Raw genomic sequence first — 144,179 nt, 5'->3', positions numbered from 1 at the left:
ATGTCAAGCAATCTACCTTCTTGTGAAGCCTGCAGACAGCTAACAGATACTGCTTTTCTCCCGATCTTTTATCTGTAATTAATTTTAATCTATGTTCTTAACTCCCTTTCGAAAAATCCCACTATATCGTCCTTCTATACATCACTTTGGTCTATCCCATGGGGATCCTATCACAACAAGAATAATGTAATTTCACGCGACGTACATCATAAACATGTGATTTTTTTCTGCCTCAGTTAATAGTACATTTTATATTTATCTTTTCTTTTTCCAATTTGTCTTTTCTTTCTCCAATATTTGTCTCTTCGTAAATAAATCAATACGTCGCACTGTTCGGGATCAGCGCGATTACGTAACTGACGTAACAACGCAACTTCTGTAGCTGACGTAACCGGAGCCGACGTCGACCGTGACTGAAGCGACACAGAAGAAAGGCAGCACGAAATAATAAATGTCTCGTATACCTACTTATTACTTTAACGGGCGAACGCCTCCTGCGTCACACTTACATGGCAACGTACCGCGTAGTAGCGCGCTTTCGGTCACGGAACGCGCGCGATGATTTACCGGCGTCACGTGCATTCGCGCGACTTCTCACGAATACGTCTCGCCTACGCATCTCTGATCGTTTATCAATCTTCACCTCATTAAATTAACACAGGACGTTCATCCTCCCCCTTCTCTGCTTTCCCGATATAATTTAATTTCACCGTCTCTTTTTACCAGCGCTTATCTGTATGCAAGATTAACTGACGAAGATGTACACGTCGTTGCGAATCTTCGGTTATCCAGGAGGTCAGCGGTCCCAACGTAATTTATACATATAATCGTAAGAACGTAAATATTTTTGCCGTAAAAAAATGATAGAATATTAAGGACTTATAATTCCGACAATCCGGAGATTTTAAAATACCTAGTTTCTTGGTTTGTCCTATAGAATGGAATGTTAGAACATGGTTGGAATGTTAGAATATTATTCTTTATCTTTATTATCTACTGCAACTAAAATTGTAACTACTGTAGGTAGAGCAAGGTGTTCAAGCGAGTTCGACCGATTGACTAAATATAAGATAAACCTGTAACGTATACATGACACAAAAGTTAATCGAACTAACAATGCGTAACAGAAATTTCAATAATCCTTAAGTCAACTTCACTTTTTTAATAGAAATACTTCGTTTTTTTTTTAACGCAGACTGATTTCTCTGTTCATTCCATGTATAAAAATACTAGGGTAAGGTCATCGAAAAATGAATACTTTTCGAGATATTTTGCTTTTTATTCAAATATTTTTTTATAAGATATAAGATATTTTTATAAGTATAAGATATGAAGTTTATTATAAAGTATTCACTTTTCGATAACATCACCTTTCATTAATGCTTTTTTAATAATATACTTTCATAATAATATAAGAGAAATCGATTATTAATATTTATCAATGTACGTTGGTGCATCGATGCATTTGCAAAATGCGGTACATTTTTTTAAGGTATTTTTACGTTTACTTATACTGATCAATTCCACAAAAGTGTTGGGATAATATTATCGAAGAGTGAACACTTGACAAAATATTTCATATCTTTTATACTAAAAAAATATCAATATAAGAAGTAAAATGTCTCGTAAAGTATTCACTTTTCAACGATCTTACTTCTCGTTTCAAGATAATATTTATTATTCGAATAGTGAAATAAACAAATAGGAACGTAATTTTGTTTAATAAGTGCTAAATTCATGAATAACCCCTTCGATGCGTCACTGGAAATGCGGCACTTAGTGGGCGAGCCTCCTTAAGCTCTAAAGATCTCTCCTAATCCGGAGACACTAAATATCCAGGAGATCCCCGAACGTAAACTGACTGCGTTTCGAGTGACCGCGTAACGATACATTTGACGAACTTATCGTTGCGTGACGCATCGCTCGCATCAAGGGAGGGAGAGCGAATGAGTTGAACGAAGGCCGGAATTTAAGGCTCATTAGCGGGACGGAGTATCGGAAGGGCCCTAGGCTCATATCGTATCGTCGGCCGAGAGCGGGGGATCGAAAGTACGAGCTTCCGGCTCCGTTCTTCAGCGACGTTGCGCGCGGAGTTGTGGCTCTGCGGGCTGCGATTGCTCGCTTCTTGCATAAAGCGGGGCCGAAGGTGTACACGGGCGCGGTATCGGTTCCGAGAAAGGCTTATCAGGCCACGGATATGTTAATGGCGGCCGTGTTGCCTCCCCCAGCCTCCCCGCCACCTCTTTTCGAGATATATTGCACCCCGAGCGCGCGAGACCGAGGTGGTTGCTTGCCGCTCGTATAGGTAGGTGGTTGTCGTTGCAACAGGCCCGCGCAGCCCTCTCGATTCGCAGCGTGTGCGCGTACATATGCATGCACCGCTCGCAATTAAGAATGCCCTCGGCGGCAAAGCGGCGTTCGGTAGAAAAAAAAACAAGAAAGCAGGGGAGTCTGTGAGGTCAATTGCGATTATCGCGCGACCAAGTTTTTAATTGGCCGCTGAAACGGTACATTGGAATCTCGGCGTTTCATCAGGATTCACTTTCCTTTTCTTTTCTTTTCTTTTTTTTTTTTTTTATATCATATTCTGAGAATTCGGAGATTTTTATTTTGTCCGAAGGAAACTTCAAGTGAGATAAATTCGCACTGTCGAGTTCGCTCCGATCGGTCTTTCCACGCGAGTCCTGGAATATCCGCATTTCCGGATTGGGATTCCTCCGTTTCTCTTTAGTCGTGGCAATTGCGGAACGTCGAATTTTCCAAAGTTTCACGCTCGCGATCTCTCCGGGACGTCGCGCACTGGAAGCTACGAGTATCCGTAGCTTCGAGCTTCGCTCGTCACTCCGCGAGTCCTTCGGATTCTAAGACCCGGGCTATTTGAAGCGTCAGATCCTCAGATCATCGGTACCCATGGATTTTCGGGCGCTCGGATCCGCGGATTATCAGGCGCTTCGATCCTCCGAGATCCCCGGGCCCCGATCCGGCAAACTCGGAGAGATCATCTCGAGATCTCTCGCTCAATAATAGAACCCTGGCGGAGAGGAGACTAAGCGTGAGATAAAGAGATCTATCTGTAACCTCCCTCCTCCTCTCTCTCTTCATTCACGAGATAAAAGAGAGATCTATCCGCGGCCTCTGCTTCTCTCTCTCTCTCTCTGTCTTTCTATCATCTATCCTCCAATCTCGTACGTCTGAGATCACGAAGAAGGAGCGAGCGGACGAGGGTCGCAGATGAACTCGCAGACGGCTCGCTGCTACGAACGTATGCATGGCTGCGCAATTAAGGCCGATCGGCCGACCAAGAGGAACGGAAATAGACCGGGTTGGCGGGCGGGAGGGAGGGAGAAGACTGCCAAGCCCTGCTGCCTGCCATGCCGGCCGATCCATCGATGACCGCTTATTTACAGAGAAGCAGAGAGAACACGACCCGAGTGTAGATGCGAGCTCGGGATAGCCCACGAGTGCGCTGCAACCCTTTGCCCAATCTCCTCAGGCATCTCTCCGTCCTCCCTCGCGCTCCCCCTCCCCCTCTGTCACTCTCCTTCCTCCTGCTCGCCCTGCCGCTCCCGCTGCTCCTACTCCTCGCCCGAGGAGGCAATTAAAGCATCCGGGTAATTCTCGAGTCTCGATCTCTCGACGACGAGCCACCTGGATCGAGTCGAGTCTCCTAGAGGTCCTTGAGAGGATCGCCGGGTGGAAAGGATCCGCAGAGGAAGTTCGATACGTGGTAGAGAGAGAAAGAGGGAGAGAGAGAGAGAGAGAGAGAGAGAGAGAAAGAGAAACGTATGCACGATCTTATCATAGATTCTCTGCAGTAAGCGAGAATATTGTATCACCGTATCTCTCGCCTTTTCCTTCGTTTTCTTGATTCTTCCTTTTTATTAGCGCGACGCGCAGTGATTAATGGATGAAAATATGAGGATTTCGCGATTAAAATAATATACTCGCCGCCGATCCCGCCGGAGATTCTCGATAAATGGTCGCGAATAGAACGCGTCTCGATAATTCCCCGGGTATTTTTAATCTGCCGGGAGATACGTCAGCCACGATAAAGCCATTTTTCTTCCTTCGGAACGACTAAATCGGGAAATGATAGCTCCCACTCCCGGCGTTATCGGGATGGTTGCACATTCTCAGAATATTTCCGCTGCTTCTCCTATTATTTCCACGATCGGAGAGTTCGTGGCGGAACGGGAGTATATCCGCGACCGCGTCTGTGTGAAAAAAGAAAACTTCAGTTCGGACTTATCTAAATTCGACGTATCTTCTCAACATTGAGTTCGCTCCTTTCGAGTCTCTCTTTCTCTTTTTTTTAGATAGTAATTTCTCGTTAAACCGAAATGCACTCCCTCACTCTCTCTTCACAATCGAAACTCCCTCACACGGAAGAAAGAATCAGCTCTCGCTAATTTTTACCTATGAAAGCTAGAAACTAGCTCTCGTAGGTAAAAATTAGCTGTCCTATAATACTACTGAAGTTTAGTTAATTCAGCTAAGTTCTGTGTCTAGTTCTTAGCTCCCACAGCTGAAAGCTAAGTCTAGTAATTACACTGAAAAAAAATGCTACGTTTAAATATTTGCTAAGAGGTAGTCTAGAGTAGTTTATTTTATTTGGATTAAGTAAATATTACTTGAATGCAGCACATTGAAAGGAAGAAAAAGTGCTACATTCAAATAACATTTGCTTAACAAATCCAAATAAATTTATATATAAATATTTATATAAATAATTTTATATAAATTTTACTTTATACTAAATATTCACTTAAATATTTATATAATAAAATAAACTATTCCGATACTCCTGAGCAAATATTTACATTAACGAATATTATGCTTAAACGTGGCAATTTTTTTCTCAATGTAAATTTTAGTTGTATCATACATATGGGCAGCTAACTCCTTTTTTCCATATATTTCACGAATATATCTCTTCTCGTTCGTGAACGACACCCGTGGCTTTCTCGATAATCGCTCGGTATCGCAAGATCGAATCCTAGGATCAATGGTCTATCACCCTACGTACCCTGTTCGCCGGGACCAGTCCTCAAACACTGAACTATTCGACAGGCTGCGCAAGCATACCGAGCACGCGAGAGCCCGGTGGGGGTGAGAGGCGTGCGAAGGGTGCAATTGGTGGTCGTGTTGGACGGGGATAGACCGACCGCGGGAGGAAAGGGAACGTTAGGGTACGCAAGGGCTGGTACACCGAAGGTCCATTAGGAATCCGGACGGCCGGAGAGCCGCATCACGCGCGCTCGTCGCCCTTGCATCATTCTCTTTCTCATCCGAGACGAAGATTTCTGCACTCAGCTTCCGCCTCGCTCATGATAGTCCCGAGAACTACCTGCGACTGACTCTGGCAGGACTCCTGAGGAAATGTACAGTCGGCGGGGTCAACATCGTCGAGTATTAATATCTGAACACCGATCTGAATCCACGTGAAATGAAGGGCTCGGGGCTTAGAGATAAAGCGTGGATTTTGCGAATCGCAAACTTGCCTCGTCCCTCTTCGAGTCTCCGAAATTTCCGAAATTTTCAACTTGCAAGATTCAATTCCTCAGACACTTCAAATTCGCTCAACCGTAACGAATTTAATTATTATAATATCGGGCTTTAATTTCATAAATTCCTCGTATTTTTATCTCGCGCGTTTCCGGGATGATATCGATTATGCTATTTCGAAAGCGTCGAAAGAACTTGACGATTTGTCGACGTGATAATCTGTGAGAATATCTCTTAGTTTTGCGTCTTGTCGCCAAATGGATTCAACGTCATAACTAACGAGCATCTTTCCGTTGTTTTCAGGGGAGGATGAGGAGTGGAGTGACTCGGAGAAGACTCCGTCGGTGAGCAGCGGCGTGGATGGCGGCGGATCAGCGGTGTCAAGTCCCGTTGCACCGGTGGTCGAAGAAGACTCCAGCTTACCTCCCCCGCCGAGACTCAATCCTGTTTCGTCCTCGGCCAATTCCGCCAACGAGGACCTTAGATCACGTCTTAGTGTACTCCCCGAAGACGCTAGGAAACGCCTCGCCAACCTCACAGATGACCTAGAGGTGCGTCTAATCTTGTTTCTCGAGTTTATTTTAATTAACTCGTTAATCTGCCAACGATTGATCTTTGAACTTGTCTCGGAATTTTTAGCAACATCAACACGTATCGGGTTATATCGGTCTTCACTTAAATAAAAAGTTCAAATGGTATCTTGAAATGATTATTCTTTTTGAGTTACCGCATATATATTTTAATGATTTCTGAAATTTTTATATATTTTTATCTTTTTGAGATATAATTATTTTTATATTTTGTCTGTCGCGTGCAGAGACACTCAGGAGATACATTCAGGAGAAGCATTCAGAGAGATGAGTGAATTTTGTCAGCCACGGGAGCGATTCATTTTTCTCACTTTTCCTCACTTATTTCAAAACGTCTCACTTTGAAGAAAAAAATCACTTTTCTCACTTTTTGCTTACTTGAGACTTTTGGCAAATCTTTTTCTCACTAGTTTTGACAGTTATGTATTACAATTAAAAATAGATAAGACAGTTAGTAAGTATTTTATATTAAAATCTTGTCTCGATAATTGGTGCAAACATTATTTCGATCTTTTTATGTCATTTCGAAATTCGGACAATTTTTGACAATATAATTTTAACAATATAAAATTGATATCGCATAGATTGACCTTCCTTTTTTATTCAATTTGAATTTGATATTATAAAAATGTTATATATTGCACCACAGGTCGCCAGGAGCATAAGAGGCCATGCACCGTCCAGGAGCGTACGCACGCGAGAATCGAGTCCCAAGGACATCGAGGAGGATCATGTGGTGGTCAAGGAGGAGGAGTGTCAACCGAGGTCGTCCTCCTCGTCGTCTTCCACCAGAAAACGAGACGCTGTCTCTCGCAGGGACTCGGAGGACTCCGCGAGACGGTCCGATGAGTCAGCCACCGAAGCCAAGAGAATGAAGCCCGAAGACGAGGCAGCACCAAGACTGAGACTCAATGCTAGTCTGGCGACGGATCCCGCCTTGAGACCCGCCGCCGTCGCCGCTCTTACCGTGAAGCCCGAGAACACCTCGCCGCCGAACCCGACCCCGCCGTTGCCAGCTGGCCTCCAAAATGGTTAGATTTCATTCATCGCATCATCACAATCAAACGTTCTTGCCGATAGTCGTCGACGCGAATCCTTACGTTTATCTTCGACTCTTCTCGTTCATCTTCGATCTCGATTATCTCTTCTTCTTCATCTTCGAATTCTTTCTTGCACGATCTATGAAAAAATTGCGCCCTAGCAACAGCAGTGGAACCCTCCCACCTTTATCCTTCCCCCTCTTTTCGAAAAGATCGGTTTATCTATTTTTACGATTCAACCTCTCGTTTTTCGGGAAAAATGTTCCTCCCAGCTTCGACCTATCTTATCCTTGTACTGACCAATCGTCTATGATCCTGCCAGCGATCGCGTCCGGTCGTCTGTTTGTCCTGCCGACCGACGGCAAAGAGACGATTACGGTGGAGCCTGCGAGGCCGACCGCGCTGGTTTGTCCGCCCTGCGGAATACGCTTCAGTTCGGCCAGCACCTTGGAAGCACATCGCACTTATTATTGCGCCCACCGGCCACGTTTGGAGGAGGATACGACGAACGATGAGGACGACGACAAGTCCGGCAAGTACGAGGTGCGGAAGGCGTACGCGTGTCCTCACTGTTCGTACAGTGCGGATAAGAAAGTGTCGTTGAACCGTCACATGCGGATGCACGCGGCATCGCCGGCGCCGCCGACGATACCGGCGGCGACTCCGACCCCGGCCAGCAACCCCGCCGCCGGCCAAACCACCGCATCCAACGGTTCTCTCAACGAGGAGGCTGAGAGATATTGCAGGAACTGCGACATCAGATTCAGCTCCTTGAAGACGTACAGGTGAGTGGACGCATCGAGGACGAATTGGAAGGCATCTCTTCGGATCTCATGATCGGTATTCATAGTCCAATTTTTCCTGCTGGACTTTCCCGTCGGGTGAATTCCCGCGGAAATCCGAGGGAATTTATGCGAATCCGTAGGATATTAAACATCCGTAGGATATGAACCACATGGTGTGTAAACATTTATATACACGAAAAAAAGAATTAGTTTTAAATCAAGAATAGATATTCTCATATAAATATATGAGAATATCTATTCTGGAAGTATTACATAATTTCATAACTAATCAAATTAATTATACAAAACGATCCCAATTATAATTATATTAATATCTTATGAAATAGTCACCTATGATATAATCGTTTCATTTATTCTTTATTATTTATTAAGAAAAATATATATATATATTTTATAACTGTTTTATTACATTTATATTTATATTGTTTATATTAAGTAAATTTTGAATCATTATTTGACAGTATAAAATTAATTGCAGCTTTTAATTTCTCGCATTCTTTACATTTGCAAGACGAATTTTCTTAACGTTGCCATTGCTTTGTAGGGCACACAAAACGCACTACTGCAGTACCAGGCACGTGGTGAAGGACACGGCACCAACGCCGTCGACGCCGCAGTCGTCGGTCAAAACATCTCCGCCGACGAGTTCGAGTCCCGGTGACTCACCACCACCGCAACCTTGCCTGGCACTGCCTACCAACCCTCCCATCGTCTTGCCATACACGGTGTTCCGCGGGGCGAGCGTTCTCGCCGCGCCGGCTCTTCCGCTTCCCGATACAGTGTACTACCTTCTGCCGGACGGTTCGTACCAGTATCTCAGCATTTCTAAACGCTTTCGACAATTCTACGTGTTTGAGAGAAGTCCGCAATCTTACAAGAATTTTACAGCCAACAAATGTGATAGCGAGGTTTACCTCAGACATGGTTCTCGAGATTTGTGGATTTTGTTGAGATTAGGATTTAGAAAGATGTTATCCCAACGATCTCCGGGAGGTCAGGACGTGTTAAGTGATCCCCGACGCGACATCACGTCTGCAGGTACGCTTCAACCGGTAACGAGGGGTCTTCCTCCCGTGACGCAGAACGCGTCAATGGAGCCGCCAGCTGTCTTGAAGGCGGCGAACAAGCCCTCGACACCGGCGTCGGTGGTTATGGCGTCCACGTCGCCATCTGCCTCGGCACCCCTCGATCTCAGCGTGCGTAGATCACCGGGCCACCAGGACGAAAAAGAGAACAGGATGTCACCGGCGCCATCGTCGCTGCCTCCGCCTCCGGGCAGCCCCAGGTCCAGAAGCAGCGGTAGCCCCAGAACGAGTTCCATCGGGCCAACACAGACGGCTGCCGTCGCGCCATCCCCGGCCACCGAAATTCCCCTGAGATTAAACGACCTGCCACCGCCCCCTGTTCCGGGAGTGTTGGTGAAGCAGGGTGTGTCCAGGTGAGTTTTACGAGGTGCCTCGTAATTCGAAATGCGTCGGGATTTCTGCAACGTTCTGTACTTTCTCTCGAAATTCGAGAAACTCCGATTTTTTCCATTCCTTTTGCTCAGATCTCAAACGAGAGTTTATGCTGAATTTGCGGAAGTTACGATTTCCAGAGCCTCGAATTCTTCTGATGCTCAGAACTTTAAAAGATTTGAAACCGTAAAGGCCATTGCACGTGAAAAAATTTTAATCGTAACCGTAAAATAAATTGTTCAATTACGGTTGATTATTCTAAGATTCTCGGGGCAAGAAAAATAGTCGACTGTGGTTGATGAATTTGCTTACTGCTTTACGGTTAAAACTGAAATTTTTTCACTCACAATGTCCTTAGATCTCGAATATTTTTCTAGTATTTCTCGTTTGGAGGTTTTCACATTTTCTCATTTAAATCGCGAAGTCCTTCTCTCCTTTCTCTGTTTCCATTTCTATTAATTTTGAAAGAGATATTTATATAGAGGAAAAGATAGTATTACTACGGTCCCCTATTTACATTTTGTACAATAATCAATATTTTAAATTGAAAACTGAACGATTACATTCGTCAAAGTGTTGTTCAATCAGCAGTGCAGACAGAATGGCACTTGACAGTGAATAGTGGACATTTTCACAGTGAACCATAGATGAGAATCAACTTGTCGAATAACTGTTTCGAGGGATGAGAAAGTGTGTGTGATTAAACACTAAAATGTACTTTGAAAACGTTTCGAAATACTTAAGAATAAGAATGCGTTATATAACAAGCACCGACTATAATTGCCGCCACTGTAACAGCGGTCTAACAAATAAACGATTCCACGAGTAATCGCTAGAATTCGCCACCTAATAGTGGAGATATTGAGAGAGGGGCTATAATACCTATAACAAGGGTCACCGTCTCCTCTACTACTCATAGACAGTAATTGATTTTCCACGTGCAGGTGCAAGGAATGCAACATCGTGTTCTGCCGGCACGAGAATTTCGTCGCTCACAAAAAGCACTACTGCCAAGCGAGGGAGACCACGGTGAGCAACAGCCCGCCGCCTCCCGGCACACCCTCTCCGCCACTGGTCCAGCTGATCTGCGCCGCGTGCGGCATCAAGTTCGCCTCTATGGACAACTTGGTCGCCCATCAGGCGTTCTACTGCCCCAAGAGGCCCGAGTCCCAAGAGCATCACGCGCGTTGTTCCAAATGCAAGGTAAGATTCTCATAATAATTTAATGGCTCGAAAGAGTCACACCTGACGGAGATATTCAAGGTGATAATTGCAAATATTCATGCATCACACTTGTATATCTTATAGTTTGGAAGCATCTTGTCACTTTCAGTCCCGTCTACCGCCGTTTAAGAAGAATCGGAATAATTAATCGGGAAAAATGTATCTCTCCGCTTTCCCGGAAGATAAAGCGAAGACGCGTCTCCCATCGAACCGATAACAAACCTGAATCAGTGCCGCAATTATTAATGAGGATTGATGGTTTATCACAGGCGATAATAGAGCCCGGAAGTAGTCACACGTGTGCCAGCGGTGCAACCGGTGGCTGGCGATGTCCAGTCTGCGGCGCCGTCAGTCCGACAGCTGGAGCCGCTCAGCGCCACATGGACGCTCATCAGGGCATCAAGGCCTTCCGATGCACGATCTGTCGTTATAAGGGTAACACCTTACGCGGCATGAGGACTCACATTAGAATGCATTTTGCGAAGCGCGGCACTGACCTACAGGTAAAGTACCACGTGGTCCACGAGTAGTTGTTGCCGCGTGTAAAATCTTGAAAACTCGGAATCAAATTAAGTCAGTTCGGAAACTACGAAAAACCTTACTTTTCACCCGCCACTCCGAGGGCAAGAAATCGGCCCATTTTTCCCCCGTCGTCCTTTCCAACGAAAAGGACACCTGATCTACGACGGAATTTCCGTTTCAGGAGGAGAATTACATAACATGCGTGTTGGACGATGAAGCGACGTTACCAACGCCGGAGCCGGCAGCCGCCACGACGCCGGAGGAGATTCCCGCGGAGGTGCAGGTGAACGGCAAGACCACGGACATCAGGAAGAGCCCGCAGCCGCCGCCATCGTTGCCGCCACCCGCCGCGGTCACCAGTAAGGTGAAGCAGGAGCGCGAGGACACGCCACCGCCGCCGCCGCCTCCTCCACCCCCCGAGGAGAGCCTGGACCCCAGCAAAAGCGGGCCCCGATACTGTCGATCCTGCGACATCAGCTTCAACTATCTGAGCACGTTCATCGCCCACAAGAAGTTCTACTGTTCGAGTCACGCCGGCGAGGCCAGCAACAATAACAACAACAACAATAACAACAACAACGCCAGCGGACACGCGACATCGCCGCCGACCGGTAGGACCGAGGCGTCGGTGCTCTAAGGACGAAGCTAGCCGCCAATCACGAGGCACGGGACGGCTCCACCGCCGTTTCTCTTCCTCTTCTTGGAGGCGTTCGGCGAGTGTACGTGAAAATTCGCGGTCGAATGCAGGGATGAAGGTAACTCGACCGCTCGAAACTGTCGGAAATTGTCCGTCTGGGAAGCCTATCAAGCTCGTCGAAGATTGTCGGTCCACGACGTCAAGTGAGAATAGTTTAGAGATAGAGAGAGAGAGGGTGTTCTTTCAAGAACGACGCTCTTGGGATGATGTTACCGGAATGTGAGAGTTATTCCTCGAAGATAGCGGCATTTTACGAATTCAAGCTGAAAAGGAGAAGACACACTCAACGGGAAAGAAGGAAGTTTCTAAAAACACGACGAGAATATTCCCTGCGAGATTTCGGAAGGTAGACTCCGGGAAGAGGAAGGAAACGCGGTGAGCGCGCAACGACGACGCACTGAAAACAGGACTGTTAATTGTTGCCAGTTTATACATAATATAATGAACGACTATCGGACTTCTCAGTTGACTCTATTACGTTGTGTGATTTTTGTTGATCCAGGGAATCGTTCGTACTTATAAGCCGAAGGTATCTACGTGTACATATATATATGCGCGCGCGCGTGTGTCTGTGTGTATGTGAGGGAGAGAACTCGCAGCAAGCAAGAGCGCAAACGAAGTCGTAACCAGAGCCTGGTTTGTGTCACACTTCGCACGGCATTGAAATTAATGAGTACGTATTACGCGATGATATATAAACATTCTTTTGAAGGAAGATGCCTCACTTTGTTCTCGTAATGATTAAAGTAACCTTTTTTTGCATGTATGTGCATTTTTTAAGCACTTATTAATATTAAAAATTAACTTTACAATTTAAAATACAATTTTACAATATGAAATACGGTAATCAGTATCAGTTATTCTGTTTCTAAACGTTGAATTGGCCATAGTTGTGCAAGAAAGATCCAACCTACAAAATTATGATTTTTAAGATTTTTTTACCAGCTTTGAGTAGCTTTCTGCATAAAATAAAAAGATTCAAGTCTTATGGGCGCTTAAAATTATTTATGAGTAGCTTTCTGCATAAAATAAAAAGATTCAAGCCTTATGTGGGCTCTTAAAATTAAAAAAACAGTTTTAATTTTCTACTAGTTATGCATTTTTACTAGTTGTCTTTTTAATTTATTATTTTTTTTAAGTTAAGCTTGCGAATACTTTTAAAGAGAAAAAATTAATCATGCTTAACTTCTTAAATGATTATGAAGAATCTCAATGCTATTTATTTTTTTTTTATTATGTATCAAATTTTCATCTTTATTTTTCTCGAAATGCACTCCTTGTGAGTTGAATCTTTTTTTGCATAATTATGGCTAATTAATCGACGCGACAATCTTTCTATGAATAAAAATCAAGAATGTACGGTTAATAATTTGACAGAGTTTGGGATTTGGTTTTGGGATTTAGCTACAAAGATATGTTATGTTGAAAATTTAATTCTCCATAGATGACTTCGGCATTTTCGCTAAGAAAAAATTGTCTCGAAATTGCTCCGAGAACTTCTCGGTAAAATCAAAGTAGTGAGGTCTGAAACACCTTGTATATTAAATTATACCATTTTATTAATTATAACAATCATTAAGACGACTTAAAATGTCTGGTTACGGCTGTGGGTGCGCGTAATTAATTGGACGCTCGTCACGTCGGCGTTCTTGGAAGAAAACTCAGAGTTGACGAGACGCCGCATACGTTTGTACATAGAGAGTGAATCAATGGACGAAAGATCGCGAATGAAAAAGTGGCGAGGCGAAGGAAAACGAAGAAGAAAAAAAAATGCATCTGAGCTCGACGCTCGCGAACTGATCGGTCGGTCCAGACGAAGGTGTGCAATCTCATGACTCTTGAATAATCTCGTAGCATAGATAATAATCGACATTACCTAAGGACGAGTACGATGAGTGTAAAATGTTGTACAGTAGACGAGTAGAGTATTACGGTGCAGTAGTAAGCGATCCAGATGAATGATACCAATCTCAGCTTGTGAATCTGCTAAGTTACGTTGCAATGTATGACATTTAATATATAAATATATAAATAAATAAACGGTTATATGCCCGCGGAATATCGCGCCCGCGCTCGCGGGTAATAGTGTGAATGCGTCGATAAATATCCGTCGCGTGAAAGGAACTTACGCACGTTCAGCCGGACGCGTGGCGAAAATACGCAGCCTCCCCCAATACCGTAGAATTATAGTTCCGACGAGAAATTTCACATTCGTGCGGCCCGCTTATTTATTATTTATTTAAATCTCTGTTTCGGAAATTTGAATACGTCGAATACTTTCGTGGCGGATGAAGTTTCGCGAATGAGAGCCACGAATCGCACGAATCGCACCACTCCAACTCCGGCAACTCAGTCGGAAGGATAATTTTGCAATTAGCGTTTACCGTAAAATCATTTTACAATTGTAGAATCGAGATATATTCTTACCCGAATGAACACCGAGGAGAAATCAGCCTCGCATTCAAGGAAATATCTCAGATAACATTAAGACGTCCTAAGACACTTTTTAGACAACAAAACCTGTATTCCGAACTCTCTTATCAATAATAATAATAATAATGTGGAAACCGTTGGACGGTTCTCATCAGAAAGTCCATCTGTGGCACGCAGACAGACTTATTGTCTCTCTCTTCTTTTAGCGATAAAAGTGCCGTAGACTTCTCCGCAAATCAAATGGGTTTTGAGCCACTTTTAGGGGCATTTTTATCAACAAGAGATTTCATAATACGGGCTTGAGATGTCTTTTGGGTATACTTGTTGCCCGGGACGTTCCTGGCGTCTGACGCAACCACTTCTTCTTCTTGTGGGATAACTTGTACATACGTTGCCACCGAGGAATGCGATCCCCCGCGACAAAAAGATCTCGAAATCTTCTCCGCGCTCACCGATCACGTTATAAAATGATTTTACGGTCGCACCTGTCACGCGGATGTTTAGCGACGCACTCGGACCCGTGCAACCCTAATCAAAAGAGCATCGTGCGTGCTCGCGGAGCGATACGCGAGCGCGTCTCGTTGCAGGGCGCGTAAGTGTAAAGATAAAAAAAAATATTAGAATTAAGGCCAGTGTTACGTGTATACGCAGTGTACTACTCATATCATACGACGAGAGCTCGTTAATGAAAAAGAAGACGCCGACTTGTCCGCGTGGCGAATTTCACGGCCCAGAGAAAGAATGAGAAAGAGAGAGAGAGAGAGAGAGAGAGAGAGATCGCGAGCGACATGGGTTTCGCAATGATGAAGTAATCTCGGCAATCTCACAATCTCGTCGCGTCGTCCGATCAATTCGTTTACCTCCCGATCTTGAGACACAATCACGGAGAAACAAGAAATAATAATTCCTCGAAATAACCGCTCGTTTTGTACGCGTCCTACGCGCTTCACACGTTGATTGTCGGATCTGTATTATATCGTTCCTCCTCCCGTCCCGGTATATCGCGATATATCGCCAGGTCGAAGCGCGAGATTGACGAAAGAGAGGAGAGAGAGAGAGAGAGAGAGAGAGAGAGAGAGAGAGAGAGAGAGAGAAATTTGTAAATCCACATCTGGTACTTCCAACAACTTGTTATACGCTATAAATCTGGTGTATCATTATATGCCATATCTTCGACAAGACAGTTCTTTTTTCAACACGCTACACACACACATCCCAATGGCATCCTTTTTCGGAGATCGATCACTCGATTTTCTCCCGAGAGCGAACGGATCTCTCTGCGAATCACACGAAAACTCGCTATCGTCCTTTCTTCCATTCGGTCTCCTTTTCGTCGTTCGGTCGGATGAAAGAAAGATTCGGCAGACCAAACGGGGAATTTTAGCGCACGAATGACGAAGACCTCATAGAAGTTCGCTGACGATTGCGTGATCGATCTTCCAGTCTCTTAGGCTTACGTCTCTTTTGCCGTTTTTATTTTGATAAAAGGATTTTACACGCGAAATATATCTATAGAGAAAAGTCTGTAATAAATATATATAAACGTACAAATAAAACCTTATGACATTTACAACTCACTCTTTCTTGCTGGGGAGAAGGCGAAGATCAAGACTGAGATGTATACTAAATGGAAATTTATTCGATACCAATATTCAATGAAACTTTTGCGGGATGACGAATTCCGAAACCGATGGACAAAATTGTGATTCGCGTAAAATCCTTACAACGACACCGGTATTGCTAAAATCTATTTGCGACACGCAGAAAAATCGATACACTGAGGTCGATGCATATACATTTATGCATCAACAAGAAACAAATTCATACATACATTAATAGAATTGGAATACTTCACTGTTGACGTTTTCAAATCAACCTTCTCGATGCAACTATTACACGAACCGACCTTACTTATATTGGTTTTAGAATTAAATACTATTGCATACTATTTTAACAAAGTTCAACAAAGTCGTCTAAAAATAGGCAGTCACACGAGGATCCTCGAAATATGAATTCTTTCAACTATCCAAATGATCCTCACTCTTGAACGCACCATGCGTGACTTTGGGAATATTTACATTAATACGTAACTGTTTGTAAAACTCTTAATTATTGCATAAATAGCATGTTCCATTCTAAAGAGGTAAATCTCGATCACACATTTTTTGTGCTAATCAACTTCGCGATAGCAATAAAATCGGACTTTTATGCGTTTCCCTGGTTCAACACGAGACGTCCGTCCCTTGATCGAGGAATGCCTCATCGTCGTTGTCAGAATTGTTTTCACTGCTGGTTTCGGTGTCCTCGCTTTCGTCAAACAATGGTTTCATCCTCTGCTTGTACCTAGTGTACGCGCACCCGTGCACCTCGCCCTCATCACCGTAGTCCTCGGTATTGTCCAGGTAATCCTCGTCGCTGGAAAAGTCGTAAACCCTGAGGCCATCGATGGCAGCTCTCATGTCGTCTTCATCGACCGAATCTTCATCTGACGCCTCAGTATTGGGGTAACTGTTCTGATAATACGACTCCGCATTCGAATCGTTGGAATCATGGTCGCTCGCATAACCCTCTTCTGCGGGTGTTTCATACACTAGCTCTTGCGAGTTAAGCGGGTGTATCGATACATAATCATTGGAAGAATCACAGTTGTCCGCATAATACACATCGTATACATAGTTGCTATGCTGAAATACATATTATTTGCAATTTTTCATCATGCATGTGTACGTTTGTTGTAGCATGCTGGTTCACTTCTATATTTGGTTTCTATTTTATTACACACTTTTATTTCTTACCCATTTTATTTCCAAATTATTGGTCATCTATTTGTTACTATACTTTACTTCAGATACTTTATTTCATTTATATGAAGTTGTTTTATATACTTTCGCTATTTATTTATTAATTTTTTCCTACTTCACTTATACTTAAAAAAAGTTGTTTATTTTTTCTTGTCTCCTTATTTACTCGTACCACATTTAGCTAATCTACATTTTCATAACCTTGATTTTTCTATTTTTGTCGTAGAATATGAATAAAAAATACTATTTCTGTCATGTTTGTAAAGAACACGCAATTTTTATATCAATTGCTACATACCTTATCTTCATCTTCTTCTATTACTGCAGCTGCTGTATTTTGGTTTGCTATCAGGGAAGCTGAATCTTCTACATCTATAAACCTCATGACTTTATCTTCAAACTCTTCTATATCAGATGTATTCAGCGAGCGATGACGATTGACAACCTTGTACCTATTTTTGGCCGAGTTCTCTTTTGCCTGTTCTCGCATCTGTACCAAAACATTCATACTAGGATGCTGTTTGAAAGTAGCTTTTAACTCTTCTTTGTTCAAAGTTTTAACCAAATGTTTCAAAATACTTTCCTCCTGGAAATCACCAAAACAGTCAATACTATAATTTGCCATATTGTTTCAATATATTAACACATCAACATTAATAGTTGTGGTAATTATTTATTAACAAGAATCACTATATTTCGTATGATATAAGTAGTGAACTCATATATATTTCTAACACCTGATCTTAATTCGTCCAACAGATATAAATACGAATGTGCAGAACGTTTTATTATTAAGGGAATCTTAGATATAAAGAGAAACACAATTCTATGACAATAAAATAAATCAGGTTACGTGCTTATGTGAAATCTATTTTGAATATTTTCTCCAGTGCTGAATTCATGCATGAAGTGAATTTCGCTAATAACGAAACTTTCTCTGTAGGAGTGGAAAAAAATTGATGCAAAGATTAACAGTGGAATTCGCGATGTGAATTGTTAAGTGCTCACTGGATTTTTGAGTGTGCCAGCGAATTTGGCGATTGCGGGAACAACATCCGAGTAAGCGGCTTCGTCGTCGTCATCGTCGTTGGATAATTTCTGCCGTTTACAAAGGATGAGTGCATCTTCCGGCAGAACGCTGTCTCTTCTCTTCACGCGCAAAATTGTAGCCATTTTCGACGTAATATACACGTACAAAAAGTATCGTTACTTCGTCCTTTAGGAACCGCACAAATTAACACGTCGAGACTCGTTCAAGAACTTCCGGCTATCTAACGGCTAGCCCGGCAAAAGCCAAGAGCAAAGCCCAGATTTGACTTGGGAGACCTCGTACGGCAAAAGCACGAAACATCATATCTGTGTGATTGGTAGATTCAGGGTGCTTCACGTGTCGTCCGACGAATTTGCCGGATATGCCGATTGGCTGTCGGATAGAGAATTTCTAGGGTGTTTAGAGAAAATGTTGGAGACACTAGAAATTCTCTATTCGACAGCCAATCGGCGCATCCTACGAATGCTTGTCGTACAACGCATGAAATACTAGCCTGACACGGGATTTACTGAAATTAACTCAACATGCGCAAATAAAAACATTTTATCCTTTTTTAGTTCTCTGTCTCACTTTTGGTGCCTTCCATTTGGTGACACAAGTCGACGCAAGCATTATCCTATCATTGTTATTCATTGAATGCGGAACAAAGACAAAATGATGTTTGTGTCGACTGTGTTACCAAATGGAAAGCACCAATAGTCTTCATGTTCCCTCGCTGATCGCACGGATGGAAATGCGCACGTGTCTCAACACGCGGAATTCTAGCAGTAGTTAGAGGCCGTTAAGTTTTTGGTTTACAAATTAACAATGGAAAGTTTAGCCCAACTTTTTCAAAATATATCCTCGCAGACGAATTCAACTCTGCAGGACAAAAAACGACCCAGTTTACTATGTGATCCAAAAGAAGCTGCGAATTGGGACCGGCAGATCATATTGAGTATAGGTTTGTTTCTCTCTTGTTTGTAATACTCAGTTTCTCTTACGATTTTTATTTTCGTGGCATTCTATTGTTACGTGTTATATTTCATTGTAAAGTGAAACCTTGCAAAAAATATTCCATTGTAAATAAGTGTTCTGATTGGACAAACTTCTCGATGTAGAAGTTTAATATGTGTTATGCTGCGCGGATCATTGATGAATTACGCCAAATTTTCCCTTCAGGCCTTTTGATATAATGAAACATGTTATTTACAAAATAAAATGTGTCTCATAAAGGTGCGATATATACTTAGCGAACAAACGGCTAATGCAATGTTTTCTTGTCACAGTTTGAAAAATGCGTATATCATTCACATGAACAAGTGAATAAAATTGATACGACATAAAACATGTTAAAAGTTATGTGAAAATTGTTGCTGGGATGTCATGTATTTTATCAATGCTACTTGAAATTCTATTTTGTACTTCCAATAATTATGTTAACATGTTGAGTGCTATCAGTAGCTCATTGAACTTTTTTTCAGACTGCATAACATATATTTTACTTGTTTTTTCTTCCTCTTTATAACAATAGGTCTATTCTTTTTCGAAGAATTTCCTGAACTGGTATATACTAATACAGTAAGTTAGAGTGAAACAAATATAGTTTGTTTCACTTGAACTTATTGTATTAATTTTTGTAGTCTTATATATATTGTAAGATATATCTTATTATAAAACTTATTGTAATGTGAACCATCAGTGATCCGTGCAGCTTGAGGGGAAAGTCATGTAAAATTGGCACAGCGCTTAATATGTTAAATAAGAGGAGATATTGTGTCAATTAAATCAGAGTAGAAGAAATATTTTACATATTTGATTTCTGACCACATATCTTTAATCTGTTTAGGTCAGAGCGGTCTGCAGACATTGATAAAAAGTTCCTCACTCTTTGTTGAGTTTGAAGGGACACTATTTTCTAAAAATTCCTTGAATTATGAGCGTGCTGCGGAGGATATTACAGTAAATCAAGAAGTAACTACAGAAATTAAAAAATTTTTGATACTTTTATCTCCATATTTTTTAACAAATGCCTCACACAAAGCACTGGAATGGCTAATATACAGATACCATATTCATAAATACAACCGAGATGACTTTATATTGTTGATTTTGCCGTATCATGAATCTCGTATATTTGCTAGGTATGTATTAATAAAAATACTCAGTTGAAAGAACAATGCTATTCTAATAATATGTTTTATTATGTGTACTATTTATTTCCTGGACTTTGTAGAGTTCTTAAGTAAGAAATCAATGTTTACAATGTCACAATCAGTATCTATGCATATGATACTATAATTTCTCATATATGAAAAGATTTAGAAATTCATTCTTTAGATTATTTCGAAAAAAATTGCTAATTTCTTTTCTATGCCTTTTAAGAGCGTTGCAGATGTTGAATCTATCGAATGATGACAAATGGCATTGGCTGACATCTTTACAGAAGCGAGGTCAAACACCAGTGTCAGAAATTCTTGTTAAACGTTTAAGCACAGATGAGGCATTTATGCAGATACTGTGTACCCACGTAATATCCGCCGTAGAAACCTATCCTGACCAGGCACCTAAGCTGAACACTTTGTATGGTTTTTATACCACGTTGTTGTTAGGTGTAATTGAAGAAGTGACTACCGTCACCGACGTTCAATTGAACTACCTACTACCAACTCTTTTCTATGGTCTGAAAAGTCCTGTTCTTGATATCGTCGCCAGCAGCTACATGATCATTGCACAGTTGATGACAAAGGTGATTTAACTTCTTATGTAGAAATCATTTTCATCTATTTCCGAAAATTGCTTGAAAAATTGAGATTAGTGAATAATGTTTGTATATACCTGTATTTTCACATGAAAATTACAGATGCAACTCGACGCTGATAAAACAGAGAAGATATTGCTAAAGATTTTCAAGAAAGCACACTTGAAACAGGAAGCTACCATGCTCTTGTTGTATCTCTATCAGTCTCCGAGTAATAACAGATTAACTGTCATGCCTCAAAAAGTTCTGCTCCAACTGTCTAAAAAGTCCTGGTTCATCGAGACCGTAGCTCAGATTCACTCAACAAACATGAATGTGTCGCAATTTACCGTGCCTTTCCTTCAGGCGGCTTGTCAAGCGATCGCCGAGGATCCGGTGGGTACCGCCGGTGTCAAAAGCATGATGAGCGATTTTGCAACGTACGTGAAACTCAGCGGTAACACGGTGGATGCGATTTTGTCCGGCGTACTGACATGCAAATTCTTCAAGAGCGAGATGCCGCAAGAGGCGAAGGACTTTCTAGCGCGATTTTATCAGAGCTTCGAGCGTAGCTATCCGGATAGGTTCGACAGACACTTGAAACACCTCATGAAACAGAATGAGGACAAGGACAACGCCAGGCAGGCGTTGAATTTCCTCACATCCTGGCCTTTCCTCACCAAAGAGACGCAGGAATCGGTCGAGATCCTGGACAAATTGGCTCACGTTAATTCGGTGCAGCGAGTGCGTGCCTTGGAAATTCTCGCTCGGGGCAACGTGAACGTCCCTAAGAGCTTCCGTCCTATAATGATGAGGACGCTTAAGGCGCGCTTCTACGACGACGACATGGACGTCGTGAGGACCCTGCTGTCCCTCTCTAGCACGAGACTGAGCAGTTTGCTGCCTGCTGACACTCTGGTGGACGAGTTAGTGACTTTATTGTCGACATGCCATACCGCATCGAGGAAGGAGTTAGCCCAACCGGCTCTGAAGATACTCCTGGAACTTTGCGAAGATGGCGACGACACCAGGGTCTTCATCACAGCCTTGCCGTACGTATTTCCGGCTACCGAAGAGGACATGGAAGTCGCAACGGAGGTCCTGCGCTCGAATTTCGGTAGAAATAATATCTACATGCAGCGTATGACGAAGGATCTCGATGACATGAAGAAGAGCAAAGGTCAGCGTTCCGTGAACGCGGGGGCGGTCATCTCCGTCGCTTTCCATTACATCCTGATGCCGGAATACTTGCCGGCTACGAACAGTATACTGGATTCAATGCGTCAGCAGGTTTCTCACGGCGACGCAGCCTCGGTATTCTTCAAAATGATCTTATTGGGCTCGGTCTGCCGGGTGACCGTGGGCACCCTTCCGGCCAGGGTGGGCCGCGACGTGATCGAGATAGCATCGGACATGATCAAGAAATACCCGTACGTCAAGCCGTTGCGCGACTGCAACAATATCAACGGCAACAACATCCACTTGGCGATAAAGCTCACTTACGAGGGCTTCCTGCCGTTGCAGGTAGGCACTTACGTGCTGGAGATGGTGTTCAGACGGGTGAACCTCAAGCCCGAGCCTAAACTCGATTTTGTCAACAACGCCGAACAGAGCAACCTGGTCGTCAGGTTACTGGAGATGCTCCTCGAGGGCATGCGCAAGAAACGATGGAGGGAACACTATTACCGATACCTGCAGATCTTCTTCCAGATACACTTCGCCACGATGAAGGACCTCGTCAGCTTCTTGTCGCAGCTGTACATAAATCCCGTCGGCCTGCAGACTTCTTATCACTGTCTGCAGATCACGCTGGAGCTGTTGGACCACTGCTCCGTCCAGTGGGTGTTCCAGGACCTGCACTTCGTGACGAATCTGTTGCTCTGTCTCGCGAGACCCAACAGCGTCTGCCGAGCGGCGGCGATAGAAATCCTGAGGAAGCTCACGCGGGGCTTCAGTCTCGCGACGGAGCCGTTGTCCGCGCTGCTGCAGGAAGTCGCAGCTCAGAGCGCGAAGATCGAGCAGGACGCGGAACAGCTGCAGTCGATGCTCTACTACTTCCTCTCGCCGGATCCCGACGTGTCCCACCGTATGAAGCAACGGAAGAAACTGCAACAGGCGCAGAAGCTGCTGTTCGACGTGGTGTTGCAGGAAGACGTTCCGATAGACCGCAGGGCCCAGCTGTTGGACATGCTGTCGGCAGTCAACGGCACGCAGATCCTCCAACGACTGGCGCCGTTGGGTCAGCAGCTCCTGCAGAAACTGGCGGACGAGTCAACCAGGAGCCGGCCGGCCGGCGACGCCCTGAGGAACATCCTGCAGCGTTTCGACGGTTCCACGGTCGAGGCGTTGTCGAGCGACGGCCAAGTGTGGTCCTTCTTCGAATCGAGTATCCTGCAGTACGAGCCTTACGCGTTCACCGCCTCCGGCGAGCAAACCTCACCGAGCGTGGTGCTGCTGAAACAAATCAACGACACGTTCTTCGCGAGCGCCGGCCGGATCTCACGCGACCTGCAGACGAAGATCTTCTCCAAGATGTTGGACTTGCTGACCGACTGCGAAGTGAGCAGCGTAATCTCAAACGCGAGCCGAGCGATCCGGCGGATCCGCATCGACGCGTCGCTCGTCGAGGCCGAGCTGCAGGCGATGAAAGAGAGCAACCCCGAGGAGCGGCCGGAGGCGACGGGCAACTCGAGGAGGAGACAGAGGCACCGTCAGCCACGCCGAATGACGACTCCCAAGATCGTGTACAGCAGGGCGTGGAAACGCGGCGAGGCCTTGCTGCAAATCGTGCAACACGCCAAGAACATCGAGCACGAGGAGACGCTGTACGCCGTGCTGTTCGACCTGGTTAATGTCTGCGTCAGCCTCGAGGAGCTCAGTCCGGTGGAGTACACGAATCAGTTGATCCTGCAGACGATCCACCGTCTGATGACGCAGGGCCTGCCGTTGCGCAACGCCGCGATGCACATCGCTCTCGTGACGAAGTGCATCAGGACGTCCCGCAACCCGCAGACGCATCATCACGCGCTGCAGGTGCTCGTCGAGCTGGTGAGGACGGTCGACGTGAGTCGGGCGCTCATCAACATCATGCCCATCTTTACGTTCATGGGCAGCACGATGGTCCGCCAGGACGATTCTTATTCCATCCAGATCACTTTCAAGGTGTTAGAGACGGTGGTGCCGATCGTCAACGCCGCCAGCGACGAGAGCCACGCCTGCCTGATGCTGCGAATCTTCGTGAGCTCCTTGCCGGATATACCCGAGCACAGGAGGATACCGTTGTTCGCTAAATTGCTCGAGCTTCTTGGCGACAAACTGCACTTGTATTACCTGATCACCTTCGAGAACCGTGCGACCAAGTCCGAGAAGACGGCCGTGCAGTGTGTGGAGTTCGCTCTCCAGATGTGCCAAGAGTTCTCGATGCTGCAGCTACTTCAGGTTGGATGTCAGCCAATGCCATTTGTCATCATTCGATAGATTCAACATCTGCAACGCTCTTAAAAGGCATAGAAAAGAAATTAGCAATTTTTTTCGAAATAATCTAAAGAATGAATTTCTAAATCTTTTCATATATGAGAAATTATAGTATCATATGCATAGATACTGATTGTGACATTGTAAACATTGCACGAAGTCGTGTCTGATTTGAAGAAAGAAGGAGACATTCGTTTCTGTTATTGACATAATGAGTTATATTGCCGAAAATGCTCGAAGTTGATTTCGATGTCTCTCTGGTAGAGCACACATTTCCATTTGGCATATTTTTATTTAAATGGTCAGGGTTGCCAGTGATGGGAAACCGGGAAAGGTCAAATTTTTACATCGGTCGGGGGAAACTTGGGAAAGTCAGGGAAAGATATGAAAACCTTGAATGTTGAACTTTGCTCACAATTCCCTTAAATGCTTTTATTTCAAAAAGTATTCTTTTAATTTTTACGTCGTACGAATAATTACAATAATTACATTATGTGAATTGTTTTCTACCCAAAAGAGTTTTCGAACATCAGGAATTCATTTTCGATCTTTCCGTCAGGTGTGTACGAAGGTGATCAAGTTCGTCCGGGATCTACCGATCAACATCGAAGAGAACCAGGCGAGAGGGGAGGCGATGAGTTTCAAGTACAATCATATCTACGACTTGAGTAAGACTAACCCGAAGATTCTACGACAGTACAAATTAACGGCGATACACTTCCTCGTCCGCCTTTTATCCTCCCAGGAGTTCATCAATCAGATACCTCAGCTGAGCGAGAGCGAAGCGAATAAGATGAACAAATACTGCGATCATTTAGCGAGCGAATTGATCGCGCTGATTCAGATCATTTTGAAGGTCGCCAATCAGCACCAAGAGAACGAAAACGTGTTCGCGAAGTACTGGAAGATATTGTTACATCATCTACACGACGTGCTAGATCTGGTGAACAACCTGTTGTCGAACTCAATGTTCCTGAAGAACGTCAAGCGTTTGCAAGCTCATGCGGACATGAGTCATGAGCTGTTAACTGTGAGGAAGAAGATCTTGGAGTTGCTGAACGCTCGACTGCTTCAGAAAAAGTTCGGCGAGCAAGATCACACGAATCTTCTTGGCTTGATCGATTGTCTCGTATGCATCGTTCGCGCTGAAGGGGGAAACGGGAACCAAGAGTTCGAGGTTCTTCAACAGACGACGCTGATCTCTCTGAAATTGCTGGCGAAATTATTGGCCGCTACATACGTGGACCAATTTCAGCCGGTGCGTAGACAAATACGGCGAACGCGGAAAATCACTTTGTTCCTTGAAAATACGCGCGATGAAATTCAGCTCGGTTTAGTCGCATGTTCTCTATGTAATCGATATCATAATCGACGTTGTGGTTTTCTTGGGATAATTATTTGCAGGTTCTAAGAATAACGGTAGACCTGTTGAAGTCGAGAGACGGTCCAGTTTTGGCTAACGCGGTGTTATGCCTCGCGGAACTAGTCAGTTTAATGCAATCCAACGCTATCGGCATGTTGGATGACTTCATGCCGGAGATCTTGAAGCTGATGAAGACCCATTGTCATCAGAACGTACCGGATTCGATGGTCGTCAGCATCCTGACTGCCCTACAGAAGATAGTCGAGTCTTTGGGGAAATTCCTCACCAGATACTTGAAGGATCTTCTGTCCGAATTGATTATATTGAATTCGTTGTACACCGACACGGGGAATCCCAAGGTATTTATGGTTCCGTCCCCGGTCAAGGATAAGAGACGCAAAATCTCTGGCAACTTGTTTATTCAGAAAGCCAGTTTTAAACACTGCGTTTCTACTGAATTAAGAATTAATTCTACAGAATTAATTAGGAAATAACATTCGCTGGGTCGCGACTAGTCGGATTATTAATTTGTCCCAAGTAATATTTCAAGTGTCTAGAAATTGACTCGAGTAGCGTATCTTTGGTAACAATATAGGATTTATCATATCGATTAGTTTATCATCAGTTTCCGTAGAAAAATGCTTGCACAGTTAATACATATCAGAGATCTTATCGTCGACGTGCGGTTAACTTCTTTCAACGCACCTTTAAAGCTGCACGTTTCCTTCAATCTAAATCTATGTTTGCAGACCACAGTCGTACTTTCACGATTGAAGATGATTTCGCAGAATTTATCCAGCTGCGTACCTCTGAACGATTTGTTGCCGGTTGTCAGAATTACCTATAAGAAACAGCTGAAAAAGAAGTTCTACCAACGTATACCGTCGTTGATGAACGTGCTGGCCGATTCCTTCGAGAAAGCGCAGTCGGCGCACATAAGAAATGAGATAAAAAGTCTCACCGAGTTCTTCCTACAAGTTCTACAATTTCGCGAGAGTATCAAGGATCCCGTAGGCGACGAAATAGACGTTAACGTCGGAGACACAGCGGGGCATGTCGTCGCGGTTGAAGAAAGCGCTAGCAAGGCTATGATTGCCCTGATGTACAAGCTGAACGACGTGACTTTCCGATCGTTGTACGAAGATTTGTATAGATGGGCAGAGGGAAATACGACGCACTTGGAACGAAACATAACATTCTACAGGTGCGTATGATACATCGGGGAATTCAAGTAGTTCTCACTTTTGCACAGTTAAAGTAATATATTAACCGTTCACCACACACCGTGTACTTTGGATAACGTGACTCTGATCATTTCTATTCAGGTTGTCGGCGAATATGGCAGAGTGTCTGAAAAACTTGTTCGGCAAGTTCGCCGGAATCTTCTTCCACCATGCGGCTTCGTTGCTGAAAAGCAACACGTTTCTCAACGGGACTCTTCACACATTGACGCTTCCCAAAGAGTCGGACAGAATCGAGCTGATAGAGGCGATTTTGTTGACTCTTTCCCGTGTATTCAGTTACATTACGCGTAATACCATCAATGAGGAACGGTACATGACCCTCCCGCAGCTGTTAGTGGACCAGCTGGAGAACACGATGGGCACGAAGGAAGAGTACGAGAGCCGAGCGAGCCGATTGATCATACCTTGCATAGCCTCCTTCGTTGGAGCCGTTCCTGATGACATGTTGCATAAGGAGCTGATTACCCAGACTTTACTGAAGACCAAGCACGCGAAGCCTTACGTCAGGAGTACTGCTTTGAACGCATTGGTAAGTTGAGACGTAATGGCTTCTTTATTATAGAGCTTGTGATTGAAACAGTCTAATCTCACTGAAGAAGCTCTTATTTATTCTTATATTTAGGTATTTTTCGTTATAAACGAAAGGGTTTCTGCTCCTAATCTTTAACCAATTTCTTCCAGTTTAATTCCCGTTACATTATTTAGGTGTATTTATCGAATAATTCCATTTGCCATTGTGATGTAGGTGGAAATCGCGAGGAAGCTTGGGGAAGACTTCATGCCGTTACTGCCGGAATCGATACCTTTCCTCGCTGAGATAATGGAAGACGAAGACGAAGCTACGCAACAATGCGCGCAGAACGCTGTCCGCACGCTAGAGGAGATTTTAGAAGAACCTTTACATCAATACTTCTGAACATATTCAAATATTAGCTTACACGCTTAAATAACTACTAAATAATTACCAAGAATCCACGTGTGAGAATGTCTTTTGTAAATAGAATTATTTCTCCAAAATTATTTTAAATGAGATATAAGCATTTTATGAGTTTGCATAATATTTTTATATAATACTTTTATACATATGCAGTATTTTTATTATTCTAGTGTATACTATTTCCAGTTCGGAAGTAACTTAGCGTGTAAATAGTCACATAATTAAATTAAAGGGGAATATAAGTGAATGAACGTTGAGGAAAGAGCGGATTAGTTAATTTTTTGTCGATTATTATTATTGCACGATTAACAGTTATTTTTCTGTAATATGATCATGTTGATGAGTTGAATATTGTCGTAAGCAGGTAAGAATAATTAATGACAATAACAGGCGGGTACTAAGAAAACGTTCATTTATTTTCAACTTATTCTCAAATTTGGACGAAGTATAGAATATATTATCTGCTTATATTATAATACAGTAACGTAAAGTTTGTGTTTATGTATACATGTGTATGTATCTATGCTTATGTATATATGTATGCATGTGTGTATGTATATGTGTAAAATCATGATGTAATAGGCTCGCGAGTTATACAGTATCGAACCGGCCGTAAGTCCGTTTGTGCCCACGCACGGGCCTCGGACGCGCACAAGCACGCGTCCCGTTTTGGCAACGCATTTTTCGCCCCGGCCGTCCGTCTCGCTTTGAACGTCTCCCTCTTTCTCTCTCATTCTCTTTCCGAGAAATTCGCGGGAGCGTGTCTTAAGAGTGCATCGAGAATGTGAGACGACAATCAGCCGGATACATGTGGAGCGTGAAACGAACAGCGCGAAGCGCGGGCCGTTTGTCCTCTCCGGGTGTCTTTCGTTGTTGTCCGATTCGGAATTTGAGTTCTCACCGAATCGACGATGCAAAGAGAGCGATCGCGGAATAGCGGGCAGCCGCGTTTCGCGCTAAATGCGCGGCTAACAACACGTGTCGAGTCTCTCCGTCTCCTCCCAGTGTCGCGGCCTCGACTAATTGCGCGGAGTCGTCGCGAGAACTCCAGAGATTCCGGGTCCGACGACCTGGCACATCCGCGACGACTTTCGATGACCACGTGGACATCGAGCGCTCCTCGCAGCTAACCGGTGTCCACGTGCGCCATTAGTCCGGGCCCCTGGAATCACACCTGGGGCACGTCGGCCGGGCCCCGGAGAGCCATCTCTTCGGCCTGCGTCACGGCCGGGAGTTTTCTGAAATGCAAAGAGACGTACGTTTAGTTTTCTCCTGCATATATCAATTTTTTCCCCATCGGTTGTACTCTCTTCCACGCGCTTGTAATTTTATTAATTATTAAAGAGTCGAAGGGTTTAATCGCGGACTTTTAAATATCCTCACGGATTTAGGCGACTTTGTCGACGTGAACGAGGTTTGATATGCGATTTCTATTAATTATAAGAGAAAACGAAGCACTGTTCTTTCTTTAACGACGTTTTCGCGGTTCCTTTATGTATATAAATATTAGGGACTTTGCGTTTCTGCGTAGGCGTGTCGAGATCTTACGAGATTTATCGCACATGCGTGTGATATAATTAAATTCATTCTATTATGTATCACTTTTGCTATATTCGCACGCGTATCGCATACGATTACAAAACTATTGGAAAGATAAAGAGCATTGTTCGTTAATGAAATAAGCATTTGTATTTTTCTATTCTGCTCATTTCTGAGAGCATCTATCCTTCGAGACACGATGTAAGACACGGTCAAAAAGGTTGCAACATTTTTTTCCGACGAGTTGCACAGCGTATCTCATATTCAAGATGAAAATGCATATCCTGAGAATTACTAAGAATTTTCCCACCGGGCAGGAGATACGTTCAAAAACTTATAAAAAAAAAAATGTTGCAAACTGTCGCTGAACATACAAGATATTTTCTTGCTAGAGGCCTTTGCACGTAAGAGACGTTTGGCCTGCTCTTTTTACCTGAACTGGCTGCACTAGTGCGAGAAATTTACATACACTTTGAAGCGTACGTACGAGATTCTCACGCTCCAGTGAATTTCTTGAACTAGTATAGCCAGTTCAGCTGGAAAGAAAACACCATTTTAAGTCGTTACTGTAAATCCATGAGAAAATCGACCAGTCAGTTGATTATTCTTGTAGTCAAAGAATAATCAACTACGATTGATCAATTTTTTCCACGAACTTATAGTTACGACAAAAAAATTTGTTTTCGCATGCAAAGATGCTCAATTGTCTTCTTTACATTTGTTTACTATCTCGAGTCCGACAGTACGCGCTCGACGACGCTTGGTTTTGTCAACCGGCCGATCGAGCCGTGTTTGTACACACGGCATGTCAAGCTCGTCATTCCTGCGGCGTGAGTACGACAGACAACAGCAAATACCTCCGCATATTATCCCTTCTTCCGGTAATTACGCATCACGGAATACCGAGAAACGCCAAAGATACCTGGCGAACGTCATGAATGAAAAATGAATCGAATAACAAGGTTGGATCGGATCCGACCAGATTCGTATACTTATATTCTAATGCTTCCGCGCACGCGCTTGCGATGCGTTTCATTTTAAGTATTTAATATATTTTGCGACACACTTTATTTACTTTTATTCGCTTTTAAGTATTTTCTAACTGATTATGAAAATCAAAAGAGCCTAGCGGAAAGAATTAATGTGAAAAAACTATAAAATGCTTCTGGTTGTTATTCGGTTGTTATTCGAGGATCAATTGAAATCGACGCGCGATCTCGCGGTTAATGAGACGCGAGGCGTCGATATATCGACACAGCGACGTCAACGACGCCGATATGATTCGTGAAAGCGTGATTTATTCGCTCCAAGCGAGAGATAGGAGCTTTCGAGAATGATAAGGGCACTTTCTCGCGAGATTCACGGCCGTTGTTTCGACAACGATCGCAAGCCTGCACGTGTTTATTCGCGCGTAGCGACTCGACATTTTCGATCGACGCGATTACATTTTCCCGCGATTTCGCTGATTCGCGGAGGCCCCCGCGGAGGAGCACGGGATCGCGATCGGGCGACATTGTGACGCACTTCCGAGTGACGAAAAGCCGGGTCGTGTCGAGCCGGTGAAGGTACAGCGATCGTCACCGATAAATACGCGAATCTCGCGAGATTTACGCATCACCGAGGCGTGAAACGCCGATCCGGTAATTTCGAACGACCTGTCGCGCCGTTAATTGATCGCCTCGAATCTGTCGCATCGTGTGGCTTTAGGCCTGTCCCTTTTAACCGAATCAGTGCCGTACTGGAACTTTGGTCCTTTTCTCTTCAACGCTGGTTTGTACACTTGTCTCACTCTAAAGACAAAAGTGAAGTCTAATTCGACTAAAACGAACAAATATTGGCCACCTCTTGTCAAAATATTTTGTTGAAAGTACCGAAATCGATGACGAGTGAAATGAAAGTTCGGGAAAATTACTGAATATCTTTAAATGATATATTTTATTATATATTTTTCCTTATAAAATTTAATATATTTTTTTATATATTTTTCCTCATGAAACTTAATATAATACTGTGAAATATAAAGAGAGTTAAATTACACCGTTTGAAAGTAATAATACATTTTTTTTGAAATATTAGATATGACATTTATTGAATTTTTAACTGAAAATCGAATTTTTACTGAAATATTGATAGAGTAATGATAAAATGGAGTCAATTGAGAGAGAATTTCAAATATATATTTCAGTGAAATATTTCCATCAGGTCAGCGTCCAAATATATTTCATGTGAAATATTTCCATCAGGTCCAAACGCTCAGCGTTTATTTTGCAACTGTTGAAAGTTCGGTGAGCTGAGATTGGATAATTCTTTTAGATCCAGAGGAGAATGATCCAATCTCAGCACAGGGGGAACTTCCAACAGTTGTAAAATAAACGGCCCTGCTCAACGCGGCTATCAGGATGAAGTTAGCCGCGCTACTTCGAATATTTCGGTTATTCGCGAGCAGCCACTGGCACCGAGCAGACGAACGGAGAATCGAATGGCATTACGAGGTGACTTTAGGTAGTAAATGCGATCGTAATGAGCCTCAGATACGGGTATTCGTCGATCAGATAACGAGACGTCGACGTCGTGTATCGGGTCGGTTGTGGGCATCGTGTTTCTCGCGAGATTTTCCAACAATCGGAATCTGCCGTGCGAACGAACGACGGAGCGGTGGCCATTTCTTGGAAACGTTCTTTCGCGAACACTAGCTTATCGCGATTTTCGGTGATTCTTCGGTGTCGTATGACGCGTACCTAAGCATTCCACCGTATTTCCGCGAATCCTGCGATCAGAGCCTCGCTCTGGACGTATAACGAACGTTGAATATGCCTTTCTAATTCCGAGCTCCGTTTTTCTCGTAATAAAACATATTTATCGTAAAAAAAATATTTATCATTCGCTTTGTGTACGGCCTCCTTATTCTGTAACTTGCGATGAAGATATCGCTAACGTATCGTTACGCAGCTATTCTGTGATATATTTTAACTGAGTTTGTATTATATATTCACTGGCAGTATGAAAAATCTATAATATACGTAACATGAACTGTACATTTTCAGTACTAGCAGTGAATATACGAACACGCCTTTTGTCTGCAAAGTTTCGTAATGCATATGGAGAAAATGAGTGTCGATTCATATTCTCATATGAACAAAAATATGTAATCTTATATGAAGATAAAATTTGCTTATATGAAGAAATTTTATATAATTCCATTGAAAATATCATATTCTTGTTCTATTTAGGAGTATTTTTCATGAATTGGGAGGAAAAAATATTGAATAAAAAGAATGATATCCTCAAACTTAATTCTTAATTAAGAATTCCTGAATAACGAAAATATAATATTTTTTAATGGAACTACATAGAGTTGTTTCCCGAGCGTTTGGTCAGCGTTGAGCAACGGTTAGCCAACCAATTTATGCTGCTAAGGTTTATACAAATATATTTTATGTCCATATAAGGTATCTATTTTTGCATATATATGACAATATGAATTTTGAATAGATGTTAATTTTTTCCGTGTATGTTACAAAGTATATATGGAATAAGGACGCGGAACATGGCCCCATCTCGCGCCTCGTCGCCAGTTTCACTGTCAAATGCGCGACACGTCTTCATTTATATATAGTACAGTATCCGGTGTATATTTAATCGTGAATTGATTTCCCTACGCATTACGTGAGATGGTAATACGAATTGATACGCATAAACGGCGAACGGCGGTCATTTATCAGAGACATTCTTCCGTGAACATTCGCTTATCACGATTTTCGGTAACTCCTCGGTGCCTTACGGTATGATTCGTTCAAGTTTTCATAGTAGATCCTTTGTTCGGCTCGTATCTCGTCATTGATTTCTCTATCACTCGGCGATAAATAAATATTCGTTCCGATTCCGAGTGACCGGGATGTGCGAAGACGCAGCTGGGAAATGCAACAGGTACACGGCGCCGTCACGACGTGTGTTAGCAGCGTAGCTTTCGAATTTTCTTAAACGGGCGTTCTAACGTATCGTTCGTTCACGAGAAACGTCGCTATTGCTACGCGTATCTCTTCGTTTCTCGCTCGCCGTGTTTCCCGTAGTTTTTCATCAAATGAACGGCAAGTATACGCGTCTTGTATTACGAATGCCGTGCAAAGTTCACGCGATCCGAAGTATGATAATTAGCTCACGTCCGATTATAATTAACGATGTTTTTCGAATCGCGAGTGAATTCGTATGTGTGTGTGTGTGTGTCTGTGTGTTGTGTAAGTGCCATGGATTAGGAGCGTAGCGGGACGAGAGGAACTCGCTCGGGTATTGGCGATCAACGCGACGAGGTAAATAATTTCTTGCTTATTTTGTTTATTATATTTAATAGTCGCGTTTTTATTATATGTCAATTAAATGTCAATTGACCGCTCGTACGGTATGACTCTGCACATCATTTGCTTCTTGGAAATTATAAATCTTCCGCGATAAATGTTCTTTCGAGGCTAATGAATTTAACGCACGCTGTAATTTCATTGAAATTTCAATATTGATTGCTTTGAATAGTGTTTTAAAGTCGGCGAATATTTTTGTGTTACAGGTAAACATCGAGTGAACAGCCGTACCGTATTAGTGAGTGATGGATATACTTTCATTTAAATTTTTTTCACTTTGAGGTAATGGGTCTGTGAACATTTCGCAAACAAAGTCGGCAAACAAAAATCACTGACCCGAGTGAAATATATTTGTTTGTGACTTCGTTATTTGTTTGTGAAAACTGTTGGATATTCACATTTGTTACGGTTATTTCTGTATTATTTCACTTTAAAAGAAGTTAAAACTTCGAATGAACGGCATGAAAAATGTTGATAAACATAACAACTCACAGATCTGCTGCCTTGAAATGAGCCAAGATAGATTAGTGTACGTATGTACACTACTCTATCTGTACAAGATAGATTAGTGTACGTAGTGTAAATATAAGTTAACCCTGGAATATTAAACCTGAAATATTTATACGCAATTATTTTTCTTGTTCTATTATGCAATGCGAAACCTATTCTATTATGCGTGCAAAAAACACAAAACTCGTCAGAACTCATTATTTTTATGTGCCATTAGCCTATTTGGTCATTTTGTACTAGCACTTTTCGATATCTCATTATACAAAAATTATTTGGCAAAAATATCGTTTTGCAAAATTTTTCATAAAGCATTACACGCACGAGATTTCCGGGAAACGCAATTAATAATATAATCACAATGTATCAGTAATTAATTAGACGATTTGAATAATTCGTTACAATTGTTACCGTAGCACTATGATAATTTTCGACAAATATTTTCGAGGTCATTGTTTTAATAAATAGGAGAAAATAAGAAAACCAAAAAAATAATGCTGAATTAATATCTTCTTAGAATATGAAAAGTTGGCATTTTGATCGTGCATTTAAAACGAAATCAAAAGTAATCTAAAAATGAAAAATATCATACATGATCTTCGTAGAAGACAAATAAAATCAGGAAATTAACTATATTCGATTTACAAAAACACTACAATCAGAATATGGTCTTTAATATTTAAATCCCTTCTATTGCGTTGGCAACTAAGTGATTGCGGATTTTAAATAAAAAAGAAAATTCAAAATTTTTACTTGAATATATAACTTTATTAAATTAGGTATTGCCTATTTTTGTCGATGACCTTTTGCCATCTTTCAGGCAGTGTCATAACTCCATGTTCATAAAACTTCTGATTTTTGTTAGCAAAAAACTGAATTAAATGAGATTTTATATCATCAGCGTCATAAAAAATTTTACCATTTAAGGAGTTCTGCATGGAACGAAATAAATGGAAATCTGAAGGCGCAAAGTCAGAGTTATATGGTGAATGCGACAACACATCCCAACCTAACTCCAATAATTTATTTTTATTTATTTATTTAACTTTATTTATTTAACCATATATCGTGTGCCAATTCTATTCTAATTTATTCTTGCCTATCTATATTTTACTTGAAGTAAAATAACGTAAGATCCAACAAATATTTCGAGATACACACAATTTTTTCTTTATCTATATATATAGATTGCTTCAGAGAAATCTTCAAGTAGGAAAATATTCTTTGAAAATTTTAGACTGTTTTTCTAGCAATTTATCAAGTGCCCCCTTTCATGTTTTTTGGAAATAAAATTTCGATTTAAATTTCTACGAAAATATAATTTATTTTAAAATTCATTTAAGGAAATAAATTCTTATACCAACTTACACTTTTTTTTTAAGTTTGACTTTGTCCGGAGCTTCTTGGTTTTTTATTTTTAACTTGAACTACAGGATAACTTTGAACAATTTTATAGAAAGAAGTATGGAACATAAACATTTGGAAAAAAATAAAAAGATGAAGTTTGAGGCAAATGTTTTTTTAGATAAAAATCTTATAAATCTTATAAATCTTAATAGATTCTACCACTGATTAAGATCCTAATTAATTTTTCTCACTTGATCAATTCAGGACGTATCAAAGAATATACTCGCGTTATCGGTTATCATTTTTTTCTCAATAGATTTCATCTATATCTACATATCAGCATATATACTATGTATATATATAATTTCTTTCAAGATGTAGCGAATGAGTTCACTTACCTCTTTCTATACTGGAAGATGATATAAACGATGATCGCATTGCCGACGAATAGCAAAGCAATTAGGACCGTTGGTAGCACAACGTCTGTAACATAATACATATTTGATTAGTATTGATTGGCTAACGTGCTGTGTCATGACGTTGATTCAATTTAACCGTACACTTTGATCACACGCGTTTGAAGTCCCTCGCAATGGGAATTCGCTGTCGGCATTCTAAACATTAATAAAATCATCGACCGTTCAAGGGTCATATTCTCCTCTCCGATGGATCGATAGTATAAATAAACATTTTCGTATTATTTATACCAATCGAATAAGATAGAACGCTCACACGCATAATATGAACTGTACATATCAATGGCGCTTTGATAAGATAAATATTTAACTGCACGAAAGATTTGAATTGATAATGTTTCAAAACTCAATATGAGTTCGACGATCGATTCGATACTTAATATATCGTCGTTATAATGTTGAAATAAAAATTTATCTATATCGTAGCGAAAGTATCCTCTTGTGTGATATACATATTTTTTATAATAGTTTATAAATTTTAATTTATATTCAAATAATATACACGCGATTACGTTCAAATATTGAAATACTTTTTCACGTATTGCATTGAAAATATACATCGAAAATAAAACTTGACACCGACAGCGGTACCTATTGCATGATTCATCTCGGATCTCACATTCAGCATCATCAATTGCGTCATACTGAACTTTGAACGCTACGATGAGTGCTAACTGAAGTTTTTTTTTATTTTACAAGAACTTCTTTAATAATTCATAACACAATATTTTTATCACTATTTCTGTCCGTTGTGTTCATTTCTCATTTAAAAAAATGCAACGCTAATGCCAGTGGTTCATAATAGTATAATTTCGTTATTACAATGTTCAATTTCTATATTATATCAGTATTTTTTTTTTTAATAGCGTAGTTTTTTAGTAGCATAATTTGTCTATTCTTCTCTAAAGTAGTACAAATCTCATATTTTAGGATTTGATAAAATCTAATGTACGTTACATACTTTTTCCATTCTTCTGCGAAAATTCTACTGTGAATACGTATATATAAATTAAATTGATTTAGTGATATTGATTTCCAAATAATACACTAGTGATAACGTTGGTAATAGAAGTATAATATCGATATCGTTATATTCTCATCAGTATATATCGGTATCTCTCATCAATAGAGATAGTATATATAGTATATAAAACTTCATATCAGTATAAAATCGCTACTGAAATATTTTCAGTATTCAGTCCTTGTTCTGATTACATTTTGCAACTTTGCACAGATGATATTTTTATTCACATATAATGTTTTAATGTGCGAATCCACTTGATATCTATCTCTTCAATAACGGATTACTTTCAAAATTTTCCGTCGGTACTTTGGATATAATTTTGCCCGAATATCGAAATCATTATTTTACATTTTGAAGGTCATTTAATATTATAATATCATATCAGAGAACACGTGTGCACAGAGAAAATATTAATGTAACGTAAATGAGAAACGGCATAAACAAGATAAGTGAAATAAATGCTTTTCAAACAACTTAAAATACAACATAAATACATAAGTTTTCGTATTTTTCGTAAGAAACATTCAAGAGATATTTTTGGACGGGAATGGCATAAATACCATATTAGCTTTAAGAAACTGAACGTTTCTCGCATATTTGACAATTATTCGGCGCAGTCACCGAAGCACGTAATGCTAAAAAATATGGCGATCTCTCATGAAAGACATATTAATAACTACAATTTGTTTTTGAATATCTTTTGTTGTCGATGACAATATATTCACAGTAAACCCATATGCGCGTTTTACTGCAAAGAGGACGCATCATCGATTAAGATTCAAATATAGCTAGAGACGTTGATAAAATCGCGCAAACAACTAGAATGACGTCGCTAACTATGCGGGTTTCACAATCGCGTTTTTACGCATTTTACTCGGTATCATCTGGCTGAAGACAGTTAACTGAGCGTCTCTAAAGAAACCCGCGGTAACGAGGGCTCGCATTGACGTTGAATTCGTTGCACTTATCACTCTTTCGCATAAATGGACGAAATTTGCTTAACCGCGACTTTATCTTATCGCGACTCGCGTAGCGAATCTAATCGCTTCCTGAGGTTAACGTCGATAACGATACTCTTGATAACTCGACTCGTTAAATTTCTGCATGGAAAACGTGCCCGGTTGAAGTCTGCAGTCGTGTATAAAACAAAAGAAGTTTCAGATCAGATTGATTTCCCTCTCGAGATTCGACGATATTGATTTGGAAGCGGAATACAATCTTTGAAAGTTCACATAGAAAAGCGTGATTGGTGCCTCGTTGATGTGAAAGTGACCCCTCTAAAATTTCGGATTCGCTCGTTTCGCTCCCGGTGCATATGAGTTTCATGGAAATGAACGTTAATTATTACCGCGCATGGAAGTCCCGCTCGGAACGAGAACGGGGAAGCGTTTGTTTGGGGCGATTTCCACTGGACGTCGGTGACTTTTCAAAAGACCGAGCGTGCCTCGAATAAAAGCCGCGTTTCGTCCTGCTCGAAATCCTCTTTTCCTGAATCCCGCGAACTTTAATATCCCCCTCATATCTCTTCCCTTCGGGCTCGCGGATTATACTCGGATTATAAAACGCGCTATTATTTGACAAAACTGGCTCTCGCGCGAAAAAGCCCGGAACGTTTCGCGCAGCGTTCGCTCCGCTAAAAAATTGTCTAAAATTAGCACTACCTCCATTACGTGACGCCTTCACCGTGACTACCGGGATTCGCGCATCGCGGATTCGCCGACCACTCGCACTCGCACTCCATAACGAACGACAACTGTGATTAACGAAACGACATCGACGAGATCGAAACGGACTCGCGATCGGAGAAACGTGTTTGTTACGTGTTCGCAGTAAAAAAAATCGCCGAGCTAGTTCACTGACCTACGACGTAGTCCGCTTGCTTCATCATGGCCGATTGCGCCGAATCCATAACGGGGCCGCTACCACTCGCGACTGCGTCCTCGCCACGTCCTATCCTCACCCCCGTCCCAAGGATATTGTCCCCGGATAGACTCGCCAGATGATGGTGCTCGTTCTCCGTTTTTAGGATCACCGCTGACGTAGCTGTGAACAGAGTTACGTACGCTCGATTTAGCAATCAATCGTGACCCCAGTAGAACAACGGAAAATCGACAATACGCATAAATAGGTAATAAATAACCAAACAGCGAATAGATAACAATACAAATAGAGGTAACGTCCAAATAAACGGCAGTTATAACGATAATTCTATCGAAATTCTATTGAAAAATAACGAATTATAAGTTAAATTATACAGTAGAAAAACATTTTTTACTTATCTTAAAGTCGATCCTTGTTAAAATTTTTGTATTAAACATTTAACATAGCCGTGTGTTAATTTAACATATTGTGCTTATGTCATCTCAACATTTCATTATCTCAACATTTTGTGTTGTGTCGATATTCAACATGGGTTAACGTTAAAATAACTTTTATATTTGAGTGTCAATTAATAGTAGTAATTTGGTGTTAATTTTTTACACTATATTTGCGTTACTTTTCACATATTCACCTTGGGTTAAATAAACATTAAAATTGAAGTGGACCGTCTGTGTTAAATTTAACATAAAGTTTTTTACAGTGTAGAAAATGAAGTTAAAATCAAATATGGAATCAGATCGTCGGGAGTTATCTCCTTGATTATATAATACACCGTCTCGTCGAGACGAATTTTCGAAATTAAGATTGTCAAATGATATTCTCTTTTATACTATAGGGGAAATCGAGTTGTAGTCTAACAATAGAAGAAATCGTACCTTAATTAATATAATATTCCGAACAGGGAGTCAGAAATATTTCGGCAATGTAAAAAGTTTCCATTGTTCCTCTCCGTGATATTTTTAAAACCTTCGCGGAGTAAAAATTTCGGAAGTTTATAATCCGGAATACTCTCTAACTGCTTTTTGTCTGTTTACGAGCCGTTTGTATTAATATTTGCAGTGGAAAACGTCGAGCAGAGCGTGTCGATATATACTTCACGTTTCGTCGAATAACATCGCGAAGCCGCGTTACGTAAAACGCCCAACATAACTGTAGTCGCACGATCGATGTTGTCGATAACGTGGAATAATGTCAAACACCCGATGAAATCTGGATTTGCGCGACATGGCGACAAACCTCATCGATAATATCGATATCTCGCGGCCGGTGTAAGAACAATATCGCCGGCGCGTCGTTGAAGCCGGTGGCATCGCATATCGATTTCGACGATCCTTCCTGCGGTCAAGGGGAGAAATAAGCGAGCGATTGGTCGTTTGTGCTTAGGGGCGTTTTATTGACCGATCGATAGTCGCGGTTTCTGCAAGAGGGAGGTTAGGTTTTATATTGTCACCCTCGAGTCGCGTCGAGACAGCATCGGGTGTCGCGTGTCTTGTTCTTCGCCGCGTTAATTAATGCACGTTGCTCTATCCGAGAGCTCGAGACGCTTGCGCTGAGAAACTTCAAAACGAAAAATTTCCTAAGAATATTATAATATTCCTGCTTACATATGAGAATATCATGGATTTAAGACTATTGTTTTTCTGTATACGCACTGCGGGCTTCGTCCGATACGAAGGAATGCTAAGAGTCCAACGAGCTGCTGGATCCAATCTTACCAAGTCTGGCTTCCATCAGCGCCGACTGAATCATAGATTCCGCGGGCAATTTCGCGGGAGTCTGGTTATCTCTTCTACTTCTTATTCTTTCTTTCCTTTCGGCGCGTCGGTAATTCGAACTCGCGAGTGCTACGTATTATACCGTTACGTCTCGATTCCGGGCCGCGCGTTTTTACATGTTCTCTCTTTCTCTAGAGAGAGAGACGCTCCCGACAATGCCGAAGAGAGCCGACCCGCATATCTCGAGCAACAACGCCCATAAAACACGTTTACGACACGCGCGCGTTCGTCGTTTTGGCTCAAAGCGCGCGCGCGCTCGAGCCGGCGGGGAGCGCTTTTTCCTAGCGTTAAACGTCGCGTTACCGTTACCGCGAAACGCGCCCCGCGATTTATCCTCGTTCGCCGCTTCTCGGCGGATTGCGAAATTACACGCGAAATTTCAGCCACCTTACCGTCGCCGCCGGCGTCTCCTCAAGAAAGAACGGCCGCGAAATCGCATTCCGTCAGCAGATCGCGAAATTGCCGACTCGCGAAGCGCGTTTAGATAAGAGTTATTCTGCGACGATATCCGCGCGCCCGATAAGATGTTGACGAGAAGCTATATACATTTTTTTTATTACAGTTCACACAGAGATAATTTCACTTATTATCGTTACTTAAATCGCAATTTGAATAAGTAATTTCAATATTTAATTTTGTCGTTCCAATTTGCCACAACTGCGAATTCCGAGGATCGTCAGCTCTGGATTCTGCGGAGATTGTAATCAAGCCGGTGTTAACCGGTGAATAGACACGAGAGGAAAGATTGGAAGAGAGAAAAATCGATTATCTTATTGTTACTGATATTCTTTTTAATCGTTTCAATTTCGTCTTAATGTAACCGATGCGCGTTTCTCATAATGTATATTTATTATCGAGCACAATTGTGCTAATTTATTTCCCTCCTCCAAATTACAAAATGTATTGACACCGGATATTTACATTCAGCTTTTAATCAGTGCGATAACTATTCTCACGCGCGCATTTTCTCTCTCTCTCTCTCTTTCTCTCTCTCCCTTTACTCTATTTTGTTTCCGGTAATTTCCATGAAGATTACAGTTTGCATTTTCGCCCATTTCGAAATTTACCGAACACCGTTCTCGCGTCGCCCGAGCTTTAATTTTCACTTCAACTTTTCCAACGGCGGCTGATCTTCAAGCCGATAATACGGAAGTAACGATTTGCGCGAATTGCGGATTAATATTTACCGAGGCGCTATTGAATTTGCCAACAGGCGTTTCTTGGAAAACCGTGTCCTTCTGTTTTCCTCGGAACTAATTTCTCGCTCGTTGAAGAAACGACGCTTTTTTTGGTTGCCGCGTTATTCGCGAATAAGCGCACAAAAATGAGTATAAAAACCAGCGCGTGAATATCTCAGAACTAACGATATTGCCTCATCGGTCCTTTTTTATAATTCCGAAAGCATTTTTTTCAAGGAAAATAACGAGAAAAATTGTCATTTATCTGGCCATTTATAACATATTGTGCGACTTTGCACTTAAAATGCGCTTGAAGAAAGATCTTTCATTAGTGAAAATTTGATCCGTTTGAGATTATTCCTCACATGCAATTTTGTCGTCTATTTTCTTTTTCAAGACTTCGGCTTGCTTAATTTCAGTCAATGATTATTTCAAAGTGCCGCGATTTTCTTCTGCAAATTGACGAAAGATCCATAGCGGGAGAGATCTGATGATTTTGGAATATCTTGTACATATTTTCGTACGTATAATCGCGTGTTTATTTAAGCAGAGACGAACACAGAATTGCAGGGTAATTATAATGCACATGGTGCATCTTGATAAGAGACCGTGAAGATAATATCAGAGCTCGTGGAACATACTCGTGAACGCGAATATTGGATCGTTTGAAAACATTGCTCGTTTCTTTTCTTGTAATTTCCAGCGTTTCTGCAAGTTTCGAGTCGAATTTGCGGAGATAAAACATCTTCTATAAACGACAAGCAATTTGAAACGTTTTATTTTTATCTTAAACTAATTTATGTTTGACTATCGTGTTTCATAAATACTTTATTAGCATATTTAGGAAGTTAAATTTGATATTATGTTAAATACTATGAAATTGAATGCATTAAGTAACGACCGTGCTCTATCAAAATTCTGTAATCTAATTAACTGTAATTCACGAGATATAAAACGTATCAGGTTAAGGTAAAAGAGCTAATAATCGCGATTTATCATTGATCAACTATGCTCTTTCTCTCTATTTATTAAAATCGATTCTCTCAAAATAAGTAAGTCGTACAGAAACCGAGAAATTTAAGAATTGCATTTTATACGACTAAAACTACTGATTCGCGATAAAGCCACGCGTACCCTCGATCAAATTATACGGATGTTTTGAAAAACAAATTTACAAGTTATATAATATAATCAACACTGAATGATTTAAATAATATATTACTTCGGCCTACAATATATAAATATGGAAGCAAATATACACACACATACACGATTTCCTGTTATTTTTTATTTAAATAAAATTGCATTTTATAAGTCAAATTTCGTTCTCTTGTCGTGATTTTACTCGAAATTATTTAATAATTCTACATTTTTTGCAGTATAAAAGTCGATGATATATTCCGGGAGCTTTGAATCGAACGAAACCAAATTATTCAGTCAACCTCGTTTAAAATAAAGGTTAAGTGGAAGATTATTTTCGTTCCCTCGCTAAAAGTTGAAAAATCCTAGATACTTGTGCTCTTTTAAATGCATCTAAAATGCATCCGAAACGTATGGTTCCGGGGCAATTACGATTTTTTAAAAATTCTCGCGCGGTCGCTTTTTATGGACAGGATGTTCCGTAATTCGAAGAAAGACCACGGTCTGGCTCCGCGCAATATTTCGCACAAAGCCGCGGCGAATAAAAGAATCGCAGATACATATAATAAGAGCATGTATCCCAACGTATATTTCGCGTATACATCGGCGAAACGTATTTGCAAGCGAAGCGGAATAATTTCGTTTCCGCATACATGCATGATATTAGCGTATATTTTATTTCGTGTATACACCGGTATACACGTTCGCGCACGCGAAGTGTATATTCAGCATCTTCGTTCGTTGTTGAATGCTTCCTATCTAGTCACGTAAGACGACTTCTAATGTTGCTTTGCTTTCCAATTAGTGTTATTACATATCGGTGATTTAAGTCAATTTCGTTTAACTCTACTTCAATTGTGAATTAAGTAAATCTGAAGAGGGAGATGGAGAAATTAGAGAAGTTCTAAAAACTACCAGAAGAATGAAAAATTACATTTCTATATAAAATTCCTCTTTTAAAGTCAGAATGAAAATATAGGTTTGCATGTTTTTCTCAGTATCAAGTAGGCTAAAGCGGGGCTAAAAGTGCGGCGGATAAGAAGTGCCACTTACACTATTTCATAAAAGACCGTTGAAATATTCTTTCATGATGTTTGAACGCGGGAAGCAGGCAGATAACGATATTACACAGTCATTCGTTGTATTATGGCTGAGGTAAATATACGCAGAATTCGCTCTGTTTCTTAGCTAAAAGTAACTATTTTTTATTGCATATATTTTTGAATAGTGACATATATGTGTGTTATTTATGTGAAAGTCAAATAAGTCATATAATTATCTTGTTTATTTTATAGTCTTTGAATATGTAATATTGAAATTCATCTAGATTTAAGGATGTTTCTTCAATGAACTAACAATTAAAGCCGTTTACTGTTGGAACAAAAAGTGTAATATGGATCTTTTCATTCTAAAGTGGCATTTTTTATCCACTAATTTTGTTATTGCTATTCTGATCTTCTTATAGTTTCTTTTTTTAGGATGCATAATAACGTTCGTAAAATGAAATAAGACACAAAATCAGTAAATACAATGAAATATATAAAATACATACATATATAATATTACATTACATAAATTATATTTATGTGTAATAAATTAATTAATCACAAATATCATTGAAAAGTATTTTCTAATAAAAATTATATAATAACAAAAAGATTATATTATTTTATCGATTTTATATCTAAAATAATAGTGATGGCACTTTTTATCTCATCTCTAAGGTAAAAAGTGCTAAGTGACAACTTCAGATAAAAATATTATATCAGATAAAAATATTATATTATATAAATTAGTAAAGATAGCTTTATTAATTTTGTAGATTATGTAACTGAAACTGTAAAGAATTTTTAAGCAAAAGTACATAATAATAGCTTATATAGTTTCTAGTATATTTATAAAAAACTAAAATTGGCACTTTTAGCCAGCCTATCTTACTCAAAGTTATGCATATTTCTTTTGCGCATAAGTGTTTTCTTTTTATTGTATTAAAGTTATCAACTTAAGCTGACCCGAATTGACAGAAGTGTTGCTAAAAGGCATATAAATGGAAAGCATTGGCGAACGCGCAACAATGCCCCACGTTACGGTAACTGTTCACGTGTGCACTAAAACGTACGATAAGCAGTTCCGCATTCGATTCGTGGGAGGGAGAAAAGAGATCATTGCTATTTTCGTACCTAATTTTTCCACTTTCCGAAGATGACCTGTCGGGGATAATAAAAATAGCCGAGTCAGGATTAGATCATTCGCGCGGCTCGTAGAGTGAACGTGATCACGGTGCATGTACCGCTGTTTATTCTTCCATTCATCGGGTTTACTCGCCGATCGACACGTGCATATTCAAGCGCCGGGGGACATGTACACGTATGTACACGCAACAGTGGTATGATTCTACGAGTAATTTCCGTCGTACGATCGCGACGAGAAGAAAAATAAGTGACCGCAGATATCATAATAACTCAGACGCTCGCTCAGCAAGAGCTGGGGGTGAGGGAATCGAACGATGCGTTATCGTGACTCGAATGTGGGAAGATTTCGATGAAGCTTACTGATTCGGCGCGGGTCAACGGGTGTCAACGAGAATCTTGTGTTCAGGCTGCTGCTTTACTTTTTCCCGCAACACGTACGGAACATGCGCCAGTCACGAGGACACGAATGTAAACGATTCTTTGGGAATAAAAAGTGACATCATTCGACGAACTTTCAAAACACTAAAGCCTATCTTGTTGAGAAATAACTTGTCACGTGAACGCAAATATTTAACTTCTAAAAATGATCCAGAGAGACATTATCGTGGATTACTTCACTTTCGACATTTGCTCGTTTGTGCGGTGTAAACCATCGCGAGATATCACTTCGTCGAGTAACAGTGACGAATGAATTTTCTGACTCTCAGAATTTAAATAGTAAATTCAGGGACGATTGAAGCGGCGAATGGACGAAGGGGGATCTTTTCGGTCTTCTCTCGATGTAATTTGTCATGGATCCTGAGTCGAAATGTTGGTTTTACATTAAGTTTTCAAAAGAAAACGGAAATAACTTCCCATTTATACTAATAGTGCTCCTTTGGTACTATAAAAGAAACTTAGATCTCTTGGAGAGGAAATTTTAAGTTCTACCTTGAGTCTACAAGAAAACGGAAATATTAGTTTCCCATTTATAGCATCAAAGGAACACAATAAAAAACCTTTTAAGACTTAACGTAGAGTTAAATAGATTGAATGTAGAGCTAAAATTTCGACTCGGGATACTTTAAACCAAATCTGCAAATGTACCAGAAACAAACTTTTACTGTAACTTTTTCGGACATTATTTAGGGTAATAGTTTGATTGCATCAGACGTAGCGTTCCAATTTTGCGAATCTCTGAATGCCGAACGAAGACTTTTTTATAAATAATTTCTCAATAAATTAAAAATGAAATAGCAGCCCTTACGATATTAAAGGTGTCGCACGCACTGCCTCTTTAAATACGTGGAAAAGTCAACGAGACAACTCGCACAGGCACCATGTTGGATCGCAAGATACTGAAACGCCGTCGGTCGCTGCGGGCTATCCTGGCCCATCGTCCAATCGCCGCCAATTGTCGGCAGCCCCATAATACAGTTAATCCCCGAATGGCCGGCGTAATGGGGGAGACCAGCTAGCCTTGCCTCTAACACGATCCTGAATTATTTCGTGGAACGGCCGCGAAGAAAATTGCGCGTAAGAAATTTTCGGTGCGTATTAGACGCGTAGTCGGATTTCGCATGGTGCGAATTTCGTTCTTCCACACACGGTGATCTTCGAATCTTATTTTACTATTTGTAAATATCATATAAAATATTCAACAAATATTTAATAGGTATATACACATCTAATGGATATATACACATACATACTGTGTACACAACAAGTTAGATCAACATCTATCGATCGATCGATATGGATACATCTAACACTTTGTAGAGTTGAGATTTGTTTGACTTTCCGTTTGGAGCGTCTCGATTTACGCGAACTTATGAGGAACTAGTACATCTCACGAGAATGCGAACGGGCAGGATCTAATTACATTCATGCGACGGTATTCGTCACGCGCGTCTTTTGTAGCGACTGGGATTAACTCGCGGATTTATTGTACCTGTGTTTATTAGAGCGACTCTCCGTTCGAAGTCCAAAGTCCAAAGTCGAAATTCTTCGGCTTCGCCGAGGAAGCTGAACGATTTCTACGCCAGCGCTCCTCAGAAATTGCGTCATGGCGCCTTCTCGGAGAGAACTAATTTTAGAGTGAGCGCGGCGAACTTTTGAAAACGGAAGTCTGCCGCACGATATGGACGATGGTTGCAATATTCGTGATAATTTCTATATATAACACATTCAAGGAACGAAAACGAGACCCTATATCGAGCGAAATGTGTAGAAATTTCTATATATGTGTAATAATTTTTATACGTAGCACATTTAAAGAACAAAAACAGGACGATATATCGAGCGAAATGTGTAGAAATAAAATACGGACAAGAGTGATAAGTGTAAGAGTGATGATATTACATTTGTCGGTTTGTTCGTGTTGCTTGTACTTTTTGCACTCGATCTCCTCGCTCTTATTTCTTCTAGCGTCCGAACACGCGTCCGTCTCCATCTAAGTACGAAAAATGCGACAAGTGCAAGCAATACGAATAAACCTTATCGGAATTGTCAATTATCGAAAAAAATGCGAAATACTTTCAAGAAATATAATTACAAGCATTAACTTCTTAAATCAATGCTAATATTGAAATTTATATTCGAAAAATGAGACACAATTAGTTGCTATTGATAATTGTCGTGTTCAGGCGACAATTATCTCTTTCGTCACGAAAAAACAGCAATTTGCAAAATGACAAATTTGATATCGGAGGCACAGCAGTTTTCACAAATGCACACTGTATCATGACAAAATTACAGCGCGGATATATCGTAATTATAACGTGACGTACACACGCCACCGAGTGCAGGAAAGTGAGCAAGGAAACGCGTCTGGTTAATAAAAGGGAAGGGGGTAATGCGCTGTGCAAGATTCAGCCGTTTCGTACGTTACATCAGTCACGTATGCCACGTGCAGAAACAGCGCGAGTCGACCTAGAACTGCGAGGTCGACCACGTGTGGAAATTCCAGAAAATTGTCGAGTTAAGGAAAATGGCTTGCATTACTTCTGTCGCGTGAAAATCACAACAGCGTCGAGATGTGTGTAGTCGTTTGTTTCCGCCGCGTTAAATTACCGCGCAACATTGTTTCCTCGGCGGAACTAGAGTTAAACATTCGCATGCAGATTTAATTTATTCATATTTTATATCGAATTGTTATATTTTAATTGAAAAATATTTTTCACGGACGCAAAGCGTTCCCGACGAAAATGGTCAAATTTGATTTACCTAGATTCGTCGGATTTGATTTTAGACCAATTAGATTTAATTGTAATTCGTTGTTCGGAATACCGCGTTGTGCAGCGGAAGAGAAGTTTTCGAACTTGTTTTCGAGCTTGTTTTCGTGAAAACAGAGCCATTCGATCGTGCATGCATGCATCGCTTCGTGCCGAAGTGTACTTCGTTGAAATCGACGTATAATTTAATGTCAGCCTCGCAAACAATGCCAGCGAACGCTATCTACCTCACGACAACGAAATTTAATTCCGCCACCGGTCGCGCAAACAAACCAATTTCCTTTGTGCATCCGCAATTCCTTCCGGAGGGAACGCTATTCTAATCGATTTTGCCCCAATCAACGGGATTTTGCGTTTCGTTTCAGACTCGATCACTATCGAGACCGACAATCATTATCGTTTTTTTGGCGCAAGGAGCTTAAGTTATACGCAATTAGCGTAGTAAGAAAAGAGCTTTTTACGATGAAAGAGTAAAACGCAATTCCAAGAATATAAGTGCAATGTAATAATATAATATTCAAAACATACAGTACATTATACATGGTTGAATGAAGAAACGGTCCGGGGAGTAAATCCAGAGTTCCCTATTTTAGAATAGCGGGGTTAATATTTTATGGTAAGAAAATGTAAAATGCTTTGTCCAGAAGAGAGTCATTGTTGTAAATGCATAAAACAGTACATTTTTAACGCACCGATAACCTGTGAAATCGCGGGTTAAATTTCAATGGAGTGTAAATTTAGCCAGCAATCGATAACATTTCTGTTCAATCTACTTTTTGTATCGGGCAAATCGTTATCCAACGAAATAATTGTCCGAAAGTCGGAAATTTGAATGATTTATCATAGGTAGTTCAGTCGAACGTTTAATCGTTATTGCTCCTGTTTGGCGCGGGAAATTATTTAATTTTATCGAAATTATTTAATCCGGCCTACCACAATCGATCAGTACAATAAATCCGAGTAGAACTGTACATGTATACATCAATGTCGCGATATTGAAGATTCAAGATTGAATTAAGTTTGTTAAATTGTTTAAAAGGCGTTCTCTGCAGACTGATGAAACTTTAAGAGACCGATATAGCTTCCATTAGACACTCGTACCTTAAGATCGAAGTTGATTCGCCGAGCTAAATCGAACGAGACGGATTTAATAAGTCAATATTCACGCACAGACGCAGAAGCGCGATCTCTAGTCGCTAGGATAAGACCTCTGCCAATACAGCGAATATCGACATCGGACGCGTTTTCCTGCGTCCGGTGTTATCGCGAACGTACCGTGCGAACATACTCGAATATCGCGAAAAGTAATATTTATTCCGACTGTTAACGTATTGTCGCATATAAGAGATGCGTGACACTCACTTATCAGGTTCCTGAAGGTGTCGGTGAATATCCGAATCATCGTGAAGTCTGTTTAGCTCGAAATTCGACAAAATATTTACGAACTCTCAGCCCGGCCGCGTCTGTCAGCTGGTGCGCACCACTACCATCACACGTTCCTTGCACGTAGCTGACTGTCTTGCAGTCCTGCTGCGCCTTCCTCCACTAGATCCTACTGAAGGTCCGAGGGATCGCGTTAAAACTCTTCGAAACTCTCCCCACTTTCTCTTCTTCCCTACCTCTCCTCTCTCTCTCTCTCTCTCTCCCTCTCTCTCTTTCCCTCTCTCTCTTTCTCTCACTTTACACGAGGTTACCGCGTGAAGCCCATTCACAAAGAAAAGAGGAGCGCTCGAGATTCTCCTCGCGAAAACGCCGCAGCTTGCGTGACCGAATCCGCGAGCAAATCCGCGCTTGTGCGAGAAATTCACGACGCGTCGTCAAGGAAGGCGGCTAGAAAGGCCACCACCACCACCGCTGACTACTCCGCTTCTCGTGGTTCGCCGATCGCGGATCGTTCTCGAGGTTCACTTATCTTCCTGCGAGCTCATCAATTAGTACGATGAAACTTAAAGCCTCGTTATACCGCTGGAAATTCAACCTTTGAATCGCGCAATCTTCTTATTGGTGTGAAATTGGAGATTCGAGGTCTTCTCGCTCTTGTCTCCCCGATGCCGGGAACGCGTCAAACGTTAAAGTCGCACTCGTGGGTGCCGAACGCAACTCGAGATCTAGAATGTACTTCTCATTTCTATGAGACCACGGGAGTCCCGAGAACTCCGGGATATGTTTCTATCGTCGAGGTAGAATTCGATTCGAGCAGGAACCTTTGTGCCCTTTTCACCGTGTAGGAGACTCGCGCGAACTCCCACTCAAGAAATTCGAAGTTTCTACCTTCTCGATGTGCAGGGAAATTCGAAATTTCCGCGCGACGTCCTTTTCCTCGACGGAGGAACTTCGGCTCCAAAATAACCCTCTCTCTTTTATATCTTCCTCTTCGAGACTTCTCCGATGTATCAGAAATTCTGCCGTCGTGTTCTTCTCGGAAAACTGGGCCGAACTGATCTCGACACTTATGAAGTCGAAATTTCGCCGTCGGCGCGCGCGATCAAAGATTCTCTCGTCGATCTCGACGAATCCGATTCTCTCGGTCGCGGGGATCCTCGCGTCGCGTTGTCTCGCGCGAAAAGCACACACGTGCACGCCGTCACCGCCTGGAGCGCTCTGCCGTGGCATTCGTCATCGTCATCACCGTCGCCGCTCGGCTCCACCACCTCCCGCGCTTCAAGCTGATCCGTACTTTGACACCGTCGCGTTATGCGACGTCGCGAGGGACCGACTGAGCGGGACCGACGCTATTTCGTCGGCTTTATTGTCCACCAGCGGCAACACGCGTGGCGCGACGACGACGACGGCTACGACGATGACGACGCCTCTTCCGATCACGCCCTTTGACCTGACGGTATCGGAGGGAAGAGGAGGAGGAGAAGGAGGAGAAGGAGAAGAAAATGGTAAAACGGAAGGGGTTGCCATCTCTTATCAGGTCCCTCGTATGCATGTTCTTTCTCCCGTTCCCCTTCTCCTCTTCCCCCTCTCCGCCAGGATTCTTATCGTTATCCCACTCCGAGGTTTCTTCTTTGTTGAAATTGCGATTTTTTGGTCAGGTAATAAGTAACGTACGATTCGCGTTTACGAGATGTAATTCGCTCAAGCGACAGAGAGATCGAGATCGAATCGATATGCGGACGTTATTTCAAAGAGTGAAGCTTCAATATGAGATATCTTTATTGTAATCGCTGCGTACGTTATTTTCGCACCTCCGAAAGTTGAATCCAGCGGGAACCGAAATTATCGTTGTTTATTCGCTCGCGAATAAAACATCATGGACATCGCGTAGTTTGTGCGATATAAGGTCATACATCGCCACGTTTAATATCGGCGAGAGATCGATAGGACAGATTTGATTATTTAGAGGCGGGAGCGCGAAATCAACGGCAGTTGATTTCGCGCTCCCGCCTCTAAATAATCGCGCGCGGGGATTGTTATCACGAGTTTGCTTAGCATTCAAAGGGTATTGCGCGAGAATTATGTAAAGGCGAAAAACAACGTATTTCGGCTACGAATACGCACGACTGGCCGCAATTATTCTACCGTGTTATTGATGCACTCTTCTGGCGCCCGCATTTAAAAAGATAATGGCTGCGATGGTGTAATGCGCGTAATCGGATTATGCAACTGTGCCTGCAGCTGAAACGGATCATTCGACGAAGGATCGTTTTTGTTAAAAGCGCGAGCGGCGTCACACGGATTTTACGATTTTCCAATACAATACTAAAAAAAAAATCCGTACAATTCCTTAATGCTTGCGCTCGGAGAGTTAAAGCTTTAATCGCCCGGCGAGTTAAATGAGAGACATCAACGACGCCGATCCATTGTGTCCTCTGTATTTCTCCGTAAATGGACGTCGGGGAAGAGTGGAGACCCTCTCGATGTGGGATTTTCCAAATTCTTTCATTTTTCTCGTGTCACGTACATTCCTGTTTTTCTTTTTCACTCAGTCGCGCTCTCCTAATTTTTATTCGTTCTGCGCACACGGACTTATAATTGCACGTCAAGTTGATTGCGAGATGTTGGGTTATTACTCTTCCATAAGCGAATCACGAAAAGCGGATAATTTTGGAATATTTCTCGTTGTGGTTTTTTGCCATTCTCTTTTTAAAGTTGACTGCATGACGTTCTCTTTGCGTTTAAAAAATTCTGACAACTGTAGCGCAGTTTCTTTGTCCGCTGACCACAGTTATGCAATTTAGAGATGCAATTTCATCTTGAAACTCGCGTTTGTTCGGTAAAAAACATATTTCTGTTAAGTTTATTTGAGATTCACCATAATGAAACTCGGCAATGATGTTTGTCATGGTGGCCTTGTTGCGTGACAAACATGTTACGTCGATCAGCAGAATTTAATGGTTGCGGTCGTTTCGAAGAACACAAACGAAGCATAATGAACAAAGAGAGAAAGATAGAAAAAGAGAGATGTATAGTTTCTCTCTTGATGAGAACAGGAGAGAGAGAGAGAAAGAGAGAGAGTGAGAGAGAGAGACCACAAGCGGAAACTTGCTTCATTTTGTAGCAGCGGAAAATACAAGGCGAGAATCAGTGTATTTTCATGTTTTTGCATAATTTGTAGCGTCTCGTAGAATATATGATACATAGTTTTATAAAGTGGTTTTTACCATTTTAAATTTCGCTTAGCGATTTAAAAACTAACGAATAATTAATTCTCCCAAATAACTTTTTTATCTCTTTAAACATAGATATTGCGAAAGAGAAAGAATTTATATCGGAAAAAATATTTTCAAATCTCCTGAAATATTGGAAATGTTTTTTTTAGACGCGGGTCTTCAATTTCAATCGAGCTTTCGTTTCGTGATTCCATTATTAAATTGAAAAATAAGACAAAAATGGTAACTAAATCGAAAAAAATTGGAAAAATTGAATCGATTCTTGTCGTATCGTCTCCCGGTTTTTGTACTACTAAAACTAATATTTCATTCGTCTCACAAGTTTCGGATATCTGATAGAAAATCTCGGGAGAATTCTACAAGTAATATTTCTGGAGCTCTGTGTGTGTGTGTGTGTTTCGAAATTCTGTCCAATTTTTCAGAAACTTCGCAAAGATTCTAAAAAAAAATGTACAAAGTTTGCTCCCAGAAGAAAAATGATTCGGGACTCTAGAGAGCATTTTCTCGTTCTTCCGAGTCGCCACAAAATTGCACAAAGTGGAGAATGTACCTGGTCTCTCCGTTATGCCTCTTACACGCACGCGTTGCGTCTCTTAACTTTGTGTACGTAGCACATACCCTGCGGCGAGCTCGACGTTTTCTTCAGCGCCTTCACTAATGAGTCATCGTATCGCGGGTACAAAGTCCGTCGACGGTCGACTCGCCTCGAGTCGCTAATCTTCTCTCCTCGGCCGATTCGCTCGATTCGGTTACCTAAGAAATTCCTCCCCGCGAGTTAATATCGCGCTCTTGCCACACCACCGTTGCATTTCTCTCGATCCCTGCTGTCCCCTCTCCCTCTCTTCCTCCCGTCGACACCGTGTGCGACTTTGCACCGTATAGTTACAGCTTGTTAAGCCATAATTAACGGCTCAATTGCCTCTCGTGGCTGAACTTCGCCCGCCACGCAGCACGCGCGTGTTCTCCAGGAATCCTGACCTTGATCTGCCCGCCGGTTTCGTTCCCTTTTTTTTTTACTATTGCTCCCGCTGCAGGCGCATTCTCGCCGGATGCCGCCTCCTCCTCGATAGTGCTCGATCGAGGTCTAATTTCAGATCCCGGGGACCCTCCGCCGCCTTCCCGCGATTCTCGATATCGCCGGGTCGCCCTACGTATTTTCTCTGGCTTTCTTTCTCCCCTCAGGAATTACCGGGCTCCATCGTCTTTCGCAGAGTACTTCCTTAAAAGGACCTCTCGCAAGCTTTCTTCTTAAGAAAGAAACTCTTGGAACAACTCTCGCTATTATCAGGAGCCCGTTAATCCTTCGGCAATCTTGAGAATTTTTTCAACGTCTCTTCGAAGACACCTTCTCTTAAAGTAGGAATTCTAGAGAATCACAATGCTTTTTGGAATAAAACTTAAATATTCTCTCTATCTAAAGATGAGATTCTCGGATCTGCCTCTTCTTTACCGGGCAACGCGTTAATCTCTCGGCGTCACTTCTCTTATGACGGAATCTTCTGTAAATCCCGGATTTTCCTCAAGAATCATGTCTCCTTGAGAATTTTCCTTTTCAAAAATCTTTCGTAAGAATCACTCCTCTCAGAGCGATACCCAGAGCATTCTCTCTTCGTGGTAAGACCTCAGAACGACCTCTCTCTTCGAGAACTCGAGACAGAGCAGGAGAAAAGCCGTCGACGCTCGGGCATCTCAAGCCCTTTCTCTATAACTCCTCTCTTTCTCTCTCTCTCTCTCCCTTTGCTCTCGACACGTGACCTTCCTTCCACGAGGAAAGCAGAACTTCTCCTCGGATTTATTCGACGGTCCTTCGACTCGATCCTGCGACCTTGACGATGCGCTGCGTCTTGAGGCGCGGCGGGCAGGGCTCTTCGTGATCGCACGGCGATTCAAGCTCGCGACAACGCGCGTGCGTGATGATGCGTGAACGCGTGTAAGCGTGCGTGCGTAAACGTGAAACGCGGTGGTGCGAGCTCTCCATTGATAAACAAAAGACAGCTGTTGATATGAGACACGACGCCGCTATGAGGAATGCCGATGGCGACTGGAGGAAGTTTGCCTCTGGCACCGCCACTTCACGTTGTTACTCCGCGGCGGCGGTGAGGGAGACCTCGGCCGCCTCCACCACCTCCGTCGCTGGTGAGGGCAACGTGGAGAGGGGGAATCGTTCACCAGGGGGAGGGAGTAAACAGGGCCAAGCGTATATCCCTCCCACCTCTCTTCCTCCTCTGCCTTCTCCTCCACCTGCTATCACCGCCGATTCTCCCGTTCGCCTCGGCGTCGATGCGCTCGAAAACAAGTTGGCCGCTCTCTTGGCGCATGATAGCTCGAAGGTAGATACACGAAAGTGTCTCGGTATCGCGGTGAATGTAGTATAGTCGCTTGAGTGCCTCGTAGAAGAGAGATCGCATTTTGGCCGTCCATGGCCAATAAGCGGCTGGATAATCGCGCGACGGTGCGGCGCGCTCGTAAATTCGACGATTTTGCACGAGAATATAACAAATTCGCTTTGAAATCAACATTGACCCGTGCACGATATTTGAATTAAATAATTTTACGCTCGAATTCGGTGTAATAACGCGTGGGACATATCCAGGGCTTCATAATTTCGCGCGAGAATTTAATATCCATTGTTACGTAGCGTAGAATTTAATAATTTCCCGGCAGAATTTGATAATTTCACGTTAGAGTCCAATATTTCCGCGCCGACAGAAAGTAATGCGCCGAATGAAATCGACGAGTCCACGGTAGAACAGAGGTCTCCTTTTCCTTTGATATTCTCTGTTGTGTGCGCTGTTTGCATGTGTATGTTACTTGGAAGAGAAAGAATTATTTCCTTCCTCCGTACTCCCAAGGCAATAATAATCCCGAGGATATCGGATTCGAATAATATCTCTCGTTGCATAATAACAATAATAAAGCAACAATATAGCTTCAGATTTCCTCCGACGTATCTACCGAGAGAAATTAAATATCCTTCGGTGAGTAATTACAAATAATCTTCACTATTCGCTCCGGCGAGCTTCGCCGCTATACATTTAGATCAAGTTTTCGTCTCAGTAGCAGATCCAGGCTGTGCACTTTCGCGGAGCTCGAACGGTGCACAGCTGTGTGCGCCGTTGTTTTATTCCGCCAACTCTAAATTTATCTCCGAGAGGAGAGGCTAGAGAGAAAGAGAGAGAGAGAGAGAGAGAGAGAGAGGGAGAAAGAGAGAAAAAGACAGACGCGATAAACGAGAGCGGGAGGGCGGGAGAGTTGGCTCGGAAATCCCCTCCATCCCTATCGCTTCCTACCCCGCCGGGACGAAGTCTGACCGTCTCTATTCCTCCTCTTTCTTACCCTCTCGCACTTCTCTTATCACGCGCGCAGAAATGCCATCGCTGGCTGCGTTAGCTACCGAATTACGCGGCGTACATCTCCGCCGAATTCATGTGCGTGTGGATCGCGCAAAACTGAAATGCTCGCGCTCTTTTCCCCGGATATGACGAACGGAAAATCCGATTTTATTTGTCAGGAAATTGGGCCCCGTCCGGCCTCTCGCGTTGAAATGGATTTCTTCGGCGCGCGCGTATACGTGTGTGGATGTGTGGGTGTGCGCGCGCCAAATTGGTTTTGTTTCGACGATGATTGAAATGGAAAAGCGCGCCGCGAGACGTGCCTTGTGTTGCAGATTATTTCGCTTTATCTTCTTCGTCAGTTTGCGTCGCTTAGGCACTCATCCTCTTCTTTTTTCGTTTCCTTTAGCTTGTTATGGTAAAGAGGAAGAAATGGGACACATTTGTAATGAAAACTGTCATTTTTCTTAGAGAGCTATTCGACTCGGTTATTTAGCTACTTAGACTTGATATTACGACCGTATTTCACGGAGACATTTAAAGATAATCACACGAATATTTCTGTGCTGGAAATGTTAGCAGAAATTTATACAGGATGTCTTACCGCTACTAAAGAATATTTTAATTCCGTATTTGCGATTAGATCTTTAAAAAAACCCCACCTATTATCTTATCGTGTGAATTTAACGCATTTGGAATATTTTTTGTATGAAAGTTAAATAACGGGGAGAGTGCGAAAACGAGACACGTTTTTGTAGAATATTTTTCCTTTCCTTCGGTATTTCTTGTTTTGCTCAATTGCATTACCGGAAACGCGTTTGCCTTTGCGCGGCGCGATTAACCGGCGCTTTGAGAGGTTCAAATTTAATCTCGCGGTGCTTTAGGATGCACGGAGGTGTGGTTCAGCTCTTAATCTCCTTCCCGGAAGATCTGTGGTTCTCGTAACTGAATGATTGTTTCTCGGGCACGAGCCAATCTGACGGCAGGGAAACGAAAAAGAGGAATAGTTAGTCATGTACAAAGCAATGACTCGCCGCCACCCACGGCTTTTCCATGTCTCTTCTTTTGTTCGCCTGTTTCAGGCGGTCGGATATTTTACAGAGCGAGCTTTAATTTAAGCCGCGACTGTCAGCAGTATCTCTTTCTGCTGTCAATGTTCCCAGTGCGCTCAGAAATCTAATATGGAGTGTGCGATTTTTGCGCATAGCACGTTTAGGAAAGATAAAATAAATAGAAGGATGGGTTCGCTCAGAATAGGCAGAGAATTGGCACAAAATAAATATTTTTTTGCAGATATATGGGTCTGTAGATGAAAAATGTAACTTTTAATTGTTGGGTGAAAATACAATAGTATTTTTAGCGATATCAAGCGACAGAAATAAATTTTCTGTAGAAAATATTTAACAGAAAAATATTTGTTTAATGGAAGAAGGAAGGTAATGACATGACAGAATTAGTTAAAAATTAATAAAAAAAACCCCATCAACGTTTCAATTTTAGTCACCAGGCGTTGTATCTTTTCATAACGTCCGTTATATTTTTGTCTAGAATTGATAATGATGATGATGCGTTTTTATAACACGTGATTTTTCTTTTTCATATGTTCGGTGCTTTATCGACTGTTAGATTAGTTCGGTTTTGCATTATCGGCATATTCCGAAAGAACATACTCGGATCATGTGGTTGAAGCAGCTGAGACTAGATCAACAATTTAATCACGCCTCTGCACTGGTCGATGATTAACGACCTGTTAGTAATTAATCCCCATCCAGCAGTCGAAGCGATTCGTATGAAAGAGCCAATGAGAGAGAGGCAGAAGCAGAACGCGAGATTAATTAGTTCAGAGATCGTTCGAGTGCGAGGGTTCAACAGGAAGATCATTTCATTGACCTCGCCTTCGATATCGATCGTTTCAATCGAGTTAGAAGAGAGATGCTTGTATATAAGTCGCTGTTTATTCCGAGTCATCGCGTACTTTGCCCCTGACTTGACTATCTTGACGAACAGCTCGCTAATATGTAGCAGATAATGCGAGACTTTTACTTGGAATCATAAATGAATTCCTTCTTTAACCGAAATTCTCTTTCTTTTCACACATTAATTATATTATTTATTTGCGGACTTATAAAGACTTTTAAGTTTGGTCTACAATGTGCTCTTTGCGTCTTGTTTTTTGCTTTCTATCTTTCTTCTGTAAAAACTTCTACTTACTTACTGGAAAAGAGAGAGAAAGCAAGAAAGAAGAGCACATTATAGATCAGGCTTTACAATTCACACTCTGAATGACTCGCTTCAAATATATTATTTGGTGTTCTTTTTACAAGACTTTAATCGCTTTTTCACATGAATTGTCCATTATAAGCTTCAACTTCGTCTTATAACCCGAGTAATTTTGTTTTGTCGATGAAGTCACTACAATCAATTATGTAACTTTATTCCACAAACTGTATTACGACTAGGACTTTGTAAATTAATTAATTACCTTATCTGCTGTCGCAGGCGAACTTCTCCGAGTTATCAAATTCGTATCCGCGCTTTCTCAAGGCGTGATACGTCGACGACGAGCGCGACCGGAGTTGAAACTTTCGCGAATTTACGGAACGAGTTTGTACGGACTATTTTTCGCGTCTAAAGAGACACGTGGCGTCTAGACGACTGGCGTCGCGACGAGCGACGGCGACGATGTATGGTTGCCTTTTGGAGCCCTCTCTGCCCTAAGACTCTCTCTCGGGCCATCCTTGTCTCTCCTCTCCCCTACCGAGAGACCGTCTCGATCGCTCCCTTCCCCGAGCAGGGAATCCCCACCATTTTCTACGAGAGGGAAGAAAGCCCCCTCGTTGCGATGGGCAGCCATGGATAGTGATGGCACTCGTACCAATGCTGACGTACAACGATGAACAAGTATTCAATACATTCACACATTATCGCACATGGAAAATATATACTTTCGATAAGAGCTGATAAAAATCGATAAGATAGGCTCTTCCTTCTTTTTCCGCGAAGAGTATCCAAATTTTTATTTTTCTAGCTAATAAATTATGTAACTAAAAAATAAATTCGACGTAATGAAACTACCTATCCTTGTAATTTAATTTAACGAGAACTTTATAATTTGTTATCATTGACATAATATTATTAAATTCTGGACTTGTATAGTATGTTTTGTGACTGAAGAAATCAAGTAGATTTCAACACACACCATTTTTTTGTAGAATGTAAAAGTGACCTAGATAACATTAAAATGTTGTAAAGACGTCTTTTAGACAATAAGACGTCTTAAGAACGTCTTTTAGACATACATGTTGTTTGGGGAATGTCGAAAAAAATAAAGTGAAATTTCCCTCCAACTATTTGCAAGAACCGAGAGCCGTTGCTGTAACGAGAATTTTTATAGGGTTTCGGTGCCATCACTACCTACGGGGTTTCCGACCCGAAAGGGCCGTATCGATTATCTCGAGCGCCTGGCTGCGTAATTCGCGCTGACTGTTGCGTGAATTCACGCGCGTCCGACGCACGCGTGTGCCTCGAATTAATCGCGGGAAAGAACGCGTCGTGTCTATTCAAACTAGGGGTGGTCGAACGATAGTGTCGAAGAAGAAAGAGATAATATCGTGCTTGGGAAATTTAAAGCAGCGGGGGGCAGGTTATAAATTTCGAAATTACGAATAACGCTTTATCGTCTGAACTCGTGAGTCAGGTTTCCGCTATCAGTCACGTGAAAGTAATTTCGCAATGTCGCTGATTTTGACGTAATATTTCTCATATATCATTCTTATTCTGATATAATAATATCGCTGTGTGACGCTAATTGCTACGCAGTGTGATAAAAAAGTAGTATGAACGGAGAATTACACGTTGTAATTAGAGATGTTATAATTATTATGCCGTTTCACAAATGTGATAATGCTAATATAATGTTACAGCGTGTTCTCTCCCGAATATAGAATTTCCCAGGTTTATTACGAAATTTAATGATTTATATTTACTAAAGTAAACGTCTGTTCATTCGGCACTATTAATAAATAAATGACGTGAAATTTTACATTCAAATGTGTCACGACAGATTTCCCGTATATATTATTTCATGCGCGATATCGCGCATTATCTTTTCTCTGCTTTTACGGCGGGAATTTAAATTAAATCTCCGAAGATCCGAGATATAAATTCATATCGAAACAGAATGCAATATGTCGCGGTATAATGGGGATGTATATAACTATAATATGGATATAATAAAAAGTGCATAAACGAATATAATAAAGTACATCAGATTTTTCCTCTGTTATAAAGGAACATCGGAGGGGACATAATGGTGATTCGTTTTATTCGATGGAATGGAAAAGAGGGAGAAAGAGAGAGAGAGAGAGAGAGAGAGAAAAGTTCTTACCTATGCAATCAGGCAGCCTAGTAGCGGTCTCGTTCCACTTGCCATTCCTGCACTCGAGCGTCCTTTTTCTGTCCCGGCTGTCGGGAAACACGCTGCCCGACTTGCATAGGAATGTCCGCGAAGTCAATGTACCGTTCGACACGTAACTTCCGTTCGGCGCCGAGATCTCCGGACAGCCTAGCACTGTAAGCGAGTTCATTTCCACCTTTACCTCCGCAATTAATATCTCGTCCTATCTTAAAGCACCGACACGATCTGATATCGCGGCGCCAGCCCTGCGGGATTTCCATTATACAGGGTCTTTTCGCGCGGCTCCCGAACATTCGCGACAAAGAGCACGGAGAGACCGAGCTATGTAGGTCGCTCTCACATCGGAGTTCGATTTAATTATTAAGAGATCAGGCCTCCGGGGATATAGTCGATAAGATAATTAGCGGTGGAAATTGCGCGAACGTAAATTATGTATTTAATATTAAATTTCGCCCACTTCACATTAAGTTTAATATTAAATTTTACATCTAATATTAACTTTCTCTTTATCTTTTTACTTTTCTTTTATTTTAACGTAGACTCTCGTAGTCATGTGTGACATTCGTAGAGTTGAATTCTATTTTTCTAACTTGCCGATGATATGACGGGTCTTCTGGTACGTCGCAAGATTCGCATAGTCAAATAAAAAAGTATTTCTTCATACTCGAGAATAACACAAGCCTGAAAGTTTTCCCGTTCGTTGGCCTCGTTATAAATGTAGTTTACCATCGAATACACTAGAGAGAGAGAGAGAGAGAGAGCCTCTATTTTAGCCTCAAGTTTAATCTCTCCTGAGGGCTCTGACGTCGGCTCCATTTTTAGAATATTCGCAGCTTATTTCTGGAGAGAGATTAAACGTTATCTAGAGCACAGTTGAGGAATTCTAAAATACTTCGGGGGATTTATCTGGGGTGCTACTAGTTATAACAAAGCATTACCTCCACGTGGACGATACACTCGACTTAATATCGCGGAGATTCACTGGGCGAGACGCCGAGATACCTTCCGTCAAAGTGATTCCCGAATTAGTTAATCATTACGTAACGACGCACATGTTCGCGACTTTACTTTCGCATTTTTGAGAAAAGATTTTTCTTTTCTTTTTTACCTTGGTAATGCAGCAGGAAGCCTCGGCTGTTGTAAAGTCTCTTGGAGGCGATAAAGTCGAGCGACAATCGATTCGTGTTCGAGACAACCCGAATTCCCGCCGCGGTGCCGCAGAACTCCAAGAGAATGCTGTTTCGATCCCGCGCTCTCACAATGTCCATGCAGCTTCCATTTGCGCGCGGACCTGCGGGAATTTATATTTTGCAATCTCTGTTTAGGATCCGCTGAGAGCGCGCGTAAATCAAGCTCGTTTATTTCTTCGACGTTGATCGACGCGGTCCGGAGATAGCTTTTAACCCCTTAACCCGATCGAAGGTTTTTGTTGTCATATGCAACACATCTGGCAGCGAGATACTTCGTTTTTATCGTGAACTGGCTACACGCTAGCTATTTGTTATTCATACGGCAGAAAGCACGATGGAGTTGGTCAATGTGGGTAATACGGGCTCGCGTGGTTTAAACGAAAGAAGAAGAAATTTAAGGACAAAATATGTATCATCAATAATATCGCTAACTATATATTTTTTCTATCGCGAGCGCGCATCCTCTTTCTTGAAATTTTCCTTTTCACTTGAGCGAAAAATTCCACCGGTTTATTTTTCACGATGAAACAGAAGCACGGTGATATTACATTTTATTTATAGCGACCATCTAAAATTGCGCACGGTTACTTTACATTTTTTTAATTTACCCGCTAAAAACAAGTAAGAATACAGCTTTAATCTCTTATCTTCGCCAATGAAAAAGACTTCAATTTCGGCCGGCTTAACGTGTCGCGTTCTCATGGAAAAGTTCAACGATTGAGGGTTGCTCGAGTGCAAACTTACCGAGGATATTTAAGTCGTGGAAGGTCAGAACTATTCTCTGCCCCGGAAGCGTTATGAAGGTCCATCCACATGTGATGTTCCCGAGATAGTATAACGGGTAGCCCGGAGTGTTGATGTAACCTCCTTCCCCAGCGGCCACCTTCACCTCCTGGTTGCAGTACCGCCTAACTGCGGCTTCTACGATCAATCCATAATTAATCTTTGACATGGCGTTTGTCGATACAACAACCTACATTTGCGCGATGTGTGGTATAGTGATGCGGTATGTTGGCGAGACCGCTTCGTTTATGTGTGTATTCGTGAGGAAGCATTTCGACAAATCTCGAGATTAATTTTCGGGCACGCGTATATACTTCGGTTAACAATTTTGATTAAATGTTCAAACTTATTCATGTTTAAATTTGGTTATTTTAAATATTATGTGTAAATTAGAATTGCAGAAAAATAGTGACAGTGGATTGATAGAATTATTCCCTCTCTCTCTCTCATTCCTTTCCTTTCTCCCGTTCTCAATAATTCAAAACTATTTGAATCGCGAGGTTATCGTTGCATATAATACGAGCGGATAAATTATGACGCGGAATTATTCCAACGATGCGTCCAATTCTGACGCGCCACAGGCTATCCCGTTAATACAACGCCACCCTCTGGATAGTCCACCCTCTAATTAAATCCCGGTCGAGTAACAAATCATAACGCCGGCTGACAGTTTCCTAGCTTTGAAAGGAATTATTTTCGCGGCGGCAGGGAAGGTTCCTCGGGGCCGCGTAGTCGTTTTCACCTAACATAAGGCCGCATTAACATCTGCATCCGTCGCGGTCCATTTGTCGCCGTGCATTTGACGCGATTGCGGGACCCTTTATAGCGTTGCAGCAGGCAGCCGGGCGGGCGAGGGTGTCCTTGCCCCAGTTTCGCGGATAGAGTCCGCTCGGATGGAGGGGTGGGATTCGCTCGTGGTGGTAATAAGGGCAATGCAGGGGAAATTTGGCCCTCTGTCCTCTCCCCTGGCTTCCCTCCTCCTCATCCTCCGCCACCCTCTGTCGTTTCCTTCGGTGTGCAACGTCTGTGCAACGTCGTTTCCGATATTCCGTCAAGTGTGACGACCTTCGCGAAATGTTTTGTGCCGTCGAGCAGCAAGCTGTATTCGATCGGCCGGTTCAATCGAGCGTTTGTCCCGACCTGATGAAAACGCCTTTCATTCGATCGAAACGTCTCAGGGCTCCGGAATTATTTCTGGCATCGATGCTCCGACGAGCGATTCGGTTGAGTAAACTTCGTACTTTACGTACTTGAAGGAAGTGAGCGTAAATTTAGTAAATGTGAATTGTCGAGAACTCGTGAGATCCAAATATTGGAGAGAATATTGACAATCAATCTGATATAATTCTTTTCGATTTTTTCTCACTGCGTGAGACAAATATTACCTAGAGTCCATGTGAGTGTAATAATTCAACAAGGAGAACGTTCACAAGTCGAAAGGACTCATTTGGAATAGTTAATACTATACACAAACACGACATTACATCATCTATTACACCATATGTCGCGCTGTAACAGTTGTCCACACGTGATTCCTCGTTTGTCACTTCCGACGTATAATAAATCGCCCTTTTCGAATTCGAACGAGAGGTGGAATTATCGGACAATCGATGATTGTCGCGCTTTCCTCGCACACGTGCCGCAGGAAAGTCATCGTAATAGCTTCCTCTGCGCTACGTGCGCACCCTGCAGAACGTCAGGATCACGAGTCCTTTCGGTCGTTCTTTCACTCGCACGTTGCACTCGGGCATTGTGCGATTGGATGCGCCGTTTCTTGCCCCAGCCGGCTTCGGGGAAAATTTCTGCGCACACATGCCCGCGATCCCACGGTCAATAAAGATCGAGCGTGCATCGTTGCCAGCTGGTGGGCGGGCGGGCGGACGGACGGACAACGGCCGCGGGCGATAGAAATCTAAGGCTGATCCCGTGACGTGTCGCACGTACTTTCAAACGTGCATTTTCCGCCCGCGTGGACGACGACCTGGGCTTTATCGGCGTCGTCGATCATCGATCGGGCACGTGCTGCGAAGAAACAAACCCGGCTTTTCCGCCGATGTACACGGCTAGATTAGGAATATCGCGCGTGGTGAAGTGCGTGTGACCGTAATGACATATCGCGAGCATGTCCACGTAGATTTAAAGAAGATCGCCGATAGTGCATAATACGCCGATGGTATACAACACGCGGGACGAGACGTGGGAGAAAGTTGGCGGTAATTCAGGGAACGTTAGAGAGGAAGCGCGCGTGCGCGCGGGAGAAAATTAGAAGACTCGATTTCCTCCCAATTGCCTCTAATTTTCCTGAAATTACTTTTAATTGTCTCCCCCCTCCCGCCCCGTGTGGAGGTAATTTCGGAGAAAGTTGGAGATAACGGGAGGGAATTTAAAAATACGAGAAACTCGCCAGCGCCATCGGTATAATTAAATGAATGGCTGTTTGCTCGTATTCCGGTTAACACGTAGAGCGTTTTGTGCACACGAGTATCACGAAGTCCTTCGTGAAAATAGTATCCGGAGGGGCTTTTATTATTTTTCGAAGCGCCGTGCGAAGTGATTAATCAAGTCCCGGTGATATTGTAAGCTCTGATATAGCCGTGGAACATATACTTACCCGGTATGCAGGCGTATTTTAACAGGATTCCGCCTGGGATCCAGGAATTTGCGCCCGGATGATCGATAGTTATATCGTAGCGGCAGTGCTTCTGACCCGAGCACCTAAAACGTGTAGAACGGCGTATTAAATTAACGAGGGACAAATCTGGATGGTGTGGTACAACAATTAGAGAATATAGAGAAAGGAAAATATATATATATATATAAGGAAAGACGTTAAAATAACGTTTCCATTAATCATCTGAGCAACCACTTCTTTTGTACGAGACTATCAACGCGAGCACATATCTCGCGTAAAAGTTCCATTTTTTTTCTTTCAGACAAATGAATCGCCTAACTCGAGCGAGGTTTCGCTTTCGATACAATCGATTGTCCGACAGTCCGCCAATTAAATAAGCGACGTCGGTCATTAGGGCCTGCGAACGCGCTGACAAAAGCAACCCCCTGGCATTTTCTAGGGGGATGGAATGCAGGAGTGGGTCCGCGATTGTTGCTGCCCTGCTGCGATCTTTGTTGTTCGCGCCGAAAGTGAATAATGAACGAGGGTGGATTTTCACCCCTTTTAAGAGGCCTCGCCGCCGAGTCGCGCCGCCGACGGCCTCTTCTCGTCGATTTTATCGGGCCGCGAGCGGAAATAAAAGGGAAATAACATTTCAACCCCGTCGTTCGCCCTTGCGTGGAATCTCTTTAAATTTTTTAGACCGCCGGCAGATTCTCAAATTGAAAGTTACGAGTGGTTGTTCGCCGGTGTCTTCCAGGACCACGGTAAATCGTCCCATTCGCCGATATTGTTTAAAAGATTTAAACACCGCCTCCGGGAAGTTGGGTGAAACGTTGCGAGAAAAATAGCAGCCTCGAGTGAAATTAACGAACAGGGCACGAACGAGCGGACGATTGGCTTCGTCTGCTACGCGAAATATTACAAAAGATTAAAATATGCAATTGTCGCACCGTTTTATTTCAGTCATGAAAAAATTATGTTTCCCGCGGCAAAATGTTGCGCTTTTATTATTTCTTGTTATTAATAATAATTCGGAGTAATAAATGCGCACTATCTCGGTAACAATTACGCCGCGCTTTTATAACGTTTCAATCTACTAATTTTCCGCTTACAAAAATATCGGGTATTTTATTTAATTATAAACATTATTTGTCGTTTTCCCGCGAGAAGGGGAACTTGCTGCAACTTCGGCGATGCAAAATTTGCATAGTCATCCTTCATTTGCGGAATTCTCGGAGCGTGATACTGTGCAAACGTGGGGGAGCATTTAGCAGCGATCGTTTCTCCTTCGGCGATCATCTGACGCGCATTTCATGGGAGGAAAGAAGGGGGGAAGGGTCAGAAGGGCAGCAATTATTGCTTCTGGAATGCTTTTACCCTCGCACATCAAACGTCGAGATTTCACTCGACCCTCGACGGCTCTCGAGTGTGCGACAAGCAGGCGGATAAAAACGCGGATCGGGGGTGGCTCGATCAAGTCTCGTGCGTTTCGCGAGATGATAATATTGTGACTTTCCGCACATCATATTCATGAAATATGGAAAACAGTCAAAGCATCGCGATTGATATTCACGTTCCCGTTCTTACTTTTCCGTTCCTCGGTTCTTGCTTATCTTGAGTCGAAATTTTTATGTTACTCTGACGCTTTTAGAAATAATTTGCCTACTTAGATGGTCTATAGATTTATAAAAACTTACTTTGACGATGTTGACACTCTTTTTAACTTCTTTTTTGAACCTTTAATTCCACGAGAAGGAATTTTAATGTTATCTTAAATAACGTATTTGGACATTAAGACAACGAAAACAAAAATTTACGACATTGTTAGGGTCTAAGTAGGAGTAATACTATATTATTAAAATAGAAATTTAACTTATTTTGCTATTTTAACTTTACTATATTGTAGAATTCAATGTTTAACATAAGCCCAAAATTTCGATTCGTGACCAGTTTTGCACTCGAGAGACTAATTATTTCGACATGTGTTACATCTCGGTTATAATTTATTCAGGTGTCACTGATATTGATCTCTGGTAACAAACATTGATTCGTTAACATGCAGTATTAATTATTACAATCTCGCTGTCTCAATCTTGCGACAGTTATAACTTTGTATCACCGTGCATGTCTATTACGCATCTGTAATTGGGAGCAAACGTCGTTTCTTAGGATTGCGGTCAACCTCAGACCTCGATCGTAATCGAACGCAATCTTATGTCATCGGATGTCTGTGTCACGAACAGAAATTTGATATCACCAGCGAGGACCATGAAAATTATACCCAGCCGATGAATCGATAGTAAAGAGAGAGAAAGAGAGAAATCTCAAAAAAGAGAGATGAAATTTAATTTATATTTTATTTAAAAACACAGGCACCTTATGAGAACAAGAGCTTTGAAATACAACAGCTCTTTTTACGAAACAATAAATATTAATTAATTTAGGCTTGGATTCAAGCGATAAGTAACTCATAAATTCTAAAAAATGTAAAAAATATGTTAGATCGCTATATTGCGCTGAATTTTTCAATTTTCTACAATAGATTCTTTACCTCTTATTCTCCTATAATAAATCTTTTACCTCTTATTCAATGACGATCTGATATCGACAATGTCCATTTCTCCGTCTTCCTCGTCAAAGATATAGTTCCCTTTGAGATTTCTCGTGTCCTTCCACCGTCGCATGCCATCTTTCTTCATCTTGATGTTCTCCAATATTTTCGAATCTTTCACACAAAATTCCGTGTGATTCGCGCGATATTCCGCTTCCAGGATGAAGATAAATGCCTTCAGCGACCTAGAAGGACGAAGCTGAATTTATATAACTTTATGTTTGTTACATAATCTTATACTTATACAACGAAATATACAAAGGTTGCAAAAATACAGTTCGCACAAGTATACAGCCAATTTCATATTATTAATTATCTTTTTATTTGATATCGAGTCTGAATTTAATGTTAAGCACATATAATTACATTATTTGTGTTTGAGTTAAAAGTTCAAACGCCTCGTTAAAAACGAAGTTTCTCCCGAGAGGAAACGCTCACGAACCTGCACGTCAGTCGGAGAAGGGTATGAGAACATCTTTGCTCTTGCACCACCTCCATGTATCCTCCGTGAAGTTTGACGGGTTTCAGAATTCTGCCGAAAGGCGCCTGAGTGGTTGCGATGATCCTGGGCGAGGAACAGGCTGCAATCGTCATGAGCAACAGCACCAGGAGATTCATCAGGGTCGTCGCTTCTGGCGCCATGGTTGATCATCACAGTGACTTGTGGTGTTCGCACGAGCCTTGCCTTCGGAAAGGGCTTAAAATTAGCCCTCGAGTGCCCTCGCTGATAAGAGAAATCTCGCCAGAAGGTAGACGCGCACTTTTACTCCTTCAAGTTCTCCCACGGCCACTCGAGTTGCAAGTCCGCGGTTGAAGGTCGACGACCTTCCTGGAGAATGAATCCGATTCAGGATTTTGCCTCCCTTGGTAATAGGCCGCTCTTAGAACCTGAGGAAGAATAGGTGCATTCAACAGACGTGAAGTACCTCGATAAACTCGCTTTTCCCGCAGTTCTCTATTTCTTCCATTTTGGTTGATTTTTCTATAACTTCACTTGTACTTTTTAAGCACTCGATGTTGCACTCGTTGCGTTACCGATGTCGTCCCGGAGTTAAAATTCGTTTCTGAGCAAAAGATACTTTCTTTTCGTTGCGCTTTATCATGCTAAATAGGATGTTTTTCAATGATTCAGATACTCGTCCAGCGGCGATAACAATTCGTTCGCGATTATATTCCCGAAGACCTCCAAATGGAGGCTCGTCTAAATGCAAAACAGCTTCATATCGACCGCTGGCGAGAGATAAATATGTACCGAAAGGGGAAATATTCATCAGCGTTAGCTGAGCCGGACTACTCCCCGCGAGGGTTTCCATTGAACGCGCTGAATTTTTGAAGCTATCTTTACGAAGTTGAGAGCTCGGTTGAGAAAGAGAGGATGAATAGGTGAAATACGGGGAGTAGGTGAAGGAGGATAAAGCGAGAATCTCGTGTGGAAAATCGCGGAGGTGTTTGAAAAGGTGCCGACGGTTGGAACTGTGCCACGAACATGAAAAATATTAAGTATCGCGTTACTTTGCGATGTAATAGCTTGTATCGCGCGGAGTTATATTTGTTTCACTTGACGGTCAGACGCATCGATAATCTCGCGAATTTTTGGAACAGCAGCCGACAGCCGTCTCATGTTATCGTTTCATCAACCCTCACGACTCGGATTTTTAACACGCGGACAATTTTAACGAATGCAATTAAAAAATTGGACCGTTCAAAAATCAAGAGATATCAATTTTATTATTATTTTTCTGGAGAAACGAATTGAAATTTGTCAATTTTTAAATCGCATCTGGTATGATACGAATTACATAAAAAATTCCATTACGAGTAGCATTCCCAGAGGATACATTTTTGTTAATGGAGAGTTAAATAAAACATTATATAATAATACGGCGTACAATGTTAACGCAATTTTGTCAGACTCAATAGAATCGAGCTCACCGAAGAGCGAAGCCCGACGGTTCGCCGGCGTCATCTCGCGCAAATCGATCTCAGTCGTGGACTCACCGTGGATCCCTCGGAGACGCTGCCGAGGATCAGCGGAAATCAGCGCTCGGCGCGTCGTGCGTCCGCCGACTGCGTCGTGGATTACGTTCCTCGATTCGATCCCTTCGCCGCCCCTTTATTTTCGGCCGCGGCATCTCTTAACTCTCTTCCACGATGGCGCGTTTGTTGGTAGAAGCGGCAGCAGCAGGTACCCCCGTCGCGTTCAATCGGCCACGGCCAAGTTCCAGGCACCCGGGCACCGAGACAGCAGCCGCGGTCCGACAGCAACTCTGGATTCCCGTGGCTGCCGTCAAGGACGCGAGGATTAGAATAGTACGTGTAAACGTTTTCGCATTTAGGTGCGTTTCACGGATGACGAAACGCGTCCTCGATTCGGAGAGCACCGACGCTCTCGATCGACGTTAGCCGATCGATGATTAATAATCGCACCAGCAGTCGCGCTCGATTAATCCTCGCCGGTGAAGACCAGTTGTTCCACCGCTCGGTCGATTTCGACTAATAGAAATTAGACGTTGGTCAATTGCTCTCGTTTAATGGCACCGGACGTTGATTAACTAACTCCGTTAAATATATGTCGGTCATGCCGGCTGAATGATCCTGATCAATAGATATTATCGTTGCATCGCAACGATATAGATTAGATATTAGATTAGGGTATTTCTGGCCACAGCATTGTTAGCTATTAGCTATTGAGGTTTGCACTCGCGAGATGATTTGATTTCTGCTGTCTGCCTGTTCTTGCATTAAATTTCTTGCTCGCCTTTTCATCAGTTCGTCACACTCTTCACTTTGACTCAGTTACTCGAGAACATCTCGACATGGAGAAAACGTTTCACAAAGATATATTTGACTCGATGTCAACGAATTTTTCCTCCCCCTTTCTTTCGCGATAAAAATTTATATAGTCTCAAAAACATATTGTCTCCTTCGAGTTTGTAAAACTTTTTAAACCGTAACGCTACATTCTTTTTTTACAATTGCGCACTTTGTTCGCTCCTCGATCACTCTGAAGAGTCTTGGAAAGTAATTAAGAAAATTTAATATTGTCAGGATCGATGAGTTTAATACATCGCTAAAAATGTCTCAACTCCGCTCGAGCGATCTCGAGCAATATACTCGGCTCGAAAGTAACGAAGATGTTCTAACACTGTTCAAACATCGCACTGATCGGCGCACTTCCTTCGAGAACCGCAAAAACCATCTTCCAACACTCGGACATCACCGACGTAGGGAGAGCCGAAGACCACGGTAACGTTTTCTAGCGCCGCCCGCCGCATCGGATGGCACACTCGTCGGTCCGTCTTCTTGCTGCGTCCATCGGGACGACGCGATCAGGCCGACGCGATTAGTAAATCCATAAATCGCGCGGGCGAGAGAACGCGTAGGCGCGCGAAGGAGAGCGAGAGGAGCACCCGCTCGTGTCGGCGATTCGCCAGCGTGTGCCACCAGGTCGCCCGGTGACGCCAGTTTGATGCCCGGTTGCTGCTGCTCCGCAGGCATTGACAGCCTAAGCCGTGAATTCCGCGCCAACGGCGCCGGCTAGAAGCCCGGAAGCGGTCGGTGGTAGTTTTAGGGCGGGGGGAGAATCACCCTGCCTGCCATACTGCCGCGTGTGCTGCACGGACCTCTCGGGGGTCGTGCGTATCTTCGTGGCATACGCGCGAGGCTCGTACCCCGCGTCGGTTTTCGCATTCTGCCCTTCGTCCTCGCCCCCCCACTCCTCCTTCTTTCTCTCTCCTTCTCTATCTCTCCCCCTCGTTTGATTCGTCCCTTTACGCTTCCAACAACACCGCGCCGGCTCTCTTCGCCGCCCCGATCCCGACAGCTGAAGCCGGCAGCTGAGGATTTTCGCGAGGATCACGCGGGATGAAGACTAACATCGGATCGATGGCGAATAAAGAAGGGGTGTAAAGTTCTTTTTCTTTCGTACGTGGATCTTTTTGAGCGAGGTATTACGATCGGGTACGCTGTAATATTTTACCCGCTCGTAATCCAATATTAATGTAACTTTAGATTGACCCGAACGAACGTGATTTGTTAAATTCAATTTCACTTAACTTACGATGGAACCCACGATCTTGAGTATTTACGAAACTTAAGTGAACATTTATCGTTCTACCAGCGGCGATTTTACGGGTATCTATTCCCGAATTGCATCCGCGCGATCGTCCCGCGGCAAAAAATGAGTCATTTTCCGGAGAGATTAGCGTCTCTCTCTCTCTCTCTCTCTTTCCCTATCGTTTTCAAGCCGCAACTCAAGCAGTCAAATTCCATTGTTCGATCCAGAAGAGACCCCGTGTCATCATCGATCCATTGTGATCGGCACGCGCGCGCTCGTGAAATCGCACATCTGCGTCTGCGACGGAAACGGTCGTCGGGTTCTTCGCGTTTCGGATGTACACCGGTTGTCATCGATCTCCATTGTTCGTGAATCAAGAAAGGCGCCCGGGAGTCTTGAGATTGCTCCGTGATCGAGGTTCGTGACATGCGAGAAATCGCATCTGCCACCACGGACATGTGCTATCGCCGTTTGTCGTCCTGTCGGGAGGAAAACAGATTCTAAGTGTCCTATAGCCGACAGATCGTCAAGTAATAGTTTCCAAGCTCAATTCAGACATCACGAAGTCTTCAACGTCCTATATTAAATAAATAAAGAGAATTAATTTAATAAATGTGTGCCTAATATCTTCGAAATCAGTTTTACTTTATGAATAAATTTCTAATTTAGTAGAATTTTTCAGATCAAAGGAAACTGAAATTGCCGATGAAAAAAAGTCAAAGCTGATATTAGATTAAACATTTGTTAAAAAGAATTTTATCATAAAACTTTCTAAAGAAAATACTTTGTTATATGTTACTTTTTATGGAGTATAGAAAAACAGCGAACTTTTTGCACGTTAAACGTGATCTTTGTGTTGAATTATCGCGATCGCATTTTTGTAGTAATTTCGATACACGTTAAACCACAGAGAATAACGTGTGAACCGATTCACCCCCTGTTAGAAAAACCCCCCGGCGTTGCTGCACGCGTTGTTAAAAATTAGATCGACATCTGCGGCCGGTCACGGCTCGTTTAATCCACAAACTCAATTGATGCTTAGTCAAATTACATTTCTAATTCCCTCGTTTCATTTTGCGCGGCACGCTCGAGGAAACGCGCCGAAACTTCCATCCGTTTCTCACCCTCGAGAAAATCTTATCGATCAAACGTGATCGCACCCTATTCTTTGCATAAATCGACTGCGTTTAGTCCCGTGGAAAGCAACTGAAATTTGTAAATAGAATTCGAGCGAAAATTTCTCGTAGCACTACTCGTCTGTAAATGATTCTTTTTGGCAAAAATACGCGAAAATTCATGGAAATCCGTAAACCCTCGCGCGACTCTTAACAGGCTTGCATATCACGTGCGCATCCGTTCCGTTCCGTTGCGTAAGGAGCTATCCCCCCTTATCGATCAGCTGAGAGTTACGTATCGTGCCTGTGTAAACTCCAAACAGAAGTTCGTGTGGGCGACTTCTAATTTGGGTGTTTCCGCGAGCCACCTCGTTCGCGTTCCGCTTTTACCATTTCCACAATCCACTTCTATCCGTGGCGAATATTTATCTTTAAAATAACAAACTCTGGGACTTAAGATACGCGGACGTTCTCGGTAATCTTTTAATAGCCGCGGCATTTATATTGCGTAGTTTTATATTCACACGTGTAGAGCCACAAGTCTCGCTGATATTGTTTATGATCTATTGTTATATTGCGTACGCGGCTATATTGTACATAACAAATAATAAAATGGGGGAAGAGAAATTATTTTGAAACGAATATAAAAAAAAATAGATTTTAACGGATATAATTTTTAATATATTTTTATGCGTTGTATATTTTTTGGTATATTTTTTATAACTTGCTTTTTTTTCTGTTATTTTATTTTGGGCGCCATGCGATTTTAATCATAGCCAAAAGCAAAGATTTGTTTAATTTCATTTCTACAGGGCAGCGCCACTTGTTGAAGAAATCAGCAGGATAAATCGGTCGAGAAAGTCCTTGATACAGTTTTAGTTCAATCGATGGTGTTATTGGCCGCTGTTTTATAGCGCCCGTAAAATGTTGCAGAGCGAGGGTGCTTTCGTGCATTTCTTCTTACGTCAAGCGCCACCTAAATCCCACGCCAGGCGAGTGACGCAAACGAAAACAAGCTTAGCGGCTCTTGTCTGTAAAGCGGAGTAAACACTTTGCGCTCACGAAGTCTGCGAAGCACGCTGAAAAATATTTCATTGTAAATCAGACATTAGTTTTATTTTTCTTTCCTCCGGGGAAATTGGGAAGTGAAGTCAACAGATTTCCAACGGGCGGGACTGAAGAAACAATAGCGATAAATATTTGAAAGCTTTGAAATGAAGAGCGAATTGAAACGTATAAATTACAATCGATCGTATTATGAACATTCCGCATATTCAGGCTGATTTAGAATACACTCATAAATTGTGATGTTCGGATATTTACGTGAATATTCTAATGTTCAAAATATTATCAATTTCTAAATATACTTAAACATTCCCTAAATATATTTCAATTATTCGCACATTTTTTACGATAAATTTTAATTTATAGATTAGAATAAGAAAGGACAGTAGAGGAGTCAAACAAACCCGATCTTTGTGGTGAACGTTTTATTCAATTATAGTAATAATAATCGTCATCATCGTAGTAATAATAATCACCATAATCATCATAATGATAAGAACAATAATAATAATATCAACGCGCGCTCGCACATGCCGTGTCGGTGAGCGACGCGCGTCTCCACGTGTCGCAATCACCTTCCTCTTACGTGGCTCTATGCGTGGTCACATGTGTGTGAGCTGATTTGCTTTATCTTCTTTATTAGATTCTTTATATTTTCTTTGCAACAACATTTTTCTCGAGGCGTACAATAAACTGACGAATACTCGATTAACGCAATCCAGCGCGTTGATTTCGCTTTGATCCATGTCATGCGCCTTGTGTCTGTATATGTGTTTGTGGATATGTGTGTATATGTGTATGTATGCGTGTGTATTTCATGTCCGTGTGTGTCAGACGTACGAGTCGATTGCAAAAGTGTGATGATATATGAAACGCGTATGAACGAGCTCTTGCATATATACAATAGTAAATTACGATTACAATTACACTGGTTTACGTGTGTCGATGCTGAGGTGGAGACGTGCCATTATCTTGTCGCGCGAGATGACGTTTCGTCATATTGCGTGTTGAATACACGCTTGGCATCAAGATTGTACCGCGTTTATCTCACCAATGTTAATTCGCGAAGAAAATTAGATGAATACACAATTGTATTTATCGTATAATTTGTACTCGCCATTTGAATTTTTCCTCGGAAATTTCATCCGAAATTTCAATTTCATCCGAAATGTCACGTTTCCCAACGATAATACGATACGTTTGTTTCATCCTTTTTTATTCGGTACATTTAGGAGTCCATGTGATGACGTCATGTACTAATTGAAATGCGAATGTGAAGGATTGATATCACCCTTATTTATATCGGTTGTATTCCGAGAGGCATGACACAAAAATTTGATACAAAATAAGCTAATATAATTTTTACAATCGGAGCAGGTCAACGAAAACAAATAGACAAATGAATAAAATTGATAGACACGCGATGTAGTATAAACAGGAAAATATCTATTGAACAATCGTCATTTCATTAATATTATTATTCATTTGCTGCACTATAGAGCGCGAAAATCCGCGGGTGACGCGATAATAGCGCGCTGCCCACCTTTATTTGAGACTTCCGCCGCTTATCTTTCTCCTCTTCCGATCGCGATAAGTAAATAGGAGTAGGAGTTACGCGAGACTTTTGTATCAGTTGTTGCTCCGTGTTGTTGCTTAATTAACGTCCCCGGTATTATATCCAATCATCACACGATACGCTAACATGCCACGTGAGATACCTTGGATTTTCCGTCTACTTTCTACGAGGAATATGAGATTAAGTATTTAAGTCTGGGTCAGGGTCTACGTGGTGGTCGAGAAGACTTTAACGTCGTTATTTCGTAAAAGAGAGCTACTGTTATATAATTCGTTATGTAATCGAACCCTTAAAAAAGTCGAATTGACTCCCGCGCGATTCTGAATTTAAAAACGCGCTTGTACTCGCTGTCTCTCTTTCCTTCCTCCTCCCTTCCTCCCCTTCTTCCTATCTTTTCCGTCTAAAATGAGACCTTGGAGGACAATTCAAGAGTACTAGATCGTTCATCGGGGAAAAGCGTTGATTAAGGAGGATTTTTAAAGAGCTCACTCGGAACGTGATTTTAGGCGCAGCTTAATTAGCGCGCGAACGAAATCGTACACTTTCGCGACTTGTGAATTTTCCGTTCGTGCGTGAGTGCGTGCGAAAGTAAGTAACGTTTACCTAGGTAGAAAGTTGCGGCACTAATTCATTAATTAATGCTCAATTTGATATCGATGTTTGCGTCATCCCGATCTCCTTTTCTCTCCCTTGCTTTAATTATCTATTATCTTTCTGTTAGGTCTTTTCTTCTTTTTCTAATTTTGTAGAATTGTATCCTAAAACGAGGAAAGGTAGAGCAGCCACACTATTAAGACTGCGCTATTACAAGCACTTTTAAGCGCTACCGAGTGTCTCGCGGTGTTTTATGTCTCGGAAGGCGGGAAATGGATGGGGCATTATGTGAAATTTGTTCGAATGAAACGTGTAAGGTTCCACCACCGCATTGATATTATTTGATCTATCCCAACACGACATTAAAAGACGAAAATGCTGAAGGATTAAGATTTTCCGTCTAAACGATCTCTTTCCGCCTTTCTTTTGATATTTTTATCTTGTAATTACCCTTAACATCATTCAATCCTTACCCTTAACATTTCCACTTTGTGTTGGGGCTTAGTAAGGAAATATCGACCTAGAAGTCGAGTCTGTGTGTGTGTGTGTGTGTGTGTGTGTGTGTGTGTGTGTGTGTGTGCATTCGTGTGTTTCATTCGGACGAATCTCACATATCAGGTGTCTCACGTTTTTCCCGGTTCTTTGTCTTTCCTTTTCGCATTGCGTTCCTCGATAGTTTTCGTTTTTAAAAGCGATAAGGCATTGTCGGATATGTCAGCTGAGATCTTCGAACGTTTCTGGGATTGCGGTGTACATCGAAAGCTTTACAAAAATATCTCATCTTATTTTATCTGTCAAGTTCTCCCTCGTGCGTTCCCCGTCGTCTTCCGAAATCCTCGAGCCACCATCTCGTTCTTTTTCGTCCCTTGAGTTCAGCCACGATCCTCTCGATAAATTTTGTCGGTCAAACGAGAAAACTTCTCCTCTTCTTCCTATCTCTCCCTCTTTTTTCTCGTCCGGTAAGAAAAGTAAAGCGCAATTTCGACTGTTTTGCTTGCTCATCCTGCGCTCTCTTAGTTGCTCTTTCAGTACCCTGTTGATTTTCTTCTCACTGTGACATAGTGACTGAAGCGATTTATTATGTTCCCGTGCGTGCTATAAAACAATAGCGAAGAAAAGATTCATATGTGCTTCGGGAAATCCTTTTTTCGATTTGATGTGTTTCTCTTTCTTTTTTTCTTTTCTCTCTCTCTTCTTCGACGTGTCTATGTCACCATGAAGCCGTCATTGTCGGTGATCGGTGTGATTAAGCGCAAACTTTTTGGCACATTTGCTGAAATTTTCGGCCACTAAGCCCTTACAATACGATCGCTTCTCGAATACATCTAAAATAAATTTTCCCTCTGAGTGTGATTACCAATCATATGAGAAAATATATAATCGAAAAATATATATATATATATACATACATATATATTTGAATTATTATTATCGAAGGGCAAATTGAAATGAAAAATTGTAGAATCATAGCAAACAATTTTTGTGCAAGTTTAGCTGAAAAAGCCGAATATGTCAAAAATTCCCTTCCTGAAATTTGACTGAAGCGGAGATGAGACATTATATATATTTGTATGCAATGTTCATGTATCACATCATATACGGTAAGGGCTTAATCGCCTGGAGATTAAATGTTTCCCTTTGCTTGTGGCTCGATTTGGCTCTCGTACAACTGCATAATTGCTCGCACGCGTAACATATTCTATAGTTCTAACAATTTTTTTTTTTAATTGGAAAAATCACGGGCGATCCAGTTGTTCTTTTCTTTTCCGGTCATTGTATTAAAATACTCTCGACGCATTTATTATTACGCGCTATCCACTTCGCTCTAAACTTTTTATCTACGTGTGAAGGTAATACATAATACAGCTTCTCTATAAATCCTCAACTCATTTGGGTAACTAGCACTCTTGCGTGAAATCGTCGGAATCGTGCACATACGCGCGAGAATGAGTCTCGAGTTAATTTTTCCCGACTCGAGAAAAGAAGCACTCGTATCAAAGGGGAAAAAAACGATCTTCGATTCCTTGTCCGTTACAATTATCGATGATAACGTAATTGACTCGATCCCATCATCTGACGATGAATTACAGACACGGTGGAAAGCTCTCGAAATCATACAACGGTAATTTAGGCGTCGGGAGGAAAGAACATGAGTCTCTTTCCCCTTTTCAATTAAGTGCTTTTTCCCTGCAGCCAGAGTTTATTCAGAAAAATTCACCTCTCAGATCTCTTCGCAGAATCCCCCGTGATTTCCCATCACTTGAACTCGAACTCGATCAGGCCCTTGCTATGTGTGTATGTGTGTTCGTGTATGCACCTCTAAGTATAATTTTCTCTTTGAAAATACCGCGTACGCTTTTATTTTATATCTTCTTTAAATTATTCCCTTCGGCGAGACGCGCTTTTAACGCCCAGTAGGTACGATTTGCAATTCCGCTACAGTAGTAATTTTTCCTCTCTCTTCTTTTTTTTCCCTTTCCTCTTTCACCGTAATACTTATATGTACATGTATAAATATGTGTACGTTGTGTACGTGAGTAATATAGTTCTTTTAAGCCTCAACAATTCACATAACAAACGAGTCGACGCCATCTCGATTTCGGTCAAGATCGTCGTTAATTCCGCCTCGATGACGATTATCGACGCACTTCGGCCATTCGACGGACAAAAAAATAATCGTTAACCCTCCCGGGTCGCGATATCCGTTGCGCACACGTGATGTCTGGTAATCGTCCGTGTTTTTTACAATTCGATTAAGTATTTAATTAAACGTGATATCTTTATCCTCTTTCTAACTCAATTGCTTCGACTTTTTATCTTCGCTAGACTAATTTTATCCTCAACCATTAATTGCTAAATGAACGGAAACAATGGCGATATAATTTCCCAGAAGAATCAACTTCGGCAAATCTTAAACTTCGGAAATGGATCGTTAAGTTGAAATGATTGAAAAATATACGCGGTGGTAGTGTATTCGCGCGGATGTATCGCGCGCCCGAGGAGTTAAAATTCTCTACACACAACGCAATAAACGAACGACATCCTAGCGACGCCCGATCAACGTCTACCAACTACGTTAACGTTAATGTATATAGTAACATTTAACAGACTATTAAGCGATATTAGGCGCGACTTCGAGGACCAGCCGAAAGACACCTAATCACTCGAATTAACGAAAATCTTGATCAACATGGCCGCGACCGAGAAGCGGGAGGGAGCGACTTCGAATTCGTCGAATTCCACAACGAAGTTTCGAGTCTAAATCGGAATCACGTTTTAATCTAATCAATCGATGCATTGTTACAAAACATTCTTGTAAATCTTCAGCGAGGACAAATTATTTTCACACGAGTAGAGAAAGAGCGAGAAAGAGAGAGAGAGAGAGAGAGAGAGAAAGAGATTCGCGTAATTTCGCGCACGAATCTCGCGTTTATTTGATTTATCTTTCCCTTTGGACTCGCGCCCTGCCGCCTCTCGGTTGCGCGTATCTTCCGCATTTCTCATAATTGATCAACGGCGCGATGCCGACCGGAGCGGACGCCACTCGACCTAGTCGTCGTCGCGGCCCGCGCAAATATACTCCCGTAAACGTGTGTGTCTGTGAGTGTGTGAGGTAATCTTCACGCAACACTGTGAGCATGTAGGTCTGCACTCTCGTTGCATTCGCTTGCGCGTTCCCGCGATCGCACGTGATGGAGAGAGCGTCACCGTATCTCCCCGAACGAATCCCTTATCGATTAGCAGCAATTTATATATATTTAGTATACGTGAAACAGCTTGCGTTAGTTTGGCACATTGCACGATCCATTACGTTCCGCTTCGTTTCCTCTCGTCCTCGTCCCCGAAGCAACCATCGGATGCTGTGCTCGCTACGACGCTCCGATGCCGATGAAAAATATGATCGATTTTACTTCCCCGCGGCCTCCTCCGAGGACATTCCCGCGTCTCGGAGCTATCTCGCGTCGAACGGCAGCATCCTCGTGACCGACGACGACGATGATGATCGCGCAATTAATCGACGAACGAGTAGTTTCTCGGCTCACAGAGGCGCCACAGACCGGCTCGTTGCCTTCGGGACCTTCGGAGTTCACCGGTCTCGGCGCTCTCGGAGTGGCTACTTGCTCTCTCTATCGAACTGTCTGTTAGAGGAAAATATGTACAGCGGTGTATTATATATATACAGTTAAAGGGATTTTCTCTTTCGTGGCGGTCGTCTCGCGACGTTGAACGCGACGCAAATTTATCTTCTTCGCATGACCGCCGGTCACGCGAGGAGAGGAAAGTATTCGAGCGAGTGCGACTTCGGCTAAGCTGCGCGACAGTCCCCGGGGATTCTCGGATTTCCTCGTATCTCGTTGGCAGGATTCGTGGATTTCGATATCCTCGAGTTAACTTTGTGAAGCCTCGACCTGATCCTCCGAAAGTCCCGAGCAGAGTCGGAAGCCGGTTTCGTCATCCTCCCGGCGTCTCGTCGTTCCCTTCGCTTCGTCGCCCCTCTCCGTGTTTTCTGAATTTTGTTGTTGTGTTGTTTCGCCAGCGAGTGAAGTTCCCACCACCAGGGCCAGGTAAATTAGCAGCTGACCGACAGCTCGGCCGTCCGAATCGAGAACTCGGGGAGACGGGTAGTTGTTTAGAACTCTCTCCGCGAGGCTAAATCGTGGATTGTCCGGAATAATTACCGGTGTCCATCAGTCTCGATCGAATTCAACGGCGGCGACGCTCCTGAATCGCCGCCGGCCGAGCTTTGGTCAGGTTGGGCTACGGTGGTTCCGGCTCGGAGGTGGGAGATTCCTGCTACGCTTCCAGGAAAATGAGCGCCGCCGGCTTCGGCTCCAGGTTGCTCTTCTTCGCCTCCACCACCAGGAACTCGATCTCGTTCCGATCGCGCCGCGCGAACGACTCGGCGATCAGCCGCGCCACCTCTTGATGATGAAGCCCTGAAAACCACGCGGAATTAATCCCCTCGTTCGAAATGAAATTTTCTATTGATTCTAAGATATCTCAATTTTATTAACAGTTAGAGATGATTCTTTTTTATGAATTCTGGAATTTTATGCAGAATTATTTAGAATTTTGTTTACAAATTTTAGAATTCTTATCGGGAAACCTGGGGACACTTGATCTTCCCTTTCGATTTTGTTGAGGATTTCAAAAAATGAAAACAAAATCGAAACGTTCTTATGCTCATATCATAGATACTTTAATAGTATATCTAACCACATCGATCAAGTTAAAAAATAATAATTCTTAAAGTAATTTTTAATGAAACAATCGAAATATGCCCCTATTCTGGGAAACTTATTCCAGGAATGGAACTAAGACTTCATTCAATGAGATCGTATCATCTCTATGTTTTAATTAGTATAATAAAAGATATTGAATAATCATAATTAATTTCTATTAAAATATTCTCTATTAAAAATTTAAAATTAAACAAGTTATAAAATATAATCTTCAAAATAAAATAAATTATACTTGTCTTAGTACAATTATCAGTCAAAATTATTATAGAATAATTATTTCCTACAGTTAAAAATGAACACTACTATCAACATAAAAAAAAAAATATTTAATCTTTCCATTATCGAAATAATGGCTAAGGATTGATTGTTCCCAGATTTCCTTATAGTGAGCAGCAAATATTTATGGTCGCTAATGCCAAAAGTGATATTTTTTAATAACTCTACATGGAAAAAAATTACTCTTAAATAAAAAATAAATATTCTCATGTATGAGTAAGAATATCATAATCTTCTTAGGGACATTTAGTCTTGATTTGATTGTATGTATATTGATGCAAGTATTACTTGAACTCAATTCAAGACTAAAAATCTTTTAAGATTATAATATTCTTGTTTATATATGAGAATATCTATTCTTGATTTAAGACTAATTTCTCTCTGTGTAGAATCTTTAGAAATTTGTGAGGAATTCTAGGAACAAAGGAGTGATTATATCTATTGAGAAAATACTTTTCGCTAAGAACATTTATCGAGAAGATGGGTCATGCGATACCGCATTAAAGATCTATTGTTCTTTCGACCTTGCCCGCGTATTACCTTCAACTTTCTGGCCGTCAACCTCGAGGATGAGCTGACCGACTTCGAGGCCGCCAGCCTCGTAAGCTGCACCATTATCCTGCAATGAATTACCGCACGCGTTAGTCACGTTTATGGCATAATATTGTTTATGCCGTCGTAAATGGTGCTGGCGATAAATTCACTCGATGCATATTAATCGCGCATTTTGATGCCGAACTTCATTTAAGCAAGAGACAGTCAAGTGCCTCTCGTAATGCGAGCATGTCGTAATACAAAAGATATTTCGACGTAATGTATCTCGTTAAAAGGATCCTTCATCACTGAGTAAAGAGATATCAATTTCAAGTACAATTATATTATGCAAACAAGTTGTTAGACAATAATTAATATTATAAATAATTAATCACTCAAGATATTTTCCAAAAACCAGCGTTCGATATCAGAGATGCACTTTTCGCATGAGATTTGCCGCTTTTCCGAACTTGGAAGATTAAGCTTGAAGTTAATTAAACGACGAAATCCTGTCGCTCGTTTGCATCCGGCCGATGTTGCAAATAATAGCACTCAGCGTCGTTAACTTCATTCTTAGCCTCGCTTTTCCCTTCGACCCAACATCCCCTGACGTCAACTCGAACTTCACAGCAGCAATCCAATAGTCCCTTAATCTCAGCCTAATTTCGCACTCAGCTAACGTCTTTCAAACTCATTTCGACCACCCTCTGACTCGTCTCGAAATCCCTCGGCATCGCCTTCACAAGCCCCCTTTCTAATCCGCGACTCTTCGACGTCGCTTCGACTTCCTTCTGTCCCGCACGCTCCCCTCCCTGCCCCTGCTTCGTCGAATTAACGATTAGCATGGCAAAATACCCACGTGTATGTTGATGATCCGGGGCAGTGGATGCTTGGTGTTGGCGCCGCCCTCGATGGCGATGCCCAGAATCGACTTGGTCTTCCTCACGGTGATGCGCAGGTTGCCCTGGTGATCGGGCACCACTAAGGCGCCGTCCTCCTCGCGCCTCTCCGACATCTCGCTGCGCGTCAGCCTCTGCACGCTGTGATGTCGGCGCGGCGGGCCCCCCGCGGTTCCACTTCCGGCGGTTCCGCCGCCGGAGCCGCCCTCCTCAAGCAGCTGCGCCTCCTGCATGTCGAAGCTTCGCGAGAGCTTGTGCGCGAGCTCCTGGAACGGGCACAGCTTGCATTCAAACGGCGATAGTCGCGTGTCAGGCCTTTCTTCCAGCCGCCAAGCCGGATTCGCGGCGGCAACCGGAAACTGTTTTTGATCGCACCTCGATTAAACTCGAATCACCAAATATCGCGAAGAATGTGATCGGTTTTATTATCCGGTGAATACGGTAAAATTGGAAGTTACAGTCGAATTGCGAAGTCTTAATTTCAAAATATTCTTGATTACAATTTGCACAGCATATTTTATCCGAAGAACGTGGAACCTGGAATCTGACGGACCCGTGGACGTCCTTTGGATGTCTTTGGAACATCCCTTAGAGGTCTGTGCTGTATGGGAAATTACAGCTTTCATATTTCAATTTTTTAATTTCGACTTTCAATTTCAACTTTCAAGTTTTGAGAATCGTATATTTTAAGTCTCAATGTAACATCAATTGTATGCAACATAATTTATTTCCTGCGACCGCTTCTCCAAAATCACTTTCGACTAAAATAATTTCCAATAATTTTCCGTTAATTCATTTAGATTTATAATTTTGTTCGAGAAAAGGGGCGCTGATGGTATTCACTCGTTTAATCAATTAAATTGAACATGTTGCAGCCGCGTATCCGAAATATCATCTCGATGTGTACACACACACACACACATACACACACACACGCACGCGCACACGCACGATGACAGCACATAAGAGCTAAAAAGGCTTATGCTAGCGTATTCGCGTGCACGCTGCAATGGAAGAGCGTTCTGGTATTTCACGAAGCTTCCGATATTAAAGTATAGAGATTGTATACACAGTCGTATTAATTCTCGTACTCTCTTCGTAATTTCAAAATGCATTTCTCCGTAAAACGTCGACACTTGGATATAAAATACGAAAGTGCTGATCGGAAGCTGATAGAGAAAGACAGAGAGAGAGAGGGAGAAAGGGAAGTGTATTTAAAAATACGTTCGAAGTGCATTCCAACCATCCTCTCGATACTTTCTCATCTCGCATGCCTTATCTAGCGTGCTGGAAATTAAACGGGAGGTAATAGTAAAACGAAAATAAAAGTCGGAAGGTGTCTCAATAGTGAAGTTTCTATCTCTCCCCGTCATACAGTTTTAATAGCAAACATTCTCATTAAGGATGAACAAAGAGAGATGTCCATTTTGAACGGTGACGGTAAAATTGAATAACACAAAGGAAGGCGTTTCAACGGTAAAGAACACCTCGTTTTCATTGTTTTGATGTTATATTAGAAGGATCTCAACAATAGAGAAAAATCGGAAGGCCTCTCCAAACAGTGAAATAACACCGATCTTTTCTCTCAAACACGTTTTTTCCCGTCTCTCTCGCGTTTGATTTCGAGTCCATTGTTCCATTTCGCTTTTCCTTGCGTGCATATCACATTACCTATGTGCATGTATGTGAATTATATGTGCTGACACGCTAACATATAATGTACATACGTATAAGAAAACGGTTGTATATGTATTGACATATGTTTAATATATATATATATATATATATANATGTTTTATATATATATATATATATATATATATATATATATATATATCTAACTATATATATATATATATAGATCATAAGAATATATATATATATATATCGAAAAATTGATTCATGCTTGCTGATAAGGCTGGTAGCAATTAAGTGTTGATAGTGCTCGGAGATACATAGTGGCGGTGGTGGTGTAGTGGTGGTGGTGGTGGTGGTTGTGGTGTTTGTCGCGTCATTATCATAAGGCTGATTGTTCTCGCTATTGTTGCCGCCGGGCCCGACTTTTGGCACGACCGGCTTACCGTCAAGTGCAACAGCAGAAACGACACATTGATAGCAGAGATATATTTCCATCGCGGCATTTCTATCGCAGTAAAGACGATACCGAGCTAACGTAATACCGACTCGCTAGACGACTAACTCTGCAAGACTAATTCGCGCTACTCAGAACAGTCATAGAATCTTTTCTACCGCGTCGTCACGTCTAGTTTAAAAATGGTTTCATTAAGAGCGCATGAAAGGTTTGTGCGGCAAAAGAACAGACTACATGTACTACGTAGTTGTGAGGAAAAATGGAAAATTGAATATACAAATTAGATAATTATATTTTAATTTATGTTATATGTTGTGTTATATAATATGTATGAAATGTGTGTAATAGTAGAAAAATATTTAAACCATGTGTTGGAATGCAATAGAAAAGACTCTAGTTATTTCTCTTGAGCTATTCTTGAATTCTTTTGTACTACCATTTTGTACGACACTCATGCAACTGGGACGACAACAATCGACTTTCATCTCACAAATGATCACGTTACATTCTTTGTTGCTCTTGAAATGGAGAATTCTTCTCTCAGTTCTATAGTAATATGTATAAATATTATTATGTTATATCCGTATTAATATGTAACTTTCAATAAATTATATATATAAGAGCATACCACTCGTGTAGTGGATTAAATATTAATTAGTGCTTTATAATAACAATATATTGAGCTTTAATTAAGGCGATCAGAGTAAATTATACATCGCGCAACTACCGGATCAAATTTAGATCAATAACTTGCAATTAGTTAATAATTTTCATCGATATACCCAATGTACACGAAAGAGATTATTTCTTCGTGATTTTTAACAATCTAACTTGTTGAATTTAAAAAGACGAAAAAAGGTGCGAGGATCGTGTGTTAATTAGTTCGGCTCGTTTCCTCGGGAGAAACGTAAATCGAGAATGGTGAAAGTGTGCCCACGCGGTGTGTCACGTGGACACACACACGCAGGTACGCGTGCACGCACGTCGTCAGTACAATGAGCCCTGCTCTCTTCCCACATGATGATCTCGTCGATTTTTCTGTCTGGCCGGAAATTTCTCTTTCTACCTGAGGCATACACCCACGACGTTCGAGCGGGAAAAACTTGCGCGAGAAAAGCTCACATCGTGAGCTTCTGTAACATATTGACATCCACACCGAAGGATTCGTTAAGATGACAATCAATTTTCTACAAAATATACAGGATGCGTCCTTATAAGAGCGATTTGTTAATATTTCGTAAAATTCTTGATTTTAATTTAATAAAATTATCGTAAGTACAACTTGCAGTAAATGTTTATGCCGACGAATATATGCCGCGTTAGAAAATTCAGTATCGCACTCGGTACAGTAAAAAATTTTATGTTAAAAACGGTGCACTGAAGTTTTGTGTTATTTTAACATAGAGAGAATGTGTTAAAAAGTACACGAAATAATGTTAAATTAATGCGTGCATCTCGACAACATGTTGACAAAGTGAATGTATTAATTTAACATTATATTTGCGTATTTTTTCCCGATACTTCCCATGTAAAATAACACAGAATTTTAATGAACCGTTTTTGACACAAAACTTGTCACGGTGGGTTAATTATTTCGATAATTGATATTGATAGAGTTCGTGAAAATATCTCGCGCGTACGAAAATTCCTCCCTGTCTTCAATGTGAGTAAAGTGATCGTGCATGCCAAGACATCTATGTGAATATATAGCGCATATACATCCCCGTGCCCGTATGTATATACATCTATGTACAGAGTGTCTCGTCCGATCAACTTCGAATGACAGATTCGGGGACGAATTTGGACTTTCTTTACTTGTATTGAGAATTCGATCAGTACTTTCTACCTTAATCTCTAGTCTAATTGTTATTAAAAAAAAGAGCAACGCTCAAGCATAACCAAAAATATTTGTTGAGGGAAGTTCGTTTGAACTTAAACGAGCAACAAGACCGCACTATCCATTCATTCTCATGACGAGTTACGAGACTACGAAGAAATCAATTTTCAATCTCTTATTAATCACTATTTTTTTTAACAGTCTCCGCTCTTTAATCTTCCCGCAATTAGATTTTTCTCGGAATTATCGCGGGAGGAGAAGTGACTCCAGATTCGTCCAAACCTGCGATTAAATTTCGACACGACGAAGACGAGAGAGAGAGAGAGAGAGAGAGAGAGAGAGAGAGTGCGAGGGAGAGAGAGATAGACAGATAGAGAAAGAGGGAGAGTAGAGTAGAGAGAGAGAGAGAGAGAGAAGACGCTCTGTATATAGATGTAATCCTAGTGATCGTGCTAGTATGTAAAGACAAATCGTAAAAAGTAGCATGTGCAAGACATCTAAGATAAAAAACACGTACACACCTAACGCTATGTCGACTAATTTCGCTAGCTCTAGGAGCACAAGGATACTTCGTAGTGTGAGAGAAATCTAATTAGGAAGAATTCATGCCGAAGGGAGCAAACGCTTTCGGCAGCTTGTATCGCGTCAATTTCCGCGCATCGCGTTTACCTGCTTATTCACCATTTTACCTTGCCAACCGGTCGTATGTGCCGCTCATGATTAGCGATTACTATTACAAATCGGGAGGAAATTTTACCGATAATCGTCGCGACTTGCCGATAACTTTTCGTCCGTCGCGCGATCGAGGTACCGAATTCATTTCGGTTATTCATCGATCGATCACTTTTTTCTCCGTCGAATTTTAAGCGATTTTTCTTTTTCATTTTTTTTCTCGATTATACCCATGAGTCCGTCTTTTTCGAACGGCAGGTTGCGTAAACGTGACCCGAATAAACGCATATTTAAACGCACCCGATGCAACCGCGACCTCGCCGGAAGTTTACGATGTCTCGTTGTTCCAGTATAATGCGATTTTTATTGCGGAACTTTATTGCCGCCCTGTCCTCCGTTCTGTGTTATTTTCTCTTTCGCCTTGCCAATTATATCTCGCTATAACTTACAATTCGATTATATAGCGCGACTATCCGTGCAGAAAAGAAAGTTGGATATTTTGCCGAGGGTAGTCATTTGCTAATTTGAAGAATAATAAAGTGTGTCTTTCATATACCGCTTAAATAAACAAAGAAAAGTGAAATTGCAAGAAATGTAGGGATTATGCGTGAAAAAAACACATAACAAAAACAGTTAGATATATTTTCGAGATTTCGCAGACTTTCCTTCTTAACGATACTGGGCTCATGATCTATCTTACAACGGGGAAGTATTTAGAATTAATTTACGATGTTAATTATCACTTTCCCCGTTTCTGTTATGATGTCATATCAAGCGTACACTTAGCAACGGTGATGAACTCGATTGCGACTTCGCTTTGCATTGTAATTTTTCCGCCGTGATGTTATCGCGATTTCCGGCGAGATCCGGACAGAACGTTTTCTACGTTTCCTCGCTCCGACACGAAAATCGCCGCTCGTTGCACTGATTGCACCCACTCCCTTCTGATCGAGGCATGGTAGATTGTCGAATCGATGCCGCGTACACGTCGCCCTTACCCTCCCACGAGGGCGTCCGCAAGTCCGAAAGAATTGGATTGCGTAAACTACTTCAACGAATATCTACATTCGAATTAAAAACAAAAATCAGCCTCTTGAAGCACACAGAAACGAAAGCAGATTTAAAATCGGAGAAATTGAATGCGTTATTTCGATTCAGAGCAAGATTCGATTCATAGCACACGTTACATCTGAAATTATCGTTGAGACTCCGCTCGAAATTTTCCAAATTTCTCTCTCAATCCACTTCTCTCCTTCATGGACACCCTCGTTCTCCCCCCGTCCTACCGTGAATCGATTGCGAAGTATCGATGGCGCAGAATGAAAGAAAAGTCGAGATAAAAAAAAGTGAAAGAAAGATATAAGACCGTGCGTGTCTGAGAAAGAAAGAGAAAAGAGAGATAAAGTGACAGAGAGAGAGAGAGAGAGAGAGAGAGAAAGAAAGAGAGAGAGAGAAAGAGAGAGAGAGAGAGAGAGAAAGAGTCGATTGCTGTTCGTTGGATGGGAAAACTTACGAGGGGCCTGGCGCCCCAGTACCAGGATTTGACGCGTTGCGTGAGCCCACCGAGTAAGTGGGACCTCCAACCACCGAAACCTCCACCACCTCCACTCTCCGAGCTCCTCTCCTCCCTGCCTTCGTCCTCATCCTCCTCCAAATCGCGATCCCTCTCGCCTGCGCCGCCGCCCCGTCTCCCGTTACCGATCATCTCGGCGTCGCTACCCTCGCAACCCCCGTCGCTCTCCTGCGTCGCGGAATCGCATTGCGCACAACACAACCGGAAATGCCTCATGTTAGCGCGCTAAATCACCGCCACCCCTTACGCTGCTAATTACATTGGCGCGGAGACGCGCGATGCGAACGACGTAGGTGTGAAAGACGGGCACGTCGAGTCGTGCGATACGGTGAGGGTGCGTGTGTACGCGAGGAAGGCACGTATGTGAGGAAGAAATATGTCGGGTTCTCAGAGATTAACACGCGCCCTATTTGCCGGGGGAGAATCTTCTCTTTTCTATGTTACGATAATGAGTCAAGTCTTAATACAACCTCGAGTGGATTTAGAATTATTATTAATTAAATGTGACGCAACATTCTTCTCCCCTTCTTTCTTAACCATTTATCTCCTTCTTTTTGCAAATGACACGGTGGAAGTTCTCGCTGGTTGAGGCTGATGAAACCGCTACTCTTAGGAGTGCCAATCGGTCATCCTTCTGAATCTTTCGCACACATTCACCGGCTTCGTGCGTCTCCGCAAACTTGTTACCGATATGCCCATTCTTCAAAATTGCGCGTAATAAACGCGCTCGGATTCGTTCAGATAGTGTTGCACGCATTTGTCTCGCCCTTGGGTTGACTCACTTCAGCCTTAATCGCGCCGACTTCTCCGTTAATTCCTTCGTCTTAAAACCGAGCTCTCTGCGAGCTTCGTCGTCTCTCCTCTTCTTTTCTCTTCATCTCTCTCGGGCAGCCACGGTAATCCGTTATTTCCTTCCTCAAATTCCGCCGTATTTGCATACGTTTTACGTCGTCGTTTGATGTACAGGGCGATACTCTCGGGCCGGTTGACACACAGTCAGCTCCTCTCGATCGGTGATCTATCGTTGAAAGCGATTTCCGTCGCGGAATCGGCTTCATCGTGACGTCGGCGTCAGCGGTTTTCCCCGAGAATTACGATCGCGCGCGAGTAACAGGATACTTGGAAAGTGCGTTATAATAATTGGATATAATAACTCATCTCTTTGTAAACGATCATGGGGACCTACATGATCGTCACGCGCGTGTTTATGATCATTTTGCGCGGGGACGCGTGACGGAGCGCAGGTGGGCCCGATTGTTGCCGTCTTAACTGGAGCACGTCCTCTTAGCTACGTGGATCCGCAGTCACACGATACAAAAAGCGTCTTGGTTATACCAGGCTGTAATGCCCGTGAGAAAGCGCATTTAACGATTACACTGCGAGGAGGCGATCGATAAGTGGAGACTGAAAAGGAGAATAGAATAATTGTTTCTTCTTCATTGATAATCTGGCGATCTGACGGAGGCAGGTTTTCAAAAAAATTCAATCAAGGGATTTCTTACTGCAATGAGCACAATATTCGAGCACTCGGATAATCCTCCGAGGGTTTATAATAAAATCTAGAAGATAAAGAAGAGGAGTATCGCGCGGCAGAATTGGAAATTATTCGAATTAATTTTAGCGCATCATTTGGATAAAACTTTACTTATTATTTGCGAACAATACGAATAACGAATAAACTATTCGCGTATCTGTTTAAATACATTACTGGATTACTTCTGTATAAAAGTGTTATTTATAGATTTATTTATTATTTCAAATTAAATTTGCCCAAGTCTGTCGCGCGCCACGTGCCACACATAGTTTAGATAGAAAATAATAGACTTGACTTAGTACACCGAGAATTAACCTCGCGATCGGCATTGAATTCAAAGCGGCTTAGCTTCGAATCTGTCATCGGCATTGTTCCAAATTCAAATCGCGTCTTCGTGGTCACCCAGTAACCTTAGTCTCGGTGACGGCAGGAAATAATAATAATCTGCTTATTAATGGGTTCGTCGCTGCCGCCGCCATGCGGCCGGAGAAAGTTTTGGAGCGGCGTGCCGTTATATCGTGGAACGAGGATCACGTAGAACAAACGGAGGTCCCAAGGCGGATTCGAATGGGGACCGAGGAGGAAGACCAGTGTTTTACGATTTCACGATGTGGGTCAACTGTCGCGACGCGTTCGTCGATTCCGCGGTTAAGCAGTCGCGACGAAGTTTCTCGTTCCTGGAACGAGTAATCGAGCAACCGGTCGTTCCTGTTCTTCTCTCGTCCGGGAGCGATAGGAAATGAAACGATGTTTCTCTGTTGGTCACCCGGTGATGATGACACCTGTCGAACGAACTTCTCTCTATGATTTCGTGCCCGACGATGCGGCAGCGGTGTTCCGATAAACAGCCCAATTGAAATCGATTCGACCGGTATAACTTCTGAGATAGATTTAGTTGTCAATTTTAACGAATTTAAAATATCCTAATATTAATTAGTGAAAGTAGAAGCGAAACGAGATCGGTGTAAATGGACGCTTGAATGAAAAGTTGCAAGGTGGAAAATTTTCTTCTAAATGAGGACAAAAATACGAGGTAGGAAGAAATTAACTTTGGGATCTCTTAGATATTAAAAATACAATTTATATTTCTCGTGTTCGTTTATTATTATCAAAAGATTACGTATCTCGACTGAAGACGGCCTTCTAATGTTTATTTTCTCCTCGCTAGATGTTTTAACTTTCCATAGTTCTTCGATAAAATTGTATATTAACATGAACGTTCCTTAACGCGAGAAAAATGATAAAATCAAGACTTTAAATAAACTTTCGCCATTAATAGCACAATATTCTCAGAAGCGAATGTTATCACGGAGGCTGGTAATCCTTATCAAACCGAGATGCCCATTTTTGAACCGCGTGCTCTACGCCACGCCTAACTCGTCGTCCGTAGATTGCTGACCAACAAGCTCATGGATCACGTCGATCTCCGCGCGTAGGTGTCACTCACAAACTGGTTTGAAGAGTGACGCAATATGGAAGTTCGACGAACTCCTAACCCCCACGTTATATCCTCGTTTACATAATAATCCTTATCTTGACACTTTGCGTTCGATCTTATCATCGCTAACAAGCGGTCGAATTCGTTAAAAGAAATCAAATTACACCTTCCTTCGACTTCGTTTCATACATTACATTATCTCCTTATTCGCTTTAATAAACAGTCCACACGAATTTCCGCAAATTAATTTCGGAACTAAAAGAACGGCCGAGAAATACTTCTTTCATCATCGTTACGCGTTATGAATCCCACATTTTGCCACATCTCATTCGTATCACATTCGTTCTCGCACATTGTCGGCGAACAGTCTTCTTATACCAAGTTCATTCTCGAGAAGCACCTTATTATCTACAAACCGGAAAATTAGACTGCCCGTGTTTACCGTTGTTTATCTCAACATGTCCGGTGCAAGTAAAAAAGAGATCGTGCAGTCAGAGGTGTCACGCGATCCATCTCGCCTCGTTACATCATCAGCTGCGCGCAACGTACGTATTGATGCGTTCGCGCTCCTCTTATCACCAACATCTTCCGCTCTCTTGCGCGCACGATGGACCCCCGTTCGTTTTGTACTTTCTTTTTTTCTTTCGAATCGCATAATTGCGATGCGGCCGATACGATCTAGGGCCGTGTCATTTCGTTACGCCCCTGTTATCAGACTCTCGGGGAGTCCCGAAGAGAGAGGGATGCACCTAGGACTGTATGTACGTGTAACCTGCATTCGACGCAGGCTGCCGACCTGGCAACGTTGTAAGAGCCGGTCTTAGGAACGTAGCCGGGATCCTCGGGCCCGAAGAAGCGAGATTCGCGGGATCACGATTTTCCCACGAAATATCACGCGTTATCCTTCGACCGTTGAACCCTTATCTCGATAATACAAGAATTTCCAGGAATAATCGAAATAAGTGAACTAAAAGTACGCGGAAAACGGCAGATAATACAGGGAAAGAATAGACGAGGAAGTGTTGCATAGAGAAGTGGTAAAAAATTTACAAAGAAAAATAGTGCAATGCGAAGGTGTCGTAACGCTCGAAGGCTTCGATCGAGCCGGACGGCTCGTAAGCTTTTTTTTTGCGGGCCCAAGAGCGTTGTTTCTCGCTTCTGCTCTGTCGCTTACGTTCCTGACCTTCTCTCACCTGTTACCTGTTCCACTCCTCCTGCTCTCACCTCCGTCTTAATTCATCCTTCTCTCGCTCACTCGTACACGCACGCCATGGCGGTCCCTCTCTCTCCTTCCCGCCTCCTACCTGTGCTTGTTGTTCTCGTTCTCTCCCTCTCCCTCTCTCTTTCGTTCTCTCTTTCTCCCCTCCCGCCCGTCTCCTTCCGCGCTCTCTCTCCTCGGGGCTGACTCACTCTCTCGATCAGGTAAACGTAAACCTGAGAGCTGGCCGCCACTTCATACTCGATTCCTGAATCAGTCGCGCAGGCACCAGCGAAACGAGCGCTCTCCACGCCATCGTTCTCGATCGCAGTCGTCTCGACCGTGTCTTCCCGATCGCGATTTCGTCCTCGTGCTGGTCCACGCGTTCCTCCTCTCACGAGAGACCGTGATCCGGAGGAGCTACCGAAACCCTTGCACATCGCGATCGCCGGATCCCGTTCGTCAGATCCGAGCTCTCGTACCCTCAAACAGTCAGCAGGTATTTATCTCGACCTCGGGGAAATTCCCCGAAGCCGTTTTCACCCGTTAGAGAAGCCGCCGAGACTCAATATTTACACCTCAAACATTTCCCCAACCAAAACATTCCCATGGATCCTCGACGATCTGTCCTCCGCTATCACGAACTGAAAGTTTTTCACACTTCGCGCGTGTCCCTTCACATTGCTAAGCTCGCGTCTATTAACTTCTGTACGCGTTATTCACGCGTGTCATGCATACGTGTGTGAGTGTCCGTGCTCGCGATTTATCCAGACTTGACGTTACACAGGGATTACCTGCGCCTATTATCGCGGCCTCTCGTAATTCCACTTCACAAACACTCGTATCTTCAGCGACGCACGAAGTCCGCAACGTCGCTCACGCGTTCCGACTCGAAACGATGCACGAAATATTCCGCGTACCGGGAGATGTCTTAAGTGGGTTAACAAACGTCAATTGACATTCCGCGTCGACGTTGCGTTCACGCCCGATGTAAATCGCGCGCTTCTCGCTCGGGTTTCGTCGAGTCGGCTTTTATTCGCCCCTCCGAATCGCAAACGCGCCGCTCGAACGTTGCCCCCCGCACGGCGACGATTTTTTTCGGGGCGAAACGTGGCCCGCTTGCGGTAAAGCGTTCGTCGCTGCGTTTGAGCGATGCATTATGCGAAAAGTGGGACGAGCGCGGTGATAATTGAAGGCGCAAGAACCCGGCATGTCCAGTTTCTTTTTTCGACAGATCGCTTGATTTATCACTTAATGCTCGGCAAACAGTGCGCTCGACGCGCGATAACTGGCACGTTCAGATCACACGACGCGAGAAGAGAACACGGTAAATTTAATTTTCGATAACGAGGACTCGAACTTGGTGTGATATTATCTCGCAAATCCAGAGAAGCGTAATGTCATTATCATTCTTTTTTACGCAGTAAAAAAATGTTGCGTTAAATTTAATATCTTCACAATTAATGTCTCAAACGGTCCACTCAAAGTTTTGCGTTAAACTAACACAAAGTGAATCTGTGACACATATTGAAAAGTGACACATATTATGTAAAAAATTAATGCAAAATTAATACATTAATCTATATTGAAGTATAAGACGTATTAACGCTTACAGGGGTTGTCATCGACACAATACAAAATGAGATTTGATATAACATAAACACAATATGATTAACACATGGGTATGTTAAAAATTTAACGCAAATTTTAACAAGAACCGAAATGTTTTTTTACTATGTAAAAAGCCAAATATTTCTTCACTTTTAAAGAAAATTATTTCTAACATATTCATAATTTAATAAAGTATAATACTGTTTCGCTCTATTCAACTTTCTGTTCGGAGAAATGTCGAAAGATCAATTATTGAATTATTTCACGCATTTTCGACGACATTTTAGAACTGTCGCGTTTACGTAACGTGCGTCCTGAAGAAACAAATAATCTTCAAATAGAATTTTCGACGCTTTCCCTATAACGCTTAGGAAATTGCACTTGTCCACAGTCTCCTGCAGTCCCCGATTACTATTCCCCGTCGGAAATTTCACGCTGTATCGAAAACCTTTCGTTCACGCGTATCGCCGCGTAATTACGCCGCTTCGATTAGGAAACCGCTGTGCGACCGATGAAATCTAGCCGCGGCGGGATCATTAAGCGAACAGAAGGCGGGGTGATAATAATCCCGCGAAGCTGAGTGTGGTACATGCAGGTGCACGTGAATACACGCGGCGGATGGCAGTGGCCGATAATAGAGTCGCCGTAAAACTCGTTAGACCGTAACGTCTGTCTTTGCGCGGCGAGAATACGGAAACCGCGGTCCTAAAATAGAAACGTCAGAATCTGCCGGATGTACGGATCCTTAGAGTCTGTTCGACTTACTTTATGCGAAAATAGTCGTTAAAATGAGTTTTTTAACTAGAAAATTATTAGATTAATTAGAAGATTATTAAATTATTAGGAAATAAGATGGTGGTGTAACATATGTTTCTGTGTGTATTTTTCTCGTCGATAATTTTTATATAAACGTGTCCCGACCTTTCTATTTTTCATAATTTTTATTTATGCGAACGATGGTCCCCATCATGTCTCATTTTTATTTAATTTACTTATTATATAATCGATTTAATCTAATTTATTTAATATGATAAATTCTGGAATGTTTGAAGGTGATTATAGATTTTCTTCGTCGCCGATTGACGATAAGATCACGATAAGATTACGATAATCGGAGTTTGTTGTTGACATCGGTATATGTATATTTGACAGATATTGACTACGTGCTCCGAAAATCGCTTACTCAGTTTATCCTCGGTCTTTCTTTCTGCAGAAGATCGGCGTGTTTTTCTCACCCTTGATTCGTTCTCGATACGACCGGGCGTAAACAACATCGTAAAATCCCAATAGATCGAGTTATTTTCTTTACCTCAAGGCCCGTGCGCATTTTCAATCTCCATAGACACTCGACATCATGAGATCCTCGATCTTGGACATCTATATGCGCCATTGTTTGCGGGACCATCATTCGAGATCACGGATAGATAAAGATTGAAACAGATTTGCCGGGAAGATTATCAACGAGGAAGTTCCATTCCTACCTTTTTACCCCCTTCTCCTAATTTCATCTCTCTATATCATTCGGCTTCTTTTGTCTCTCGTTTCTATCATAATTGAATAAATATTCCAGCTTTCGACTCATAGATGTCTCGAAATTCAAAGTTTGCAAATTTGATTAGCCATAGAATATTCGAAGAGACTACAGCAACCGCACATCTTGAAGAATTCAAGTGTTGGAATCGCAAATTCTAAAATCCACAAATTCTAGGATATTCACAGATCTTGAAATTTGTAATTCAAGAAAAGGCAAAACGCGACTCCTAGAATTTCGCATTCTAATTCTACAAATAGTGACTCTTTTAGCACCTCATCTTTCTCTCTCTCTCTCTCTCTCGTAACTCCTCGGCTCGACCCTAACGAACCTGAAGCCTCTTCCGTCTAATAACCGACTCGCTAATGACGCTAATGGTCACTACGAACGCCCTGCGTCGCTGTTTTCTGCCCAGAGGGAAACCATGGAGTCCTGGCTGAGCGACGTTCAGCGCGTGCGAATCCCGCGGCCCAAGTTCGGCAGCGGCAATTCCGTACGACGGTCGAACTCGTCAGTGCAGCACGTACGCTCGGAGATGCATTCGCGGCAGGGTCAGGATGTGGCCAAGGCCACCGAGGAGCTCCGTCAGGCGCTCCAGGACAAGCTCTGACCGACCGACCGCTCTAGGGGACGAGAGCGCGGAAACACTTCACGTACCTTGTTCGCCATCTTTGTACCTGCCACCAAGAGAATTTGCTCGACGACGAAGACGACGACGACGACGATGCTGTGAGAACGAACTTGGGTCATCGTTGAACTTTCTATTGCTACGAGGAACGTTTCTTGAAATTACCATCGCGTCTTCCGTCGTGAATCCGAAGAGATTCTCTCTTAGCAGTGATCTTTTCCGGGTCTCTCTCGGCTCTTGAAATTATGTATCTCGTAACTAGGTAACTAGAAATTGAGTGTTTTTTTACAGTAAAGTTTACATTCAACAAAAATTTTCAAAGTTAAATTTCATCACAGTAGAGTTGAACTTTCCCAAGTAAAGTCAAATTTTAACATAGCTTCTTATTCATTTCATCGTAAAATTCTTCCGAAGGAGCGGAAGAACCAGTTTTTTTTTTTTTACCAATTAGCGAATCGCTGGTATTCTTCGGCTTACCCGAATTAATTCAATGATTTTGACTTGATAAAATCGAATGGACGGTTATTATCGTTAATCTCGTTGGACGATTGCTCGTGAAAGAAATTCTCACGAAGAAGAGTCCAGACTGGAGGCTCGACGTGCAGTCTGAAGAAACGTTCGGCGGACTAATAGAAATCGAGGGCGATTCGACCGTCGTTCCGTCGTCGTCGAGCGAAGATCTACCGAGGATTTTACGAGAGTCACTATCACTTCGCGCATCTTGGCGGGTTGGTCGGTCATGCGGAAGAGTGAGTTGGGCGTCGGAACGGCGAAGATCAGAACGAGGACACGTCGGCAACACCTTGGAACACATACATCTCTCTCTTCTTCTCTCTCTCTCTCTCTCTCTCTCTCTCTCTTCTTTGCGCTCCCGATCGTCGTTAGGTGTAATTAGTCGAGAGGCGATTTGACAGCGTCCTCGCCGAGGCGTGACTTGTGCCGAGAGAATCTTGAGTGAATTCGTTCGCGATTGCCTATCGCGAGTCGCGCGACTCGTGCGTTTTTTCGATACCTCCCTGAAGACCCGTAGCTTTAGTAAGAAGAGGAACTAATTATCACGCAGCTTCCGATCATGCGCGGTCTGTATCGACGATAAGATCGCCGTTCATTGCCGAGAGAGAAAGAAAGAGAGAGATAAGGTCGTCTTCGGCCAGACACTGTAGCCTTTTAATTAGCGTATAATTAATACGTAGCCTTGTATGCACAGCGTAAAAAAAAAAAAAGGAACAAGAGAAAGCAAAGTATTCCTATTAAGAAAATATCTATTCGTCGTTAGCCGTAAATATATCGTTAAGACAAGAACCGGATCATCGATCGTTCATCCGCGCACGATTTTAATTGGGAGCTCAACGTCGTTTCATTATTTATGGCAATTCATTATGCACGATATTGTATCATCCGCATCGTATCATCGATATCAGTCATCCGTTCGTCGGCATGTGAAATTTGTAAAAAGAAGGAAAAAGAGATATTAAAAAAAAAAAAATACGTATCTGATCTTTTTTACGAGGAGAATAAAGACGGAATAAAGACGAGCCGAAAGCGCTTGTAAACCAATCGACGATCGTGTTTTAATGATCGAACCGGACGTAAGTTCGATTAGATGATATCCTGTCGCCTCCCCCTCTCGTCTGTCCACTCGACTATCCTCTGTCATCCGCAGATTATAATTACCGCGACGGGCTTCTTGTCGTGGAAAGAAATAGATCGCCGTAATCGACGCATGAGTCGCTTTTAAGTCACCTGCAAGTGACTAATAGCGCAAGCTCATTAATGGAAACGAGCGGCCTTAATTAATGGATTCTAATGAGACGCGCGTCTGCTCAGCGCCTCCTCTTCCTCCTCCTCCTCTCTTCTCTGCTGTTCGTCGCCCCATTTCAGAAACGGCCGCCGTTTGCAGGTAAATTATGTAATACTCGCGCTTATTTGCATTGGATGGCCGGCAAGGAGTTGTTGAAGGAGTTCCGAAGATGGAAATTTCGTGATTGCTGAAATATGGATGCAACGTTGTCGCGACAACGACGACAACGATGTTATTTAAACGCGAGACGAATCTGCGAAGCGCACGTCGCGTTTGAATTTTACATCGCGGACACACCACGTATTCCAGACCGGTTTCGTTAATTCACTCGTCGCTAATTATTTCGCAATATCAATTGGTTTATCGGTAATTCCGTACCGTCGGTTTCACAATCGCGACTGTCGGGGGAACTTATCGGGAAAATTTAACGCGTCGGGAATCGCGCGCTTTGTACACAATGGACGAGCGATAGGATCTGCGTATTCGCCACATATTTCGCGTTAAATGAAAATGGATTCTGATTTGATTCTCCTGTTTCACGAAGAGAAATAAAATTCCGAGACGAGAAAGGCGGCCGCGTTCGCCACGTGGAATGCGCATCTCCGTTTTGCGCAGCAGGAAGTCCTGTCACTCTCGCTTCTGAATATCTTCCGCGAGAAACGCAGTTTCTTCTTCTTCGTCGTTACGATGAAATTCCCGGATTCGTTGCGTCGCGAGCAGCGAGACACGTTTTAATCCGCCGCTATTACGGGGACAATCTGTAGGGGATTTTCAGGATAGAACGACCATCGCGGCATCGATCGAGGGATGACAGATGCGGCGGAGGGGGAAAGACGAGCCGAGAAGTAGCGAGACCGTGAAACACGGCTTCTACATTCCTTTTAGTGCTGTTTGCTCTGCCGGCACTTATCGAAAATCCCTCATTGGAGAACGCCGTCTCTCTTTCCTCCGCAATAAGACGAGCACGGGCGCATTATGAGGGCGAAGAAAGACGGAAAGAGACAATCGGACCGCGCGAGACTGCCGGCGAAGTGCACCGAGTGTCCCGTGAACACTCCATTCAGCCGTCTCCTCCTACCTGAGATGTCTATCGATTGATTTTTGAACACCTCTCCCTCCTATCTCGAGAAGAATCGAAAACGCTTCTCCCGTCAATTCTCCCCTCGAGCGACGGAGAACGGAAGGTACTTTCGGAAATTGCGCTAAGCCGCCCGAAGGTGCGAGCTGCGACAGTGAGCTTTTTTACCTTCGTTTGATTTATTTCGAGAGAGACGACGGATGTGAGAGAATCAATTAGAGAAATGTTTGATGTTGAACATTCCGAGCTGGCCACACCACACACGCACACACCCACACACCCGCGATGACTTGTTTCGATGTTTTTAGACGCCACCATTAGAAAATCGCTTGCGAACGATTTCTAGAGACAAAAGGTTTTTGAAATATCGTACAACCCGTGTACCACGTCACGTCGTGATTTTACCTTCGCGACGCGATTTTTCGACGAGATTGCCGACAACGATTTATAATTTCCTCGCCGGCACGTTGATTAATCCTTTGAGAGGCGGTTTTTGCTCGGTTGTTCGCTCTATCTCGAGGTCTTTGAATTCCTCGATAGTCGTATTTCTCATCGAGTGCTATTTCGGTATGGTATATTATATATAGGGGCTTATACATGAAACCTGCATCGTGCAGGTACAGCGCCGAGGCCGTTTTCAACTTAACTTCCCCAAGCCAACCAACATTGAATATTCTCGTGCGTAAATTTTAAATTAGATATAAAGTTTCTCTTTGAAGCCACGTTCCCACCATCCGCGTGCATTTAATAATCGAATATGCCGTACGATACGTAAATAAATAAATATCTCTTTCGCTGATTTATACGCAGAATTTTAGCCAGAGAGATAGAATTTCATGCGAGATTATCTCTCTCTCTCTCTCTCTTTCTACTCTATTCTCCTCTATTCTCCTCTTTCTAAATAGGTTCATTTATTAATTGATCCATCGCGAGTAATTGCGAATCGCCGATCGTATCTTGAAGGGACTATGAATAGACCGATTAAGAGTACCTTAATAAGGCAACTAATGATTTGTTAAAATTATATTGCCGTTGCGGCGGTTATTAGACTGCGTTCAGATAAATATAGATATCGGCAAATATAAATCCTCGGGCGCAAAAATGGCGTCCTCCTCCTCCTCCTCTCGCTCTCGGCGTGCAATCGGAATAACGACCTCGGGCAGGGCATTACAGCAAGTTCTCTCGTCACTATTATCTTAATTATATCGGGCCGGCCTTGGCATTGGCTTCTGATTCTTTTCGAACATGTTTGTCCGTCCCGTGCAACATACTTTCTTTCTCTCTCTCTCCCTCCTTCTCGATTATCTCGATTGCACATCACCTTCGTTCTCTCGCGTGCAGCTTGTTTGCACTTTTTCTCTCTTTTCGCACGATAACGCAAGGTTGAGAATCGCGAGATAAAGAGGAGATAATTTGCGAAATTTGCGAAGGCTCCTATTCATATTTGCGGAGGAAGAGGTCGACGCGTGCCGTCATTCAGCTCTCCCGTACGGCGTTCCATCGACATTGTTTTCCCTACCTCGTCCGTCTCCGTCATGAAATTATTTATCGTTTTATATTATCCGTTATTATTAATTCTTACTCCGAGATGTAATTTTAGTAACCGGGTAAAATAATACAAGCGTTTCGAGGTCTGTTATACATTGTGTTCGTTAAAACCTCGATGGAACGCGGTCGTTTTATTTCGCAGAATTATTCCGGACTTGGCCCGAGCCGGAGAATCGGCAATATAAAATCCGAATTGATTAATAAACCCGAAATCAACATAAATTAATATCGACGTTATCCTGCAGCGGATAGTAGATGAATGAATGAAGCATGAAATTAATATTGATGTCAATTATCCGGGGATAAACTGTATTTACGGGGGTCGTATTTACACGAGTTGAAAACGCGCGCGGAAAAGGAAACTTCGATAATTGGTATTTCCTTCCTATCGCGCGTTTCCTCCCCGTCCCCGCTCGCTTCCCTCCCGAAGTCCCGCGAGCGAGCGGGTAGTTACGCTGTGGGCCCCCCTGCCCCCCCCATAAAATCGCGGTTTCTTCATTATCCCGTTCTACGCAGCTGCCTTTAAGAAGGCAATCGAGATTTTTCCCGGGACGAGCCGGTGTAATCGAAGCGGCGAGTCGTTATGGCCTGGGAGCGAAACGATTGTAGGTGCTTTTCAGGAGAAACCATCTCGGAGCGCCGGTGACGTCGATAATACCGTGGCTGCCCGCCGCTGCAGTTGCTGTTGCAGTCGCTGCTCCCCCATTGGTTCGTTTCGCACGCACCTGCTCGCGCAGTCCGGCCGTCTCACGCTCCTTTACCCGAGCGATCACATTTAACCCCTTCATTCGTCGCGAATTCGCCGCGATTCCCTCCCCCCAGTCTTCCTCTTTCTCATTACATGTCATTATTAGCCCTGGAACATCGCGCATCGCGGGCCCGACCGATGCCCCCGGCCTTCGGAGAACGCGGCTTCTCGCGGTATCCTTCGCGCGGCGACTCGCGAGGCGTCGTCTCGTGCACCTCGAGGATTCTTCAACCGCGACTTTCCGCGCTCAATCGTCTTCTTACGAGGAAACTATTCTCGGTCGAAGGTCGAGTAGAAGGAGAGAAACGGGAGTCCTCGGAACGTGGCGTTTGAGAACTGATCCCTTCGAACGACCTTTTCCCTTAGTGTGTGAAATCTCCTCGATGCAACGTACCCACCGATTTATTCCCAATGAATCTCATTGATGTTACGTTCCCGTCGAATTACTCGCTGAGTTCACCCGATCCTCGCTTGAGAAACGTCCGACGCGTCATCGCCGACACGGGCGCTCTCCGCGACTGTCGCGCCTGTTTCCGCCCGGTCGCTTCCGTTGGGATCGGCTCGATCGGTGACAATCGTCCTTGCGATAATCGGGGGACCAAAGGCGCCGAACCGAAATGCGAAGAAACGGGACGTCGGGCCCCGAGAAAGTCGAACGTCTTTTTCTCACGTGACTTGCCTACCATCGACTATGATGACCACTATGCGCGATTAGGCGGCCTAACGATTTAGCACTTTTCAACCTAGGCCTACGAATAACATTGTGTCGGTATCGGCGCGATTATGCGATTGTCTCTCAGGGAGTTCGTGCCGGCCAATTCGCAGCGGACGCGAGACGCGCAAAAACGGAGCGATCTCCGCGACTTTTCCGCGACCTAAATCTCAACGAATCGCTTGAAAGAAAAGCTTGTGAATATTTCCCGTATTAATGCACGTCATGTGAATTGAAGGGTGGATTTTATACGAACGAACGTGCGGGTAGGCGTCCGTTAACGTTTCATGTTGTAATGGCGAGTGCGACGGGATAATGTTAAATAGTAACGATGATCAATACAATTGCGACGGAGAAAGTTAAATATTTACGTATGACGTATGATTATATTATTTATCCGTGGGATATTCATAGTACGCGTCGAGAATATTACGTGAAAATATTTCGTTGCTGTAATTGTATCAGCCGTTCAACGTTGCTAACGTTGTCGCGTTGTTGCAGTTGTCGCAACGCGAAATAATTAATGAGACACGTGTCCGATGGTAACGGATGATCCGTGGAACGATAACGCACTCGCCAACGGATTCTTCTCGCGTTGTCTTTCGTATTTACAATTCAAATCGGTCAGAGGCGCACGGAGACGAGTGCTCAGACGAGTCGCTTAATTTTGCGGCCACTTTCCTTGCGACATCTTAATGACGTCGGTGTCGGGCGGGCGATGTGAATCGCGACCGACAACTTGCTGACTCGGAGGATCGCGCGAGTTCGCGCTCACGGCGTGTTTATTATCTGGCCGTAATCACGTCGATTATGAGTATGCGCGATCGTATACACGTCACCGTTACTTTTAAAGGTAAAAACCGCTTAGCAGCAACGGACATCGCGTTCTAACGCCAGTTTACGGTTCCGTTCGTTAGCGATTGAGCGTCGCGAGGTAACGAAAAGCGCAAAACCGCGCAGACGTGAGCGAGACGTGTCCACTGGATATGCTGTGACACGTGGCGGCCACTTCAGAAATGAAACTCCCCACTGATTCCGATCAGCACGATTTTTCCTTAGCAAAAACTCGATTCCTTAATTATCAATTTTTGATATCTTGAAAATTGTCGGAAATTTGTCAATTTCCGACGTCGTATTACAATTTTTGTCGAAGTGAACTGAAAAATATATTACTTAGTAAAAAATCTTGTGTTAAAAACGGTCCACTGAAATATTGTTACTGTAACACGAGGAATGTGTTAAAAAGTACACAAGTATAATGTTAAATTAATACATTCATCTTGTCAGCATATGTCAATATTTTACGGGATGTTTTTTTAAATAACATGACCCACTCTAGCGGAACAATATTTTCATACAAACAAAATGATATTTGATGTAAAATTATGTCGTATATATTGAACCAAGCCAAATAAACATTTTCAATCATTTATAACTCGACATTTTTCGTGGTTGTCGGCAAAATAATGGAGGACCTTTTTGCTCGTATTGACCTAAACTACAAATATATGACGGATAGCACGCCTTGCGTCAGATACCCTATATTTCCCGTGTACTTTTTACCACAATCTCTAAAATAACACGAGATTACGGCGGGCCCTTTTCAACGCAAAATGTTTGCTGTGTGGAATGAAATTCGTAAGGTTCAATTTGCGCGACAAGGATCGCGCTTTTTCCAGCCGTTCACGACGCGGAAACAATCAGCGCCTTCCCGAGATTTCCGTCGAGGGGAAACGCCGATTCCGAATTCGCGCGGCCGCTCCCAGAGCCCGCGAACGTTACGAGTACACAGCTCGCATGCGCCGTAAGTAACTGTACTCAAGCCAACGTGCATAATTTAAGCGCTGAAATTAACACGGCGTATTGCGGAACGTTGCGCGAGAGCGTTGCGTGCGAAATTCAAATGAGGCCGCCCAGCGAGAATCCGAGTTCGCCGTGCACGTGCGCCGTCCGATTTCCGTCCAATCAGTCGATTTGTACAAAATCGCATCGGTCGAACGGGCGCGACCAGTGAAAAAATTAGCCGATCTTCGGGTTGCTGCCCGTCAAAGAATTCCTTTCTCTCTCGTAAATCCCGATCGTCTCATTCGCGCGGCCCTTTCGCGAATTTCTCCCCGCGAATTTCTCCCCTTCCATATCTAAACATTCAATCTCGGGTCTGGTCGCGCGGTCTTCGTCGCGTATCTCGCCCCGGTTTAAAACAACGCCTCGCGAGTACAATTTGCATAAAATAAGCAAGCGAAAGAGCAGCGGGCGTCGCGAAAGATTTACCTGTTGCCGGCGACACACGATACATCCTCAACCGCCCCGTAAATATTAATCCGCGCGTTAATTATTGCGTCGAGCGAACGCGAATCCGCAAACGTGCATCTACAGGGCCGCGAACGTTGCAGCAGCTTCGCATTAAACCCGCGCCCGAGATTGATAATGCCATTTTAAGCGACGCGCTAATCGCTCCCTGAGAAACAGTGTCGCACGACCGCCCGGCTATTTTCTATGAGAGACTCGCCTATCCTAGAATGACACTATTGAGTGGAGAAGGACTAGACTCGTCTTTCCGAATCGCAGCTCTACGAGACAATTAATAACGATAATTAATAACGACGCTAATTTGAACGACGGATCCACATCTTGGAGAAAAGATTCCCCGCCGCTGAAAATACCTCCGATCGCGGGGCGCGAATCGAGCGTCACCTTCGTCGCTCAATTATACATTTGCGAGACAAAGATAGGTAAAAATTACACTTTCGTGACACAGCAAACAAATCCGCGAGTACACAGAAACAACATTAGTCTTAAATTGAAATAGATATTTTCATATATAAGCAAGAATATTACAATCATCTTGGTAGGTTTATAATCGTGATTTGAATTTGTATTGATGCGAGTATTACTTGAAATCAATTCAAGACTGAAAATCTTCTAAGAATATTATGATATTCTTGCTTATACACGAGAACATACACTCTTGATTTAAGACTATTTCTTCACCGTCTGGGAATCGCACGGAGAAAATACTCTTCTGGAACAGCAAATTGCTTGTTAATATAGTGACAGCAAAAAGGTTTATCAGGAGTATTAATTTTCGATTGTGCCACCAAAATTTTATCGCTGTCGCGAAAAACAGCGTTTTGCATTTCTCACTATATTAACAAACAATTTTCTCCGTGGCAGCAGCGGATTCTCTCGGCGGAATGTTTCGTTCGAATTTCAATCGGAATTGATCGAAAACCGACATGGATATTAAGTTCTCAGGTGTGATAAAAAGCCGCGGGGTTGAAATTTATTGAAATTAAATCGCGCGAAGAGTCGAGTCGCGCGCGGGTGAGTTTGCGAATTTCATCAGGCCGACGCGATCGGTAGCGTTTCAGCGGCGTCGGAGAGAATACAAGAGGGTGTCTCGAAGTGCTGGGTGTCCGATAATCGAATTTACTGGTCGACTCACCAAATTGTCCAGATGCAGGTGATGCCCGTAATCCCTGGGGTTGCCTCGCGAGCCACCCGGGGAACTGTGTCTGCGACCTCGTCCGTTCTCGATCTCGTCATCGTAGTCCTGGAAAAGAGGGGACACAATCGAGTCTTATCACGGTCGATTTGTCGAAGAGAGACTCGCTTTCCGACGAGCAGTATCGTCCTCTCTTTGCTTTTTTCTCGTTTCTCTATTCTCACAGAAAGTATCCGCGCGCGCGGATCTCGCCGGCGAGAAAAACTTCGCGATTCCCGTCAACGGCTTCCTAGATACGCGCGTATCCTTTTGTCTATACGGTGTGTGTGAGATCTCTCTTAAGCGAGGCGGCGACTTTGTGACCATTGACAATTAAGATCCTCCTAAGCGAAATTAATGTCAATCAAAATCGGCCTGAAATGGCGCTTGAATATTTCCACGTTCGCGCCGATTTTCTAAAAATTCGAAAAGCGGATGGTCTCTTTTTACAGAGCCTCGAATTGTCCGTCGGAAGATGAACGCGAGTGACCTCTTCCCTTAATTAACGGACATCTCCGTTAGAAATTTTCTATTCTCGTCCGATTTCCATTCTAATTTCGATCGGCCGCCGTCCCGCCCGAGATGATCACCGCGCGGCGTTTCGAAAAAGGATACACGCCCGCAGTACCTGATTGTCGCACTCGTCGTCATTGGAGAGGGCGAGGTCGGAGGTCGTCACTTGGTGCTGCTGCGCCCTCCTGCAGCCCACTCTGCAATTGGCAAAATTTCCATTTCAGAAGCACCCGCCCTGACCCGCCAGCCCCGCCGTGATCGCTCTTATCAAATCGCGCGCGCCTCGTCTATTTGCCTTATCGGTATCATCGAAAGAGAGAGAGAGAGAGAGAGAGAGAGATAGATAGATAGATAGATAATAGATAGATGGATAGACGATCCCTCGGACAGAGATTGATCGTTTCGACCGGAAACAAAGGGGAGAGGTGATCGATACGGAAAGTCACGAAGTTCGCAAAACTCTGGAGAATCTCTCTCGGGATCGGATTCGAATATCGCGACCGTCGCGAGATTTCTCGCCGGCGATATGAGAAAAAGAGGAGGAAAGGAGAGAGAAAGAAAGAGAGAGAGAGAGAGAAAGAGAAAGACGAGCCGACATAATTTCGAGAGCTCGCCGTCCTTGACTCTCGACGTTTTCGAGGAGACGTCGTTCGGGGCGAGCTTGGTGGCGAAAGGGTTCCACCGCGAGTTTCGGGTCGACCTATCCTTCATCTCGTATGTCTGTTCTAACGAAAGCGCATATTCTGGCAGACGAGACCGTTAAAGTGAATAAGCGCAGCAGCTTTGCGGGGATCCCGTAGCTCCGTATTTGTGGGACACCAGGTATAATCGTCGCATCGATTAGTCAGCGATGTTATAATTTGATATTTCGGACGCTGGAAGATGTACAGGCTTTGTTTACATCTTGCGTCTTGTTTATAATTAATAATTTTATATTGAATTAAATCTTATTATACTAAATTGTACCAAATATTTATTTCGTTAATGCGCGTAAACGACGGTATATTAAATCGATTCATCTTCTCGATGCACAGAGATCTCTTTGGATTTAATAAAATATTTTTGATCGAGACAAATTTGTCTTTTGAAATGGAGCAAACAAATGTTTGGTTCACCAAATAGGATTGTTCGGTTTCTCAAACAATATAAATATCTTTATGTCAAATAACGCATTTCTAAAGTTTTCAAATATGATACACATTTTTTTTGTATTTTCATGCAAACATTACTATCAAACAAACCAAATAAACATGTCAAATGAACATAGTTGTTACAAGCAATGAGTTATTCGAAAGAATAGCACTATATTAAAAAAATATTAAAGAATTTCTCTTATATATATGAAATAAAATATTTTTTACTGAAAACCAAACATTATTTCGTCTAAGTAATACTGTTTTTTTCTATCAAATAATGTGGATTACTTCAGTGAAATAACATATTCATTAAAACCAAATAATACTCAATATTAAATAACGTAATTTGTATTAAACAAATACGCACACTAAATCCAAGAAAACCTTTTCCTCCTCGCGCGTACCGTATCGGAGCAATACGTCATCGTTTTGAAGCGCATCACTGAAATTGATGTAATTCATCCTGAAATTACCGTTTGATACGCGTATCAAACGATATGAGATCGTACGGTGTGAATCCGCATACGGTCGTGGTTTGACGACAAGTCGAGTGGGAACGCGAAAACGGAGCTGCGGGACCGGGCTGGCCGAGAGGCGAGGAGCAAACAAAGAGAGCTTTCGGCGAATGATCGGTCGCGGGAACGTGGACTCGTTCTCGAGACGGTGTGACTCGAGCGAGAAGCTGGCCTGCAAGGAGACGGTTTCTCACCCGGAAAAATTGGAAAGCAGTATGGAGCACATGAGGATTATAGCGCGTTGGTTTCTACGGCCGCGATTAGCGCGACCCTCGGCTCGCTACTTCGCTCGCGTCATCAACAAAATAATTATAGAACGTCCCACTGCGGACATTCGTGAGGACGACTCGAGATCGCAGGTGGCGTCTTCGATCGAACCGCCGCGCGCACTGCCGATTCACCTGCCGTCGTTTCCGCGCACTATTCGCGAGATTCGATTTCCTCCCCCGGGAGACTCGGCTCCTTCACTGGGAAAGAGGAAAACGGCGCGTCGAATTTCCGAGTTCGTCCGTGTTCCCCGCTCGGTCGTCTCGATTGCTGAATCGTTTTACTTAATCGATGTTTTCAATCGGCGTTTCGAGCGGAGCGTTTTCCAGCGCGAGAAACAAGAAGCGAAACGAATAACATTACGCGGTAGCGATTCGAGGATCGCTAATTGGCCGCAATTAAGAAAACGTGTGATTATCAGGCAGCAAAACGAGCAGCGCTTATTTTTAGACGCGCGAACGAATCAGCGAGCGAGACGTTCACGGCAACCACGTCGCCGACGGTTGCGAGCTCGGCTTCGCGACGAACGTTTCGTTACAGAAGCGATTACGGTACTGGTGGCTGCCGAAGCTCATTTGTTTCATTCTGTTACCCGGGATACGACCTAGTGTCTAAGAAGTACGCCGGTGTGAAAATTTCAAGGGCTCTCGTCGCTCCCTGCCCGTTTAAGACCGCACCGCGGAAACCAGTGGCGGCTCTTTTATACCGGGTGTCGCGGAAAACGCGAGCTCGAGAGGCTTCAGAATTCCGCGATTACAGGGATTTACAGGTCGAAGTGTATGTACAAGTATCGGTGTGTACGTGTGAACGTGTCTGCGTGTGTGGCCGCAGGTGTGAGAGAAGACAGTTCGATAGAGTAAAGCTAATTACAAGCTTTGTTTTCTAAGCCTATTTTCTAAGAAAAATAAGAAATCAAGGCGGAGGAATCTTCCAGTGAGTAAAGCGCCGGGATCGCGAATTTATCCCTCCCGTAATGAATTCCAAGTGGATTTCAGCTTTAATTGGAAATTTGATGGAGATTTTAATGATTAAGATAACCGACATTGAAGATCAAAAGTGACGAGACGCGACGACGGTTCTCGCAAGTAGACAGAATTTCCACGGGGGTGGCGGCGGTGGTGTATTCTCGTTTACCGGTTTCCCCCTCTCTTTTTCTCTCTCTCTTTCCACCTGAGACACCCTGTGCACACAAGTTTCATGACGTCAGTAGCGAGGAAATCTCGCTCGACCTGTCGACTTTTTCGCGGTGCTTGTCGCCGCGATAAAACAACTCACCTATTTACGGCAAAAGGAACCGCGCGCGTCTACTGCAACGCGTTTCTTTCCTGTGTCTTTTTGTTAGCACACAATACAATTTCCGATCTCGTTTGATGACACCGTTACGCGCTGTGCTTAAATAATAACGTCCGATATCGATCGAATCTCGGCGGTTTTGGGAAAAGATACAATAAGTAAAATTTCGCGAGGCAATTTCGTCGAAGCCAACGAATATGTTTGAGCAAAATGGATTCTATAAAAAATTTCCGATATCACGAACAGCGTGAAGTATAAAAATTCGAATGGAAATCGTTTGCTAATTACTTCGGTTTCGCATTTAATCCGAAATTACAGAGTCAAAACTTCGACACAGTTACTTTTCTCTTGACATATCCCGTGCAAGACGTACGAGAGAAGCAGAAAACGCCAACATTTTCTTACGTAACAACGGTGAGATGCAAAGTTTCTTCTCTCGTCTTGCGAGAAAAAGAGAGAGAGAGAGAGAGAGAAGTGCTTTTTGTCTCGGAAAAGAAAGTTCAGTGTCGGTTGGTTTCGGCGTGACAAAAGGTATTCGAGGTAGAAAGATTAGATCGGCGGATACAGACAGGCGTATATTGAAACGGCGCGGATTCAAAGAGGATCAAAAGCGGAACGTTTTCGTTTGGGCCGTCCATTATCGGCAGGAGAACTAAACGTGAAAGCTATCAAAAGCTCGCGCGAATTCCATCTTCCGCGGAACGATATCTCGCCGAACGGCTCGCCGAACGCGCCTCTCTTATCGATCCCACCGTGAAATTTACCTTCGCACACGATCCGACGCGGATCGTACCAGCGGAGAAAGTCGACGCGAATTCAGGTATGACGTGGCGGAAAATTGCGGTGGAAACGCGGAAACGCTTCATTTTTCCGAGCGTTGCGTCCTTCAACGCGTGCGGCAATAACTCGCGAGAAGGCAGCGGTGTTTGTGCAACTCTGTACTCAGTCTTCTTCAATTAAATTTATATAACTCTGACTTCATTGTCTCCGCAATGTGTAATTTTCCATCCATTTTAACGAATCGGACGATATATAATTGCTAATTAACTTGTAATTTTGAAAAAGAAAGCGCCTCGTTCCATTTGATCAGCGTGAAGCATTGCTTTCAACACATGCCTTTAACAGTCAAACGCGTGTCTGCAAATTCTTCGTCTTTATTTGATGCGTCAAAATTCACAAAATTCACGATACCCGGGTAGAAATTTCAAACGGGGACTGGAAAGGCCCTACACAATTTTTCCCCGCTAATATCTAAGCCTTGTAAAAACAAGTCTACTTAGGCCTACACAGAAACTGAAAAGGTTCATGAAAATTAGAACCTAATTAGACAATGCGGTAGAAGTATGGAGCGATTTTCGAGCGGAAATTAAAAACACTCTTTTCCAAGTTTAACCTCGGTAAAAGAACAAAGATATGAAAAAAGAGACAACAAAATTGCGTAAAATGTATCAATATTAACACGAATAAGCGAAAAGAGCGGAAAAATTGCGCGCGCAATTCGCACCGATGAAAATTCCTGCCGAGAGCCCCGGCGGCTTGTGCAATTGACAGAAGTTTTACGCTCCGTGGAATGATACACCTTAGAAGAGAAATAGTTTCTTAAAAACCGAGCGCCCGGAAGATCCCCATAATCGACAAAGTTCCAGCGCGCGCGTTCAACCCATTTTACGACTACCTAGAACCATTACATACTTACATGCCGCCTTGGCACGCCCGATTAATTTCTACCTGAGCAGTTATGATTACGTCGGACGTAAAAATAATTTCAGAGCACTGTTTACGTAGCAACGAATCGATAATTCATCGATTTCGCTCACCTCGCCGACGAGTTCGATGCCGCGAGCGATGCGCAAAAGCCGAGGAACGTTTGGCGCGCGCGGTGGAATAATCCGCCGAACGAGAAGCATTTCCACACTCGCTGTCGCAACCGTTCGGTGCCGCTTCCTAGTATGAAATCGAAAGGCCGGCCGATCGCGAGCGTGTCGCGAAAGGAAACGGGAACGGTGAAAACCGTGCGCGCACACACACACACTCGCCGCCGTCTAAATCCACCGCGATTATCGATTTCCCACCCACGTATCGCCACGTGGAAAAGGCCTTTGTGGCAATTCGCCCTTCGCTCGACCGGCGGATCAGAGCAAAGCGCGCGCTCCACCTTCGCCGTCGGCAGCCGGAAACACGCGACTTCGTCGGACGGAGATTGACACCGGTCGCGCGGAGATTCTCGTCGTGTGCGGATTCGATCGTCGCCGGGGCTACGCGATAATGACTTTCGTGTTTGCTCGTGGCAAGCAAGTCAACACGACCGCGATGGCAGTCACCGGTGGCCGGCGTTGTGATCTCCTCAGGTCTCGTTAATTTGCGCCTGAGGTGTGATTAAATTACACCTGACCTGATCAGATATGTGGTCGACAGAAAGCTGAGAAAATCAGCTGACGAATATATACGACAGCAGTGCTACCATCCGGTCATTTAAGTCACCTTTCGTCCCTTTTTCTCGACAAGTCACTAAAAATCTGCGATATCATCTAAAATAGGTGACTCTAATCACTTTTTTCCCGAGCTGTCGTTAAATCTGTAAAATATTGGTGTTCCACGTATTTTTTTGCCGTCTCGTCCGCTGCCGATTGTATCATTTATGCCCCTGGCATAATCTTTCCTTGTTATGAACATTTAAACCGTGTTATGAAAGAAACTCGCTGCATTAAGTCAACCAAAGATAAACCTGGGAAGAGCAAGTGTTATTTTTTTGCTTACATGGTCTTGATTACGCATCGAAATTTTTATGCTACTTTGACGCTCTTATGGATTGTTTGCGCCCCCTTAGATGGTATAGATTAATAAAAACCTACTTTAACGATACTCATACTTTTTACTTCTCTTTGGAATCTTTAATTCTACAAAATTTTTACCTTCAACAACCTATGTTGATGTCAAAATAGCGGAAACAGAAATCAAATTAAGAATATAATTATATTATTACAATTGAAGTCAAATCTATTTCGTTATTTTTCTTATCTTAACTCCTACTGTGTTGTAGAATCAAAGGTTTAACATAAGATCTCGACTTGGATACTTTCGCAATCTAACAAAAATAATGTCATTTTTAGTCACTATTTTGATGCTTGTGCGATCACTTTTGTCACCTTTTCGCCAAGAAGCAATCGTTATTTCAGGTTTTTGTCCCGGTGACTGGACGGCAGCGCTGCCGTCAGGAAACACATGTATTTACCGAAGCCTCGCTTATTCGAACTTCTATCGAGCTCTGGAACAATCCATGGAAATCACTATGGCAGTCAATGTGTCAGACGCCACGTTCGCCGCGTTAAAGTTTCATCTTTACTCGAAATCTCGTAAAAACTGAACTCACTCATGATCCCATTGATCTCAACGCATCGACTGCCGCGATGATATCGGGGCTCGTTGTACGAAAATTTAGCCGACGATCCATTTCACTAAGCTATGACAGCTATGACTATAATTCGTATATATATCTTTCACGTCGGTTTCATCGGCTACTGTATTAGCGGTGGCATCGGCTCTTTAAATGCAATTAGTTCTACTCTGTACGTAATTTCATGAATCGCGGTATAGTATCACAGGACCGATCACCGGTGACTGTCACCGACGTTCAGTATGTTAATTTCCGAGAGAGATGTTAATCGCGGAACGAGCCGCAGGGACTCTTCGTGACGCTGGTATCTGTTGTATCGATGTACCGCGTCGCTCGGTTCGAACCCGCATGTTTTATTCCGGACGATTATCTCGTGAATGAATGATCGCGAGATGAATAATTTCGAAGGGACTGGCGAAAGGGACAGGAGGACGGGAAAGAGCGCGCGCGACGTGTGGAAGCGTTTTACAAATTTACCGCATTTAACTTCTCCGAACGACGCATCCCAGCCCCGGGGCTTTCCAAGTGCTCTCGGAATGCATTAACGGGCGCGCTCGTCGGAGCCGCGATGGAAATTCGCGGGAGATTGCGATCTTCAGAGAAAACCGATTCGGCGGGAAAAATGGAGGGGNGGGGGGGGGGGGGGGACAGAAAGGAAGAAAAGAGAAACTGGATTTACAGCCGGGCGTTCACGCGCGGCCGCGCACTTTCTTGCCCGCCGCGACGCCCGATGCGTAATTAATGCAGCGGATGCGCGATAACGACGAGTTATCGCTCCGGATTTCGAATAGAGCAGCGAACACGCCGTCCCGCCGAGCCGGCCGGGGCTCGCGACGGTGAAGGTGAAGTGCGTTGAACCTGAACCGTTGCTGAAACGCCCTGTACTCACAGCCAGTGCACGCTCCGTGTCTGTTTACATACCTGGCTTCGGCTACTAGTTCGAGAATGCCGCGGAGAACGGTTGGAACGGACGATGAAGCGGGGGGAGGGGGACGGGGGGGGGGACGATATAGCAGGAAATGAAATATCGATGTACCTGTGCGTGCACGTATATCCTACGGTGGAGAAACGCCATTACGTTAATCATCCATCCCTTCCCGCTCTCTATTCGGAAGCCGCCGGGAATTTCTTTTCCTTTCCTCTCCTTTTCCCTCCTTCTCTCCCCTCCCTCCTTTTCCTTTTTTCCCTTTCGTTTCGGCCAACCTGCGATCTCCGGCTCGAAACGCGAGTCCCGACCCTTTCGCAACCTTGCTCGCATGCAGCGAAACCGCGCCGTGATCAACCGTTTGTCAACCGTGCGCGTTCCGTCGCCGCGCAGAAATATTATGCCGCGCGCGCGCGCCTCGCCAGTGTGATTTATATCGCGGCGTTATACAGGATGTGCCGTGAACACGACTGCCTTTCTATTCGCGGCTTCTCACCAGCGATTTTCACGACCTCAGCTTCCAGCTTTTTCCTTTTTTAATACTCGACGTTGAACGATCGAGGAACTAAACTTGAAACTCTCGACTTCCGTCAGGGTAGATTTGAACGGTACGCGTGGGGAGTCGATGTTTCACTCGATTCTATCGTACTTCCCGGATCGATTTTATCCAGAAATAACCGATTCCGCGCTTATCGAATAAGCGTCCTGCTCGGAAGGCGGCGGACTCGGGTGGACATCCTGTATAAGCGCGGTTTCTCGCTAAATACCTCCTGCAACGCTAACGCTCGGCCTCCCATGATCGTCCCCGAGACGCGTGATAATCAAGACGATGAAAACTAGTGAAGAGAGAAAAGAGAATAGGAAGATATTCGCGTCTCGGAGACGTCGTATGATTAGCGCGTCAAAGAGAGAAAGAAAGAAATAGTGCGGTCGACCTGGTCCTGGGCATGTCGGCCCCGAGACCGCTGTCCTCGCTCGGCGACCTATACTCCTGGTTATCCCGCGGCAGAAGTGGGCCCGTCACTCCCAGCGGATCTCCCTCGACGTCCACCAGTCGTCCCGGACGGCAACAACCACCGGGCACACCCCTCTGCGAGAAATCAGATCAGATGTCCTGTCATGCCGTGCGTCCTTTCCGTTTTTTTCATATATTTTTTTAACTTTTTTGTAATTTTTTATCGCGCAGAGAGTGCTCTCTTTCTTTCTCAGATTTTTCTTGCGGCTTTCTTGTTTTTTCTTCTTTTTCTTTCTTGTATTTTCGGCATGCCTCGAACGAGGTGCGATCGGCCGATCGATGATTCGCGTCAGCTCGTCCGACAGCGAGACGTATTTGCGCGGGATCGCACTCTCGCGGCCCTCGATCTCATCGAATGCCAATTAATAACGGCGGACGTGCGAGAGTCGCTTTACTTTTTTAGAATCCCGCGGGGATAACTTAATAATTGCGTTAGCGTCGAAACCGAGAGCGGGGATTCAATAAATTTAAATGGCAGTGGGAATAATTGAGTGACCCGATTGAGTAAATCACTATTTAATTAATGCGAAATTAACAGGGTGCACCGAATAGTATTGACAATAATCGGGATAACGAAAATTAAATCAAATTCCGGCTAACTGAATTGGTAAGAAGTGTGTGCTTTTATTACTATCGCAAGCGACTGTGCGGTGCATATTCGGAAAGAAAAAAAAAAAGAACAGTTTCCAGCGTGCGTCCTTTGTGTCCGGATCCTTTTGTCTCCTCAGGAAAGGTGCGTCGGGCCGCTTGACGCGGCTCGTTAATTTCGGGCATCGATCAGTCCGGCTCTCATTTAAGTCTCAGCGAGCTATTGTGGCCCGAGCGCCGGCGAAATTAGCAATCGAACAACCATCTATCATCGATCGACGTGTCGCGCGTCGTTCCGCCGGCAACATTTGTCTCCGTGCTGCAGCTGACACTTGATTTACGACGCCGGCCGCGCGGCGCCTTCCGAACTTCCCTCCGAAGATCGCGAGAATCCGCGATCGGCGGCGCCGTGAATCAAGCGTCGGGCCCGTCGGCCCGATTTCTTTCGATCGGATGAGAAGAGGAAGAAGATGATGGTCGTGACGGTGAAGAAGAGCAGCTCGCGAAAAACCCGCGCGAAACAATCTTCGCGGTGGTTTATTTTACCTCGAGTGTTGTTTTTGTGACAATCAATTAGGTTCGCGAGATCGCGAAAACGGAAGCGGATTTCATCCCGACTTCGTCGATGCTGTTTTTCGCGAGAGAAAGACAGAGAGAAAGAGAGAGAGGGTGAAAGATGGTGTCTGTCTAGCGCATAGAGCAGCTTTCTACTTGTCCGTTTGCAGCAGGCATCTAATAGATCGTACCTAGCTAAAATGGGAAGGAATGCGTGTGCGAGATCGCGTTGCTCATCTTCGTGACGAGAAATAATAACAATAATACTTTATTGGCGCCAAAGGTATATTAAGAATGTTCGTTTTCTATTTTCAGAAATGCAAACGATTGTTGTTGATTGCGACAATTTACGTTCGAGTAACAACGTCCCTCATAACGTAATTGCAATTGCGTGTTGTAATTATGTTATAACGCATATTATAAAATTTACGTGTGTGCGATTCATATGTGCGATCGGCCGATAGAACAAAATTTACGTTACATTTGTGTAATTTGTACATTACATGTGTAACATAAATTATATTAAATTATACTACATACGTGACACGCGTAAATTTTATTATATGTAATATAAATTATCTGAGATATATGTGGAAGGTATGAATNTATAGAAATTAATATAAATTATTCAATATAAGCTGCAGTTGTAGCAATTATAATTATGCAACATAATGATAAAATAGAGTGACACCCGACGCTTTGCCGTCGACAGTTGATCAATTCCTCCGACATGGCTTAATGTGCTAAGCGTGATTAATCAAAAACGTGCACTTCCTTCGTTCAATTAGCATTAAGGAAGGAAAAGAAAGCAAGTAGACGTCGAAGGAATCGATTCTCGAGCTTGCCGACAAACACTGGCTAGTCGCAGGGAGCAAGGTAGCGGCATTATAAGCAAGACTGTAATGAATAACAGTAATAGCGTTAGAGAGAGAGAGATAGATAGATAGAGAGGTGAGAGCAAGAGCCACAATAAGAAGTGTGAGAAGCAGAAGTTAATGCCGATAGCATAAATTTGAGAGAAATAGAAAAAGAAAGAGTGACAGGCACGCCGAGAAAAATCAAACCGCTTGGCCGAACGAAGCTCGCATGAGCATGTACCATGTCTATCGAACAAACGGCATAATTAATGCGGCAAATTAATGATCAGTTCGTTGATAACGATCACGCGATAACTCGTCGAGAAATGTGGGAAATCATAGCAGTGGAACATATGAGAAGGAACAAATAGAACGAAGCATTCGCTTCTAGAAGCTGAGCAACTACAACTACGGGAAAAAATGTGTTGAATCAGTAGAACTTCCGACGGTATGCGTGATTGGTGTAAATCTTCTTGATTCGATAGCGATAACGTTGAAACTAATATTTTAATATTTTAACTATTGAAACGATACGTAACGTAATAGTTTTCATTTTTTTTTTTTTATATTTGCCATTGAATCAAGAATATTTACGCTGCTGTTGGAAATTTTACCGATTCAACAGCATTTTTTTTCCGTGTATACGTGAACTGAAATTTTAGTTCCTCATTAACCTTGCAAATTCATTTGTAGTAACAATGTATTTTGAGACTTCTCGATAATCCTTCGAATTTGACGGAATTTACAGGGTTAATGTGGGATGAAAATTTCCATTCAAAACAAAAGGAGGCGAGAGGAATAGACGCTCGCCTGGGTGCGATTGATTAGTCTTCTTCCATTTTTCACAGTACTTAATTATTATGCCTGTTGAATTAGATTTGGTGCACACCGTTTAGATTGTACACATCGAATCTCCCCCATACGTTCAACTTAATCACACGAGCCGCACATCGGAACTAATATATTAACGTTAACGTTAATGTTAACGGTGAAGGTTTACGCTCTTCTCTCGGATCTGTGCAGTGATTCGCATAAACTTCGCGCGCGCAACAACAAATGGATCGAGTGAAAACGTCGCAATTTATCATTATAATTGTTAACCCGATGGAAATTGCGAGAAAGAAATTGAACGCCGCGTCAGCGCGCCATTTGTTCAACGAACTTGATATTTTCCTCCGATGAGAGGGAGTTTTGTTCATCCGAGCAGCTGTTATTCTCTCGGTGCGGAGAGAGAAACAGAGAGAAAGATAGATAGATAGATAGATAGATAGAGAGAGAGAGAGACGAGGGGGTTGCAAGTCACTTTCTTAAAGACGAGTCATGCTTCGTCGTGGAGGATAACGACAGAGCAGAACGATCAAACGGAATCTCGAATAGGATCGATCGTAACGGCGATCGATGCACGCACGCGTGCGCATGCTGCCCGCGAGGACGCGGGGATTCTTTCGCGAACGGCCTCCAGGAGGATCTGGAATCCGGGATCTTCCACGGCCGTTCTCCAAGAGCGTCTTCCTCCGTGTGGCGTTCTCCGTTACCTCCTCGCACCTCTCCAATCGATACTCAATCGCGACTTATCCATCCTTCCTGGCGACCGCCTGTGCGCTCTCTGTGCGCCGATAACGAGCGATAACTTCGGCTCCCAAATCGACTTCGTCCGTCGTCCGCTTCTTACGCTCATCGCTCGGATCGATCCTACGGGCTCGTCGCGCCGAAATTGCGTGCGGAAATTCGTCGTTCGTGCAGAAACAAAAAAGAAAAATATCGTATTTTCTCAACCCCGCAAATTTCGTCATTTCGCAGGTTTGCGAATTTTTGCGACGACGCTAATGCGACGTTTTGCACCGCGAAATTATTTCCCGCAGCTCTCCGTCGCAAACACGCGTGTGTAACGTTTCAGATTATTACGGAACAATTGTAGAAATTGTCGCAAATTGTTGCGAGAAATTGAACGCACCGTCGGAATTTCATTGCGAAGTTAACGACTCGCGCGCGCGCGAACAATTTTTCATCTCGAGCGGAATAGATAGAGAGTCGTGGCGAGAGATAGAACGGCGCGAAATGAATTGCTCGCCTTTTAATCGCGACGGATATTCCGGATTACGCTTGCAACTCTGCCGTGATAAATCACTCGCCGTTAAACATTTATCCGGGGTTAACTTTCCGTTAGTCAAATAAGTTAGTCTCGCTCATTCTCGCCCGGGGAAACGACGATTCTCCTAATAGCGCAATTTTCAATTAGGAACGCGCGTGCGCGTCTCAACGAGGGTTTCTCGTAGCGGGGAAGCTCTTTTCCCTTTGTCACTTTTTTCCCGCGGAGTCCATCGACAAAGGACGGGCACGCAAAGCGATTCCGAGTGTCTCAACAACTAAGGTGAACAGAGATCCACAGAACAGTCAGTGAGGAAAAAAGAGAAAGAGAGACGCAGAGAGATAGAGATAGATAGATAGATAAATAGAAAGAGAGAAAGTCAATTCCATACATCATCGTGGAAAGACGAGAGTGACGAGCGAAGAAGGTGTAAGTGTGTCTTGTCGCGTGTGTGTACACGCGTATAACAATACGCGGAAACGCACGCGTCTGATATTCAGGATATTCGTGTGTGTGTGTGTGTGGCTTTGTGTAGGCTCGAAGTGAATAAGAATGTTGTAAGAATGAATCAAACTTACCGGAAGATCGTGCAGCGAGGGAGTCACTATCAAGTCCGAGTGAGCGCGGTCGCCTTTTCTCTAGAAAAAGCAGAAAGAGCCGTCTTAAAGGCGAGCGTTGCTGCCGGGCTTCTGGCTTTCTTCGACTTCTCCAACACTACTCTGCTTAATCGCGCGATTCACGTCGGCGAGACGGCGTGGCAACTACATCGAGACAAGCAGTGCGTCCTTTCCCTCGACGGGTTCTCGACGAGTTTTCGCGATTTCAAAGATGCACCGTGATCGTTCGAGCTTTCACGGACATGAACGCCTTCACGGTTTTCGTTTTGTTATAAGTTGTTATAAGTGTTACAGTGGTAGTAGCGATGTAATGCGTCTCCAGTTCTCTTTCGTTGTTAATTACATTCACGTTAATAGTTCGTTACTTCACACCTATTTCACACGAGACTTTCTTAAAGAATTTTAGATCTCAGAGGAGATCCGTCATTTTCTAAGAAAGAAATCTTTAAGATAAAATTCTCCAAGAAAATATCGTAGGTCTTAGAGAAGTTTGTTTCCCGCGAGCTCTTCAACTTTGTTGAGTCTCAGAATCGCGTTGGGGAATTTCGCGATTTGATTAGCGCTATTAATTAGGAACTCCCTTCGCCTCGGAACGAATACTTATTAGCGTTTCGGGGTGAAAATCGATTCGTAAAGACTCACCCTGGCCATGGCTATTCGGGGTCTTCTGTAGACGAGATAGTCGAAGGCCTTCCTGTCCTCGCTGTCGACGAGCTCCGTGAGCTCCGTCAGCAGCGTGCGTTTCTCGTCGGTGTTTAGGAGGTTGTCCAGGCTAATAACCAGGTCCTCCACTGTCAGCCTCCTCGTGCTGTAGTCCGCCAGGAGCTGGGAGAGCGCGGCTCTCTCGCTTCGGGCGAGGACGACTCTCGCTTTTTCCTCCACCATGGCAGCGGTATCCGCCGAGACGGTGTGAACGCCACCCCGGTGTCTCCACTCTTTCGTGCTGCTCCTTGATTTCCGACAGATCGACGGGTGATTAATTGGCTCGACGTTACGTAGAAATAATATTGAAGTGAGACGAGAAGAAACAAGTTATACGTATAATTCAATCGACAAGAGCGAGATTCCGCGTTTGGAATTCGATTTGCTCGAAGCTATCGGTTGGGAGGATTAGTTCATTGCGGAATTAAAACGTTCAATCGAGAAAGGTGTGTCGTTAAGATTTATAGTGAAAGCGATTTGCGCAACTTCTCTCGCGGAGGTTTACCTTAATTAAACAAGTTTTTCCCAACATTCACGACTTTCGATCGATGAATATCCCTTGGCAGATATTCTCACATCCTTGCAACGAACTTAATTGCGATTACTAATCAAGCAACCGGTATTGCATCATACTTATCTCTTGATCCTCCGTATGATTCGTGGGTCATTTGGGGGATAATAAACATTTGAATTGACTATAAAATTGGATCGAATCGAGAGTGAAATCTGGAATTTCTATTCAAGGAAATAGATAATAAGGAGAACCTATACTTTTATGCGCAATAATTTCCGTCAATTTATTGAGAAATTGCGAGCACGAGTAAAGTCACGAGTGTTCCCGAAATGACTCACGAATCACACGAAAAACAGCGAATCATAAATCGAATTATTCGGAGCAAAAGTAGGAAACAAAAAAATATGGAATTTATTGGTGGTGAATAATTTGGAATTTTGCGCCGCAGGATAAACGTGTATCTTTAGCTTCGTTTAACTACACGAGTATGTTATGCAAATGTTAATGCCGGCGCCGGTTAAGCAGTGGGAATGGGACATTCTCTGGAATTCGCATTACTGCTCTGACTATGGACAGATTTAGACTGACTGCGTAAAACTGATTTAGACTGACCAGCTTTCGCGCTCTCCGCCGCTATTATTTATAGGGGAAACAAAGGAAAATCGGGAAATACTTTTCTAACCGCGGTACTCTTTGAGTGGTCTGTTCTTTATAGCTGAACTGGCTGCACTAGTTCGAGAAATTTACACACACATTGAGGCGTATGTGTTGTACCTATGGCCTTTACCTGTTTTTTCAAGCGGTCAATAATGATGCACGTCATAAAAGGTATTTGCAACTTACGCGGGACTGGGTGGACGATGATTCCCAGGACTCTCCAGGAGTAAAGGATCGTGCTCGGGGTATCGGGAGGATGGGAGCACTATGGACTGGTTGGTGGTACACGAATGAGGCACCTTGCCAACATCGCGTATCAGCAGGCTCATTCTCTTGTTTGTCTTGAGGAACTGAACCGCCTCGTCGTGCGTCGCCTCCTCGAAGCTCTGTCCGTTTACCTCGATGATCTGATCGCCTACCTGCGATCATTTCAGAACGTCGCGGTTTAATTAGAATCCACTACGAAATAATACAAAATAAATCATATCAAATTCGAGCAATCCAATTAGCAACCGATTCCAACCCGCGTTTCAAGATTACCTTCGTTGATTTTATTTTTATGGGGCTACACAATTATTCTTATATATTCACAGTAAAAAATTTTGTCTTAAAAATGGTCCAGTGAAATTTTTGTCACTTTAACTAGGTGAATGTGTTAAAAGATAACACGTCAACAGGAGGAATATTTGTTTATTATATTTATTATTATTTATAATTATAACGTTAATTTAACATATATTTGTGCACTTCTTAACGACTCTCCATGTTAAAATGACCCAAAATTTTTTACCGTGTTCCTCCTTTCTACTCTTTCTATCATTAAACGGATATCAAGGCGAATTCGATCGTCAGCAACCGCATTTTTCAACTTCCTAAATTCCAATCTTAATCAATAATTTTTCCTTCTAATCAAGAATGTTTAACTTCAATTTTTCTTCCTCCGCACATATTCGCCTTGACCTCCGCTGACGGTCAAGGGCCTGTCGAGGTCTCGAGAATTCGCGAGGGATGTGCAAGATCGTGATTCTTACGAGAAGACCGGCGCGGTCGGCGACGCTGTCCTTGTCGACGCCCGTCACGTAGATCCCGAGGCCGTATTCCAGGCCGCCGCGTATCATCAGGCCGAGGGATTGGCCGTGCTCAATGCACAGCTCTACCTTCCGCGTCCTCGGCGCGTAGCGGGGATCGCGAGGTAGATGAAAGATCGGCGGCGAGGTCGGCCGACCTTGACGGTCCATCCAGCTGCAGGACTGACGACCCGGGGATGACCACATGGCGTGGGGGCCCCGACAGCGGGGATCCAACGCGGGTCCTCGCACCGTCATGCTCAGGGTCTTACAGGACTTCAGCATCTGTCGAAAACGACATCGCGGAGTCGAGGCGTGGGTTGTTCGAGAGTTAACGCGCGGGCTGTGATTTCGCTCTCTCGAGGGAAACGGAGAACGTCGCGTATACTTCTCGTTGATTTCTTCAGGGTTAACGATCAGAACTTGAAATTTAACTCCCGGACGATTCTTTAGTGATTTTAGAATAACACGAGAAGAGTAGACAATAAGGAAACATGCACATTTGTAGATACAATAATTCTAGGACGCGTTTCGTTTTATTTATTGCCGAAAACAGGAAGTTTCCGACGATGGATAACAAGAGAATCGGACGTCTCGTTGCCGGGTTTTCTCCAAAATACACGGCAGGGAAGTGCCGGTCAGTGGAGGGAAGTGGGACGCGCTCGAAATGGCTCGTTTCGTAAAAGCAAAATCGGCGAAGTTAACGAAGAACGAACGATGCGTTTCGCGGTGACGCCACTCGGCAGCCAGGATATCGATCCTCCTGCCAGCGCCCGTGACGTCATATCCTGCCTATCCTTGACCCAGCCCGGACCCACGTCCTTAGGATCCCGCGATTCGGAAGACGCGGGTCTTTTTCTCCCTCTCTCCTTCTTTCTCTTTTTCTCTCTCGCGCGGTCCCTCGTAACTCGTCCTTCTTCCGTCGCGAGCGCGGGGAATTTTTCCCGGTGTCGAGGAAAACGGCTTTCCCTCTCGTCATAACGCCGGATGCCGCGGAGTAAGGGAGCGTGAAACTGTCGTTTCGTTTTTGCGACGATACGCCGATGCGCCCCGACGGAGTTGGCGGATGCGTTTTCGCGACGATCCCCATGAATACGCTTCTACGAGAATGGAAGAAAAAGCAGCCCATAAACCGCGCCTCTCTCGTCTTCCTCGGTTTTATCCATTTTTTGCCTCATAAACTACTCCATGCAAATTGGATACGCCGGTTTACGCGAGGAAGACAGCCGAAAATGAAATTTTCAAAATTCCAACAGCGGTCTTTGTGAATTTTTAATATACTTCACGCGCCCGGTATTTCGTAGATGATTACTTTATGGGGAAAAAAGCGGTGAAAATATTCGCTATGTATTTTCCCTCGGTTACACGCTTCATCAGTAGTTGTTTTAAATTTTCTTCGTCACATAACAGTGGCCGATGAAAAATTTATATACACGCTGTATAAAATTGATATCGGTCGCATTATCAGTTAACAAAGAGCAAAATTCGGAGAAATTGCCTGGATATATAACAGAAAGGACAAGTCCCTATCTCTCTTTAAATTCCTATTAATTTCAATTAACGGTAACACTTATTCGCCTTCAATTCATCATTTCCAAATTTATTTCGTTAAACGCAAATATAATTTCTCCGATTATCACCTACCTCGGCTGACAATTATCACCGTTGTCAATGAAAAACGTAAGGGTGAATGTATCCATGAAATCCTCAAGATACTAATCTTTCTTTCAGGCGAGTCTTATCGCGTAGTATCGCGTACGAGGGAAATTAATGTCGGACACGGTGAGAGTACCGACCTAGAATAGACGAAGGGCCAAGAGAAAGTGGCGCTTTCGTGATCGGCGTCCGTCTCCGGCTCACCAATTAAATAAATAATTCATGGGGGAGGGAACATCGACCGTCGAAGCAGCGGCAGGAGCGATTCGGCCAGCGCAAGTCGAACCGGACGAGAGTATCGTTATCGCGTCGGCAAGGGCCCCGTCGCTATTTCCGGTGCCTACGTCACCCATGTCGGCTTACGAGACAGAGAGAGAGAGAGAGAGAGAGAAGTTTGCGTGCACGTATTTCGATTGTCTGAAGGCGACCGTGTCCGCGTCGCAGTTGGTCCGCGAGTTATGGTGCCATCCGGCGGATATCGTCCCGATCGCTCTCGCCGACGAGAAATCTGCGCTTTCTGGGTCAATCGCGAAACGAATCGACCCTCTTTCTCTCTCTCTCTCTCCGATCGCGTGTCCTCGCTCATTTATGATAATCCCGGGGTATATCCTGGAGTCAGCTTTTGTGTCGAGTCTACGGTGGAGTTTCTCCTTCCTCCTCTTCGTTTCGACATTGGGAGAGGGAGATTATTCATCCTCGGGATTATCGTCGAGCGAGAATCGTCCCGTGTCGTGGGATTCGGGAAAAGCTGAATTTCGGATAATTTTGGAATTACTAATCACTTATCGACGGTCTTCTTCTTCGTCGAGGCTGAAAAATGATGCCTCGAGCACGAACAGCTCGACGATAAAATCTAAGATCTTTTAGTTTCCCGTTTCCTTGTTTATTTTTTACTCTCGGTTTTCTGTTATCATTTATATCCAGCAGCAAATTTTTCGGAGAGATATTTCCCACGAGATATGTTCGTGGCATTGGAACTTCGTCGATAACTCTCGTGAACGTTCCGCTTCTACATCCATTCAAATATTATGTTTGACTTTGAAATTTGTTTAAAACTTAGAAGAACAATTACCGGAGAGATATCACCAGGTCTCGAGCGGACGTTATGCGATTAAAAAGTGCGAGAGCATCAATCGAAGTTACTTAAAACTTCGTGGAAACACAGTTTCTTGAAAAGCAAAGACAAGATCGCAGGATGTAGCGCTCCTCCGTGAAATTATCCGCGCGAATCCCGCGACCCTGTCCTGGCAACTTTATACGAAAACTTTCAAAGAGGCTACAAATCCCGAGGAGCACGAGCGATATTTAGTTAGCCATCATCAGCCTTTCTCCTTTCAGGAGGGAGCCACATCCGCGGAAGTTCCGTGTATATTATGTAAACAGAATAAATGACAGGGGGTTCGCCCGGAGGACGCCGGGCTGGCTGGCGCCGTCGCGTCGTCGTCGTCTTCGTCGTCCTCGTCAAGCAGGCCGGACACGGCCAGGAAAAGGCAGCAGGACCTCCTTCGCCGAGCTCCACGTTGTTTGTCTACGTGCTCCCGGTGCTGTTCGTGAGCATCTCGACGAGCCATTACGAGATAACGAGCCGCGCCGCCACCGTTATCCTTTACGACCCGTTCACCGTCGAACCGAGAGCAATTTAATCCGGTTCACGACTGATCGATGCCGGACAGAAGCGAGGCTCGCCACCCCGGGCCGGACCTCGCGGTCGATCGGACGCGATGTCGAAATGATAGGAATTGAAATATCATTTCGACGGGAGCTCAATATTTCACGTACAGATAGGGACAAACCGCGATGCGTACTCCGTCGAGCGCAAAAGCCGGCGATGAAACAAAAATCGGAAGGGAGGGAACGCGCACGGGAAAAATGGATCGGTCGAATTAATGTGACACGACATAACCGAGCGCGTTTTCATGGAAGGAAACATAATTTCTGCTTCTTACGAAGCTAATTGGATTCTTTAGGCAATTCGTCGAGTTTGATCGAATATAAGATAAACCCGTAATATATACATGATACGAAAGTTAATCGAACTAACCACGCGTAGCAGGAATTTCAATAATCTATCGTGTCGTGTCCGAGACATTTGATTGTGAACTTATACAAGCGTGCAGGCATGGAAACCTCATAAAACACGAAATTTCGTCTAATTTGACATATTTATGTATAAAATAGAGGTTAAAAAAAACTATTGTAATATTAAAGACTAATATATAGATGTTATAGACAAATTTCAAAATTATTGACCGTTTCGCTTCGAAAATACAGAAATGGAAAGTTTATAATTTACAGTAATATTCAAGATATAGACGTGTAAACATATATTTAAATACTTATATATACTTCTTTTTATTATCTGCGCATTTTTATTAAATCAGCTGATGCATAAATATAGCATAATAAGGAAAATAAAAAATATTTTCATATATGTAATACTAAGTATATATATTTACTTCGGCTCCGTTTCAAATTAATACTTATTATTTGGTTAGTGAAATAGATGTATAGAAAAGAAATTTTGCTTGATAAATAATAAATTTATGAGAGGAGCATTCCTTGATGTGCCATTGGAAATATAGCACTTACCATTATAATCTCCTTAAAAACCGCCAAAACGCGCTTGGTTACATCGTGTCGCGTTAATTCAAACAAAGTCTTTATCGCCGGCTTTTTTCTTCCGTGCGATATCGCGGACCGAAAAAATGCGGGCGAAGGCGTGTAATGAATAAATCAGAGGGCCGCTTTTTGTCCTGCGAAAAACAAAGTCGTTTTCCGTGTCTTGATTCGATCATCTCTTAACTTGGCGGATTCAAAGCGGAGGACGCGAAATTGAGGGACACCGGCGAAATGGAGAAATATCAATAAGCGAAATCGCGTCTTAGAGGACCCGGTCTGGAGACGTTTTGAATCGAAGGCTCGACGTAAGTGCATTTATACGGAGAGACATTTGTGGGACGAAGTGGGCGCAATTTCGTCTGGAAATACGGCGAAGTGCAGCTTACGTAAACTGTCCGCCGGAAACGCCCGGATTATTTTCGCGTCTGAATATTAGTTTTCATCTGTCCGTCGCGAGAATAAGGTATTTCGCGGAATAAGGAACGACATATATTGCGCATGTATACGTACGAATATTGGATTTCGCGGGTCTCGTGTAGTAGAAATCCACTTACCGGCGAATTTTTATCTCCGCTAGATTTGCGAATACAATGAGGATCCCGGAGTTACTTGCAGCTTATTTCAGAAATAACGCTCGTCCGTGCCGTGGCATAAATTTCGCGTAATTCCGCGACCGCGAGAAATCCTTCTCTCGGAAATACCACGGAGCATAAATTTTCGGATAAAGAAGGTTATAAAATGTCTCGATATTTCATAGCATCCTTTATGTAACGCTCGTTTGAAAATCCACCGTGAGAAAGACGTGGAGGCTCACGTGAAAGGCTCGCAAGAGGCGAAACTGTTCTACATTATTCTCGAGTTTTGAATATTCATTTTGTTTTACGATGGTACTTTCGGCTCTCGTGGTGTTTAGTTTTCGAAAAATCTCACAAATTCGCGCTCGCGAGCTGAGTTGACGTGATAGCGCGGCCACGCGCGAGAAAGATCTCGTTAATTTGGAAGTTAATTTCAAGTAACGACGCGGCGGACGAAGGAGGGGATCGCATAAATTCCGAGGGCGAGCACGTACACGTCACACAGGGCTGGAATCGCGCAGTCCGGGGATGGGGTGAAAAGGAATTAAGGCCGGACTTGCTAAATATTTTTACGTCACACATAAACTTTACATCACGAGCGACGGGGGCTATACAGTCGATCGATTCGACGGTTGGAAGGCACGTATCTAGAAGACGACGCAAGGAAGGGTAATCAGGGATGGATATAGACGCCGCGACCCATTCGCTCACCCTCCCGTGACAGCGATTTTTCCGGAATATCTTCGGCCTAAGTCTCTACAACCCGACCTATATCCTTCCTTTCGTTCTACGCGTCTATCGATTCTCGCGCGATCCTTTAACATTTCTCTCCACACGTGGAAAATCGTGCCGCGCGAGCGGCGGAACAAACGGAGAGCGAAATCGATGGAAAATCGTCGGCGCGGAGAACATTAGTCGTTGCGGTTTTCCGCAGTACCGATACATTTCGCACATTTTTATTCAAATCTATATTTATCTTTATACTTATACACACTTAGCTTCGCAATTCATTTCACACGGCTGTAAAATTAGAATCTCCCCTATTTTTCCCGGAATGTAACCGGCGTACTTTTAAGAACTTAAAAAAAAAAAGAATGAGATGAAAGGCAATTTGACGAGTAAAACTGATAGATAACTTATACGGAAGATAACCGTTTTTTCGATGTCGAATTGAGATTGAGTGAACGTAAATCGCGTATTCGACGTCCACGAGCGCGAAATGCGTTATCATCATCGGCGAGTCGCTCACGCAAGGAATCGCGCAGAACTGTTACAAAGCAGAGAGTCGTCCAAGTGGAAGGAACCACCGCGAGAGTAATCTCTGGTGTAAATGGTCCCGACGACTATCTCTACCGCGTACATAGCTATTCCCAGCGGTGGCTCAGGAGGCTCAAGACAAAAGACTGTGGAGAATAGAGGTGTCTAGTCGGCCGAGTGACGCGAATCCGTCGGAAAGCGCGAAATAGGCCTCTCAAGTAATCGAATATCTGAACATCGACTAACCGAACATCCGAAATCCGATGCGAAAATATGTGAGAAAAATGTGTTTTCAAAGTTAACCTCAGTATAAAAACAAAGATATGCAAGCAGACAATGAAATTGTGCAAAATGTGCCAATATTAACATAAATAAACAAGAACGTTAATGTTAACACATTTTGCTTAATTTTATTATTATTTGCATATCTTTGTTCTTCACTGAAGTTAAACTTGAAAAAGTTTTTAATTTTCGCCCGAAAATCGCTCCGAACTTCCAAGTACATTAGAACACTCCAAACTGCGTTATTCGGATAATCCGGATAATCCGAATTATTCAAGTTTAAACCGTAAGAAGATCCGGATCTAGAACCGAATTTGTATCCGTGCGAATTTGTATTCAAATTAAGTAAAAGAAAAACAGATAATATCATAATAATATAATAAAAATGACAGATCAAGCTAATGACAAGAAAAACTGAAATACTTATTCAAAAACATAAATACATATAATCGTCTCATATTTTTTCGTAACACACACACACACACACACACATAAGAAGTAGAATAAAACAATAATTTATCGTTTAATTTATTAATTAGAGAAGGTTTCAGATGTTTTTATAATATAGAAAATTGTATTACTGGAATTCAAGGATCGGTTCATGCGTAGAAGGCTGATTCGCCGTGTGTGTACGTTTGTAACAACTATTTTCTAACTAACTAACAATTTTCCGACATGTGCTTAATACACTATTAATATACACATTTATATTCTCCCATTATAATTTACACGTATCGCTACAACAGCTGCTTGGTTCTTATTGACCATTATTTCTTTCTTTCTTAATTAATCAGTAATAGAGCCGTTTATTAATACATTTGTAAAACATATACTAATTTACTGATTGTCCAATTTTCGAGAGAGATCTAGATTGCTGCGAACGTGCCTGTTCCACCACTTCCGAATTTTGGAAATTTCCCGACTCGCGAAGCGACATTTCTCCATTCGGTTGACTGAGAGTCGCAAAGTCAATCTACGTATGCTTCCTTACGATACTTCAACTTCAGAATTTAACTCGGGATTATACTTCTCTTTCTCCCTCGCGTCTTTATTAACATCTCGAATTAGATGGCGAACTTCCTCGATTTTTCCTCAGCGTTGAAGTTCAGCCTCGAGTCTCGGCCGGGCAATCACAACTTGCTCGATTGCGAATTTAAATTTATGCGCAATACTCGCGGTCTTCTCTCGCCCTTGTCAGTGCGCAGATTGGCACTCGAGGGGGCGACGTTTAACTTCGTATGCGCGAATATCCGGTTAGTGTTTGCCACTTGCGAGCGTCGAGCGTGTACTAATCCGGCGACAATGATATTCCCTCGAATCGTTTACCCGGCGGATCAAAGAGCGCCCTTCGGCAGTGCTCGAGTTCGCGCGCGAGTTTCTTCACGAGCAACTCTTCGCGAAACCATACGTAGTGGCGTTCGTCAAAGACGTGCGGGGGCTCTTTAGCGAGACGTCGTTGTGAAACGTCCTCGAGGTGTATGCCGTCCGAACTAGTTTCACCACAATCAACAGCACGATTACGAGGAAACGTAGGTCGCAGAAGCGACAGAAACTTCAATGCGCGGATCGGATGCCGTTTTAACACCAGTTACTTCAATTTCCGCCGCTATTTACAAACCTTGCGAGTTCCCTTGATTCGCGAATGGGCGATTAAAGATGCAATATCCGTCTTCTTCTTCTCCAATGGATATATATTTTTCGTAAATAAATAACTATCCCGTTTCATCATTTCGCATAGGTATTCCCCGTTAATAAGCAAGGAAATAAATATCGAAACGCGAGCTTCACGAAGTCGTAGCGGCTTCATCAACCCCCCCGCTTTGAAGGGTAACATGAATGAAAACGAAAAGAAGAAAAAAGCCGAGAAGAATACGAAGAAAATCGTAGCGCTGGAAATATAAGGGGCGAGAAGCTAATCTCGAGCACGGTTTTGGTCCGGTTATTTGCACCGAGGATTTACAGATGCTCTAAGTTTCTTCCCGATTTCCTCTATCTAATACGGCCGAGGGGAGCGGAGGGGTCGTACTCTCTAGAGCAGTCGTGAGACCGTCCCTAAAGTCAGTCGTAAATATCAGATGCGTCTGAACGATTACGTCGGTGGACTGGGTCTAGAAGTGGCCATTAATTGGGCTGACCCTAATTAGTCATTTTTTGCTCTTATTTTTGCCGAAGACCTCGGTGACAAAAGTCCTCTCGATTCGGGACGGTAACGCTCGTGACCGAAACATGAAGTTCCTGCGATTTCGCCTTGTTTTTCAAGCTAATTTAAGCTTGCGTTCGCAGCGAAATTATTCTTCCAATGATTGAATTGTGAATGGATGAGTTTCGAGAAGAAAATTGTTTAAACTGAGCCAGTCGGTAATTCCACGATAAATTGATAGTAATTTCCTAATGATAATTATAATTATAATTAATAATAACCTCCTGATGTCGTTGAAATTTTTATGTACTAATCGTTTCAATAAAGGGAGATCTTGAGAATTAATTTTCTGATAAGATAAAATCAAATCGTGAAATTAGTCGGAAGATTAGAGACGTGTCAAAGCATCAAGAAGATATACGGAGAAAATATTGTAGTAAGAATTACTACAAAATTTTACAATGCTGGACTCTATCGGAATTATTACGAGTGAAATCATTACATGTTGTAATCTTTAGTAATGCGTATACAACGAAATACATCACTAAAGATTACACATCATAATTTCAGTTATAATTCCGGTATGGTACAGTGTTACAAAATTTTGTGGTAATTTTTACTGCCATATTTTCTCCGTGTACGAGAAAGAAGATATTTGTTACCAGGGAAAAAAGGAGAGGTGCGCCGGACGTCGGAATGCGGACGAGTCTTGAATTTTAGAACGTACAACACAAGAGATTAATGAGACCGTACGAGGAAGAAGACAAAGAAATTCGTACGTTGCGAGTTTTCACGTCTCGGAGATCGGGAATCGCGCTATATCTTCTCGTTCTCGTATTTTCGAAGTTCCCGGTCGAGACTTGAGAAGTGGAAGGCAACGGCACCGACAGAATTAGAGGATTGTGGGTGACGTTGAGGGCTCGTAGGGGGGTTGAGATAGCGGACCAAAAGTTGGACTTACTTTGAGGGCCTCCTCGTGGGTCACGGCGCGGAAGGGTGTGCCGTTCACCTCCAGGATGGTGTCTCCTGGCCTGAGTCCAGCGCGCTCGGCCACCGAACCTTCCTCCACCCTCGAGATGTAGACTCCCACCCCTGAAAACAATTCGCAGACTTTCTATCAGGCCAAAAGCTGCCGCGCTGCTGGTTCGCGATCGGTGCCAGCGAAGACCTTCCGCCCATGACGCGCTCGAACGACTCCCATTCCGTCTCATAAAACGAGCTCCCTCGATCTTTCGCGATCCTGCATCCGGATAAATTGGAAGGGCTTCTATTTTAAAATTATGAAAAATAAATGGAGAAATTTAAGAACGCGTGAATGACATCTCGGCCGCGAATTTTCCTAACTTGGACATATTTTCGTAAAAAAATGCACCACGCAAAGTGACGGTGTTTCTCTTTTACCAATTGTTGAGAATAAGTCAGCGCTCGTGAAACGAACGATATAGGATGTTTCAAAACGCGCGCGAGTGACGTCTCGGAGACGGTACTTGCGGAGGTAGAGACCTTACGCGAACGTGGACGTGATTTTTCGACAATTATTGGCTGGATGTTGATAAATTAGCGCTTGCATCTAAAGTAGAGGGTGACGCGCACCCGGTGTGAAGGCGAGAAGGACCTGTTGGGTACTATGTAACAGGCAAATTGACTTTGTGGCGGAGCTGGCAAACTTCCCCGATATACTTGTTGAATCGGATATAATAAACGCCATGGGCAGAAATATCGTGAAAATAAGAGAGGAGAATGTAAAAAGACGTATGCGGATGCATCAAAGTGAGAAGTAGATACAGAAAACAGCGTGTGTGTATATCTGTCTGTTGCATGTATCTTTGTGCGTGTATATGTGTATGTGCGTGTCTGATTCCTCTGTATTAGAATAGATGCACGTGTGTATATTCGTGATAGAAAGAAAGACATGCATAGATTCTTCGAAGAGTCAAGAGGAAACGTGATTGCATCGCATGATGTGCATCGTGCTTGCATTATGCATTCGTGATATTTCTGTATCGTATTATTTACGTGTGCACCTATGTATGTGCGTATATATATATATATATATATATATATATATATACACACATATATATTTAGGTATGTTCGTTTGCGAGTATTTTTCATTGCGTCGAGAAAGCAATAATCGATGGCAGCCGATAGTGCCTCTCCGAGCGGAGCCGCTTCCTATGAATTTTTGAAGATCCACGAGGACAATGAAATCTGTACAATGTGAAAAAATTCCTCTTACGCGTGACGTAATACAGTGAGACGGTATTGGTTTTAGCGAGTTCGACCGATTTTGCGATGAAAAATTACACGTCTAAATATCTGATATATCTGTCTCATGCTTCGTGAATTTAATTTTCTCGGTGAAGGAATATAAAAATGATATGAATATATAAAACTATAAATAAATGTATAAAATACAACAGTCATATATATATATATATACATTTTATATATAATTTACACAATTCTTTAGAATTAGAGATCAATATAAATGGCACAATTTAAGTTACATCGTAAAACCGAAATTATCATTGTTACAAGATTATTATTATTATTATTGTTACACCGGAACTACTCGATCTGCTCCAAACAAACGAGACATCAATATCATTTTTCGGAGTCGAGAGTTCTCCGCCGTACGGCTACGTAGTGTCCATGAAACATTCAGTTGTGTGTAGAGGGGCATGTCAATCGTGGCGAAGCGAGAAATAGAGAAAGAGAGAGATAGACCAAGAAAGAGAAAGAGAGAGACAAAGGAAATGCGACGACCAGAGCACAGAAGTTCGTGAGATTTCACGGTAAGCTCGCCCACTCGACCGGTCGAAAGTGCATTAAGGCGCGGCCTCAGGGATTTCCTTTGAATATAAACGAAATCTCTCTTCCGTTCTGTTATTCCTGTTGTCAGGACGTTGTCTGGCTCGTTCTACGGGTACATTTCGTGCCACCTGAGCAGGTAAGCTCATCGCGAAATCTCACGTACTCTTCCGGCCATTCTGGCGGATGACACATCGAATCGCACGCTCGAACTGCATTTCTGCGGTTCACGACTCCTTGTTTATTGTGTGTTTGCGCTGGTAGCGTATTATCATCGTCGGTTGTCCCCGTCGAGGTCGACGAGAGTCTTCCGAGCGACGAGAAAGACAGAGAAAAGGAGAAAGAGAGAAGGCGAATCTAAAGATCGGTCGAGATGAAAATAGTCCGTGTGTGCAGTTGCTTTTCGTATTGCCGAGTATACTCGAGATGGAAATGCGATTAATTGAGAATTTTCCACGATTCTTTAAACGCATTTACAATTCTTCGATTCTATTCTCTCGTCATTGTCATATACAGAGTGTTTCGTTAAATTCATCTGGAGCTTCTCTTTCCTCACTTGATTGTATTCCCAAGTGAAGTTTTTCCGAGCTCAAGGATAATCTTCTTTCGAGGAAAATTTGTTCAGACGAGAGCTCTCGCAGCGCCGTTTGAATGTTCACTGTTCAACGTCTCGGCGGTCACGCGCGTAATTAAATTTGCATTTTAGCGAGGTTTGCTCGAAGTTCCTCGAAACGAAGCCCAGTTGTCCATATTTGCGGCCTAGAATTATCATTATAATTCGTGACGATTTGACCAGCTGTTCAAATGAATCCGTAACTTCAAATTAGCCTTCATTCCTTTTGTCTTTCGTACACAGAGAGAATATCGTAATAAAAATTGCCACAAAAGTTTATAATGCTAAATCATACCGGAATTAGAATTGAAATTATTATGTGTGTTGTAATCTTCAGTGATGTATTTCATGTGTACACATCACTAAAGATTACAACGCATATAATAATTCTAGTCATAATTCCGGTCCGACTTTACAAAAATTTGTGGTAATTTTTACTACCAAATTTTCCTCGTCGTATCGAAGTGAAACCGATCGATGATTTGTGTCACGAATAAAAACACCCTGCATACGAAGATAATTTACGGAAGGAGAAATCGTGTGTGGTAATTCGGGAAACACGCGAAAAACATTGATTTCTATTTAAATGACACTTATGAAAGCTCGGTGGCGCTCTTCATCGTCATTTCGAACGCTCCGCTTTATCTGCTTCGTTCGCTCCCGCTTGGTTTTTCGAGCTTTGTGACTGACGAAAGTGCAGGCTCTCTCTTCTACGCGATCATACACACACTACACGCATATGCATTGTACACCCATGCAACGAACTGTCGGCGTGCCAAGTCTAGAGAGGAAGTAGCTTTCTGACAGATACTCGTAGTGAGATGCGTTAACCCTCCTTTCTCTCGTCGAGTTACCTGACTGCGCTTCTGGTACAGCGAAACAGAAAATAAGAATGACACAATGCAAGTTGGTTTATTCTCAAACCCAGCCGGTCGCGGACGATGACAAAATCCGCAGAAAGCTCGCTTTAAGTTCAATGAGTCTTTCCCCCCTCGAAGTGTCATCGGCGCAAAATAATACGATTAAACTCCAAATGGAGCTGCTAATTTACGATAACGCGCGTGGTAAAACGATAAAGTCGCCAATATGAGCAACAGAGTAAAGAATCGGAATTTTATCAGATGCAAAAGTAGTTCCTGTCGGGCCATTAATTGTACAAGTACTTGGAAAATCTTATATGATAATTTCACACGACGAATTTTAATATTAAAAAAAAAATCGTAAAATCGTGAGCGAGATTAATTAAATTAATTCTCAAGAATTATGCTCGAGCGGCTCTTATGCTTTCAATAAAACGCAGAAATCTCGGGTGAGCTTTCGCGAGGGGAGCGACTATTAAATTTTTCTCATGCGAAATTGCAATTTCCGACGACAGAATGAATTTTACGCCCGAAGTGTAATGAAACTCTCGATAACGCGAGAAAAAGGTGCCCGGACGGGCACTTTTTCCGACTTTCTGCAAATTTCAGCATCGTTTGAAACAGGTTTTTAGTGCCGCGATCCGCGCGGCAGGCAAGATAGGTCTTTTGAGGCCTCTCGCGGAATATGAGAGAAAGAGAGAGAGAGAGAGAGAGAGAGAGAGAGCTTTTCGGATTTGGTGGTTTCACGCTCGAATTCACGGCGATGATAAAGCTCGTCAAGCGACATGATAACCAGCGCGCGTGTATGTGCAGCGTCAATGCGTGATTAAGCGTGAGATTTAACACTCGCAGTCTCCCCCAGCGATCATCGTGACAGACCGTGCTGTCGAATCGTCCCGCGACTCTGATTTCTTCCCTGGTACTCTCATTTCTCGCGAATCTTCGAGTTCCTCCGAAGGAATCCGAAGTATTAAAAATGAGATGTCAGGAAATCCTCTAAATAGGAATTAAAAGACCCGAAATATTAATATTACAAGTTAAAAATGTTCGTACCTTTTAATACTCATTATTTTATCCGACCGTTATTCTCTTTACATTTTTCTGAAGTGAGTAAACGTGTCAAACATTTCCAATATCGGAGAAACGTTTGGCCGCGCACGCGATGAAAATTTCATATTTCCCGAACATCGCGGTTGTTACACCGGAGAACGTATCGCGAGCTAGTCTGATTTATCTTTGAGACCGCGAGGATTAACAGGCTCGGGACCGTGAAACCGGATCTTGTCGCTTTTGTTATTTTAACGACTTTAAGACGGCACTCTAGCGCATCCTTGCCTCGTCACGCGGATCCTGTACGAGGTCCTGCTTACACCAGTTCAGTTGCGAGGAACCTCTCTGGAAAACTCGCAATGCTTATCCTTCGTGAACGCGAGTCGAAAATTGCTCGGAGAAGGTGTTATTGACACGTTGAAAACTATTCAAAGGATAATCGCATTATCGGAAAGATAATCCATGCTTGTGCGGACGTTCTTAACGTTTCATAACGATCGCTTTTTTCACCACGAACCTTTGATGCGTCTCGAGCTTTTTTAAGCCGTGAACTTGTGAAAATAGGAGATACGTTGCGAAAAAATAAATTCCAAGTAGAAATTGATTTAATTATTCTTTGTATCTGTATTTGGGTAGTTAAGATGCGTACTCGAGTTACTCGCAATGAGATCGCGAGGCCGCGTCGCGTTACGAAGCGGCGAGTCCGACATGAATAAGCGGCCAACTTGCGGAATTGCAACAGCTATTGTTAGTTAACGCGCCAAGTATTTTTTCCTCGATGATCGAGTTTTCCAGACAGATTACCGAGCGAAACAACAACGATGATGACGACGACGACGATGAACTCCGGCCGTGCGATTTGCGGCGCAAACGCGTCTCGATGGATCGATAACTCATTATCGCTTCGACCATCGAACGGCGAACAGACCGGAGTTCTACCTCTCGTAAGAGAGAGAGAGAGAGAGAGAGAGAGAGAGAGAGTGAAAAAAAAATAGTCAAGAGAAGAGGGAGAGAAAGAGAGAGAGAGAGAGTCTGTGCAAAACGCGCACGTTCCTCCTCTATCGAGTCCGCGTGCAAACAATCGTCACTGTGGCGGAAAACGGATGCTTAACGATCGTGAAAATGTTTTTGCTCTGCTTTTTCGTTCCGTCGAATATCGTCCTCGCGACAGGAACATTTACTCTTCGCCGCGATCCGCAAATAGACATCTCGATTAATTCGCGCGTGTTATAAACACGAGCGAGTGTATTTCACATTCAGCAAACAGCTGCAAAGCGAAGAGATTAATTATTCTTCTGTTAAAATAATCATCTCTTTTTTTCCCATCTTTTCGTTTGTATCGTGAAATGACGCAATTTAATTACCCCGCGCTGGAAACCCCGAGAAAATGTTCTGCATTTTCACGGGCGAGGTGGGAAATAAATCGAAACGTATAATTTTCCTATTCACTGTGCGAAATCTAACTGAAGAAGTATATAATCGGGTCGAGGTATAATTGAACGTCTGCTGTCGCGAGGATTAAGATGCGCAAGGACGATTCGCTGATCATATGCTGAAGCACGCACAAGCGCAAAGTGTCGGGACACGATGTGAGTGCCAACCGAGGTAACTTAGGCACGCAGCACGGGAAAGGAACAATTCAATTATCAGAGAAACGATTTAGCAGAAATCAGTGAGGGGCGAGTCATCTGGCGGTCGGTTCTTTGAGATACTTCGCGTCGCGAATGTAGACGTTACGGAGACTATCGATCAACAATTATGCATCATATAATCAGATATGCGGCACGTCACGCTGCTCAACGTCGCGCTTTATTGAAATACGAATTTGTTCTCCCTTTTTTTTTTTTTAGATTTTCGCTACCATTCGGTATCCTCGATTTTTAATAAGAATAATTAATAAAAGCGTCACGGAATATTCACACAGTTCACGAAATTGTTTCCGGGTTTATCAAATTACCAAAATTCGAGCGATAAAGTGCGAACTCACACGTTACTGCGAATTTATGCAGATTCGCGAGGTCACGAGCGACTACCGAGACGGTGTCAAATCGCGGTAACGCGTTTGGCGTCAACTCGTTGTCGAAAGCACCGTGATCAGATTCACGGCAGCATAGGCTATGTTTAGACTGGAATTTAAGTTTAGTGACACCCGTGGTTTATGTGAACAGTGTAAAATCGACTTAATTATTCCTGATGTTATAACTATTGGTGTTACTCATGTTACAAACAATTATGTTTCAACTATACGATATGTAGCACTGGCAGTTACAACATCGAGAATTACAAAATCGGCTTTATGTCGTACGGGCATCGCTGAATAGATTGCGGATTATCGCGCGAACGTGCCCAGGTAGACAGGTTCATGTAAATTTAGTAACAACTTTGCTGATCAATTTGCAAAGGTCGTCTCTCTAATGGGCGATTCATACCAGTGTCAGTTCAGTCTCGGTGTTAATTTTATCTACCCGGATACCGGAGTAATTGAATATACGGCTAATTTAAGATGTTATTATTACTTGTTATCGTTAGAAAAATCGATAATTTATAGTGTCTGAAATTAGCCATACACTCAGCTACTGAAAGATCCGGACACTCGAAACTGACAGCATTAATTACGGTACTCGTATTATATCACGTAAAGTGGCGAAATGGAAATTCGAAAGAAATGAGAAAAAAATTACCAAAATTTACACGAAACCATGTCATATGTAACGTAATACGCAAATCTGAGTATAGCTTTTAGTAAATTTGCCGCTGCAACGACGTAACGTAGATTTACATTATTGTATGAAGCAAATTTAATAACACAGGATGAAAAAAATAAATTTGTGTTGAGTAACTTTAATCAGAGTAGGTGTTTCTTATGGATTTTCCGTTACGAAAAACAATGCTGCTGACTAAATTCCATCACGTCGGATTTTCAAGTTATTGAATTTTGAATTTTAAGATGAGAAAGCAGCGATTCGTAGTAAACAAATATATGATAAATCACTAAGAACAATTCTAAAATGGCTAATAAAACAAATATTTCCAAATAAGTGAAATTTTATTGAATTTCAATAAGGAAGAAAAAGTTTCTTTAAATTTTAATCAAACAAGTTACATTAAAAATTTGACATTTTAATAACGATAATTTGTTTAGCCGATAAATACCCAGATAAATAGTCGATAAAATCGCTAATTCTTATCTTAAAACTTACAATAACTTTAAACTTAATACGATGGAACAATTTAGTCGGCGGAATTATTTTTCGCGACTGAAAAATCCATAAGAAACACCTCTGATTACAGTCACTTGACAAACATTTCTTTTTGTCAGTCTGTGTAATCAATTTAATACAGTATATTTTTTCTTTATAAATATAATATGAAAAAAAAAATAAAATAAAAGTGAAATTTCTCGAAAAGACGGTAGCAAGAAAATCGAAAAATTCAAGTCCACATCATTGACTGTCGCGCGTCGTGATAATTACGAAAGTCTGAACAGCCACAGATAGAGAGATGGATCCTCGATTCCGCGGTAAGACGAATTTCCGAATCGAGACGCGATACAGGGACACGGCGGTCGCGAGTTTCTCCTTTTTCTTTTACGGTCACGCGCTTCTCCCTCTCGTTCGTTTACGGCCGCGGGTGCGACGCCAGACGACTCGCTCTGAGCGTATAAGTAGCACGTAACACGGCGCGGTTACACGGCGACAGATAACAAGGTGAGGCTCTTTGTCGACGAGTGACGATAGTCAGAACTAACGTGGAGTAAACCGCTGGGTAAAAGTACCTCGTTCTCGAGGCACGAAGTACGGCGACGGGGGTAGCCTGAAGGTACTTCGGATCTCACCTGCGTCCTTGCCACCCTTCACGCAGATGCCAAAGCCATGGTGAGAGTCCGGCGGATCTCTCGTCATGGTGATTGTCCTTACGGTGAGCTCCTGCAGGCTGAGCGGCTGCTGCGCGACCGGCGACGTAGGCGGGTTCGTGGTGTTCGTCTGCTGCTGCTGTTGCTGCGACTGCTGCGACTGCTGCTGCTGCGAGCCGGTGGTCGGCGTGCTGCGGACCGCCGCGACGCTCGCCGGGCTGGACGCCGGCGTTCTCCGATCGCCTTGGCGACGTTCCGACGTCATGCTGTTGCCGAATAGCCTGCGGGAGATCGAAAATTGCGTTCCTTCGAGATGCACAGGCTGTCTGACACAAGCTGCGCCATTCCTCACCATATCTGTAGTTAAAGTGAACAAAAAAGTCCTCTGGTATTTTCTAAAAAAAAAACCACGTGAAATTCCGTGAGTTATTAATCGTTGAAAATGGCCGTGTACAGAGGCTTCTTTATTTAATAACTCCAAAATCTGCGTGTTATTTGCAAAATGGTAGAGGACTTTTTCTTCACATTGACCTAAACCACAATGTGACAGATAGCTTGCGTCAGACACCCTGAATACGTACAACTTCCAGTGTTTCATCTGCACGAGAAGAGAATGAGCGCGAGTACTCTAAATGTAGTTCCAAATCGCTCGGAAATCGCATTCGACGCAACCCCCCCCATCCCCTTTATTCAGAATGATCAAAGTAATCGCGAGTTAGACGCGGGTGAAACGAATCCAGTCCGCCATGGTAACTTCGACCTATCTTTGTTGATCGTCGTCGAGACGCTCGTACCTGAGCACCTGTTCCGGGGAGATGGCACCGGTGCCGGCGGTACCGTGACCTCTGTGCCTGTACGGGGTCGCGTGCGAGGAGTGATGATGGGGCGCGCTGGGCGGCCTCTCGACGATGGTGTAGCTGGTGCCGGGTGGACTGTAGTAGCCGCGATGTTGGCCGCCATGGTGCCTGCTGGCCGGCTCGAGGTCCTCGGCCTCGTAGCAGCCGCCGGTGCCGCTCCTCAGGAAGTGAGAACCGCTGCCGCCGCGCAGGAAGTGCGTGCCGGTGCCGGCGCCCCACTGCAGCTCCTGCAGTTCGGACCCGTAGTCCTCCGTGCTGCTGGCCATGCCTCAGGCGGTATCAGCTCGGTCACACCTGCCGGCCAAGCGAGCACGCAAGCCAGTCAGTCGGTGGAATTAATCGCCCGCCGCGTGGAAAATATGCGAACGACTCTCTCTCTCTCTCTCTCTCTCTCGCGGCGAGTCGCTCGTGCGGAAACGGTCGCGAATAGCGCGTGCGGTTAATAGCGCGGAGATTTTAGAAAATTTTAGGAGATCACGGGATAAGAGAGAGAAAAGGAGATCCGAGTGGAGACACGAATATTTTGTAATTGTAGGGTTGAGTTTTGACGAGGGGTGTTATGGAAATTTGGAACATAAATTACGTTTCTACCTCTGAAACAAATTTAAAAGATAGTAGCGGTAATAGCAGCATTATGCATATAATGTTGCTGTCATTAGCATTATCTGAGTCGGAATTTTAATTCCAAAGAGTCCTATAAATTTGGTCAAACCCGGAGGACATTGTACAGGCTGTACTGTCCTGTCTTGATGCAATAAATGGTTATTAAATGTCATTTTCTCTCCGTGTTTAAATATCTTTAAAAAAGCCCCCAAGATTCCCATATTATATATATATATATATATATATATATATATATTTGCGATTACCTTTTCATATATATAATAAGTACACAAGGATAAGTAAAATAACAAATTTTATCTCTTCATAGTATCTCGATTATTTATTTCTTCCATTGGCATCGGAAATGTATGCATATATTAAATACGTATCTTTACATTTGAAAATATATGATGCATCGTGACATCTGCATCCTCCGTCTCGGCTCCTCGACACAGCATCCTGCTCCCGGCTGTACCATCATAACATGCCGGATATTAGTTCGTGGCACTGAAGTTCGTGCAGATGCGATTCGATCGGAGAATTATTAATTGACGCAATGCCATCGGGAGTCCGATTAATTATTTCACGAGCCGACAAAAAGTTTCGTGTAAATGTAACATTCGGTAACGGGAAAGAAGTAGACATGACGCGATGCCGAAATAATGGGCAAGAAAGGGCAAAAACGTAATCCCGTCGCTGCCCCGTCCATCGAACGACCGAATGATGACAGCGATCAACGCTGTCGGACGTCGTTGGACCTTCAAGGAGATCATACCTATCTTCGCACGACACGTGTTTTTTCGAATATTTTTATCACATCCTGAGCTTCGGTAGCGACGCGTATATTACGGATTACGTGCACCAGTAATCGTCCGCTTCGGGTGATTAAAATATTGCGTCGGAGCTCGAAATATTCAATCAGAGTATCTCGTCGGCTTCGCGTTATTTAACACGATCTTTGATCGGATCGTATTTACATGGGTTGTATTTATTACATTATTTTGTACAACGAGAAACATTGACTTAAACAGCCCATGAATATGAACTTGTATATGATATGTAATTGTTTATGATCTCAATAAAAAATCATGAATAATTTACAACTACGAATACCGGTCAGAGAATTTAATGTAAATTTGTCAAATGTTGATTTTAACGCCCAATAATGCTCTTCGAATCGCGAATATGATTTTGTTTACATTTGCTAACGCTTTCTTTTTGTTTCTGTTTAACTTTGTTATTGTGTACGTAATGCAAATGTAATTAAATTTCCCTCAGTAAATACATACGCATAGCATTGTTAGAAACACGACTGTTATTTTTACCTTTGTAGTTTCCGCATAATATGTTTTTTTAAGAGTGTCAAATTCCATTGAGAATTCCAACGCCAAAAGAAGAAA

At 43.1% G+C, this 144,179-nt stretch overlaps 6 protein-coding genes across 8 annotated transcripts in view; 2 read left to right on the top strand and 4 right to left on the bottom strand.

Moving 5' to 3' along the window:
• The window catches only part of LOC106740856 (zinc finger protein ush), a 200,032-nt gene extending 187,154 nt beyond the window's left edge, over positions 1-12,878 (top strand). Inside the window, exons 2-9 of one of the 2 annotated variants that reach the window (XM_014612303.1) lie at positions 5,809-6,056; positions 6,745-7,126; positions 7,458-7,920; positions 8,486-8,742; positions 8,980-9,379; positions 10,343-10,601; positions 10,892-11,125; positions 11,326-12,878. In XM_014612303.1, the coding sequence (XP_014467789.1) occupies positions 5,809-6,056; positions 6,745-7,126; positions 7,458-7,920; positions 8,486-8,742; positions 8,980-9,379; positions 10,343-10,601; positions 10,892-11,125; positions 11,326-11,781 (2,699 nt within the window). In that variant the 3' untranslated portion in view covers positions 11,782-12,878. Of the gene's footprint in view, positions 1-5,808; positions 6,057-6,744; positions 7,127-7,457; positions 7,921-8,485; positions 9,380-10,342; positions 10,602-10,891; positions 11,126-11,325 lie in introns of both variants that reach the window. The other variant, XM_014612302.1, reaches the window with a different exon arrangement.
• Positions 12,879-15,893: 3,015 nt separating this feature from the next.
• On the bottom strand, positions 15,894-18,351 carry LOC106740857 (probable RNA polymerase II nuclear localization protein SLC7A6OS). Its single transcript, XM_014612304.1, has 3 exons — positions 18,084-18,351; positions 17,374-17,661; positions 15,894-16,958 (listed from the first exon to the last, which is right to left on the bottom strand). Exons 1-3 carry the CDS (start codon positions 18,246-18,248, stop codon positions 16,497-16,499), a joined length of 915 nt encoding a protein of 304 aa, XP_014467790.1. The 5' UTR covers positions 18,249-18,351; the 3' UTR covers positions 15,894-16,496.
• Positions 18,352-18,702: 351 nt separating this feature from the next.
• On the top strand, positions 18,703-28,596 carry LOC106740834 (HEAT repeat-containing protein 1). The gene is made up of 9 exons (XM_014612266.1): positions 18,703-19,069; positions 19,955-20,249; positions 20,491-20,854; positions 20,969-24,283; positions 24,879-25,577; positions 25,724-26,041; positions 26,432-26,886; positions 27,008-27,455; positions 27,672-28,596. The coding sequence occupies exons 1-9, from the start codon at positions 18,934-18,936 to the stop codon at positions 27,840-27,842; spliced, it is 6,201 nt and encodes a 2,066-aa protein (XP_014467752.1). The 5' UTR covers positions 18,703-18,933; the 3' UTR covers positions 27,843-28,596.
• Positions 28,259-55,169, bottom strand: LOC106740835. Of its 2 annotated transcripts, none has more exons than XM_014612268.1 (5): positions 53,656-55,169; positions 49,849-50,041; positions 38,969-39,151; positions 36,007-36,091; positions 28,259-29,101 (listed from the first exon to the last, which is right to left on the bottom strand). In XM_014612268.1, exons 2-5 carry the CDS (start codon positions 49,886-49,888, stop codon positions 29,032-29,034), a joined length of 378 nt encoding a protein of 125 aa, XP_014467754.1. In that variant the 5' UTR covers positions 49,889-50,041; positions 53,656-55,169; the 3' UTR covers positions 28,259-29,031. The 2 variants fall into 2 exon arrangements, with proteins under 2 accessions (XP_014467754.1, XP_014467753.1); XM_014612267.1 differs by having other exon boundaries at positions 53,724-55,169.
• Positions 55,170-57,339: 2,170 nt separating this feature from the next.
• LOC106740830 lies at positions 57,340-70,109 on the bottom strand. Its single transcript, XM_014612261.1, has 8 exons — positions 70,051-70,109; positions 68,495-68,940; positions 68,022-68,237; positions 65,439-65,542; positions 62,789-62,965; positions 61,963-62,145; positions 60,825-61,007; positions 57,340-57,413 (listed from the first exon to the last, which is right to left on the bottom strand). Exons 2-8 carry the CDS (start codon positions 68,692-68,694, stop codon positions 57,340-57,342), a joined length of 1,137 nt encoding a protein of 378 aa, XP_014467747.1. The 5' UTR covers positions 68,695-68,940; positions 70,051-70,109.
• Positions 70,110-75,092: 4,983 nt separating this feature from the next.
• On the bottom strand, positions 75,093-142,442 carry LOC106740845 (whirlin). The gene is made up of 15 exons (XM_014612288.1): positions 142,114-142,442; positions 141,302-141,600; positions 136,411-136,422; positions 133,091-133,221; positions 123,565-123,885; positions 122,720-122,952; positions 121,303-121,609; positions 120,622-120,681; positions 115,875-116,029; positions 107,525-107,606; positions 106,858-106,965; positions 89,526-89,753; positions 83,372-83,677; positions 82,519-82,597; positions 75,093-81,396 (listed from the first exon to the last, which is right to left on the bottom strand). The coding sequence occupies exons 1-15, from the start codon at positions 142,440-142,442 to the stop codon at positions 81,254-81,256; spliced, it is 2,793 nt and encodes a 930-aa protein (XP_014467774.1). The 3' UTR covers positions 75,093-81,253.
• Positions 142,443-144,179: the final 1,737 nt, after the last annotated feature.

Source organism: Dinoponera quadriceps, unplaced genomic scaffold (assembly GCF_001313825.1).
Source record: "Dinoponera quadriceps isolate SergipeBrazil2010 unplaced genomic scaffold, ASM131382v1 scaffold545, whole genome shotgun sequence".
Lineage (NCBI taxonomy): Eukaryota > Metazoa > Arthropoda > Insecta > Hymenoptera > Formicidae > Dinoponera > Dinoponera quadriceps.
This window is presented reverse-complemented; position numbering and strand designations above follow the sequence as displayed.

What these genes read in the sequence shown, in the direction of transcription:
- LOC106740857 (XM_014612304.1), bottom strand. Translation starts at nt 18,248, where the DNA reads ATGGCTACAATTTTGCGCGTGAAGAGAAGAGACAGCGTTCTGCCGGAA. An exon ending in CTGGCACACTCAAAAATCCA is followed by an intron (nt 17,662 to 18,083) that starts GTGAGCACTTAA and finishes GGTGATTTCCAG; the next exon opens with GAGGAAAGTATTTTGAAACA. An exon ending in TAGAAGAAGATGAAGATAAG is followed by an intron (nt 16,959 to 17,373) that starts GTATGTAGCAAT and finishes TATGTATTTCAG; the next exon opens with CATAGCAACTATGTATACGA.
- LOC106740834 (XM_014612266.1), top strand. Translation starts at nt 18,934, where the DNA reads ATGGAAAGTTTAGCCCAACTTTTTCAAAATATATCCTCGCAGACGAAT. An exon ending in TTGCACAGTTGATGACAAAG is followed by an intron (nt 20,855 to 20,968) that starts GTGATTTAACTT and finishes TGAAAATTACAG; the next exon opens with ATGCAACTCGACGCTGATAA. An exon ending in GTACTGCTTTGAACGCATTG is followed by an intron (nt 27,456 to 27,671) that starts GTAAGTTGAGAC and finishes ATTGTGATGTAG; the next exon opens with GTGGAAATCGCGAGGAAGCT.
- LOC106740835 (XM_014612268.1), bottom strand. Translation starts at nt 49,888, where the DNA reads ATGATTCGGATATTCACCGACACCTTCAGGAACCTGATAA. An exon ending in GCAAGCGGACTACGTCGTAG is followed by an intron (nt 36,092 to 38,968) that starts GTCAGTGAACTA and finishes ATTATGTTACAG; the next exon opens with ACGTTGTGCTACCAACGGTC. An exon ending in ATCTTCCAGTATAGAAAGAG is followed by an intron (nt 29,102 to 36,006) that starts GTAAGTGAACTC and finishes TTTGCATTTCAG; the next exon opens with AAAACTCCCGGCCGTGACGC.
- LOC106740830 (XM_014612261.1), bottom strand. Translation starts at nt 68,694, where the DNA reads ATGGCGCCAGAAGCGACGACCCTGATGAATCTCCTGGTGCTGTTGCTC. An exon ending in CCACGACTTAAATATCCTCG is followed by an intron (nt 62,146 to 62,788) that starts GTAAGTTTGCAC and finishes AAATTCCCGCAG; the next exon opens with GTCCGCGCGCAAATGGAAGC. An exon ending in CTTCCTGCTGCATTACCAAG is followed by an intron (nt 61,008 to 61,962) that starts GTAAAAAAGAAA and finishes ACTCGCTTACAG; the next exon opens with TGCTAGGCTGTCCGGAGATC.
- LOC106740845 (XM_014612288.1), bottom strand. Translation starts at nt 142,442, where the DNA reads ATGGCCAGCAGCACGGAGGACTACGGGTCCGAACTGCAGGAGCTGCAG. An exon ending in ACGACGAGTGCGACAATCAG is followed by an intron (nt 106,966 to 107,524) that starts GTACTGCGGGCG and finishes CCTCTTTTCCAG; the next exon opens with GACTACGATGACGAGATCGA. An exon ending in ACTGGGGCGCCAGGCCCCTC is followed by an intron (nt 83,678 to 89,525) that starts GTAAGTTTTCCC and finishes TGCCCGTTCCAG; the next exon opens with GAGCTCGCGCACAAGCTCTC.